At 50.3% G+C, this 140,417-nt stretch overlaps 5 protein-coding genes across 11 annotated transcripts; 3 read left to right on the forward strand and 2 right to left on the reverse strand.

The window, feature by feature from the left end:
• Positions 1-15,734: 15,734 nt before the first annotated feature.
• On the forward strand, positions 15,735-20,400 carry THTPA (thiamine triphosphatase). 2 transcript variants are annotated; one of them, XM_026486491.4, is made up of 3 exons: positions 15,735-16,137; positions 16,547-17,098; positions 18,148-20,400. In XM_026486491.4, exons 2-3 carry the CDS (start codon positions 16,552-16,554, stop codon positions 18,291-18,293), a joined length of 693 nt encoding a protein of 230 aa, XP_026342276.2. In that variant the 5' UTR covers positions 15,735-16,137; positions 16,547-16,551; the 3' UTR covers positions 18,294-20,400. The 2 variants fall into 2 exon arrangements, with proteins under 2 accessions (XP_026342276.2, XP_057162390.1); XM_057306407.1 differs by having other exon boundaries at positions 15,774-16,137; positions 16,547-20,400.
• AP1G2 (adaptor related protein complex 1 subunit gamma 2) lies at positions 18,985-27,108 on the reverse strand. Of its 4 annotated transcripts, none has more exons than XM_026486487.4 (22): positions 26,956-27,108; positions 26,395-26,599; positions 25,836-25,960; positions 25,554-25,695; positions 25,338-25,434; positions 25,087-25,163; positions 24,873-24,968; positions 24,378-24,458; positions 23,977-24,075; positions 23,749-23,804; positions 23,467-23,580; positions 23,141-23,281; positions 23,009-23,063; positions 22,800-22,922; positions 22,005-22,094; positions 21,791-21,918; positions 21,442-21,546; positions 20,983-21,100; positions 20,764-20,899; positions 19,694-19,857; positions 19,376-19,474; positions 18,985-19,282 (listed from the first exon to the last, which is right to left on the reverse strand). In XM_026486487.4, exons 2-22 carry the CDS (start codon positions 26,596-26,598, stop codon positions 19,181-19,183), a joined length of 2,352 nt encoding a protein of 783 aa, XP_026342272.2. In that variant the 5' UTR covers position 26,599; positions 26,956-27,108; the 3' UTR covers positions 18,985-19,180. The 4 variants fall into 4 exon arrangements, with proteins under 4 accessions (XP_026342272.2, XP_048070105.1, XP_057162388.1 ...); XM_048214148.2 differs by having other exon boundaries at positions 26,988-27,095; XM_057306405.1 differs by having other exon boundaries at positions 27,040-27,094.
• Positions 27,109-27,355: 247 nt separating this feature from the next.
• On the reverse strand, positions 27,356-36,224 carry JPH4 (junctophilin 4). Its single transcript, XM_026486490.4, is given in 6 exon segments — positions 27,356-29,005; positions 29,966-30,498; positions 30,815-30,933; positions 34,294-35,065; positions 35,842-36,212; positions 36,214-36,224. Coding segments are annotated over 6 exon segments (1,890 nt in total). The 3' UTR covers positions 27,356-28,921.
• A 35,439-nt stretch (positions 36,225-71,663) lies between these two features.
• Positions 71,664-76,511, forward strand: DHRS2 (dehydrogenase/reductase 2). 3 transcript variants are annotated; one of them, XM_026486442.2, is made up of 8 exons: positions 71,664-71,803; positions 71,974-72,151; positions 72,677-72,778; positions 74,045-74,115; positions 75,169-75,220; positions 75,755-75,889; positions 76,129-76,184; positions 76,400-76,511. In XM_026486442.2, the coding sequence occupies exons 1-8, from the start codon at positions 71,664-71,666 to the stop codon at positions 76,509-76,511; spliced, it is 846 nt and encodes a 281-aa protein (XP_026342227.1). The 3 variants fall into 3 exon arrangements, with proteins under 3 accessions (XP_026342227.1, XP_044235535.1, XP_044235536.1); XM_044379600.1 differs by lacking the exon at positions 76,129-76,184 and having other exon boundaries at positions 75,755-75,905; positions 76,360-76,511; XM_044379601.1 differs by lacking the exon at positions 76,129-76,184 and having other exon boundaries at positions 75,755-75,886; positions 76,365-76,511.
• A 40,926-nt stretch (positions 76,512-117,437) lies between these two features.
• On the forward strand, positions 117,438-134,008 carry LOC113246013 (dehydrogenase/reductase SDR family member 2, mitochondrial-like). Its single transcript, XM_057306414.1, is given in 8 exon segments — positions 117,438-117,523; positions 127,726-127,910; positions 129,511-129,688; positions 130,547-130,648; positions 131,496-131,566; positions 132,337-132,388; positions 132,929-133,101; positions 133,799-134,008. Coding segments are annotated over 7 exon segments (837 nt in total). The 5' UTR covers positions 117,438-117,523; positions 127,726-127,761; the 3' UTR covers positions 133,911-134,008.
• Positions 134,009-140,417: the final 6,409 nt, after the last annotated feature.

Consider the following 140,417-nt stretch of genomic DNA (forward strand, 5'->3'; position numbering starts at 1 on the left):
CCCCTCGTCCCCAAAGAGATTAAAAAAAAAAAAAAAAAAGTAACAGTGATATTATTATTCAAAGCTATCCAGGTCCATATACCACGGTCCTGGCCCTGCGCTAAGTGCTTTCATCAATAATCTCATTGAATCTAACCACCACCTTACTTTACAGATGAGGCGGCCAAAGACGCAGAGAGGGTGAGCGAGCTGCTGACTGTCACACAGGTCCAAGGAGGTGAAACTAGAAAGGACTGGCGGGGCCCCCAGATCTGGGCTCCTCCATGTACCTGGATTGTCCCTCGGACCCAATACAGACCAAATGCGCCTCCAAGGGCCTAGCAGTCAGGATTCCCGGGCTCCCTCCAGCTGACTAGAAGCACCAGGACTCCCGCACTGCTCCCAACCTTTCTACCTCGATTACCACACCTCCCCACCGGACTCACCAATTCCCCAGACTCCACCATCCCATACTTCTCCCCGTGTCCCAAGTGGCCTGCATCCTCTCCAGTTCTTACTCTCAGCCAATCTCTAAAGATGAAACCTTCAGTGCTCAGCCCCGTGCCGGGAAGGGAGGTGACCTCTCCTTCCTTGGGCCACCTCTAACCCTCACCTTCCGATTCTTCCATTAGGACTGGGTCTCCAAGTCTGGCCCCACCTAGCCTGCAGGCCGCCTTTCCCACTCCCCCCTCCTCCTGGGGGCCTAGCCAGGCGTGAAGTCGGAGCCATTAAGGAGCTCCGAGTGGGGCTGGATCAGCATGCTAATGAACATGCAAATCAGCACCTGGGCGAGGGGTGGAGGGCTGGGGGTGGGGGGGAGGTGGTTGGTGAACCCAGAGGGAAGTAAAGGAATTAGATGGAGGGGTTATCCTGGATCACCAGAAAGCAGAGGCCGGACACCGTCTGAGAAAGGTGTCCCTCCTATGGGATCCTTGGGGGTAGGTGCCCTGGCTCACGAGGGTCTGACAGTCCACTGTCACCCCCCACCGTGGGGGCCCGCCACCCTTCCGCGGCCCCACCTGGTTGGAAGAACTGAGGCCGGGCCAGGGGGGCTTCTCCTGGGCCCTGCCACGGAGGGCTGACCTGGGTGGTGCTCCGTCCCCGCGGGGCCACCGCGCCTCCATCACACCGATCAGCCGCTTCCTCCTGCCTCCTGCCTCACTACTCCAGATCCAACTTCAGAGGAGATGCTAGGAAGCCCTAAGCCCCAAATCCTCTCTCCAAAGCTTTTATTTCCCAGGCCTGGAAAAAGACCCAGCTGATTGCCAGCTAGAAACCAAAGGAGTTTAGCTTTGGGCTAGCTTGTGGGCGAGACCCAGACAGCCGAGGGGAGGTCGGCAGCTGTTTAAAATTGCAAATCTCTTCCCCACCTCCCCCTCCTCCTCTACAGGAAAGAATTTCAATTGCAAATTTATCTCTGCCTCAGTGCACCCCCCCACTCACTCCCCCCCCCTGCAGGTTTCTCCCCTCACCCTCTATTTATTACAAACCTTTAACTGTAGCAATTAGTTTTTCACCTTTTTCCCCTCCTTCCGTTTCCCTCCTCCTCACTCTTTTCTTCCTCCCCTCTCTGGGTCTGTGTCCCTCTGCTTGCCCTTCCTACCTGGAACTCAGTTTGCAGCTCTTGCTGGAGATGACGCAGAACCAGATGACAGACCAAAAAGTCACCCTCCACCTACCACCCCCAGGCCAAGAGTCCTGTCCACCCTCAGCCCACTGCCGTTCCTCCTGGACGCCCGGGCTGTCCTTAAGGGCGTCTCCTCTCCCTTGGGGCACATCCTAGATGTGGGGAAGGGGAGAAGGCAACCCTCAAGGGCCCTGGCATTCCTGCCTCTCGGGAAGGGAAGGGGCAAAGAGGGCCGACCCGGCGGAGGGTGGAAGTGGGGGGACAGTGAAAGGAAAGGTGGCAGCAAGGGTTGGGGCCCAGGAGGAGAGGGGTTAGGGGAGACAGCAGGCAGTGGCGGCGGTGTGATTAGAGCGGAGATTGATGTGAAGGGGCGCCACAGACGGCAGAGAGAGTCAATAAAACGAGAGGATCACATTAGAGGCGACAGAGAGAGCTTTAAATTACAAGGCTGCTGCCACCAAGGGGGATGGGAGGAGGCAGGCCTGGAGCCAAGGGAGGGTGGAGAGTTCTGAGGGTGTAGTCGTCCCCGGAGATGAATCTTCCAGCTCCAAAATGGCCCTCAGTCTCCAGAGCTCCCCTGCTGCCCCTTCATTCCATTTCCCTCCCTAATGCTTCCTTCCCTCACAGGGGGAGGAGGGGAGAAAGGGGAAGACGGAGAGAAAGCTACGGAGAAATAGAAGAGATTTTTTTTTTCCTATTGCCCTCTTCCTCTTTCCCGAGCCGCGTCCCTAGTTACTGCTCAGGATGAGAAGGGAAGGCTGGAAGTGCTACTGGCAAAGCTCAGCTGGGGAGGGGTTGCCCACAAGCGTCATCACTGAACTGCACGGATTCGTCCATGGGAGGTGGACAGAAAGACACCCAGTTTAAATAGGGGGACAAGAATGCCTCTCTCTTGTGCGGTCCCTGTTCACCAGGCAGATACACAGTACGCAGAACAGGAGGGAGCCAGGAGGCTCCAAGACAGGCAGTGGGATCCAGAAAGCCTGAGAGAGAGAGAGAGAGAGAGAGAGAGAGAGAGAGAGAGAGAGAGAGAATGTTCGGAGATGGACCAAAAGGCTTGCATGTGAACTTAGGCCGTCTGAAAAGGTGGGCTCTGAGACGACGCAAGACAGGCGGGACACAGTGAGCCTTAAGAACAGAGAATTGTAGGAGCCGCGGGAGCAAGGGCAAAGGAAGGGCCAAAGAAAGGAGGCCCGAGGAAGGAGAGAACCTGCCCCTCACCGAGGAGGAATCAGGGCGTGCGTTCAGGTTGGCCTGTGGAAGCGGAGGCAAAGCCGGTCGGGGGCGCTCCCTCCAGAGCCCGGCGAGACCCGGACTACCCTTGGCGAGCGCCCCCTCCCGGCCCCAGCGGACTACGAACGGAAAAGAAACACTACTGCTCCCTAGTGGTTATGGAAGGAACATCACCAAGGAGAAGACAGGTGGGGAGAACAGATCGCCTTTCTCTCCCCGGCCTCCCTTCCTTAAACCAGAAGGCAAAACCCCACTCCCTTCTTTTCTCCAAACCCAAGGACAAGGCAAAGGCTTTCCCAGGAAAGTCTGCCATAGGGCACCAGCACATTTGCTTAAAATTTGCATACAGTGATTTCCACATCAGAACCCTCCAAACACTTTGGCCTTTCACTTTTCCAAATGTTGGATCTATCCCCTTCCCCTTATTCAGAGTCAATTTTTAGGACCTTTCCTTTTCTCTTTTCCTCTCTCTGAAATTCTTGCCTACAGCACTGCTCTCTTCAGACTCACTTTGCCTTGGCCTCTGTTCCCATTTTGTCTCAACCTGTTGCTTTCAAGGGGCCTCAGCCGTGGAGAAGAGGGTCTCGAAGAGAAAAATGAAAGATGGAGTGAGTGCCCTGTCTCAGGGGAACTGTTTGGTATAAACAGCAAATAAACTGACTTGATGGGCTTTGTTTTTAAGGCAGGGGAAGAACATGGGCTTTGGATTCATGCAGACCCAGGTTCAGCCCTGGTTCCCCCACTCACCAGCTGTGCAACCTTGGTAAGTTACTGGTCTGTTTCCTTATCTGGGAAAATGGGAAGAATGATCGCTTCCTCCTTGGCCCACTGTGAAGACTGCGACAGCGCACACACTGCATGGCCAGTCAGGTTAGTTCTTTTCCTTCTCTCTTGGCTAGCTCCACCCCCAGAGCGGAGCCTGGTGTTTGCGGGTAGTTGACAACTTTCCTCCTGCCTCGCCCCTTCTAGACCAGGACTCATCCTCTAATTTCTGCCCTTTTCAAAAACTGAGGGCAGAGTCTTCAGTGGACAGAATTCAAATCTAAGTGTGCCCAGCAGCAGGGTTCATTTCTCACTTGGCCCTCTTGATAGCCAGGCCTCGAGACACCCCATCATCCCAGAGCAGAGAATGGAAGCCTTGCCTAGGCCCACACCTGGCCTGGGTGCAGGAGCAGCTAATGCCTAGATCAAAACCATATGGCCTCTCCCTGCATTTAAAACTATCATTTTGTTTCTAAATCTTACCTTCTTATTTAAAAAGAAAACAAAAAGAGGTACTCTTATTCCTCCATTTTATTTATTTTTCATATCTCAAGTTTTTATTTAAATTCTACTAAGTAACATATAGCATAATATTAGTTTCAGGAGTATCTACTCCTCTACTTTAATCCTACCTGCCTCCCCTAGATCTCTCCACCCCCCCACCCCAAATATTTGGCAGCGTTTACTTTGTGCAATAGACGTTTTGACCAAAAGACAGAAAATGAGAATGGCAGGGAATGAGACTCTCAGGCAGGAGAAGGAGTGTCCTAGGGAGTAAAGAGACAGCTAAGGCAGAGAGAAGGAGGGAGGAAGAGGGAGAGGTAGGGAAGCTGGGGGAAGGGGCCAGATCTTGATCCGTACATGTAATTACTGAATCTCATTGAGGCCTCCCAGCTTTGACATCAGATTGGACAGGTGGCTCGTCCCCACCGGGAGGGATGGAGCAAGGGGGCTCTGTCTTATACCTTGCAAGATGCTTAAGGTGGGCATGAGGGAACTGAGTGAGGTGTGAGGAGAAAGGAGAGGCAGAGAGGAGGAAGATGGGGTAGGCAGGGAGCAGACAAGGGTCAAAGGGAGGCTGTGTACTAAAACCACAGCTCGCTAGTTGAACATCCTCCACATTTGCATGGCTTGGCGAGTGGGCGGCTGGAGAGGTAGATGTCCTGGAGAGTAGTGGACCCTCTTGCCCACGCATCTCCCTTAATGACACCTCAACTGTTAGGACAGCAGTGTGGAGCTGTGTGATATCGTAGGTGCACCTGGGAGACTCAGGCTCAGACAACCCCACAAAGCCAGCTCTGAACCCTTCTTCTATATGAGGGGCAGGGAGTAGTGCCCTAGAGTTCAGATTCAGGGTCCTATCTGATCCTGGCAGGCGAGACCTCTGTAGAAGACTGCTGATCTCCTTGCATTCGAAAGGAATTGCACACAATTCTTTAGAATTATTTGGAAGAATACCATTGTAAGTGACTGTGTATAGAAATAAAACCTTCTGATTCTTTGAGCCTACGTGAACCCTTGTGATGCTAATGACTACAGAGTGTTACAACAACAACAACTAATAATAATAATAGTATCTTTAAATGTTTACCGCGTGCCAGCACCGTGCTGAGCCCTGCCTGACAAGCACCCATCACCTAATTCTCCACTAGAATCTGATGAAACAGATAGAGCTATTCATTCCCATTTTACAAACATGGAAACAGAGATGGGTTAAGGAATTTCTAAGGTCTCACGTTTGGAAAGAAGCAGAGTCCAGACTGGACTCAGGTAGCCTGGCCCCAGCACAATCTGTGAGCTTCTCGACTCTGGCTGCCGTGCATTTTGAACGAGCTCTTTGAGTTTTTTGTGTGTTACTCTGCTCTTCTGTGTGTCTGGCCTTGAGCATATGAGCCTGAGCGTATCGGGTCCTCTTTCAGCTTGAAGGTGTTGGTCAGATGGCCGCTCTCAGTTTCTGAGAAGATGGGCCAGAAAGAACCACTGCTTTGTGCAACGGCAGGGGGCGCTATTCACAGTGCAGTCAATGAGAGGCCCTGGCCATTCCTTTTGTATGTTTGTGTTTGGGGCGGGGGGTGGAGATAGATATCAAAATGTTGAGGTGCGGATATGCGTATTCATTTGGGATAATGTCTCTGAAAGCTGGAAGTCTACACCTGTGCATCCCTAATATCATATGGGCTTGAAGACGAGCAGTATGGTATAGACTCGGAATCAAATTCTAGTTCTAGTCTGTATTATGTGGATGACTTCGGGTGAGTTGCTTGAAAACCGTTTCTTCATATACAGAATGGGGAATAGCTCCTCGGGGAGTTGTGTCCATTGAGCTGATCGTTATCCAGGCCAGCATTTTGTGACCAATAAATGGAAACGATAATTATTCGTTCACGTGCCTTATTTCCTGAGTTGGGGTGTACGTGTGTGTTGACTGCTTTCTGACTCAGTGTGTGGCTGAGGGCCTGGGTGTAGCGCTGTCTGTCCCAGCACCTCTTCGGGGTCAGTGAAGGTGCCGGCTCTCAAGCCTCCGGCGGGGTCTCCCGGTCGCCCCGGTTCTGCCCGCGTGGGCCGGGGGCTGCCCGCCGGGCGGCGGGGTGTCCGGTGCGGGTGTGTTGCCGCGTGCCTGTTTGTGCTGGGCGGCCCGGCTGGCGCGGGCGTGTTTGGGGTGGTGGTAATTACTGGGATGGCCCAGCCCTAATGAGTGTGATCCCGTTACACTCTCGCCGCCTCTAATGGAGCTAACCTCATTTCACAGCCATTAGAGATGGAGATGAGGCCCCGCCCCCGGCCCCGCCAGCTGCAGCTCCCGCCGCCCGGCCACGTTCCTTCCCTCCGGCTCGCCATTTCCCCGTGCCTCCTCGCCTTCTCCCGCCTGGTCGTCTGCTCCTCCTTCCAGGCTTCCCTGCCCGGTTCCCCATTGTTCTTTTCCCTCCCATCTTAACGCTCCCCTCTCCCCTGCTCCTGGAGCGTCCCTTTCCCTCGGCCTCCTCGGTGCCTGGGTTCCCTCCTCCTCGCTCGGGTCCGCTCGGCCTCCGCATCTCCACTTGCCGGCCTCTCCTCCGCGCCCCTCCCCCGCCTTCCCCGCCGCTGGCCCTCCCCTCCCCCACGTTGCCCCGTCTGGCCAAAGGACAAATCTCAAGGGGAAACCAGCAAAGACAAACAAGGAGCAGTGACTTCATTATCGTCGTTAATTTGCCACTTCAGTTCCTCCCACAAGGGTCAAAGCCAGCACGGCTTGAACTCAGGACTGCCACGGAGGCTCAGCCGGGGCTGCCTTTTCCGCTGGAAGCCTCTCCCGGGCCACTCTCCCTCCCTCCCTCCCGCTCCCCACTGCCTTCGTTTCCCGGCAGGGGGTCAGGCTCCCGGTTTTGCTCCTCCATTTCTTTCCCGGCCGCACAGCCTACCGCCGTCCTTCCTTTTTCATTTAAATTGTGGCCTTCACTCCAGCTCCAAGTCACATGGTTTTTACCTCCGGTCCCTCTCTGTCATCCTCTGCCTGTCCCTGCTTCTCCGACTCCCTGCCCCAGCCATCCTGCACCCCTTCTTGGCCTCCCCTGGCCTTTTCTTCCTAACCTCAGGTGCACCGCTTTCCCTGAAGCACCAGGAAGAAGCTGGAGATGGAAGAAGGCATTCAGGCCCAAGCCGGCCAGTGGTGGAGCTTGGAAAGGGCTGGGCAGAAAGGAAGAGAGCTGCCACCGGGGCACCAGGCCCATGAGTCAGAGGAAGCAGCAGAATCTAGACTCAGACATCCCAGACCTGAGAAACCACCCCCAAGACCAGAGAAAAAGGAGGAGAGTGCCAGCCAGAGGGCCTTGGGCTTGAGACTGGGCAGGGGAGGGGGGGCTAGTCACCGACAAAACAAGGATTGAAAGATTTGAGGATGGAAATGGCGTGGATCCCATCAGTTCCTCAGGGAAACCCAGTCTAACACACCGGTCCCACCCTCTGCCTTCCCTCACTGAGAAGCCAAATGACTAGCTGTTGACTCTTAACCTTTCGTCTGATCCCAGCCCCAAAGGGAGAGGCTGAGAGTAGCTGACTGTGACTGGAGGAGGCACTGGGGAAACGTCCACACGTGAAGTAAAAATTTCTGGCCCGCACCCATCCTGCCCCACTGACTGCACGTCAGCGAGCTACCCTGGGCGAGACGCTGCATACGTGTACCTTCTCTCTGAAGAGAGCTCTTGCTACTATGTCCTCCTAATTGCACGGCCCGGTGCCAGCACCGTTCCAGTGGCTGGCCCTGCTGTGACTCCAAGGCTGGAACCTTCGCTTTAATGTAAGCCCTTATTCCTGCCCAAACACAGAGGCAGCTCCTGTTCTCTCACTTGACTTTGAAAGAAAAATTCTGAGGGCTACCCAGCTATCTTGGCAGGAATTAGAAGATGTCTCCCTCCAGGTATATGCAGCCTGCCCTTCAGCGGCATAGCGGGATGACAGAACAGGTGGGTCTTAGCCCAGTCACCCCTTACACCTGGCCCCCTGAACGACCATCCAGAGGCCCTGGTCTCTGACTAGGTTCCTACAGGAGGGGGCTACTGAGAGCCAGTGGGATTACCTCAGGGTGCCAGAAGGCCCTCTAAATCTTTCACCCCTGTCTCAAGAGCCTGGGGTGGAGGAGGGGTGGGCAGGCAGTCCCCTGGGGCTTTCCCCAGAGAGGCGAGGGGCTCTGGGAAAGTGAGTGGTGGGATGACTGAGAAGGCAGAGAAGAAAGATGGAAAAATCAATGAAATGAGTTTCTAACGGTGAGGTAAAGGACCGCTGTGTCGACAGCCTGTCGCCTACTGCAAAATATGAGCCGCCCAAGTCCATGGTGGTGGCTGACAGTGCATCCTGCCACCACTGCCCTCCCTTCAGGGTACCCCCGCCCCCCCAGCCCCCTCGCCAGTTGCCCTGGCCGTTCTTATTATAGCCAGGCTTCCCGCCCCCCAGGGCTCTCCGCTCGCTTGCTGCCTTCCAGGTGTTCTCTCCTAGAGTCCTCAATCCACTCAGGGTCTTTCTGACTCCACCACAGAAACAGGACAGGTTATAATCCCTGACCGGTGCATCCTTCTCTAAGACTTCTGTGTATCGAGACCTCTCTCTCTGCAGATTTCCCGCAGAGTTGTGGTGAGCTCTGCATCTCTTGCCCCACCCCATCCCTTTCTAGATACCTCTGGACTCTCAACAATGGGCAGGCAGGCGTCATCCCTCACAGGATCCCTTACACCCAGGTCCGCGCCTCCTGCCTGCTGGCCCACTTGGCCAGTGCTGACTTCCTTGTAATTGCCTGGATTGGGACAGGGTGTATAGGATGGGCCTGGTATTGATTTATGAACTCTTTGTGGCTTGGGGGGCAGGGCAGGGGTATGACTGATTCAGTTGTGGTTTCATGATTGGGAATGGGGTAGGGTGGGGATGGTACTTCCAATTCAGATCTGCCAACTCTGTCTTTGGAAACAACTCCCAACCTTTTCTGGAAACCACCTCCTTTCTCTACCCTCCTCCGCATCTTCCTCTTGGGCTCCTGAGACTGTTCATTCATGTTTTCTTCCCATTATCTCTCCAAAGGCTCCCCAGATCAGCCCCTAGAGTCAGCCGTCCAAGGGGGCTGCCCTTGGCTGATACCAAGTGTGCCCCTAACCTAATCAGTCTCCCCTTTCTCCACCTCAGGTCTCACTGTTGCTCAGTGAACTCCTCTCCAGCCCTTTCCTTCAGTTTCTGCTTTCCCAACTTGCCCACTGATGTAGACTTAGGCCTGAGGCTTGTGGTGAGAGGAAGGTGGGCAACTCCTTTCCCTAGCTTCTCCAGATTAATTCAACATTCAATCAACAGATATTTATTAAGCATCTTCTATGTGGCAGACGCCGGGCTAGGTGCTGCGAAACAATCGGAAAGTAGGTGGACAAGGACCCTGCTCCTAGGGCCATCATGACTAACCTTGGGTCTCTCAGCCAACAGCTTCCTCTCGCGACTCAGTCCCCCCCCACTCCCCTCCCCAGCCAAATTCCACTGTGCCCTCTGGCATTTAAGAACCCTGCCCTTTTCTCTATCCCTGCCTCGGGTTACACTCACACAGCCCCGATCGCCTCTTGTCTGCATTTCCAGCTTCAGTCTCCACTCCTAAACCCACAGCCAGGTTCATCTTACATTTTCAACAACTCTCCTTCCGGCTCACAAAGCCCTTCTCCTTTCACGTTCCCTAACTGCCATTTCCAGTTTTTTTCCTTCTTTGCCTGCCTTTCAGTCCTACCACCTGGTCCTCAGAGCTCCCTGTGTCCCAAGGTCCCTTCCTCGTGCTGCTGCAAGGCTCTAGTGAATGCCAGCCACTCCCATACAAGTTCTCACTCTGAGCTCAGAACAGCTCCAGGGAGGCGACGTCAAGCTACCGACCCAGGGACCCTACAGATCAGACTCAGGCCCCGGCCCTGTACGTGTACAGCTCCCAGCAAAGCAGCAAGTTGTTCCTCTGCGGGTCTCAAGGTAACACCAGCTGCTCTGACATCATGGAGGGAGGAACCCTGTCAGGTTGCCAAGGCAACACCAGCAATTTATGACATCAGAGGCTTGAGGTCTTTGGTTCTCAGGGGGTTAGAAAGATTCAAGTTCCTGTCAGCTGAAGTAAATGGAAATTCTACTTTTTCATCTCTTTGCTTGTGTCCCCCTGGCTTGGGAATGAAGAGCAAAGGCCTCTGGTGGGGTAGTGAGGGTCCATTCGCTAATGGAACGAATGCTTGTGAGGTCTCTTTCCCTCTCTCTTCACCAGTATCTCTGCTCTCTGCCTCTCCTTTGGCATCTCTCTCTTGGGGGGCTTCACCCAGTGGTATTTCTGCTATGCCTTTTTCCGAATCACCCCTCCTGCGGCGCTCTCTTTGCACCGGTCCCGCTGTGTCCCTCTCACACCAGAGGCATTTGTCTCCTTTGATACCTCATCCTCTCCTTTCCTCCCCCTCCCAAGCTCTGTGCGGCTCTGATCTGCTTCAGCACGCCTCCATTTGCCTTCCATTTACCTTCTTTGTACCATATTCTTTTTCCACCTCATCTTATTCTTCGATTCCTCCCTTCCCCCACTTTACATTGTATTCACTGCGTGTTGCCTTTTCTGTTGACCTCCTCTTTAGGAATACTCTATCATTTCTGTCCATCTTCTGTGTCGCTCTAAACTCGTGTTTTATTTCATTCTCCCAATTTTTCACTAATCACCCCTCGGTTCCATCCCTGCCCCCATTCCGCATGGATTTTCTTCCCTTCCTTTTGCACATTCCTCACGTCATGCATTTCTCTACTCCATACATTTATTGCACACGGCCTCTCCTTCCTTTCTGGAACACGGTTCTCTGAAATCTTCCATCTTCTGCCCCTCTCTACCTCCTTCTTTTACCCTTCCAAGCTCTGAGGGCTGGAAAACAACGATGGGCTTAAAACAAGGTAAACTCTCCTGACTCTTTATCCACCTTCCCCATTCTTTAGGCTGATGAACCTGGCCTCTTGCATAAGACAGCTTCTGTCATATGAATGAAAACAGCCTCGTAAAGGATCCTGCTGAATCCAAATATGATAATAACAGGGGCCCAGGAAGAAGATGAGCTAGAAAGTGAAGAAAAAGCCACTAGATACCTAGAATGAACTGAAGGATGAGAGGCAACCAAGCGGGGTGGAGCTCAGAGTCCTAGAGAATGTCCCCTTACAAAATCAAAGTTGACAGTTAATGGACATAATGGCCCTGACTGATGAAGGGGTTATATGCCCCTGGAAGCCCATTAAATTGATTTCTTGGCCTGTTTATGTGCCTTCACAAACCATACTCCCCACCTCTCCCAGCCCCTTGCTCTCTGGTACCTTCTGATGCCGAGGTTAAAATGCTGGGTGAGTGGATAAGGGGTAAAAGGAAATTAGGGTGACCAAGGAGAAAAGGTAGGCAGAGGGCAGGTTATGGGAACAAAGGTAAAGAACAGGCAAGGGACATCACGGGAGATGGGATTGCAAAAAAAAAAGGGGGGGGGGACAAAATGGGGAAATGAAAAAATATACAATGGCAAAATGAGGGAAGGGAGGAAATCAAGTCAGCAAGGAAGAGGTTTGTGGTGAGAAGCTCCTGGAGAGGCAGATGACACACATGAGACCAGAGGTCCTGGTGGTGGAGACAGGCACATGGCAAAGGAGACAGTCGACAATGCTAGAAGTTCCAAATCTTCCTGGGTGAAGGTAGAAGAGGATGCTGTCCTGGCTGTGCTGAAGGGGTACCTGAGTCCATCGGGGAGACACATCTGCCCCAACCCTCAGACTTTTTTCCAGGCCCCTGACCAGTGACTGCCGCAAACATGACTGATAAGCATGAAAAAAGTAGCCTGAAAAGGCCAGGGATATCATAAGGACTCTGAAGGACAGGGCATGGAGTCCTAGACGGACAGACCAGTCAGGCAGCCAAGGCGTGACACACAGTAACAGGGACACACAGGGAGAGGATCACTCGGATAGGAAGAGTCACATGCGGAGACAGTGACACACAGACCCAGAGATGGACGGTTGGAGAGAATGAACGAGGGGGAAGAAGGGTAAAATCAAGAGGCAGGGACGCATGGACAGAGAACAGCGGGGCTACAAGCACATCGAGACCACGCGTGGTCGAGTGCTCAGAAATGACAGGGCTACTCTGAGAGGGGGACAGACAAGAGAAGAGCAGATGGAGAGTTGGGGGGGCCAGGAGAGACACACTTCACCTTGAGTGGAGCAGTGGCCTCCCCTCACCTACTCGCACCTTTCCAAAAAAAAAAAAAAAAAAAAAAAGGCAGCTCAACTTCAGGCAAAAACGAAGATCGAAGATTAAGAGTATCCACGTCCCCTCCCGCGCACCCTCGCCCCCAGCAAGCTAGCCCCTCCGTCAGCCCGCCAGCCTGCCGCGGTTTCCGATCCCGCAGCCGGCGGGGGGCAGCCGAGACCCAGGCCCCTCCGGGCTGACAGCTCCGAGCCCGCACTCACCCGGCCTCCCCTTCCCTCCGGGACCCCCGCTCCCCGCACAGCTCGGCGCGGTCCGTCTAGGCTCTCGTTACCCTCCGTCTGTCCGGCTGGCTCCTGGTCCAGCCTCGATGCCTTTTCCCTTCGCCGTGTCTCCCTCCACCCCTGCATCTCTCTCCCCCACCCCATCCTCCCTCGCACACCCCCTCCCCCCCCCCGTGCCCCTCCTTCTCCTCAGGCCCTCGGTCTGTCTGTCCGTCCGTCCATGTCCCCTCCCCCAGCCCCTTCCCGTCCCTCTCCGTGCCCTCCAGCGGCAGTCTCCAAGCGCCTCCTCTCCCCTCCGTCTCCAGCTTCCAAAGAGCAAGGAAAGGAAGAAGAGAGAGAGGGAGAGGAGAAAAAAAACCAACCCAGCAGCATCGGAAATCGATGCACTTACACCTCAGCTGGAAGCAGGGACGGGAGTCGAACCGCGGCCGCCGAGCAGCGCGAGGCGGGGAGGGGAGGGGGCGGCTCTTGGAAGGGACTTCTCCGATGTGTTGATTCCTTTTTTTTTCCCCTCCTCCTCCCTCCCTCCAGCGCTCACTCCGGGGCGTCAGGGACGGAGATGGAAAAAATAAATAAATAAATTCACAGCGGTGAGGGAAGTGAAGGAAAATAATCAATGCTATTTGGCTGCGGCTGAAGTGTTTTCCCGGCTTCGTGAGGGGGTTTCCATTGATTCACCCTGGGCACTCGCTCTCTCCCTGCCTCCTCCTCCTCCTCGCCCTCCTCCTCCTCGCCCTCCTCCTCCTCCTCCTCCTCCTCGCCCTCACTCCTCCGCCTCATTCACTGGCTGGAGCCTAGGCGTCCCACACAATGGAATAATCAATACCCAGGCGCCCGGGGCGGCCCCACTGAGCAGGTGCAGCGTCCCGCCCGCCGCGGTGTGTGCCGGGAGTTGTAGTCCGTCGGTCCCCCTCCCACCCGCCTGCCAGCAAGCGCTGCGTGCGCGCGCCGACGGAGGCCCCAGGGCTGGCCGGCCTGCGGGCGGGGTCGCCTTGCTCCACCGTGGCACCGGGTTTCCAAGCCAGTGCTTGGAAAGGTGGCAAGCGCCTTTAAACTCCTTCTCGGGTTCTCCTCCTCTCCCTCCTGCCTACAGAAACCATACATGTGTTTGTTTGTTTTAAATGGGCTCTAAGTAGCTTGGGTTTCTACCAGCTTCCCAGAGCCCCCGCAGGCCTCTTTCTTTTCCACTCCCTTCTTCCTGCCTTGCCAGTCCCCCTCCTTTCTAATTGCGTACTAGAATCTTCACTTCCACACAGTTACTCTGAAGTCTCGGAGAGCTTCTGTCCCCTCCACCCAGAGTTGGGTCGGGAAAGGAGGTTCTGGCTCCTGGTTCTCATCTTCAGGTTATAAGAGCTCTTATATTCTAGTAATAAGAGTAGAGATTTATTGAGTGCACAGAATAGTTCCAGGCACTTTTATGTACACTAACTTACTCAATCCTCACAACTAGTCCCATTTTACAGTTGAGGAAACCAGGCCACAAAGAAGTTAAGTGGCCCAAAGTCCCATGGCCAATAAGTGACAGTGCCAGGATTCAAACCTGGATGGTCTGACTCCAGAGTTCACAATAGCTGCTATAGCCTACTTCTCTTAAAGGCAAAAATAAATAAAAAAGGAAAAGACAAATAAGAAAGGAAAGAGGAGAAAAGAAAAAACCTTGGAGTTCACAGGAAAAGAGGAGGGAAAAACTAACATTTTGGGTCTCTATGATGTGACCGTTTATCACTGAATCCCTACCCATAACTGTGGCAGTCCACATTTTACCAAGGAGAGATGAGAGGTTTAGGGAGGCAGACTAGCCTGCCCAAGACCAAACACCTGGAAATCAAAGCTGGGAGTCAACCCCAGGTCTGTCTGGTTCCTGAGTCTGGTCTTTCCTTTCAGTTAAGTTGTTGCCTCTGCCCCACTGAATTGGACCTTACAACTCAGGGAAGAGGACCTTATAATTCAGGGGAAGAAGTCTTTTTCCCCAGGGAAGAAAACTGAAAATCAAAGGATGGATGAAAAGTAGGCCAGTGATCAGAACTAGGGGCTGGGGGCCCTCCCCTCCCTGACTACTGGTGCCTGATATGGGGTGGAGGAGACATCCATCCAAGACATCCCAAGTTCAAGATGCCATGTCTGTAAATCAGTGTCCTCCTCACAGTACTTCCCGCGGGTTATTTGTTTCCAGAAACATGCTGGGAAGATGACAGATGTTGAGAACCTGGCACTTCTCACCCATCGCAGGAGTTGGAGTCACTGTTCCTCAACGAGCTACCACACCCAGAGGGTCAGACACACAGCGTCCAGGTAATCATAGTCCTCAGAGAGAGTAAGAAGGAGCTCTTCTCTATTTTGTCTCCCACATCTTCCTGTTTCTCCCACTCCAGATAAAGCCTGCTCAGGGGCCACTGGCAACTCAGTGACATATTCCTCAGGCTGGCACTCAAGGCCATTTCCAAACTGTCCTTCAACTGCGTTTCTAGCCTCATCTCCTTACACACTGGCCAGGTGCTCTCCAGATTCCTGGTCTTTGCTCTTGCTGTTCCTGTCTCCGTCTGGGTCTCTGTTGAAATCCCCTCATGTCTTTAGTTCTTATACAAAATATCGTTTCTTCTCTGACAAGAAGTTTTCAATCTTGGGGCGCCTGGGTGGCTCAGTCGTTAAGTGTCTGTCTTCAGCCCAGAGTGTGATCCCAGCGTTCTGGGATCGAGCCCTACATCAGGCTCCTCCGCTGGGAGCCTGCTTCTTCCTCTCCCACTCCCCCTGCTTGTGTTCCCTCTCTCACTGGCTGTCTCTCTCTGTCAAATAAATAAATAAAATCTTAAAAAAAAAAAAAAAGAAAGAAAGAAGTTTTCAGGCTTACCCTAAATAATCATGGTAGGATGTATTATCCCCTCTAAACCTCCTGAGTAGTTAAACTGGTCTTAGTTATCCCCCTTTTCAGCCCATTGCCACTGGCCTGTATTTTGTGGGCCACCATAATAGTCAATAAAACATCTCTTGGATAGCGTCTGAGTGACTGGCTTGGATTTCAGGCCTATTTGCCTCGGAAGTGAGGGGGCTGGAGACGGGACTGGGGCTCGGCTTCTTCCCTCCGACTGTCCTCACCGCCCCTGCTCAACTTTAGGTTGAGTCCCGCGGGCGGGAACCGCAGCTTTCCCGTCACCATAGCGACGGGTGGGGCGAGAAGGCAAAATCTCCCTTTGGAACTACATCTCCCATCATGCACCCGGACACCAGGGTGCTGGGCTCAGCCTGAGGCCTGAGACCCCGGCCGACCCTCGGGAGCCGGGAGGGGTCCGGCATGAGAGGCAGAGCGTAGGGGGCCTTCTGCGCTCCCGGCCCACCGCGGAGGCCGCGGACCCCCTATCACGTAGCCAGCCTCTCGAATCCCGGCCTGTGCTCGGCACCGCCACATCGGGCCTAATATGGCCGCTCGTGCTGGGACCGGCCAAGTGCGCAGAGATCCTAGCTGAGGTCCGAGGCCAGGGACTGCTCCCGGCATTCCTCGCGGGCGTGGCGTGGGCTCCCCTGGCCCATCTCCAGGTCCCGCGAGTGGGAGACCCTCGGGCTTTAAGGTGAGACCCGAGGATCCGCTGGCCTGGCCGGTGCTGTGGCGAAGGGCGGGGTCGTTGCGGGAAGTGAGCCCCTGGCCACCCGGGGTCGCAAGGTATAGAGGGGGAGTATTGAAAGGAGGACACTCACTAGTTTTCCAGGGAGCCCTTTGGATTGAGGACGTCATGAAAGGTGTCAGGGATTACCTGGAGATCTGTCACTGTTGCAGAACTTTAGAGACGGGGGGGGGGGGGGGGGGGCGGAATCCGTCACTGAGGCAGGGAGAAAGAGCTGTAGCCCCAACACAGAGCTCTGTGATAGCGTGTGCCTCATAAATTCTTCCAGGGTGGGGCGCGGTCTGCTGAATTGTCACCCTGCAAGGCTGAGCACCCCTGGGAGCTCAGCAAATGTTTATTGATTTACTGATTGCAGGTAGCATGGCCCAGACCTTCATTGAGGTGGAGCGAAAGTTCCTTCCTGCCCCTGACACAGAGGAGCGGCTGCAGGAGCTGGGGGGCACCCTGGAGCACCAGGTCACCTTCAGGGACACCTACTATGACACTCCTGAGCTGAGCCTCATGCGGGCTGACCACTGGCTGCGACAGCGAGAGGGTAGTGGATGGGAGCTCAAATATGCTGGAAGGCCAGTTGTCCCAGTAACTCACACCCACTATGTGGAACTCACAGCTGAGCCTGCAATTGTGGCCCAGCTCTGTGAGGTGCTGGGGGCTGATGTCCTGGGGCCTGGAGGTGTGGCTGCTGTGCTGGGCCCACTGGGGCTGCAGGAAGTAGCTAGTTTTGTGACGAGGCGTAGTGCCTGGAAGCTGGTGCTATCCGGAGCTGACGAAGAGGAGCCTCTGCTCAGGGTGGACCTGGATACAGCTGACTTTGGCTATGCTGTGGGTGAGGTAGAGGCCCTGGTGCACGAGAAGGCTGAGGTCTCAGCTGCCGTAGAGAAGATCCATAGCCTCAGCAGCATGCTAGGTGAGGGAGACAGGCCCTTCTGTGCTGTCTTTCCCTTCCCCACTGCTCTCCTGGATGTACCCACTGAACCAGCTAGAGGGGGGGGTCTCGGGGTTATTTCTGCAATGGAGATGGTCTTGGCAATTTTTTGGAGGACCCAGTTGGCTTTTACAGAAGGTGCCTAACCTGGATCGGATCCTTCCTGGTCTCTAATCTCCACCAGTCCTTGCCTCATTTAGTTCTCACACCTCCAGCTGCTCCAAGTTCGCGTCCATTCTCTGCTTGAATCCTTCCATCCATCCTTCCTTTCCCCAAATCCTGTCCTCTTATTTTTACAACTACCTAGATCCTCATTTAATTTGTCCTGTTGGCTTTGAGTAAAAGGCAAAAACACTGTACTTACGTGGCAGACAACAGGACAAGTCGTGGCCGATTTTTTTTTCTGTAGACAGTTCATCCATGGGGGCTGAGCATCCCATGAGGCCTTAAAGTGATGGAATGCTGCTCTCGCTTTCTCAGCAGACATACACTGAGTTGAGCTTCCTCCTATATGCCCAGCGTGCTGCCAGGCTCTAACGATAAGACACCGACTTATCACGGCTCCGTACCATATAGAAGCTGGAGTTCTATGGGAGTCCCACCCCATGGCTGTTGCTGCTTCTCTCCTTTCTACGTCCCTGTTGCTCTGTGTGCGTCTGTGCATCTGCTTCATTACCAACCCAGTGAGCTCTGTCCTGCCTACATGGGCTTTAATCTTGATTGGGGGATAGAAGCAGTAAAGGAAAAGAGTGGATATCGAGGCACCCTCTGCCTTCATGGGAGCTGAGCGCCTCTTCACCACTTCTCGTTGCTGGAGGAGAAGCTCATGCTTGGCTTCCCAGCCTCACTCCTACCCAAAGTGGCCCTTGTAGGCCCCACTGGCACAGGCCAATCAGGGTGTGTGCTGGTGGGTTACAGAAACTGGCTGGACTGCCTTGGCAACAACTTTGGGGTCTGGCTGTGAGGGCAGGGAGCACAGCCAAAGCATTTACAGCTCTGTCTGGTCCTCTCATGTCTCCTTTTGCTTGCAGGTGTGCCGGTGCAGGAGACAGCACCTGCCAAGGTGATGGTGTACCTCCAGCGCTTCCGGCCTCAGGACTATCAGCACCTGCTAGAAGTATACAGCCCCAGAGAGAAGCCGCAGGGGACTAAAGCTCCGGGCAGCAGCTTGGGCTAGGGTGTCACTTCCTCAACAGGGAAGGAACTCTGGGTCTAACGGTTCCTTCCTGGGCACACTGTGCCTCTTTCCTTGGCCTTCTTCCCAGTGTCTCCTCTCTCTCCAGCTCTGCCTGTTCTTTCACCTTACCCTCAGCTATCCTTCCTTGAACCCTCCCTGGCTGCCTCCTCTCCCTCATCCGTCAGATGCAATCTGTGGGCCGCCCCTCTCCCCTGGCCGCTAAGCAGCCTCCATTGATTTCCGCTCGTGTTTATAGGATTTCCACTTAGCCGTGATCAGTAGTTAAGCACAGGAAAATCCCTTGCCACCCCCCCCTTGGTCGATGCCATTGATTCTGCCAGCGGCTCCTAAACCGCCTCACAGCTGAGTTAGAGATGAGGGGAGGCAGCAGGGATTTCCCTGCCTTGGGGTGTGGGGAACAGCAGCAGGTTGGGGAAGTGGGTGGGAATCCCTGTTAGAAATCTGGAAGTTCTGGTTTCACTTTGCTACTGTGCCCTACTCTGGCCCAGATGGTAGAGTGCCTCCTGTGGAGGTTTAGGGGCAAATTTGCTCTCCAACCGGGAGAGGGTAGAAAAAGCTCTTCTTTGTTGAGACAGGTTCCTAAGGCTCAAGGGAAGATACAGACTTCCTGAATGAGATTCTTTACATGCTATGATTTGTAAACGTTTTCTATCTCAAATATACCCAAATATGGCTTTCCCCCTCAGGCTTTATTGGGCTTTCATTATTTGTGGTAGTGGGGGCAGGCCCCCCCCCCCCAACTTCTTGCAGAGGCAAACGCAGGACCAGAGCGCCACCTGCTGGTAGCGGTCAGGTACAGGCTCCACGTGGCTGAGACCCTGGGGGGTTTGGGACACAGGAGGATTTCAGACTGAGTGGAGGCTGAGTTATTGCCAAGTCTCCGCGGGCAAGTTGTTCACCTCAAAGATCTCCTGCACCGACTGGCCCAAGTGGTGGTAGGTGAGGCGCAGCTTTAGCCTCAAGGGGGCCTAGGAATACGAGAGTGGAGACCAGGGTTAGCACCTGTGATTTCTCCTGTCCCTGGGCCTTATCAACAGGGGGTGGGGTGCTCCTGAGCTCACCTTGTTAGGATTGAAGATTCTGAGGAGCTGGGTCACTGGAAGGCCACCCTGAGCTGGAACTGTGTCCCCACTGGGGGCCTGTAGCTGCAGCTGGAAACTCTGAACACAGGAGGTTGGGCAGGGCACAGTAAGGCAGCTAGCTGGGCTCAGGCCACCCCTCCACACCCAACAGTTTCAGATCCTCTTCCCGTAACTCCCCAAGTGCTTGTCTCTGCACGTCATTCCCATCCCGTCTCATTCTTCCTCCCACCCACCTCCTCTACTTAGCCTTTTCTCCTGGACTGCCCAGGCCACCTCATATCCTGGTCTTCTACGAACCTTGGGCACAGCAGCCTGGCAGACGAAATGGGTGACATCAGCCCCTGAGGTGTTGACAGCAGTGACCGTGATTAAGAGCAAAGCAGGGGTTTCAGGGGGTCGAACGAAAGACAGATTCAGCTGCAGTCCTTCACGCTCAAACACTCTGAGATTTGGGACGGAAGCTGGAGTATGGAGAGAGAAGCAGCTCAGTGTATGAGGAAGATAACAAGCTCATTCACTCATTCAACAGAAATGAAGTGAGTGCCCACTGGGTGCAGGGCGGTGCTCGAGATGCCAGTGACAAAGTGGACAAGAAGATGAAGTCCCTGTTCCAAGCTTATAGTCTAGTGGGCACAGAAAAACGATACACAAGAAAACCACCAAGATAATCACAGACTACTTGGTGCTATGAAGAAAATAAGCTATGTCACAGTAACTGGGAAGAATAACTTAAATAGGAGTGGCAGGGGAAGGTATGTGAAGAATGAGAATGAGCCAGTCATCTGATGTGCTGGGCAAGAACATTCCATGTAGGGGCTAGGGGCGCCTGGGTAGCTTAGTCGGTTAAGCGTCTGCCTTTGGCTCAGGTCATGATCCCAGGGTCCTGGGACTGAACCCCGCATCGGGCTCCCTGCTCAGTGGGGAATCTGCTTCTCCCTCTGTCACTCACCCCACTTGTGTTCTCTGTGTCTCGCCCTCAAATAAATAAATAAAATCTAAAAAAAGAGAACATTCCATGTAAAAAGGAGCACAAATTACCAAGGGCTTCAGGTGAGAGGCTCTGAGGAGCTGAGAGGGGCCAGCGGAGCATGGAGCGGGAAAGCATAGGAGATGGGCTGCGAGGAAGCTGGGCCCCACAGGCCAGGGTATGATGTCTGGAACAAAGGGAAGGCACGGAGGGGTATCCAGGAGGGAACTGGAACAAGCTAATGAACCCTTTTACCTATCAAGATGGGGATGTGACGGCGGGGGGGGTGGTTCACAGCACGGACGAGGGCATGTGGACCTCAGTCCTTGGCAAAGAAGGAGCAGCAGCACATTTCCACCCTTTTCTTAACACGTCTGCTCTCGCCTTTGTTGAGGCTTACCTGGGGCTGGAGATGCACAGGGCAGGTCGAGGAGGTGTCCTAACGTGCCTCCTGGGGAGGGTTCCAGAGGCGGTGGGGGCTGGGCAGCCCCAGAAGAGCTATCCAGGAGATCTAAGAGATCCAAGAGCTTGGAGGCCTGGGGGAGAGGGCAGAAGGAGCAGGGCTAGGTGTGGAAGCCCGACCAAGTCCTCTTCCCCTGGGGGCTTCCGGCCTCCTCACCGGCGGCTCTGTGGAGACAAGGGCTGCCTCTGAAAGCTGGGCTTCTTTGCTTTCCTTTGCTTCCTCATCCTGAGTGCCACCTCGTTCCACAAGAGGCATCTTTTCCAGGATGGCAGCCCTGAGAGGATGGAATATAGGTGTGTCCCTCTGGGTAGACCCTGGGCTTTTCATAAGTAGCCTGTGGGAGGACGGGTAAGACCGTGCGGAACCCTGGGCACAGGGTGGGTCGGAGTGCCTTTCTGACTTCCTAAGCCGGCACTCTGGTGCTGGTTTTCGGATGAGCACGGAGGGTTGGGAGCCACCTTGACTACAAAGAACTATGGGTGGGACGCTCGGACTGTGGAGGAGGAAGGACACGGGAGGATGAGACTCTTGTACCCACAAGGGGGTCCTGGGGAGAGGCCACGTGGGGAGAGGGCAGGGGATGGGCGCCACACCGCGGCACAGTGATGGCCGCACCTCATGTGGTCGTACTTCCGGAAGAGCGTGTTGTACTCCACGGCCCGCTGCTGCAGCTCCACGTCCACGCAGCTCCCATAGATGGACACCACCTGGCGGATGCGGCTGGGCCGCGGGGCGGGGTGTGAGTGGGAAGCAGCCCGCCCTGCCCTTCAACTCCAGGGTGCCGCACCGAAGGGAGAGGCCCCACAGAGCAGGGGGATACCCACGCTGCCTGGCTCAGAAGGAAGAACCTAAGGACTGGGGGACTCGGGGTGTGTGCGCAGAGAGAAACTCTGAACTGCTGGGCATGGTGAAGGGACATCTGTCACTGCAGGCACCAAGAAGAGGGGCCGGGACCCTTTCTTACTTGTTGTCCCCACGGAGCCGGGTGCTGAGCTTCATGAGGGCTGTCAGGGCATATCCTCGGGTGGCCGGCAGGGACATATGGGACTGCAGCACCTTTTCCAGCAGTGCCAACACCTCCTCTTCCTTCACCTTCGCGGGGACACAGGCAGTAACCGTGGGGCATCTTGCCTCTCCTGCCCAGGCCCTCCTCCGTGAACTCGTGATGTTGGCCTCACCTGAAGGGGCTCGGTTTCCTCACAGCTCCCCTCCAGCAGGAGGTCCCCGTATTCTCCAATGCACCAGGCTGCCACTTGCACCAGTGGCTGCTGCGTGGGACAAGAAAGATGCTAGGCCAGGTTCTGGGTCCCCTCCCCACTTCCACGCCCTGTGACATCCCTTTATGCAGTGCACAGATTGTGGGCTTTGGAGAGGTGGGGAAAGGGAAAGGTCTTGCACAGAAACAGTTATGTAAGAATTTGTCCATTCCCCCACCCCTCCCAGCTCTGTCCTGGCTCTTGGATGTCTTCTGCCCTCTGGTGGCCAAGCATCAGAACTACATGGCCTCACCAAAAGGAGCTCAGCGAGAACCAAACAAGAGGGTCCCTGCCTTGAGGAAGGGGTACGGGGTTTCTGCCCACCCTACTTAATATGGAAAAAAGATGGTAGATAGATAGTGGCTGGCTTCTGTTAATCCACTCAGCATTTAAGATAGTAAAAACCTGATCCGCGCACAAAAAGCTCTATCTCATTTGCTCCTCAGCTCTGGGAGGTAGGCAGGGTAGAGAGCTGAGTACACGGAGCGTAAGGAGACTTAAATCAGTCATCTGTGGCTACAGAGCCAGTAGGTACCAGAGCCAGGACAGAAGTCCCGGTGTTCTAACTAGAAACAGGGCTCTGTCCTTGACTGTCTCCACTAAGTAGGCAGCTGTGACCTCCAGGGAAAAACAGCTGGGCAGCAGGTATAGGGAGCAGGTGGCCCAGGAAGGGCTGGGAGGCTCCAGCAGCCCTGGGTCCGGTGGTGGGAACAGTACTTGGGAGATGTCCTCTGCCAGGGCGCTGTAGAGTCGGCGCACAGAGTAGGCATGTAGCTCCTGGGCACCCCCAATCAGCTGGGTCAGGTTGGCCACCGCGTCATCCCGTACATGGGTGCCTGCCTGGAGGGGGTGAATGTGGCAAAGGGCTCAGGGTGGCGAACCCTGCCCACTCCCTCCCAGCTCTCCTAGATCAGTCCCTGCCTCACCGTTGTCAGCACACGCAGGATGGTGTCTATGTGCCACCGCTTGGTTGGGGCAAACCTAGGGGACATAGGCCTCTTCAGCCCTGGTACTGACCCTCCCCAGATTCTACCGTCTCGGCCTCCTGGGCACCTCACCTCTCTGCTGCCAGCAGGATGCCGGAGGCACAGTCGGCCCGAAGATCAGGGGGGCAGGATTCCAGAAAGCTCTGCAGCTCTTGTGTCATGGCTCGCACATTGGAGCTATTCACCAGAGCCAGACTCAGTTCCAGGGCCCGCCTGGCGGGAGAAAGAAGTCGTCACTATGGGGTAGCCAGGTCACCCTGAGCTATGCCTCCAGCGCTCCCTTCTCCAGGCACCTGTCTCCTTAATCCCTCTACTTCGGCGGCCCTGACCTGGTCCAGGTCTTGGCTACCAGGTGCTGGGCCCTCTGCCCTGCCTTCTTGTTCCTCTGTCCTACTCACCGGCTAAGGGAGGCGTCAGGTTCCCGCAGACACTCCACCACAGTGGGCCGGTGCCGCTGCACAGCACTGTGGTCGGACTGCACCATACGCAGCAATGACGTCAGGGCTACATACCTGGCCAGAGTGGGAGAGGACCTGTCACACCATGGTCCTCAGCCCCCTCCCTGCCCCATCCTGCCCTGAGTCCTGGAATAAGAGGTAAGTAAATCAGGAGACACTGGAAGGAGGGCCGAGGGCTGGGGGCTCAGTGGCACAGCCCAGCCAGACACCCGGGACCATTACCTAATGTTCTTGTCATTGTTGAGCAGAAAGCGGCCAAGGATGTTGACAGCCAGAACCTAGGGGAGGCAAAGTTTGAGGACAGTCAGGGAAGGAGCAATGTGCTCATTAAGGAGTGCCGGCTGCCGGGCACAGGACAACGCGTGGGGAGGAGGAACCAGCGACTAGGACCTGTCTGCCCGGCTGGGGCTGGTGGGTGGGGCCGCAGGGGGAGAGGCAGGGGGAGGATACCCGCAGGCCGGCTGCAGAGCGGGTGTCCATGATGGTCAGCACCGTCTCAAACAGGACCGCGTTGCCCGCGTTTCGGCTGGTGTCTGTGTTAGTGGCCACCTGAGTGGATGGGAGAGAAGATGCTACTAGAAGGGGCTCTTCCCTCTCCTCAGGTCTCTGGAAGGTACCCACCATGTTGTCCCATCATCATCTAACAGAGTTCCCCAAGCCCCCACGATGTCCAGGGGCTACCACACTGAGACAGCCTGTGTCCCTGTCCTCATGGAGGTCACAGTCTAGAGGGAAACGGAGATGGGATTATAAGGGCACCATGGGGTGGGTGGTCACGTGAGGGGTGCCTGGGGCTGGCAGGATCTCAGAGCCACACACGCCTAACCGGTGCCCGCTCTCCAGTCCCCCACCTGGGCCAGCAAATCATTCATGGTCTCACTGCTTTCTTCATGGTTCCGGCCCAGAATCCGAAGCAGACGAAGTATCTGGACCTGAGATGGGTTAAAAATTGAAAGGTGGAGGGGTCCAAAGGGTAAGGAGTCGGGCTGAAGAGAAAAATCCAGCACTGGAGAAAGTATTGTGAGGGGCCTGGCTGGTTTCCTAGAGCCTCCCTGCCCCTCCCCCTCCCCTGCACAGGTCCCTTGGGTCCTGGGAGATCAGAGGCACGTGAGGCTGGGGGTTTAGAGATAGGCTTTTTTTTTTTTTTTTTTACCAAACTGGATTTCTGACCCTTAGGCATCCCCTCTTCCCGCACTGGTCTCGGGATGACCGTGCGATCCTGTGCCTGCCACCCTCCCGCGTAAGACACTCACTGACCCAAAGCGTTCTCTGGGATGTGGCCGCTAGCCACGGGCTTACTGCTCAGCTCTCTGCTTCAGGGATACAGCAGGACAAGGTCAGCCCACCTGCAGGAAGGGGTCGCTGACTCCAGATATACTGTGCTCTGTGGAGTATCCCGTCGTCACCAGAGTCCGGAGGATCTGCACCAGCTGGGGCACCACCTGGAGGGAGGGCACAGCCTTACTGGGCGTTCTTCCTAATCCTCTCAACCTTCAGCCCCATGCCAACCCTACGGCCCCTCTTCTCCTGGCCCAGGGCCTGCCTCTTTCACCAGCCCACCTTTCGAAAGTGCTTGAGGGCCGCAGGGCTTCGTTCACAGAGCTCCGTGATCAGCGTGATGGTGCCCAGCAGGATGCCTGGTGTGTGGGAGGGGGAGTGGACGGTGGGCCAGGGGCACAGGAGAGTCTACGGCGTGTGTGTGTTCATGTGCACATGCTACCCTTCTCCTCTGGGCTGGTGTTCCTGTCTCATTTTTCACTTCTGTCCACAGCCAGAGGTAAGGCAGGGGATGGGGAGCCCCGTGGCCTTACCGTGGTGGCGTTCATGAAGCAGTTGGGCACAGGGTGGGAGGAAGATGTTGGAGAGCTCGGGGACCTTCCGGATCATGTGCACTGCAGTCAGAACAGCCTGCAGAGATCAGGGGGCTCAGAAAGGGGCGGGGGTCTGCCAGGATGGACCTCCCACCTTTAACATGTGGCAAACAGGACAGTTCCTGGGGGGAAGTGCCTAAAGTCCTGCCATCTCACCTTCTTGCGCACATAGGAGCCGGGCTGCAGGAGCAGTTTCTCCACCTCAGTGGCCAGGTCCCGGCACATCTCAGCAGAGCCCACAGTGCTCAGGGTGCATAGGGCGAGGCCTTGTACTGCCTGAATCCCTTGGCTCAGGTCACTGCAGAGTCCGGAGGGTGGTCAGTCAAGCTCTGAAGAAATCCATCCTTCCCAGGATCTACATCAGGCAGCCCCCTGGGATTTCCCAGTTCCCCACTCTCCCATCGCCCTGATTCCAGGTGCTTCCCAGAACCCTCTCACTTCTTGATGCTGTTGGTAATGAGCAGGTGGGCATCCTGCCTCTCATCCAGTAGAAGCATGGCCCCCAGGTAGCCCACCCTCTTGTCTGTGAATCTGGGGGAGGCGATCAGTTTCAGGCACTCCATCTACAGGGAGGGGGAGCAGACCAGGAAGGGGCAGGGGTGAAACTCGAGGCACCCTTTTCTATCTCCTTTCTTAGGTTAATTTATGGTAGCACCATTTCCCATCATCCTCCCTTCAACCAAGGAAAAGGCTTAGGAAATTCAAAGTTTCAAGGAACTTGAAGTTTCAAGTTTGTGGGTAGTTTCAAGGAAGCAGAAGTCGAGGGAGAGAAAAGGAGGTGGCTTGAATGGGGCTGGCCAGAGAATGAAGGGTTCAATCCAGCTTATGACCTACAGGGGTTGTAATGGGGAAGGAGGTCAGCGGTGCATGCTGGGTGGGAAGTCTCAGAAACTTTGTAGAATTACAAAATCAGGGCACAGGTAGGTGAGGGTGTCCAAAACCCTGCCCTATTAGCCTTCCTCATCAAACTCTGAAGTGAGGCGTCCCTACCCAGTACCTGTCCAAAGTGGGCGGGGTAGCCCAACATGTGGACGTAGAGCAGTTTGGCCAGCTGGCGGTGCCTGTGCAGAGGGTCCCCATCGCGGAAGGAGGCGCGGATGTGGGCGCACTCCTTCTGGATCACCTCCCGCTCCTGGGCCTGGGTCTTGGCCCCACGAATTTCCTCGATTAGGTCTTGAAGCTTCAGCGAAGGCACCACCATCCTGAAGGGGCAGAGCCCGGAAATGGAGAGGGTTCTGTACCTGTCGGGCCGGGGGTGCCTGGCCTTCCAGTCCAGACTCGCTCTGTGCCAAAATCCTGAAGGCCCGGGCCCGGCAGCTACCCTAAAACTCAGCCCACATGGACCTTTCCCCACGTGGGTTTACCAAATTCCGCCCCCTCCTCACCGTGGGAGCAGATCCCCACTACGCATGCGTCTCCACCCCCCCCCCCCCCGCCCGTTCCCACGGAGCATGCGCCAGAACCCCGCCTATTTCCCGCTCCCCCCCTTCCTCGCCGGCCACACCTGGTCTCCCATCCCTAACTCGGCCATTTCTTTCCTTCCAGGGCCCTGCGCTACCTCTTCCGCGGGATTCCTCCCCAAGGTCACACCTCAGGCGGCCTCAGCTTCCCACCAGGACGGCAGCCCTAACGACAGCTTCACCTGGCTTGTCTCCACTCCGCTCCTCTCCCCCCAGCGCTTCCTGGTACGGGGCCCGACGGGGGTTGGTCCTTGATCTGGTCCTTCCCTCTTCCCGCCCCGTCACGGGACCCCGCCCCTCCTGGGCCGCCGGGCTGAGCCGTCTAGAATCCTCTGACCTCAGGCTTTGGAGTTGAGGGCAAGGAGCTCTTCCGGCGGCAAGACTGTGTAGCAGGCCTGGGGTTCCCCAAGAGGTTTCTTTGTACCTTCTCACCACCCAGGGAGCCTCAAGAGAGCTTGGATTTGAAGCCATCGCACCCCAAAGGAGATGACAATCCCCCCCCTTTTTTGAACTTTTTTATTAATATATTTTTTTGTTAAATTTCTTTGTATTTTTTTTCCTGCAAGACTTGGTGTTGGCAGCACTGTTGTAGTTTAACTTCAATCCCAAATTCCATGAAATAGAAATCAGAAGTAAAGGTTTAGAGGGGAGGGAGGGAGGCAGGCCAAGGAGTAAACAGAGTTTGACTAGAAAAAAAGAAGAGGGTATGTGTGGTGGGCATTCCCAGGCAAGGCCATTCCTGGAGGGAGGGGGTTGGCAGGCAGCCTGCGTCTGCCTCATGCAGGGGAGGGAGGGAAGATCCCCTGGGGACCCTACAGAGGGGTCCCCCTCTTCCTAGGGCTTCCTGCCCCCAGGGGAAAGCTATTAACAGGGATCAGCCACAACCTCAAACAGGGCTCTCCACCTACCTCTCACCCTGCTTTGACTCCCACCTCTGCCCTGCCTGGAAAGTGTGTGAGAGATTGGCTTCCGGCGATCCCTCTTTCCGTTGTTTTCCAGTTTCACAAGATCCCGATGTGACGGGGGAAGGGATATAACCCACTTAGAGACTACTAAACTCGTCACAGCTTCTGCTGCTCTGTGAGTTCCTGTTATCTAGGCTGGTTGTGTTCCCCGGAAATGCCTCTTCCCCCTCACCCCCATGCCACAACTGCCAGAGTTGGGGAGTGGGGTCCAAGCTCAAGTGCCTCTAACCCTCTGCAGTAGAAATGTCTTCTTCAGGCCCCTTAGAAATCTAATCAAAGGCCACAAGTGAGTCCAGACCAACCAAATAAACTTTGAGGGGGAGAGAGGAGGGTGGGAGAGGTCAGTGGGTAGACGTGACTGCACTGGACGGTTTCTTTCCTTTACACATTGCTCTTGACAAGGCATGCCACCCTAGGGGGTTGGACGAGGGGCTGGCTGTTGAGGAAAGGAAGAGGGAGATCCTAGGGAGTCGTTCTACTTTTTATCTCCCTTATCTCCTTCAGGGAAGGTTACAGTTATGCAAGAACCTAGCTCAGTGAGACATGGAGGCCATACCGCCTCCAGCTCTGTCACTAGGCCTCACGGGACACCAGGCCCCTTGGGTCGGGGAGCCACAGCAGCTCAGCCAGTGCCTTGCCTAGTATACAGTCTTCCCTTCTCCATTTTCTTCTTCCTTTCCATTCACCTTCCAGGAGACTCCTCAGGACACCAAACCCCCACCCTCATCGAAGTTCAGGTCTAAAGAAAAGGTGGGGAAGACATGGGGCAATGGTCTGACTTAGATTTGTGTGTCTCAGAGAAGAGAGCGACTCTGAGCGAGAAAAGCCCTTCATATGTAAACAATCTAGAGAGAGAGGTGGGGTGGGGTGGGGGAGGGAGTGAGGAGGACAGAGACAGATCCAGAATAAATGAGAGAATCTGAAAGGAGAGCTGGAAAGAAAAAGCAAAAGACAAAACCAAAGGGGGACAGAAAAGAAAGGGAAGGAAGGAGAGAAAGAAAGATAGGAGAAAAAACAACCAGGAGGAGAAGAGAGAAAAAGGCAGGTCAAAGAAGTGAAGAGGCAGCAACCGAAGCCAGAACTAGGCTGGGCAGGAGCCTCAGGTGAGGAGTTGGGAGAACAGGAACGCCAGGCTGAGGTCCAGGAGGGCCACGGCTCCCACCACCAGGGGGTTGGCAGCTCCCTAGAGAGATGGGGGAGAAAGGCAATCTCAGTCCCGGGGGGGCCATGTCCAGCGACAGGTCCCACCTTTCTGCCCCTGGCAAAGCTGAAGGGTCCCAGGCACCTCTCCTCAGAGGTCAGAGCAGGGGCATCTCCCACCTTTTTTGGAGTGCAAAAACACCTCTGTTCTCCCAGGCAGGGCCCCTCCTTCCCTCTGGCTCCCTCAAGTCAGGAACAGCCCTTTCCTCCCCCTCCCTCCACTTCCCTCCCACTAGCATGTCACGTGGCCCAGGCAGAAGGTGCCTGGCCTTAGTAGCAGACGTTGGCAGCAGCAGCCAGTACCGCAGTAAAGCAGAGAGGGATGAAGGGGTGAGGATGTGGTTGCTAGGAAACAGGAGAAGGCCTGGAGTCCAATCAGAGGAGAGGGTTCTGGGAAAGCTCCACCCCTCCCAGTTTTCTGCCTCCTTTCCCATTTCCCTTCTTCCCAGGAGAGGGAGGGAGAGTCAGGGTAGGGAGGGAACAAGCTTTTCCTTTTTTATTTCTGGGCACCAAAGAGAGAAAGTGTGGAGGTGGGGGTGGGGGTGGAGTAGGAAACCAGGAGCTGGAAATGATATGGAAAGAGAACAGGGAAAGATGTTTTGGCTCTACCATTCCTTACTGGTAACCTTGGGCAAATTACTTTAAGTGCTCTGGGCCTCAGTTCCCCCATCTGTCAAATGAGGGAGCCGGAGATGAAGGTCTCTAAGGTTGCTTGCTGCTCTCAAGTTCCCTATTTTATTATATTATTATTATTATTATTATTATTATTATTATTATTATTATTATTATTTTTAGGTGGGATATGGTCCAAGAGTGGGCAGGCAGAAAGGAAGCTGAGTCCAAATCAGAGCCCCTGAAGGGATCAGAGAGAGGTCTGGAAAGGATGAGAGGCAAGGCTTTGAGGAGAAAAGGGGCCACAAAGCAGGGACGGAGGGCAGCTCACCGGCTGGGCGGGCCTCTCGGTTGCAGCAGGCTCCTCAAGCTCTTCCGTCAGGCACCCGGCCTCAGGACCCCTCGAGGCTGGGTCCCTCAGGACCGGTGTGGCCATGGGCTCAGGCTTCGAGCCCCCTGGGGTTCTCAGCGGGGGCAAGGGCTCTTCGTCTTCCCCTTCCTCCTCTCGAAGACTTCCGGAGCTGTCACTGCAGCCTCCGAGGAGTGGGGAACCGTCTCTGGGCCCTGGCCCCTGCATCCCAGCCTCGTCCTCGGCCTCATAGCCAGCTAGTTCCTCTGCCTGTTCACCGGGCCCCCCCCACTCCTCAGGCCAAGCTTTGGGGCTGGAGAAGGGACCCCGGTCCCCTCCAGGAGGCAGTGGGCTCCGGCGGGCAGGGGGTCGCCAGGGTTGGCGGGAAGAGGCAGGACTGCTGGGCAGTTCAGGGGAGCCCTCTGAGGGGGTCAGTCCATTCTCGTATACCCCAGGGCTGTCCTCATCCAAGGGTTCTGTGTCGGAACCTTCTGAGTCCTGCCTGGGTCTGCGGCCTGCGGCAGGGATAGCTAAGAATCAGAGGGGCCTAACTGGCCTTGGGCAGCAAAAGCTAGAGCTTTATCCCCATCTGGGCACCTCCCAGGCTTACAGCCTCTCATCGCCAGACCCCAGACCCCAGACCCCTAGTTCTTATATACCCTATTTCTATAAATTCCCAGTTCCACTCCCCAAACAACTGGGTCTGGCCCCCACCCTCGTCCCCTTGGACCCTCATACCTTGGCTTTTTCCATCCCAGTCCTCTGCAGGGACTTCCTTCCCTTCCCCCCACACCTGAGCCCCTCCAGCTCTCCAGGCCGCCCACGCCTCACCTGGGGCCTCTAACATGGGTTGCAGGTCCTGGGCTATCAGTTTGGCCATTCGAGCTGCCTCCACAGCCTTCTCAGCGACACTGCTGGCTGCCACTGCCTTTAGAAGGGCATCTGCCGCCCTGTCGGGTTCCAGGGACAGGGACTTAGCAGACCTGCTCAGATGCTCCAGCCCCCTGGCCCATGTCCCCACCACATCATGTCCTCTGGATTGGAGTTCACCTCTGGAGTCCTCGGTCTTGCTCACACACTGCCAGCTGCTCCCCTCCCTGGCCTGGCAGGGCAGCTGGCCTCTGCTTTCCACTCCTACACCTGGGCTGTGCCTGCTCTCATCACACTCTCCTGCTCCTCTCACACCTGCCACCGTCATGTCCTGTAGTAACACTTCCCTTCTTCCAGCCACGGCCTTCCACTCTGTTATCCCAGTCCTATCCTGCGCCCTTCCCAGAGACAGATGAGACCTCATGCACTTAGCACACCTCTCTATAGTCGCACCTGCTTGGGCCTTCCCAGCGGCTTCCCCCTCCCTGCCCCTTGTTCTGGGCCACCTGCTCCCTGTGCCTGGAGCCTTTGCCTCCTTTCCCGCTACCGCAGCCAACCCTCCTAACGTAACCCTACCCCTTCCCTGCAGATTTCCTGACATGACAGTTTCACAGGCTGCTTTTCTTCAGCCTCTTCTGTTACCACACTCTTCTCATCCCTAGGTCACTGCCCCTACTTCCCTGAACCATTGCATCCTTTCTGAGCTCTGGAATTGGGGTAAGCGTGGGTCCCCCCCCTTTCTGCTCTTTCTACTCCCTCTCCCAGCCACCATGCATTTCTCACTGCCGTGATGATACCTTCCAAGTAAACTCCTAGTTTCCTTCCCTTCCACGTGGCCCTCCCATTGTGCCCTACTCCCTGGGTACGGGCAGCCCTGAAGCAGTCCTTTCCTCACGGTGGTTTCCCAGTTCTCCCTCTAATGTCAGATGCTTCCTCAGTTTCCCTTCCCTTTCACCCTCTGCTGTTAGTCGCAGATGCCCTGTGATCAGTCAGTGAGTCCTGTAACACTGCCTGAACGTGGGGCACGAAGGGCAGAGGTAAAGGTAATCAGATATACTTGGGCTTAATGGATCAAGACCCTTCTGTTGGCCCCAGGTTTTATTTAGGTACCAGGGTAGGGAGAAGGGTAGTGCTGTTCACTGTAGTCTTAAGCCTACCCCCTCTTTATGGACCTCGGGAGATATGGTCAGCCTCCTCTCCTCAAACCTGCTGGGTCAAGGACTTTTAGAGCCTGTTTGGAGGGACCTGAGATAACCCTGTTCTTCTCTCTTTGGGCTGTCAGACTCTCTATGACTAGCCTTGCCCTGCAACTAAACTGGTCTCAGGGTTTCGGGCAGGGGATGACGATCGCAGTCTTGGGCTGCATGGAGTTCTGTCGGCAGCCAAAAAACGGCAATACTGACAAGGGGCTGTGTTTTCCTTTGGAGGGTGTAGATGAGCAAGTCCTAGGCAATAGATCCAGTCATCAGGCCAGGCTCAGGCTACCTGGCAGAGGCACCTGCTGCTGAGGCTCTGCTGTTTCCATGGCAGCTGGGAGCCAATCAGGTTTGCCAGGCCTGTTGCTGGGGAGACCAACCAGCCTCCTCCCACTGACTGATCTCTCAGCGACTGAGATCGGTTTTTTCTGCCCATGCCTGTGCCTCATCTAGACTAAAGTGCTCCCTGGTGCCCTGCCCTCCCCCTTTCCTGGCTTAAGGCCCCTGACTCTAATCACCTAGACACTGACACCTGTGTAGGTGTCTACACAGACACCTTGGTCACCCCTATACAAACTCACGGAAGCATATTTGGACATATCTTGGCCTCTGATCCTCTGAAACAGTCTCAAATTTAAACAAAATCTTTCAACTGTACCCTCCCTTTTAAAGAAAAGCCAATATACAAAAATTCACGTGTATGAGTTGTATAAATCGGAGGTCTGCGAACCTCATTACAGATGGGGTTTTGGCTTTCTTTGGATCTGTGCTATCTAACCCAGCACTTAAAATGTGGCTCGTCTGATCTAAAATGATGTGCTATAGGGGCGCCTGGGTGGCTCAGTTAAGAGTCTGCCTTTGGCCCAGGGTGTGATCCCGGCGTTCTGGGATCGAGCCCCACATCAGGCTCTTCTGCTGGGAGCCTTGCTTCTTCCCCTCCCACTCCCCCTGCTTGTCTCTCTCTCACTGGTTGTCTCTCTCACTGGCTGTCTCTGTGTCAAATAAATAAATAAAATCTTAAAAAAAAATAAAATGATGTGCTATAAATATGAAATATATACTAGATTTCAAAGACAGTAAAAAAAAGGGGAATGTAAAGCCCCTCATTAGTAATTTTATGCTGATTATAGGTGGAAATGATCAAATTTTGGATATATGGGTTTAAATTAAAATGTACTATTTATGGGGCACCTAGCTAGCTCACTCAGTGGAGCATGGGACTCTTTTTTTTTTTTTTTTTAAGATTTTATTTATTTATCTGACAGAGATAGAGACAGCCAGCGAGAGAGGGAACACAAGCAGGGGGAGTGGGAGAGGAAGAAGCAGGCTCCCAGCGGAGGAGCCTGATGTGGGGCTCGATCCCATAACCTGGGATCACGCCCTGAGCTGAAGGCAGACGCTCAACAACTGCGCCACCCAGGCGCCCCGAGCACGGGACTCTTGATCCCGGGGTGGCTTGAGTTCAAGCCCCATGTTGGGCCTAGAGCTTACTTGAAAAACATGTCATAATTAAAATCATTTATCTGTTTTTATTTTTTCACATGGCTACTAGATTTAAAATTACGTATTTGGCTTATATTATATTCCTACTGCACAGTGCTGCTTAGATAATAAGATAATGCATGGACATGTAATCTGATTTACGGAGAGAAAATTTCATTTGCAGGCGAGCCTCCTCCCCTCAAACCTTTATCAGCTGGGTAAGGGGAGGCAGAGGAGGCAAAGCTGAGAGGAACTGTCTTCTCATGTGGATAGGTCAGCTGTACAAACTAGATCTCCCCAAGGCCCAAGGCTGAAATAACATCAGTCTGTGGGCAGGCGGGGATGTGGTTAGGAATGCAGGTCCCCTGTCGCTCTGCCCGGGGGATGCTGCTCCCAGCTGCAAGAGGAGCACTGGGGACAGGTTTCTGAGCCTGCACAAGCCGGCGCTCCTTGCTACTCCCACACACAACAATGACACACATCCCCACAAAAGACGCTAAGACACACTTATAGTCTAACACGGCTTCCCTCAAATACCCAGCCACCCACAGTTACACCCACATCCACCTGTAGCCTCAGATATAAACACTCCAAATACCCAGGGCTACAACTGCTTGGCCTTAGGCCTGCTCTTCCCCACTAGGCCCTAGGCCCTGGGTCGTGGTCCTCCTTTAGGCACTACCCCCTCCTCCCGGCCTCCCAACTGTCCCCAGGGTACCTTCTCCACTTAGCCCAGCTTTGGCCTCTGCAGCGGATGCCCACCTGGCAGCGGCGATCTCCTGGCGCTGGCGGGCAGCGCTCACGGCTCGACGGGCGCCTTCGACAGCCCTGTCCACCTTCTCCTTGACTTTGCCCCGGCGAAGGGCCAGAGGCAGGAGGCTGCGCACGCGTCCCCCGTGCACCAGCCGGTTGCGCTTGTACTTGCCCTCCTCGCGGGAGCCGTCCGGGCGCGTGGTGCGTCCGTAGCCGTGCCGCCGGTTGCCCAGCCACTCGCCCTCATAGCGCAGCCCGTTGGAGCGCTGGCTCACGCCGAAGCCGCTGCGCCGGTCGGCGCGCCATTCGCCCGCATACACCTCAGTGGCAGAGCCCTCGATGAGGGCGGGCGGGGCTGGGGCCGGGGGCCCGCTGGCCTCGGAGCCCGGGGGTCCTGTGCTGCCCACCTCGCTGCTCACCTCGCTGCGCAGGGAGCCCCGCTTGCTGCCCAAGGAGCTGCGGCGCCCGCCCGCCCGGAGCCCGCTGAGCAGCAGCGAGCGGCGGAAGAACCCGCCAGCCGCGGGGGTGCGCTTTCGGGAGGACGCGCCGTCAGCGTCCCCCGGCCCGGCCAGCACGAAGCCGCCCCGGGAGCCCGAGGCCGGGCTGCCTCCCTCGTCGCCCGGCAGGGGCAGGGGCGGGGGCGGTGTCGGGGGGTCGCTGTGGCCCGAGTCCAGGGAGGTGCGGCGGGGCGAGCGCAGCAGCGCCGCCTGATGGTAGGGCACACTCTGGCGCACCCCGTAGCCGTGGCGCTTCCCGGCCTGCCACTGGCCCTGGTAGGTGCCTGCGGGCGGGGTAGGACGGGGAGAAAGGGTCAGGACCCGCTGCTCCCTGCAGCCTAGGCCCCAAGCGCTCCTGGAGGCCTAAGTGTCGGGAGGGAGAGGTGGGGGCAGTTAGCGTGGAGGTCGAGGAAGAGCACTAGGAGCGGGGACGGGCCAGGTTGGGTCAGAAGGTGTGGGAGAGCAGAGTGAAGACCGACAGATAGCGGGAGATCGGTGGATTTGGGGCGTGCAGGTAGACCAGGGAAAGGGGGAGGGACGGGCAGGCTGGGGTGTGTGAAGGACAGACAGTCCAGAGGGTGTGAGGGACAGGCTGATGGGGTGTTTAAGATAGTCATGTGACAAGCAGACCGGACGCTGAGGGGCAAGCCGACTGAGATGTGAGGGGACAGGCAGAGCAGAGGTGTTAGGGCCAGGCGGGTAGAGGGAGAGGGGAGGTGTGGGACAGGCAGAGAGGAGGGGTGGAAGGGACAAGCAGATGGGGGTTATGAGGGTCAGGTTAGATGGGGGGGTGTGTGAGAGACAGGCAGCGAAGGGGTGAGGGCGGGCAGATCTCAGACTGAGGAGAGGGATAAGCGGGCAGGGGCCAGACAGGCGAGGAAGGCGTGTGCGATGGGAGGAGAGGGCGGCGAGATGGGCGCAGGGGGCGCATATGGATGGGGAAGGCGTACAGGAGAACAGCGGGGCAGGGGGCAGATGGCGGGGAAGGCGGACGCGGGACAGGCGGACGGGGAGGCGCACGCGGACGAGCAGACAGACAGTAGTGGGCCGGGCCCCGCACCTCCGTCGGAGTAGGTCTCGGTGCCGTAGCCGTCCTGGAAGCCGTCCTTCCAGAGCCCGGCGTAGCGCAGGCCCGAAACGCTCTCCCACACGCCGCTGCGCCCCTTCAGCCCGCCCAGCCACTCGCCGCGGTACGTCCAGCGGCTCTTGCGCTCCACGCCCAGCCCTTCGCGCTTGCCCTGCTGCCAGTGGCCCTGGTAGCTGTGTCCGCCGGGCCCCGTGAAGACGCCCAGTGACTCGAAGCCGTGCGCCCAGCAGCCGCTGTACTCGCCCTGGGCGCCGGGCCCCGTGCACACGCCGTAGCCATGTGCCCGCCCCGCCTCCCAGCCCCCCACGTAGCAGCCCCCGTCGTCAAAGTCGAACTTGCCCCCGGGGGACATGCATGTAGTTGGCGCGGCCTCAGCCCCCCGGCGGCTCAGCGCATCCTGGGGCTGGAGAGCCGGCTGGGGGCCTGCGAGCCGGGCGAGGCCTGGGGGCGGGGGCAGTTAGACCGGGGCCGGGCGGGGGGGCCCCAGCGCGGGCTGGCAGGGCCGGACCCTCATCCTGAGTGGCTGCGGAGAAAGAGGGGGGAAGTGGCGAGGGAGGCCCCTCCTCTTTGCCCGCCGCTCCCTGGCCCAGTGGCTCTGGGGCATCAGCACCGCCCCCCAACCCCCCACCCTTCGGCAGCGTCTTCCAGCAGCTCCTAAGCTTTGGAGGCATGGGGGCTCCCCCACCCCTCCCTCCTTGTAGAGGGCCCCTCCCAGGACTTGGGGCCCCAACCCCAAGCGGTAGTCCGGCTTCTCCAGCCTAGAACCCCAAAGTGTCGAATGTGGATGGCAGCTGCAGGCGAGGGGGGGGCGGGAGGAGGGTGGTCCTGGGAGGGGGCTGGGCAGAGTCGTAGGCCACCCACTCCTCTGGCTGCGGTCAGGACCCTTCTGCCCCGGTTCTTTGGCTTCCCAGGCAAGGGGTGGGGGTTGAAAATGGAAGAGGGGGATCGGAGCAAGGTGGGCAGTGGGTTTGGTGGGGGAAAGGATGGGGATGGAGGAGGCTCTGCAGGGAAAAGGCGAGGGTGGGGATGGGCAGACAGGCGGAAGGGAGGGGGCAGGTTACTCACCATGTGGGCTGGGGCTCAGGCTTCCTCCCAGGCACAGCATCCATGGCAGGATACCTCCACTCCCACCTCGTCCCGACAAGCCAAAGCCCCCTCCCCTTCCGGAGAGACTGCTCCTACCCAGAGAGCGAAGGTGGGGAAGCCGCAAGAGAGAGTCCCCTCTCTCCCCAGCTGGAGGAGCAGGCGGTGGGGGTGGGGGGCGAGGTTGTGGCAGGGGTGGGGGGGGAATGAGAATAGTGGAGGGGAAAAAATCTGCCTTGGATGGAGATAGGAAAGAGGAGCTGGGAACTGGATGGGAAGGGAGAGGGGGCTATCAAAAGGGGGTGTTTTTATTATTTTTTTCCTTCTTATGGTTGGGAGAGGAAAAAAAAAATCAAAATTCCGATTCCATCCCAGCACAAATCAATGTTTGCTCCATCCCAGCATCACGGGGGAGGCTGGGCCAGGCAGATTTAAAGGGGCAGGGAGAAGAGAGAAGAGGAGAGGGTGGGGAGAAGAGGAGAGGAAGAAGACACAGTGGCGATGTTAGCAGTTGGGGGGGGGTGCCCAGGCTGGAAAAGATGGGTGCCCGCTAAACCTGAGGTGAGGGAGGAGGCAGGTAGAGGGGAGAATGAGAGGCACAGAGACCCCTAGGGTGGAAAGAAACCCTGGGATGCCGGCGGGGAGTGGGGTGAGACCGAGGGTGGGGGGAAGAGAGGGGAGGGGAGCAGAGCGAGAGGGAGGAGACTGAGCTGAAGATGGGGAGGCTGGGGGAGGCCGAAGCCAAGCGGGGGAGGAGAGATGCAGGCGAGGCCGGGAGAGGGCGAGAGGAATACAAAGAAAGAGGTGCAGGGGTGAGAGCTGAGGAGGGGGAGATGCTGCCGGAGAAAGAGGGAGGGGGGAGACCCATTCTGGGGCTGCTGAGGGTTGGCAAGGAGGAGAGAAACCGGGGAGGAGGGAGAGGGGGAAAGAAATAGATAGGGAGAGTGAGAGTGAATAAGGGTTGTAAGGGAGAGAGAAAGCGCTGCAGAGGGAAGAGCTGGCATGGGCATAGAAATCCAGGCAGGAAGAGTCCAAGCGGAGGCAGGAGGGCCGGAAGTGGTGTTTATGGGGCTCCAGGGAGAAAGATGAACCTGCCAGCTGCTTGGACTGAAGCCAGGAAGCCTTTGGGAATGGATGCCTGTGTCCACCAAGTCCACTGTCCTCCCTAAGTAACCACTGCAGGGAGACCAGAAGCCTCCCTTACTTGCACTTTCTGAGGAAGCTTGAAATGCTTATCCAGACCCCCGACCAAGTATTTCACCCTGGGTTGTCCCTCTGAAGGAGAAGGGGTGGCTTGAGGTACAGGTGTATTGTTTTTGAATGGGGAACAGGGGGTCATGCTTGGTAGTGCCATGAAGACTCTGGGGTTTTGGAGCCTTTTGCAAACCTAGAAGGTAAGACACATAGCCATGTTGGGGTGGACCCTTGTTGTGGCAAAGCCCCCTTCAGCCTACCGCCCTCCAACCACTCACGAGAGGGGCAGCACATCCTGGGTCTTATTGTTTACAGACAGAAGTAGGCACATACTGTCTTCCCCGGCCTCCAGCTTACTTGCTGAGATGCTGCTTCTATCCCACTCCTAAGCATTTAGGAGGGAAGACACTATCCGATTACACACAATGGGGTAAATAGATGTACTCAACTGCTTACATTTTTGTACAAAGTCTGATCCACTCCCATTTTACAAGGAGAACTGGGGCCCAGAGGGGAAAGTCACTCACCAGAGTCCCACAGCAGAGGTGCCAGAGCTAGATTAGAACACTTGACTTTTTTTTCCCTTTAAGATTTTATTTGAGAGAGAGTGAGCGTGAAAGCAGGGTGAGGGGCAGAAGGAGAAGCAGACTCCCCACTGAGCAGGGAGTCCAACAATGACGTGGGGCTCGGTCTCAGGACCCTGGGATCTTGACCTGAGCCAAAGGCAGTCACCGAATTGCCCGAGCCACCCTGATGCCCCAGAACACTAGACTTGAGACCTCTGAGCCTTTTAATTCCTCCCAGGATCCCATGCGCTTAGGAACCTCCCTCACATTCGGGAGCTCCATTTTAAGTACTTGAGAAAGATAAAGAGCGTGAGGTTTGGAATAAACAGGAATGTCCCTTGCAATTTATTTTCCTAAAGGTGGATACAAAATCAGAGAAGCGTGTGTATTTTAAGTCTCCAGGGCAGGAACCACATCTTCAAAGTGCTTTGCACAGAACAGGGCAGCTGTGGGTCTACTTGGGCGAAGACTGGTGGTAGAGAAGCCCTCCCCCCCTTCTTCCCTCCCTCCCTCCCTCCCTCTAGTTCTCCATTTAGCAAACATTTACATAGCTGACTGTGTACCAGGCACATTGCAAGGCGCTAGAGATACAGTCTTACCCTCATGGAACTTACTAGTGAAAAAGACAGATGACCAACAAGCAACATTAGTGTAATTAGTGCTGTAACAGGTCCGAAGGGTAGAAATAGGGAGTAGGGATGGAAACTAACTTGGGCTGGCTCCCTAGGGAAACAGGCATTTATGATAAATCCAGAAGGGATTCCGGAGCAGGCCAAGCTCCATCGCATCGCTCAACCTTAGATATTCAGGCCTTTTCTCCAAGAAAGAGGGGCAACAGGAAAAGAAAAGCAACCTATAGGCCTGGTGAGACCTGTGCCCTGTTCTTTAGGAAGACAGGGCGGGAGGGGTAATGGAAGGTAGGGAGCGATGTCTTGTTGGTAGAGCAACTCTGTACTGAATTCTAGGCTGCAAACCAATGTGTAGGGCTGACGTCACTGACAGGAGTACCCCGGAATTGGGCACACAGTCTTAGCCACCTCCCTGGGTGAGGCAGCCTTCCAGCCCCAATCTGTTTCTGTCCCTCCAGGTCCTATAATCCTTTCTTTTAAGGCAGAGACACTTTTGGAGGGTGCTCTGGTTTTTATGCTGGGGTTCTAGAAAAGGGAACCAACAAGGAGTAGAGCAGCTCTGTGCTTGGAGCCAGACACTGTGTGTGGCACTTGGCCTGCATCACTGCTTTCAGTCTTCCCACAAACTTGTAACCATAAGCAGCCCAGGCTGGAGGCCGAGATCTGGGCTTTCACAGCTGGACAGACCTCTGTCTGCATTCCGACTGTACTGCCGATTAGCTGTGTAAACCTGAGCACATTCCCTCACTTTCCTGAGCTGCAGGACGCATCGCTCTAAGATGGGAAGACGCTAATTTACTCCAGAGCTTATGGCGAGGACGGAATCGTGTATGAGTAGTGTGTGGGATTATCTATAGGGGAAGACCCACTGGGCATAGTGCCTAACACAGGGTAAATACCCGGTAAATGGTGGCGTGAAAAATAGCCTGGCACGATGCCAGTTTTATAGGTGAGGAATCTGGGACCCAGAGGTTAATTTGTTCAACATTGCACAGCTAATATACAGGAGTCCTTGGAGTTGAATAGTTTTCAGACTCCCAAGTTGGTACACTTCAACAAATGCAATTTGGGGGCCTATTTATAAAAGTAAAACATGCTTATTGTTGAACTAAGAAAATAAAGGACAATATCAAGAATAGAAATCACCCCTAGTCTCACCGTATAAGAAATGTGTTGGTGTATTTTCATATAGTTTTCCTTCTATGCACTGTTTAACACAATTAGTTAAATACTGCATATGCAATTTCGTATCCTACTTCTTTGCTTTACAGTGTAAGCATTTTTGCATGGCATTGAAACAGCCTGGAATTTTTAATGGCTGCATAATATTCCACTGTTTGGATGCAGCGTGATCTGTTTACCCATCCTGGCATAGCACTCTTATGCTGTTTGCACAGTTTTTTGCAACTAAAAATTAACATCTTTTATACAAATCTTTGCATCTCTGATGCTTTCTTTCAAAAATGTTTTATCATGGCATATTTCAAACATATACCAAAGTAGACAAAACCAAAACCAAACAAAACCAAACAAAACCAAAAAGCAGAATAAAGAAGTCCAATGTACCCATCACCAAGCCTCAGCAATGATCATGCTTGGCTCATCTTGTTTTTTCCTTTCCCATTTAATTCAGATTCTGGGTATCATGTTATTTGAGTGTTGATTTTTTGAAGTCGGATTCCTAACAATTACTGAGCCAGAGGGTAGAAACATTTGTAAGATTTTGGATTTCTTCTGCTTGAATCACTTGCAGAAGGGTTGTACAAATTTGTACGCTCACCCCCTGTGCACGAGAGTGCTGGTCTTTTGCACCCTGACTTGCATTGACCTTTAGTTATAATACACGCCTTTTGTAACACCCCTTTTGCCAGCTTGACAGGTGACAGTGCTTTCTTTATATATATTTGTTTGATCGGTTGCTGGACTTACACTGAGAAGGCACTTGGAGACTGCTGTGGAGTGGACTCTCTTGAGGCACCCTTAGGAAACATGTCGGTACTTCCTGGGGACCCTACCTGGGACCTTCCTTTCCCCTGCTGCGCTGGAAGCAGCCAGGGTGGAGCTTGGGAAGAGTGCCCTTCTCATCCCATGGGCAGCCACCAGGGGTCAGGATGGGGCCAGAGATCCTAATGGTGGGAGCGAGGGTAAGAATGGACAGCAGCCAGACCCTGCATTTCCTCTGTCTAGCCACTGCTGGCTGCACACACAGCTCCCCTCTGCTGCTCAGATCGTGATTCCAGAATCTTCTGGATGGCCGTCCCCTGCCTGATCACTCCCACCTCTGTTCCCAGGTTTGGCTTGCTGAAAAGGGAAAGGTGTTTGAGAGCTCAGTTCTGCTTCATTCTCTATACTCTCTGTGGGACCCAGTTCAATATGGAGCAGGAATTTTTAACCTGGGGTCCATGGACTGAAGGACCCAAAGAAAATGGGCAAGTGGGGGCATGGATATCCATTCCAATATGTTTTGTGAGATTCTGAAAGGGAGATTCGCTCCCCTCCATGTCCAGCATTTTCTGGTACCTCCTAAGCCCATTTGCTTTCTGTGGGGGCTGTGAGGGAGCAGCTTCGTGTTGGAGACAGAGGGGGTCTCAGGGGTTATGCTAAGAGGTTGGACCTTCTGTGTCATCCAATGGAGCTGAGAGAATGAGCCTGAAGTTTCCCTAGAGTGGGATGGGATCAGGGAGAGGAGGTGGGCCACACTCCAGCCACCTGAGCCTTCGGCGGGGCTGCGCTAGATTTGACTGAACACTGAGGTCCACGTGTTTCTGTGCTTTAAATGACTAGCACAGGGAGCAGAGCATCAGGGGAAGGAAAGGCTGGTCCCAGGCCAGGGGTCTTGGATCCCGGACCTCTGAGCCATGGGTGGTGGCAGGGACAAGATGCACAAGAGGTAGAGGAAACCACCAGGTCACTTTCCGCCACGGCGCTGCCCCGAGTCCTGTCTTCCCCACAGCTTGCGCTAAGCGACAGCCGCTGCGCATGCGCGGCTGGGCGGAGGGGTTAGGGCCCCTGGGATTCTCAGAGCCGTGCAGGCTGGCCCCACGGTGGGGAGAGAAGCTGGGGGCTTGGAGAGCCTGAGAGTCAAGGCCAGAGTCATCCAACACAGCAGACACGAGGGAGAAATCACGAGCATTCCTAAATCCCACCTGAGGACTCCATTTTATCTCATAAAAATGGTCTCTGTACATGAAGAAAGAGCGAATCGTGTGTGGCAGCCAGGCGGAGGGAAGGAGGCAGCCGGTTTGAAGCACAATGTTCACACTTATGTGCATACAGGACGTTCGGCTTCAGGCTTCCTGGCTTCTGGTGTTCACTCCGGACTCAGTAGTTCGCCCGTCTCATTTTCCAGAGGAGAGTTTCACCGCTCCAAGGGGCAACTGCGTCTTCTCACAGAGCTTTTTAAATGGGAAACTGGCCCATGTTAAAGGCACAGTCACATCTAGTGGACTCTCTCCGCTAAAAATAGAAAGATTGAAGAAATATCTTACAAGTGACATCTTTGAAGAAAACTGGGAACGACCGTTCAAAATGCTGTGTGCCAAGAGTAAGGGTGGGGAGATTTCCATACCCGTGAAATTCATTTTCAGGTAAAGAGGTTCCTCCATCTGCTCCCCCGGAGCCTGCAGGGGCCCCAGGCTTTCCTCCCTTGCCCCTCGGGCGAGTCCTCCTCCCAAACCAGGCAGCCACAGACCGGTTCCTGCTGTTTACACTCCGGGTCCTCCTGGGCCAGGCTGCTCTTGGTAACCATAGAGACCGGAAGGGGCCCTCGCCCAAGTGGTAGGTGGAAAACCGAGGGCTCTGACACCACGAGGGCATCCCCCCCCCCAAGGCATCTCCGTTTCCATAAGCACATTTACCTGTCCTGTCTGCTGTTTGATTCAGAGCTTCCCAGAAGCCTGGACTAGGCGACGATGGTGCAGGCTGAGGATCGTGGGAGACACGGAGAAGGTGAAGTAGATTTCACCCTTCAGGGAGGACCGAGCAGCTAGCAAGTCCCCGCTCTGTGGCGTGGATCGCTCTCCAAGCAGAGCGTGGCACTCTATGCCTAGGGCAGCTCTGGCGTTTCTTACATGGTACTCATGGTGGTTGCTCCCCTCATCCCCCACCTCTTGGCCCTGGAGGGCAGGGACCCCAATTCGGTGCTAGGCAAAGCCTGAGGAACAATAAGGAGCCAGAGGCAGCCACACGACCTTTGGGGCTGCTGGCCTCTTCCCAGGTCCCAAGTGGACGGACTGGGTTTTCTGGACTGGTTCTGAAACTCAAAGCTCTAGCTACTCCAGCCAAATCGGCGCCCTGGTGAGGGGGAGGCAGCCAGGGAGAGGGGAATGGGCTGTGGGGGCGTAGCAAAACTGTGACAGGCTGGGGACTGTTCCTTATGCTAGGCTCCAACGGCGTGGGAATCTGCTGCAGAAAGAAGAGAGAGTATGGGTGGGAGGGGAGCAAAGAAGCCCAAAGCACCGGAGCTTGGGACCAACCTCTAGCGGCTATGGTAGCTCCAACTGGGCTGGACCCTCCTCCCTTTGGAATGCATACATGCTCGTAAAGCCCACTCTCCCTGGGTTTGGGATCTGGCCAGCGCAGGGTGGGAAGGACAGGAGGCCTGGGGCTCCTGTGGCCCGGGGTGTGGGGTGGTGATGATGGTCGGGGTGGGGGTGTGAAGTCACTTGACATTCAGCTGTTGAGTAACTCTTCACGGGAGACACGGCTTGGACGTTAGGCCGGAGCTTGTCCATAGGCCCCGCAGAGGTGGCCGGGGCCCTTGACAAGGCTCAGCACAGGGGAGTCTGAGCCAAACCTGGACTCTGTAGTTTGTGTCGTCTTTGGGAAAGTCGTGTGACCTCTCTGGGACTGAGGTTTCTTGTCTGTTCTGTTGGGCAGAGTCATGCCTCCCTGGCGTGAAGAGAATGCAGCTGCATGGCCTGGGGAAGGGCCTGGCAGCGTGGGCGCCCTGTGTGTGGTCCAGCAGTCCTTGCTCCCAGCCTCCCCTTCTTCCCTGCCTCTAGCTCCCGCTAGTTAGAGGCCATGCAGCTAACAAAGGGCTCTCTGACCTAGTTTCTGGGCTGGGGGCTTTGTCCCCAGCTCCTGTGGTCCCTCAGAGCCTTTGGCTGCTTGTGTCCAGTTGGTGGGACTCTGACTGGGGCTCTGGAGCAGGAGGCGGGACACAGAGCCACAGACCTTTGGGAATCCTCAAGGCTGGCACCTCCAGGCTTTGGAGAAACAGCCTGTTTTTCCTCTCCGCAGGGTAGAAACCGGCTCAAGTCTCCAGTGCAACTCAGCCACTCAGTGTCTCCTGCTTAAAGCTTTCATTCTTTCTGGACCCAGGGCGCTACAGACACTGTGTTCGCCATTACCTACAGGGAAAGGGGACAAAGACTGGCTGTGGGTCCCTTACACTTTGGCCTTGCTCTGACTATGTAGGACCCAACCTTTCAGGAGGTAAGAGGGGAGAAGTTAAAGACCCCTTGACTCCCTGCACAATTCTGCCAACCCCGGCCCTGCTTATCTTCACTTGTGTGCAGACAGAGACTAGGCCACCAGGCCTGACCCGAACTGAATCCAGTGATTTGGGGCTGTAGAGAAGACCTTTGTCTGGCAGGGCAATATGTCCCAAGAGTGTAGCTGTGAGGGGTGGAGAAAAGCCCTCCGTGAGAGGTTAAACCAGAAGGGGCTAACAGGAGAGATTTGTGCCAACAGCAGACATAGTTCTCTAGGTGCAATTAACAAAACATTCAAGCTTCCAGTACTTACCAGAGACTCTCCCGTGGTGTTCTTCATTAAGTTTTACACACGGTCGTTGCTGAATGAATGACAGCATTAAAGACACAGAGAAGAGAAAACACTAGGAGAAAGCACTTGTGGAAGGACCAGGCCCGTGTGCAGCCTGGGCTGCAGGGCAGGTGGGAAGCATTCAAACATAAGACAACCGTGTGGTACAGGGCCCAGTATGTACCAAACACGGCACAGTCAGTGTCCTACTTTTTGTGGGTCAGATGTCACCTATCCCAGGATTGCCTGGTTTGCCATGTGGCATGACACTACTAATTCATGTTTAGGGTATGGCCAACTCTGACCCACGGCTTTTCTTCTAGTATTCTTGGTACCCAGCCAGTTGAACACCAGCCTGTATTTGTGGGGGTTGACTTTTTTTTTTTTTTTTTTTTTTTGAGAGAGAGAGAGAGAGCAAGAGCACAAGGAGGGATAGAGGGCAGGGAGAGAGGGAGAGAGAGAATCTTAAGCAGGCTCCACACCCAGCAAGGAGCCCAATGTGGGGCTTAACCAACTGAGCCACCCAGGCGCCCCCTTTTTTTCTGCTTTTGTATTCCTATATAAAGCAACATTGTTCTAAGAATGGAGGGACCCCCTTGGGGTCTTGACCCCCTACAGTGTCTTCTCCACACTGTAGTCACAGGCAACCTTTTACAGTGAGTATCAGCTGCATCCCTGCCCTGCTCAAACCCTCCACTCAGAGCAACAGCTGAGTCCTCATCAAGGCCTAGAAGCCTGACGCTTCCTGACCCAATTCCTATCCTTTCCGTTGGTCTGTCCACTCCAGCTTCACTGGTCTCCTTGCTGTTTCCTAAGCTACAGCAAACACCTTGTCTCCTGACTCTGCTTTAGTGTTCTCTGCTATCCAGAACATTCTGTCCTCCCCCAGTTCCTTCAGGTCTCTGCTCACTCTTTGCCTTCTCATCTTTTGTCTGACCTGTGGCCCAGTAGGAAACAAGCACCCCATCCCACATTCCCTGACCTCAGCTTGCTATATATTTTTTTCAGAGCACTTGTCAGGCCCTGTCCCTTTGTGTTTCTTTGTGGATTGCCCGTCTCCCTCCACAGGAATGTAAGCTCCTTGAAGGAATAAACTTTTTAAAAAATAAATATTTATTTATTTATTTGAGAGAGAGAGACTGTGAGAGAGGGGGAAGGGGCAGAGGGAGAAGCAGACTCCCCACTGAGCAGGGAGACTGATTTGGGGCTCAATCCTGGGACTTTGGGATCATGACCTGAGTCAAAGGCAGACACTCAACCCACTAAGCCACCCAAATGCCCTAGGAATAGACTTTTTAATTTAATTTATTTAAAGATTTTACTTTTAAGTCATCTCTACACCCAACATGGGGCTCAAACTTACAACCGTGAGACCAAGTCACATGCTCTACTGACTGAGCCAGCCAGGCACCCCAAGGCATAGATTTTTTAAAAATTCACTGCTGTATCCCCAGCACCTAGAACAGTCCCTGGCACATAAGAGGTGCTGAATAAACATTCGCTGAGTTAGTAAGTCATGAAGACATTGAAAACTCTCCAAGGCCTGTACACCGGCCATGACAGCTCTTGCAGGGTGTCCCTGGCTGTCATGCTGTGGTCTGTCACCTGCAGGGGCTGAGACGTGGCCAATGGTGATCTGCCTGTGCTTGCCTACTCACAGGGGTGTTACCAGACAAGGCGCCATTGCCCGATGCCCAGTAAGCCAAACACTGACACCGGTTTTGTGGCAGAAAGAGTTTTACCACAGGGCATCGAGCAAGGAGACCGGAGAAAATTTCTCAAATCCGTCTTCGTGAGGATAAGAGGAGCTGAGCATTTATGGGATTTTTTCCAGGGCAGGGGTAGGGTGGGAGAATGGAGCTCTTGAGGTTGGATGTAGGTGACTGGAGGTTGGGAAAAGGTGAGGTGCAAGGGAAAAGACATTGCTGATTCTGTGAAGGTGTACCCCCCCCCCCCCCGTGACATAGTTGTACTTTCATTGTATGTATACAAGATGGCGGCACCAGCATGGCAAACAGGGGAGGTCGCGGGGTGTCATTACAGAGGTTGATTTCACTCTTGGTCCCTTCTGCACAACAGCAAGAATTCTTCCTGGTTCCAGTCTTAGCTGCTCTTATTGGTGGTCAGTCAGCTTCTACAAAGCAGACTCATAAATCAATCAGGTCAACCAGAGTTTCCTTAGAGTAGAAGGGCCAAGCATTTGTTAACTTGATGTGTCAGTTTCAAGGTCAGAGTCCATCAGGAGGCTGCCTGCAGAGGCAAGGGACCTTTGGCCAGCTGCCCAGATGTGTTGGTGTCAGAAGCAGGGCTGGGGCACGGCGTGAGGTGGGTTATTGGAGGAGGGAAGGTGGCTACTTCATGGGTCCCATGTGTCTGCCACGGCGGAGGTGACCAACAGTCCTGACGGGCATTACTGTCTCCATTTTTATCTCCTGCATGGGTAGGGGCTCCAGGCACCACATCAGCCCCTTCCCTCAAGCTCCCTGCCATTCACATTCTCCCGAGACGGGGCTGTGTCTGCCTCCAGCTCGCTCCTACTCCTGCCATCCCCAGAAGCTGCTTCTGGAAGGCTTGGCCGTTCTTCCTGGTCCTGTCCAGCCTCTTCTCGAGCTTCCTCCTCTCACAGTAACTCACCATGCCCACCTTCCTCAACCTTTTTTCCCTTCAGTTTCAAAACACACTTACTTACCCTCCTGCCTCTCTGGCTCATTTTTGGCTTCCTTTTCCTCTTTCCACCCCTAAAAAAGAAGGATTTCTGTCATTCTGGGCCCAGCCAAGAAAACAATTCCGTGGAAGGCACTCCAAACAGGGGGTAGGTACAGAGACTCGGTTATCCGGTGTCGTTGGGTTGGAAGAGCAAACAGAGGCATTGTGGTGACTAGAGGTGGTAACTGCCGGAAGCACTATTACCCCTGAGCTGGAGGAACGGAGAGAAGAGGTGGTGTTGCCAGACCCTCTGGGCTCAGAAGAGCAGCTTCCTGGCTCCTTCTCAGACCACAGAATGAGGAGGCACTGTGACTGCTGTGTGGGCGCCTGAGGGCAAGCACTTCGTGGCCCTGTTGGTGTCTCCAAGGAGGTGTCCTTCAGCGGCTGTTAAAACTGGAATCGGGAGGCCAGAGCAGGGTGACCTATAGCTTCTAGGCCAAATCCAGCTGCCACCTATTTTCTCTGTGACCTGTGCGATTTTTTTTTTTTTTACATTTTTATTTATTAAAAAAAAATTTTTTTTTTAAAGCCAGCTCTACACCCAACACAGGGCTTGAACTCAAGACAGGGAGATCAAGAGTAGCGTGCTCTACCAACTGAGCCAGCCAGATGCACTCCCCCACTGCTGTTTTTTTACGTTTTTAAATAGTTGAGAAAAGAAAAAAGAAAAAATATCTCATGACACGTGAACATTATAAAAAATGGAAACATCCGTGCCTATAATTAGAGTTTTTATTAGAACACAGTCATGCGGGGTGCCTGGGTGGCTCAGTCTTTAAGCGTCTGCCTTCGGCTCAGGGCCTGATCCCGGCGTTCTAGGATCGAGCCCCGCATCAGGCTCCTCCGCTGGGAGCCTGCTTCTTCCTCTCCCACTCCCCCTCCTTGTGTTCGCTCTCTCGCTGGCTTTCTCTCTCTCTCTGTCAAATAAGTAAATAAAATCTTTGAAAAAAAAAAAAAAAGAATGCAGTCATGCTTGTTCACTTATGTATGGTCTGCGGCCCAAATCCACAGCCCCCTGCAGGACTCTTCAGCCTTGAATTTCTGTCTGCTGGGCCACTCCAATGACAAGCCTTCCCTTCCTCTCAAAACCACTATGTCCAATAGGTAGAATTCATATTTCCTTTCAAATTCGTTCCTTTTCCTCTGTTGTCCATTTCTGTTGCTGACACCATCCTTCTCTCAGGGTGGTGTTTATGTAGGCTGGAACCCAGGCCTGGCCTCATGCTTGGATCCTCTGTCTCCTGCTTCCCACATCAAAGCAATTAGAAAGACGGAGTCTATCTGAGGCTTTGCAATTGTTCTGCGCCTTTCTCTTCCCAGAACCGCCACCTGGGGTTGGGCCATGATTACCTCTTCCCTAGCTACAAATCTGACCTAACGATGGGCATTACCCCACATGAGTCTCATTCTGCTTCATCCCACATGTCATCACCAGACTCATCTTTTGGCTCATCCTGTTCAAAGGCCCTCTTGGTTTCTTTCTGTATGGGTTGGCCAGGCATTTGAAGCTTTCCATATAGTCCAAATGACTACAATTTGGTTTCCGAACTTTGTTTTCTATTTCTTCCTTTCCTATACATTTATATACCCCCCCCCCCTTAACCCGGGTTCTGTGCGCTTCACACTTTCCCCTCTGCAGGAATGGCTTTGGTACTTGTGAGTATTAGGTTCAGCTATGAGTCATCAAAAACGCAGTGTAAGAGGCCTGCTGAGATGGTACCAGATCCCCTTGGACCTGTTTATTATTTCCCCCAGCTTCTGCGCATGCAGAGGGCCTGGGGCAGGCTTTAGCTGAACAAGTGACGAAGGACAAAAACCCAGGCCCTTGTTTCAATTAATAAGGACAAACTCTGAAGTATGATTTGTGCTCAAGCGTTCCCTTTCAGGATCAGCCTGAGACTGGCACCTTGCTGAAAGCACACCTTGTCCTCTTCTCTATCCCTGTCTTGCTTCCCAAGTTCCCTTACTTGTTCCTCCTGGGAGCATTTAATAGTTCACTTGCAAGTGAAGCCTGGTCTCCGGATCTGTTGCAGGCAGCCCAACCTAAGACATAAATATAACAGTGGTCTAAACAAGATCACAGTGGGTCTCATATGGTCTTTATTTTACTTTATTATTTTTTAATGGAAGAGAAGTGCGCGTGTTTTTTTTTTTTTTAAGATTTTATTTATTTATTTTGAGAGAGAGAGCAGGGGGAGAAGTAGAGGGAGAGGGAGAGAGAGAGAATCTCCAGCAGACTCCCTGCTGAGCACGGAACCCATTGGGGGGCTCGATCTCACGACCCTGAGATCATGACCTGAGCTGAAATTGTGAGTCAGACGCTTAACCAACTGAGCCACCCAGGCACCACTATTTTATTTGATTTTTGAGAGGGAGAGAGAGTGCATGCTTGCACCTGTGCCTGTGGGGGGTGGGGTGGGCGGGTGGAGGGAGAAGGAGAGAGAGAATTGTAAGCAGGCTCCATGGTGAGCGCAGAGCCCCGTGTGGGGCTCCATCTCATGACACTGAGATCACTGCCTGGGCCAAAATCAAGAGTCCGATGTTTAACCGAGTGAGCCACCCAGGTGCCCCTCGTATGGTCTTTTTTTTTTAAGATTTTATTTATTTATCTGACAGAGATAGAGACAGCCAGCGAGAGAGGGAACACGAGCAGGGGGAGTGGGAGAGGAAGAAGCAGGCTCATAGCATAGGAGCCTGATGTGGGGCTCGATCCCATAACGCCGGGATCACGCCCTGAGCCGAAGGCAGACGCTTAACCGCTGTGCCACCCAGGCGCCCCCGTATGGTCTTTCTGATCGTCCGTCATAGACCCAGGCTGCTTTAACATTATAGCGCAACATTCTCATTGGGTAGCTTCCTCTTAGGTCAAGGATAGCAGCTCCAGCTTATTAAGTTCCCATTTTGCCAGCGAGAGGGAGAGAAAGAAAGGAAGGGCATGCTCCCTGCATTGAAGAATACTTCCTGGAAGCCGAATACCTCACATCCACTATATTCTTTTATCCAGAACTTGGTCATGTGTCATGCCTGGCTGAAAGGGAGGCTGGGAAATGTCACCTTTATTCTGGGTGTCCAGTTGCACAGCTAAAATGTTGGGGCATGACTACTGCGGGAACAGATATTAGGGGACAATGAATCATCTCAATTACTCCCTCCTTCTTATCTCTGCCTGTTCAGATTCTTCAAAACCCAATACAAATGCCGCTTTCTCCGGAAACAAAATTCAACCGAGTAAATTTGAAGATCTAATTGGCTTGTTGAAGGATTCACGAATCGGGAAGCATCTCATCTAGAAAGTGGAAAAGAGATCCACTGAACTAAACAAAAGAAGGGTTTTCAAAGGCAGAGAGAAGGCATAAAAAAAGAAAGGGAGGAATTTATTAGCAGGGAATGCACTGCTTAGGCGATGTCGCCTTCCTAAGGGGAGTGGAAGGGGGTCCATCAGTAAATTTCCTTTTTTTTTTTTTTTAAAGATTTTATTTATTTATTTGACAGAGAGAGAGAGACAGCCAGTGAGAGAGGGAACACAAGCAGGGGGAGTGGGAGAGGAAGAAGCAGGCTCCCAGCGGAGGAGCCTGATGTGGGGCTCGATCCCATAACGCGGGGATCACGCCCTGAGCCGAAGGCAGATGCTTAACGCCTGCGCCACCCAGGCGCCCCCATCAGTAAATTTCCTAGTATTAACCACGAAATTCCACATTGCGTGGTTAAAGGTTACATTCCTGGAGGGTTAAAGTTGCAGTTAGGTTAGGCTTTTAAGTCTTGGTTTACTGAATTGAGGCCTTAACCCGATCGATGCTCTTTGGGGGCCTGTGGTTTTCTTTTTAACATAGCTCTGCTTTCCCTCCTTTAGGATAAAATGACTCTCTTTTCCTTCAGCAAAAGTGCATCTCCGTTTGTCATACCTTGTGTTAATGAAAAGACATCTTACTTTCCTGGCAAGTAGAGATGATTACCTTACTTTTAGTAGCTTTAATCACATCTATTAATTAGAATTCTTAACTCTTAGAAACCTTAATTTTCTTTTTTTTTAAAGATGTTTTTTTCATTTATTTGAGAGAAAGGGAGAGTGAGCACGTGAGTGGGTGGGGTGAGGAGAAGGGGAGTAGAGAGGGAAGGGGAGGGACAAGCAGAGTTGGTGCTGAGCAGGGAGCCTGACGACAACGTGGGTCTGTTCCCAGGACTCTAAGATCATGACCCGAGCCAAAGGCAGAGGCTTAAGTGACTGAGCCACCCAGGCACCCCAGAAACCTTAATTTCTAGTGAAAACTAAGAAGTAAGTGGTTGTGAACTGCCTGTTATACCACATTCTTTAAATGTGCAAATATATAAATACATTTTATAGTTTTTAGAAGCACATGTCTTTCTAGATTTTCTAATATAACACTAATCCAACCAAATATCTTTTAGTCTCTCTGTAATAAGAACCCAAAAGTAGATAAACCTATGTTCAGCAATTAATGATTATTTATTTTATTTAATTGGGAAATGGCCTAGGTATGCAATAAAGTATATTAACTCACCACCTCACTTTAGGTTAGCAAAGGTTTTAGGCTACTAAAAAGATCTGGGGAAACTCCTTAAGTAGACATAAATATTGCTGCAAAATTCACTTATAAACTTTCATGTTGTTTCCATCTACTTAATTCAATTGTTTTTAAGAACTGTTTAGACTACCTACAAAAACTTTGTTATTTGACCAAATCACAAAATCAGTCATTATCCTAAGTTATTTATTTTTTGTTGGCACATCTTGTAAGAGGTAACATGAACTTTTTTGGCTAGTACACTCAGCTAGAATAAAAGGTTTATAATTGGGCCGCCGGGGTGACTCAGTTGGTTAAGCGCCTGCCTTTGGCTCAGGTCCTGATCCCAGGGTCCTGGGACAGATCGAGCCCCAGTCAGGCTCCCTCCTTAACAGAAAGTCCGCTTCTCCCTCCCCCTTCTCCTCCCCCTGCTTGTGCTCTCTGTCTCGCAAATAAATAAACAAATAAATACATAAACAAACAAATAAATAAAGTTTTACGTTTAATGTTAACTCTAAAGACGGGCCTGTGTTAATTCAACCAATGAACTTAAACTTTAATTTACCAAAGATTATTCTGGATCATGTGACCTTGCAAAACATTTGGATTAGAACTACTATCTTTCTGGGGCGCCTGGGTGGCACAGCGGTTGGGCGTCTGCCTTCGGCTCAGGGCGTGATCCCGGCGTTATGGGGTCGAGCCCCACGTCAGGCTCCTCCGCTAGAAGCCTGCTTCTTCCTCTCCCACTCCCCCTGCTTGTGTTCCCTCTCTCGCTGGCTGTCTCTCTCTCTGTTAAATAAATAAATAAAATCTTAAAAAAAAAAAAAAAAGAAAGAAGAAAAAAAAGAAGTATTATCTTTCTGAGAATTTTAGAAGCCCCAAATCTTACAAGTGCTTACCTTTAAACCAGCTAGAGCTCTTTTACAAATTAATTTTAGTAATGCCATCTGGAGGTAGAAAAAGATCTCACATGTACATCGTATGTTTATAGACAGACGCACAAACACAGAGACAGATATAAAGATCTTGTCGTTAACTAATATTTGTGGATAAGATTTTTGAAGGTTTGCATTAGTCCCTGGACAATTAATCTTAAGCAGGCTGTGCTAGCATTTGGGCTCCACAGACCAGTTAGAAGTTCATATTCTGAAAGGACTCTTTTCCCATTTATTCCTTCATTCTCCCGGTGATTGTGGGTTGTGTTTACAATTCAAAGACATGATAAAATGTATAACTTTAATGGACACAGGAAGAATTTAAGTTCTTTCAAGAATGACTTTGGTTTCCTAAGGCCAATAATTTCCAAGCCCTTTGCAATAAACGAGGGAAGTGTTGGGATTTGGAACTAGGTGAATTTTGAATTTTGAATTGCCTCTAGAACCAATTTTTGTTTTGCAAAAGATTTGTAAGTTTAGGATAGTTACTCTCAATTCCTCAAAGATTTGGGTTGTGATTCAAATGCTATCATAGGGCGGGCCATCCACCTATCCAACTACATTATCTTCAATTTGCTTCTTTCCCTCTGGGTACAGAATTTTAATTTTAAATATTTCTGGCAATTTTGAATGACCCTGCGTGGATCCTGAAAGACAAAGGATGTTAGTCAAAAGGAAGAACCAACAAACTAAATGTCCCAAGCAGGCAGAAAGCCAAACCCAGTTATGCAAACAAGAAGGCAGTAATTTTGTTGGGAGAGGAAGGATCAATAAATAGTGGGTCTAGATTTGCAAAGGAAAGGACGTGACATTTTATATTCCACTCCGGACTGAGCACTACGGACAGAAATTCCGAAGAACTGATTCTGGTAAGAAATTTTACCTTTTGCTGGCCTCTGCCAGTTTCTGAGGGATCCCCTCTGCAGGCTCTGGTATCTACCAGCATTTCCCCTTGGCTGTTTAAAGGAATAATGTAGCAGGAAATCCCTCAGGTTGGACAAGTCTGGAAGCGTTGGGGGCCTTCCCTGGAAGGCACGTATAGGGGTGTCTGTAAGGCCATTACCTTGGCAGATTTTTGTTTATGGTTCTGTAGTGTTTTCAGAGTAGAAAGCCACTTCAGACAAGGATGAGTAGCATGAGTACTCAAAGGAGGGACCAGGACAGGAGTAGGAGGTCTGTCAGTCTTACAGGCTTTCGCCTTCGGTACCTCGTACCCCTTTAATTTTTCTTTAGCCTTTTGCAATGAATCTTTCAATGAAACTATTTTGGAATTTTGAAACTTTTGGAGGTTTCTGCTTGCCGATTTAAGCAGGCATGCCGTTCTGTTTAATTTGGAACCCTTGCTTTCAAGTGCACGTCTTAAATGCTCTTGTCTCATTGAAACGTTCCCCATAATGGCCGTGACAATTCCGCATTGTTTTTAGTAACATTTTCCATCTTGCTCGACACCCACAACTCCGAGGATGATCGTGCTTAGACATAAAATAAACAGGTGTGCCAGAGAGGAACTTGCCAGGGAGGCGTTGGGATTGATGGGGTGTTCTACAGTGTGCCTCGCTGTGTGGAAGCTTTCTTGAGATGGGCAGGTGACTTCGTGTCCATCTAACCTGTTCCGTGACCAGCTGACCCTAGCATGGGAGTCTGCATTTGGTGACAAGTGCTCTCACAGCTCTTAAATGCTCAACCCCTGCCCACCAGTTTTTGTGGCTTTTGACCTCCGAGATCCCCACTAGCCATAGCCTTTATTTACACAAAATGAGACAGAAAACACGTGCAAACAAATCTCAACTCACCTGCAGTAACCAAAAGCTGTCATTGCAGACTGGCCAAGAGAAGACCGTGGGTACTCCTAGAGGATAGACTCCATCATAGAGACCACAGACTGAACTCTGGGCTGGACCAGGACAGGGTTCCACTGTGGAGTTATGGACTGAACCGAAGGCTAAGGATTGGTGCTGTTAGAGCCTCCTGTCAGTCTACACTGCCCCATTCACCATGGGCTAGAAAGCCCATGAGATCAGTAGCCCAAACACAAACAGAGGAGCTGAAGCCCGGGGGATTTACGGGCTGCCCTCAGGATGAGAAAGATAATGAACTAAAAATGGCTCCTGGGGTGCCAGATCTGTGTTTCTCATTGTTCTCAAATGCCGTCACAAGTTTGCTTCAGATCCCACTGCTGCCACCAATTTGTTAAAATTCAAATCCAGCTGAATAAATGTGAAGACCTAATTCGTTTTATTAAATAGCTCATGAGTCGGGCAGCATCCCATCTAGCAAGTAGAGGGGGCTCTGAGGACGAGTCCTTTTCCTTATAGGAAAGAGGGTGGGGCAAGAATGTTATTAGCAAAAGTAAAGGATGGTTTTGGGCCAGGTAGCTTTCCCTTAGGGGGAAAGGAATGGGTCTTATCAAGCAGGTTACCTCAATCTGGGGGCTGATGGAGAGGACCCCTGTGGCAGGTTCATTGACCATTGATGCTGATCGGAAAATTCCTGATTGACCTGGTAAGACTACATTTCTGGGGGAGGTTGAAACTGCACTTAGGTTGGGTATTAAGCCCTGCTTTGGGGTCTTGGCCCAAGTGACGTCATTTGGGGTCTGTGGTTTTCTTTCTAACAGTTCCTCGACATTCCAGTTAAAAGTTATTAAGCCCTGAGCAGAACCCCATGGCACTTTGTAGGCCCCTCACTTGTGGCACTTACATTTCCCTACCTCGCATCCTAGTTATTTACATATGCATTTACCAGAACACTGTAAGGGTGTTTAGGGTAGCCAGCAAATTTCAGTGTTCTGGTTTGAACCCTGTAGTCCTTCAATTTCTATATTCTGGAGAGTGTGGGTTTGGAGTCAGACCAATCTAGCTCAAAGACAGGCTTATTTTTAAACTAGTTACGTAGGATTCATTTGTTTATTCTACAGAGTTTTATTATGCTCTACCAGGAGTTATGATAGATGCTACCAACATGGCAGAGAATAATACAAATAAGGGCCCCATAACAGAAGGATTAAAAGCACACACTTCAGAGCCAGACTACCTAGGCTTGTAGCCAGCTTCACTGTGTGACCCTGGCTAAGTTACTCTACCTCTCTGTTCCTGACTTTCATCCTCTGAAACATGGAGATGCTCATAGGGCCAGCTTTTAGGGCTGTGGTGAAGATTACACTAATTTACATGTGTAAAGTGCTTCGAACAGTGCCTGGCACATAATAATAATAATAATAATAATAATAATAGTAATTATTCTTATTATTACCTTGCAGAGCTTGTATCCTTTCAAGCAGTGATAAGTGCTATGAAGGAAATAAAAGATTGGCAAGGATGTGAGGAAAAAGGAACCCTATGTACTGTTGGTGGAAATGAAAATTAGTGTAACCACTGTGAAAAACGGTGTGGAGTTTCCTTAAAAAATTAAAAATAGACCTACCTTACGGTCCAGTGATTCGACTACTGAGTATTTACCCAGTGAAAATGAGGACACTAATTTGAAATTTACGTGTATCCCTATGTTTATAGCTACATTACTTACAACAGCCAAGATATGGAAGCAACCTAAGTGTCCGGTGATAGATGAATGGATACAGAAGAGGTGGTGTATCTATGTCATAGAATATTTCCCAGCCATCAAAAAGTATGAAATCTTGCCATTTGCAACAACGTGGATGAAACCAGAGAGTATAATGCTTAAGTGAAATAAGTCAGTCAGAGAAAGACAAATACCATATGATTTCGCTTTATGTGGAATTGAAGAAACAAAACAAATGAACAACCAAAGGAGAAAAAGACATCAAGAAAAAAAAACAGATTTTAAATACAGGGAACAAACGTGGTTGCCAAAGGAGAGGTGGGTGGGAGGTGAAATACGTAAAGGGGGTTAAGATTATACTCACTCATCACAAGGAGCACTGGGTGACGTATGGAATTGTCGAGTCATTACATTGTACACCTGAAACTAATATAACACCGTATGTTAATTATTTTTTTTTTTTAAAGATTTTATTTATTTATTTGACAGAGATAGAGACAGCCAGCGAGAGAGGGAACACAAGCAGGGGGAGTGGGAGAGGAAGAAGCAGGCCCATAGCAGAGAAGCCTGATGTGGGGCTCGATCCCATAACACCGGGATCATGCCCTGAGCCGAAGGCAGACGCTTAACCGCTGTGCCACCCAGGCGCCCTATAACACCGTATGTTAATTATACCTCAATAAAAAAAAAAGAAAGAAAGAAAGAAAGAAAGAAAGAAAGAAAGAAAGAAAGAAAGAAAGAAAAAGGGTAGGAGAAGTGCTTCTAGAAGGTTTACCTTGTACCAGATGCTCGGGAAAGTCTCTATGAGAAAGTGACATTTAGGGGCCGTGAAATGTGGGTGGGAAGAGTTTTCAGGAAATAGCTAATGTGAAAGCTATGAAGGTAGGCCTGAGCTGGCAGGCTTGGAGCAGAAAGAAGCCTGTGGGCCAGAGCCTGCAGGCCAAGGGGAGAGTATAGAAGGTGGTCTGAGAGATACTTGGGAGCCAGATCCTGCAGGACTTTGCCAATTGGGGAAATAATTTAAGTTTTGATTCTAAATGCAATAGGAAAACATTGGAGGGCTTTAAGCAGAGGAGTTTTCTTCTTTTTCTTCTTATTTTTAAAGATTTTATTTATTTACTTGAGAAAGAGAAAGCGTGAGCAGGGGGAGAGGCAAAGGAACAAGTGGACTCCCCGCCTAGTGTGGAGCCCAATGAGGGGCTCCATCTCGGGACCCTGAGATCATGACCTGAGACGAAGTCAGAGGCTTAACAGACTGAGCTCCCCAGGCGCCCCCCAAGGAGATTTCTTTCTTTCTTTCTTTTTAAATGTTTTATTTATTTATTTGAGAGCGAGAGAGAACACGAGCAGGGGGTAGCGGCAGAGGGAGAGGGAGAAGCGACTTCCCGCTGAGTAGGGAGCCAGAGGCGATCCTGGGAGCCAGGGATCATGACCTGAGCCAAAGGCAGCCGTTTAACAGACTGAGTCACCCAGGCTCCCCCCTCCCCCCACCACCAAGATTTCTTTTTAAAAAGATAATTCTAGCTGCAGGGTAGGGGAGAATGGCTTATGAGGACTTAGGAGTGCATGAAGGAGGTCAATTAGGAGGCTCCTGCATGATAGTATGGATGAGAGAGGATGGTCGAGATGGAGAGGAGAGGACTGGACACATGTTTTGGAGGCAAAATCAATAGGATTTGCTGATGGATTGAATGCAGAAGGTAAGGGGAAGAGAAAACTCAAGGGCAACTCTCAAAATTTTGGTTGAAACACCTTCCTGAGAAGGGGAGATGCGAAAAGACAGGTTTCAGGGTGGACGGAAATCAAGAGTTCTACTTCAGCTCTGTTCAATGGGGCAAATCACTTAAACAGTCTGTTCTTGAGTTTCGTTATCTAGAGTATAAAAAGAATACTAACGTCCCCTTAGGCAGAAGGGTATTGTGGTTAAGAGAACAGATGCCTGCGTTGAAATCCTGACCCTGCCATTTACTAGCTGTGTGACCTCGTGTAAGCTACTTTCTCTGTGCCTCAGTTTTATCATCTGTAAAATAGGGATAATCATAGCGTTTAACTCAAATGGTGGTTGTATGAAGATTGAAAAGAATTACTGTTTACGAGGTGGTTAGAATGGTTTCTGGCACATAGTAAAAGCAATACCAGTATTATGGAAATATAAAAACAAATAGGAAAGAATTGAGCCTTGTATTCGATAAGGGCTTTCCTCTTGAAGATGATCATTAACCGTGTGGAAGGAAGGAAGGAAGGTAGAAGACAGACAGACGGACCTGTTCCTCTGACGCATGATATATAGATTCGACCAGTTTGACATAATCTCTTATAGGAATGAAAAAGAGGGGAAAACTTCCCCAACTCGTTTTATGAAGCTAGTATGACCTTGATACTAAAACTAGAAAAAGACAGTTAAAAAAAAAAAAGGAAAAAGAAAGCTATAACCCATATCCCTGAATATAGACACAAAAGTCCTTAGCCAAATGTTACCAAATAGAATTCAGCAATAAATAAAAATCATTACATATCATGACCAACCAGGGGTGCAAGGCTCAGTCAATATTATCAATCCATGTAATTTACTGTATTAACAATCTAAGGGAGAGTCTTCTACATTTTCTTCTAAAAGTTTTATAGTTTTATGTTTTACCTTTAAATCTGTGCTCCATGGTGAGTTAACTTTTGTGTATATATGAGGTTTAGGGGGAGACCGACTTACTAGACACGCGGGGAGCTGGGAACCCAGGACGGGGTGGAGAGCGTGGAGGGGGAACAGAGCTCCGGGATATTCTGTATGTTACAATGTGAAATGAACACCTCACTGACTCCTAGAGAATAATTTATGATTCAGCAACAGTTTGTCGAGTCAATACCGGGAATTAACAGGGAGAATATATCCTCAGGAAAGAGGGGGATGGGGATAAAATCTCCTGAAGGTTGTTGGTGTGTAGGAAGCCATGTCCTCAGTCGTTCCATTAATGACCTGTAATTTCCAGGAGGCTGACCTGTAATCACCTGGGGAGAGTTTGGGGGTAAATAGGGATTGACAGACTTTCAGGGTGGAGTCTCCTAGAGGAGGAGGTTGGAGCCTCTTGCCGGTGGGGGATGGCAGAGGGGGTGGGTATGTGGGGAGCCTATTCTCTGAATAATTTCTCTTGGACAGAAACTGGGTGATAGTTAGCTGCGGGGAGTCTGTCAAGGGGCCCAGCTGTCTGCCCGGCTGTCTCCTGGGGCAGTTGCAAGCTCACTGCTCTGCCCCTCAGCTTCTCAGATCTGAGAGGCTGTGGGCGGGAAGGCCGGTGGGGAATGGCTTCAGGACATTTCAGGCAGGTATAGGCAGGAAATAGGTTAAAACCTGAGTGAAATGGAACCCCTCCCCCCAACCCCCTCAGTGGGCGTCAGGGAGTCTGGGCTGATGGCACTGGATTCCCTTCTCTGATCTTTCATGGGGTAAGAGACTGCATCTTCCTGTCATCCCCTATGGTCTGGCTGGTGAGTCTGGGACTGGGCCTTCTCTGAGCTCCGGCATGGGGTGGCCGGAAGCACTGAGGCAGGCCATATAAAGAAGGGGAAAGAAGGGGAAAAGGCAGTTACCCTCTGATCAGGGCCTGGGATGCTCCCTGAGATCATGACTGTGCCGAAATCAAGAATCAGACGCCTAACCGACCGAGCCACCCAGGCTCCCCTGCCATTTTTTTTTTTTTTTTTTTTTTTTAGATTCCACATATAAGTGATACCCTTTAGTATTTGCCTTTCTGTCTGGCTTATTTCACTTAGCACAATGCCCTTAAGGTTCATCCGTGTTGTCGCAATTGACAATATTTCCTTCATTTTTAATACTGAACTATTGTGTTCATCCACTGAAGGACCCTTAGGTTGTTTTCATACCTTGACTATGGCAAATAATATACGGACATCGAAGTACAGATATCTCTTCAAGATAATGGTTTTATTTCCTTTGGGTAGTTATCCAGAAGTGGGACTGCTGGATCACGTGGTAGTTCTGTTTTTAATTTCTTGAGGAACTTCCAGAATGTTTTAGCATTGTGGCTGCATCAGTTTTTTTTTTTTTTTTAAGATTTTATTTTATTTATTCGACAGAGAGAGAGACAGCCAGCGAGAGAGGGAACACAAGCAGGGGGAGTGGGAGAGGAAGAAGCAGGCTCCCAGTGGAGGAGCCTGATGCGGGGCTCGATCCAAGAACGCTGGGATCACACCCTGATCCTTTGGCAGACGCTTAACGACTGCACCACCCAGGCGCCCCTGCATCATTTTTTATTCCCGCGTAAACATCATTCTAAATGAAAAATAACATATTTTCTAAAATAAGAAAAATTAGTGAGAAGAGTGGCATTGTTGTCCATTAAAAAAAATCTCTTTAATGTCTGGCTTAATAGAAGACAGCTGGAATCTCCTACTTGCTTCTGCATTTAATCTGCTACAATAGGCTGTGTTGATGGAAGGATAGAAAGCATACCCAGCCTTGCACAGATATGCAGTTGGAAGAGGGAGGAATATTAGCTTTTTCAGATAATCATTACTATGTTTCTTTGGTATGACACCCAAACTTGACAAATTTTAGCTTCTTAAAGGTAGGTTGCAATGTGGAATCTGAGACTGTCACATTGAATTTTTGGTACTCTGTTATATTAAAATCCCCTTGGTATCCTGCACTTTGAGTGGATCTTTTAACCGTGTGTGATTTTGTATCATGCATTGGTTACCTGGAAAATTTGGGTTCACTGAGCTATTTAGGTCCTCCAGATGTTGGCATATTCCATGCTACAATGTCAAAAAAATCACATTTATTAATATCAAACTGATCTCCCTGGAAAAAACTCCCAGAGAGTCAGGCAGTTGTCAGACTCAGGACAGCAGACACAAATTTTCTATGATCCTAGCTTTTGCCGGCAAGTTCAAATTTTATCAACGGCAGCACATGTTGGCAATGATTTTCCTTGAAGTGATAGCCTGCCTTGTTCATTTTTGAGGTAATATCTGCCAAATCCCTGAATCTGAATAATCACAGCTTGGCTGTCAGTCATTCCTTCCAGTAAAAACAGAGTTACATGAGAAAGACAGATGGCTCAGCTCACATCTCAGCCTCCGGTTGCACGAGGGCTGTTCTTGAGATAACCATCTTTCTTCGCGAGGCAACACAAACGTTTTCCGGACACTTGCGAGCCTTTCACCAAGAATGTTAAAAAGGTGTGTTCTCAAGGATCAAGATTTCAGACAATAATCTGAAGTGAAACTGGCTTTCTTTGAACTGCACGTATGTGCAGTTAGGGGTGCAGGTAGGGGATGCAGCGCCTACCTGGCTGCCTCATTGCGAGGAGCGCCAGCACCTGTACCCCCCACCGCACCGTTGGCGGGGGGGGGGGTGTGGAAACGCCAAAGCCATTCCTTCAGGAGCAACCATGAGATTCGAGAAAGTTAGTCAGCACGGAACAGTTCACCACCACTTGTGTTGGTTGCCAAGTATTCAAATAAAAGAAGATTTCTCACGACTAGTCTGTGCTGACATGGGATAAATACAGCAGCAGGCCCACCCCCCTCAACCCCCCCAACCCCCCCAACTCCCCCAACCCCCGCAAGCCCCTTCCTGTATGTTGGTCCATCCATTTGTGAGGCAAAAGTACCATTCTTCAGACAAGACATTCACTCAGTCCTCAGGTTTGCGAGGACATCAATCTTTCTTTCTTCTTCTCTTTCTTGATTTTATTTATTTATGAGAGAGAGAGAGGGAGGGAGAGGGAGAGGGAGAGGGAGAGAGCATGCACACATGAGCAGGGGGCAGAGGGAGAGAGAGAAGCAGGCTTGCGCTGAGCAGGGAGCCGGATGCGGGACTTGAGCCCAGGACCTTGGGATCATGACCTGAGCCGGAAGCAGACACTGCACCGACGGAGCCCCCCAGGCGCCTGTGACCAGGGGTTCGATTTGGCAAGTGTGTGACTGTGCTGTTGTCAAGGGAGGGTGGCCAGGACTGCTTTCGCCGACCTCCTCCAGCGGAGGCTCAGTGCCATCAGTGCCCGAGGCTGGCTTCGCTCTCAGCTATCGTGTGCCCTTCTCCAGCTAATACCGTGTGACTACTTCCCCTGTAAGACCCATCAGGGACTTTTTCCTTTCTCCTCTGAATAGCTCTAGGAAGATTTTTTGGCTTTTAAAGAGCTCATCGTATCTACATTTAAAATAGGCAGTTCCTTTTTCTCTCCACTCTGAGTGACTGGTTTCAAAACGATGCTGCCTCTTACCGAGCCTTATAAAGCTGTTCAAAATGTTCCATTGCATCGCACGTAATAAGATAAACCACTAATACCTGCATAGTGGAGGGAAATCTGGATTTTCATCCTATTTTTGTTGCTTAGTGGCGCACAATTTCTTTGGCGTACGTCCTTCCCTGCTGCTACTCAGAGAGCTCTCGGATAGTCCACTTTCAGCTTTTCCAATATTTTTAGGCATAGATTGTGCACAGGTGGGGTGAGGAAGCAAGTCTTCTAATCTAGCTTTCTTTTTTTTTTTTTAAAGATTTTATTTATTTATTCGACAGAGATAGAGACAGCCAGCGAGAGAGGGAACACAGCAGGGGGAGCGGGAGAGGAAGAAGCAGGCTCCCAGCGGAGGAGCCCGATGTGGGGCTCGATCCCATAACGCGGATCACGCCCTGAGCCGAAGGCAGACGCCCAACGACTGAGCCACCCAGGCGCCCCCTAATCTAGCTTTCTTAAGCCAATGATGAATCCTTGAATAGAAGGAAAAGTATAATGTAAATAAATTATTTTACGTGTTAGAATAAGATACTACTACATCTTAAAATAACAAAATAAAACTGCAAAATTTAGAAAGGTTTTTGAAAACTCTTTGATTTATTTATTTACTTATTTATTTTAAAAAGATTTTATTTATTTATTTATTTGAGAGAGATCACGCACGAGGGCAGGGGCAGAGGGAGAGAATGCCAAGCAGACTCCGTGCTGAGCACAGAGCCTCATAGGAGTTTGAATGTCACGACCCTGAGATCATGATCTGAGCTGAAACCCAGAGTTGGATGGTGAACCGACTGAGCCACCCAGGCGCTCCTGAAAAATATTGTAAGATATTATTTCCAAACCGGGTAAAGTGTACTTGTTCTTTGTGTTTCCGCGCGAGCACAAGAAAATTCCAGAATTTCAATAACATTTGTTGGACGATAATATTGAAATTATAGAAGGTATAACTGAAGATACTATGAAGTCAGAGAACAAACTAAGTCAATCTCTTGAAAGCGCACATACTTATGCCCTAAATCTACCTTTTTAGAGAATTTTGGAAAACAGAAGACACAGACACACATTTCATTAGCCGTCAGAGCAATGACATCATCACACAGGTGGGGCCTCTGGAAAACTCCACTGCATTCTCTGTGAGACTGAGGGGGCAAATGGCAAATGGTATGTTACCATTATTATGAAAATAATTTTGACCTCACAGACCCCCTGAAAGAATTCCTCAGGGGCTTCTCCCACCACACTTTGAGAATTGCTAAACTAGGACAATGTTTATTCTGGGCCGTACTGCACAACTTTTAAAAATAATGGGGTACTATCATGTAACCAGTTGCAGAACAATGGAACAGTGTTTCCACTACGATGCACGCTAACACACGAAACAAATCTACATATTCCACACTTATACATGTATGCAAACACATAGAAAAGTTTTAGAAGAACACACTGTTAACTGTGGTTACTTTTGGGAAGGGTAGAGGAATTTGGTGGCCTGATAATGGAGGACTTCTCCTTTATCCATATATTTTTTAAAAATGGATGCATACGGATGCCAGGAGACTGTACCCAGGTGTACTGGTGTCATTTAAATGTATTTTATAAATAATAGGTGCTCTTCATCTTTCTCCTGGGTGAGGTGTTAAATGTATACAATTTTGATATTTTTTGTCCAGATCAATTAAGAAGCCGACAGAAAGAATAAAAAGTGAAGAGGCTGACGGCTGTCATTCTTCTCTGAAGAATAGTTCTCACTAGCATAAAAGGGCATGGTTGCCAGATAAAATACAGGGTGCCCAGGCAAATTGGAATTTCAAATAACCCACGAATAAGTTGTTTAGTATAAGCATGTCCCATGCAATTTGGGGGATATACTTACACTACAAAATTGCTTTTGGTTTATCTGAAAGTCAAATTTAACTGGGAATTCTAGTTCGTTTCTTATTTGCTAAATCTGTCAGTCTCATAAAGGGGACATCAAGGAGGTGCCAAGTTGCGGAGTAGAACCCAGATCCACTGGCAGGTGGCTGACGCTCCTTCGAGGGTGCTGCATGACACCTCTGTGAGCCAGAGCTCACCGGAGGATAAGCTGAGAAGCTCTAAGAGGAGGGTATTGGTGGCAGGCATACGGGCGAGCCGACTTTCAAATGCCTTTGCAGCTGGTCAAGCTTTTGAGATGTTGTGGTGTAAGGGATGACCAGGGAATGAATTGGAGGGAGGTTATAGAATGTTGTAATGGGAATTTTTGCTTTGTTTTTGAACACATATAGGTCTTCCTCAAATTGTAGCCTCTGGAGTTAGGTTAGCATAACTCTCTTGCAGCACCATGGATCTGGTAATTCTTCCCATGCTTCTGAGCTCTAGCCTGGTCCCCGTCTTTCTACATCACCCCATGGCTACCAAATGCTATGGTTACTAAGGGGTTTCCTTGGGGTGTTGACAGGTCGTTGCCAGAACTTTCTTCTCTATCATCTCTTTTCCTCCCCCTGAGGGGAATGCACATATAACTACTTTCCCCATTGTTTTCCCCACTTTTGTCTTAAGAAATTTCACCATGGTCAATATCTTCTTCAAAAGTACAAACCTTTAAGTGTTTTTTCCCTTTTTCCCTCTTCGGTGTTTTCCTTCTTTTCTTAGGTGTTCTCTTTCTTTTTCTCATTTGTTTTTTCTTTTCTTCCCTCTTGCAGTTTTTTTGTCCCTAGAGAAATCTCTCTTGCTTTTTCCATCTCCCCAGTCTGTGAACCAAGAAACCTTCCAAACAACCCATCAGCCAACTACTAAACCAGCCAATTAACCTATCTGTCTTAGTCTGGTTAGGCCGCTATAGCAAAAATGACACAGACTGGGTGGCTTCAACAATATTTATTTCTCACAGTTCTGGAAACTAGGAAGTCCAGCATCAAGGCACTGGCAGACTTGGTGTCTGTCGAAGACCTGCTTCCGGGTTCATAAATGGCCGTCTTCTCACCGTGTCCTCACATGGTGGAGGGAATAAGGGACCTCTCTAGAGTCTCTTTTATAAGAGTACTAATCCCGTTTATAAGGGTTCCACCCTCATGTCCCAGTCACCTCCCCAAAACCCCACCTCTTCATACTATCACATTGGGGGTTAGGCTTCAACATGAATTTGGGGGGGGGGACACAAACATTCAGTCTAATTCCAGCACCAACCTAGAAACCAAGATTGGAGGATGCTTCAGACTGGTGTAGAGACCAAAACAAAGTAATGCAGTTTCCTATAGACCTCAACTCTGGGAAGATAGTCTCTTACGCTGTAGGAACTCAGCATTGAATCATTTATGCCCAGGAAAAGCTGGGGAAGGGTCACTACTGGAGAAGAAAGGGGTTGGAAGCAGTTCGGGAGCCAGGACTATCAATTCCCATAGAAAAATCTTATTTGTTTTTTTTTAAGATTATTTATTTATTTATTCGACAGAGATAGAGACAGCCAGCGAGAGAGGGAACACAAGCAGGGGGAGTGGGAGAGGAAGAAGCAGGCTCCTAGCGGAGGAGCCTGATGTGGGGCTCGATCCCATAACGCCGGGATCACGCCCTGAGCTGAAGGCAGACGCTTAACCGCTGTGCCACCCAGGTGCCCCAGAAAAATCTTATTTTTATAAAACATCACACTTACTGGTGTTTGCCCTCAGTTTTCCTTTTCCTTTTTCTTTTAAAAATCAACCCTATTCAAGGATACTGTAGATACAGTGAAATGCACACGCAAGTGCACAGTTCCTGGAGTTTTGACAAATGTATATATCTGTGTGTCCACCATCCCAATCAAGATACAGAAAATTTCCATCACCCTAGAACATTCCCTTGTGGCCCTGTACTCAGACAACCATAAATTTCTATCACTACGTATTAGTCTTATCTTGTCTAAAACATTACATAAATTGTACTTTTCTTTTGACTTTGCTTAGGTAGTCTTTTCATGCAGAAGTAAAAAAGAATTACTGTAGTTTTTTTTTTTTTTTTGAGGGGGCGGGGAGAGAGTGCAGGCTGGGGGCAGGGGCAGAGGGCGAGGGAGAGAGAGAATCTTCAGCAGGCTCCAGGCCCAGCACTGAGCCAGACCTGAGGCTCAATCTTAAGACCCTGAGATCACGACCTGAGCCCAAATCAAGAGTTGGACGCTTAACCGATTGCACCACCCAGGTACCCCAGGAATTATTGTCATTTTTAATGGTTTCATTTTTTTACATTTGAATTTTTTAAAAAGATTTTATTTATTTGAGAGAAAAAGAGCGAGAGAGCGCAAGTGGAGGGTGGGAGGGGCTGACGGAGAGGGAGAAGCAGACTCCTTGATGAGCTGGGAGCCGACATGGGGCTCGATCCCAGCACCCTGGGATTATGGCCTGAGCTGAAGGCAGACGCTTAACCGACTGAGCCACCCAGGCATCCTACATTTAAATTTTTGATCCATCTGAAATTTATTTTGGTGTTGGTATGAAAGGCACAGATCTAATTTAGTTTCTTTCCCCCTGGAGAGCTAGCCAGTTGTCTCAACATCGTTTATTGATAAATCTATCTTTTTTCTCACATGCAAAATTCTCAAATGTGTTTGTATTTATTTCTGAACCTTCCCTTCCGTTCCTTTGATTTGTTTGTTCACGAATCGATGCGATCCGGTTTTAACTGTGGCTACCTTATTTTAAAAACTCTTATACCATTTTCTGTTCTGTCTCTTCAATGAACCGATTCTCTCTGAGATTCCTGTACTAGTTATCTATTGCCGCGTAACGAATCAGCCGAACACTCAGCAGCTTGCAAATACATCATCTCATAGTTTCCGAGAGTCAGGAATGAGAACAATGTAGCTGCTGGTTCTGGCTCAGGACCTCTCCTGAGGTGGAAGTGAAGTCTGCAGTCTTCTCCAGACTTGAGTGGGGCCAACAAGTTTGCTTCTGAGGTTGCTCGTGTGGTTGTTGGCAGGCTGCAGTTTCTTGCCACATGAGTCTCGCCGCAGGGGTGCTCACAGCCTAGCAGGTGGCAGCCACCCAAGGGAGAAGGAGAGAGACAGAGAGGGTTCAAGACAGAACACGCAGTTTTAGCGTATCCTTATCTCAGAAGTGACGTACCAGTCCTTCTGCCAAGCCCTCTGTGCTGGGGTGGGGGGGGGTATTACACAAGGCGGTGGATGCCCGCCTACGAGAGTCAAAGGGACCATCTTAGAGGCTGGCTGCCACTCTTCGGGTTTGGACTTTCCTTCCTTTTCACTTTCTCAGGATATCTCATCCGTTTATGAGGCTGCTGCCAACCATACTGATAGTTTGCGAATCATTTGTCTGATCTCTGACTTGCCCTCCTGAGTGCCAGGACGCTTTATCCCACTGCTTGGGTACCGCCTCTGAAATATCCACAGGCATCTCTCTGTGGCTTTTTCCACCCTCTCCTTGGATGACTCCCTGAGCCTCGAACTGACTTCTATTTTAAAATGTAGCATGCTGCACTGCATTTATTTGATTTCTCCATTAGACTGTAAGCTTATCAAGGGTGGGGACTGGGCCTTCGTTATTTTGGTGTTCACAGTACTTAACACAGTCCTGGCAGGAAGTAGGTCATTCAAATATTTGGACCCAGGTGAGAGCCTGGCTGGTGGGTGGACACCTGGAACTCAACAGCCATTGGTCCTGTATGGTGCCGGGGGCCCGATCCCCTGATCCAGCGGGGAGGGCATGTTTCACTGGCTTTGAGACTGAGGCCTGCAGTCTCTTTTCAGTGCGTGTAGAAAGATCTTGGCGGCTTCGTACCCTGCTCTAGCTCCAGCTGGGCGTGAGACGTCCTGAACCGGCCAAGCCTGGAGGCCCCACGGGCTGGGGTCTGAGCGTGCTTGGACCCCTGGGTCTGTTTCTGTCGTGTGAGTGTCTGGGGCCAGCTGGACTGACGGGGCTGACCTGCAGCATTCTGCAGACTATTAGTCAGACAAGTCCTCTTCCTCCCCCCAGCTTACTCCCAGCTGTGGGGGAGGCCTTTTCTCACCACCACCTTTCATATTTCTAGGACTGTAAATTCCACGGATCCGTGAGTTTTTCGCAAGAGTCACAGGGCCTGAAACCCAGCCTGTCACCTACCCACCTCCTCACACTCAGTTGCAGACTTCACAGCAGAAGGGCTCCTGCCCTGCGCTTAGGAACCGTGAGAGCACAGCCAGGTAAGCCTGGGGCCGGGACGACGTGGGCCCCGGTAAGGCTGTCCGGGTTGCGGTCAGCGACACTCGGCCCACCCCCCTTCGCTTTTAAAAATGTTTTGTGCCGATGCTTCTTTCTCCCCGGTTCTGTGTGCAGCTGCCTTTATGTCTTTTCTGATTTTCCTAACAAAGCTCTTGGAGGCTCTCAGAGCCCTTAGGGCCCCCCACCTTGACGCCTCATCTTACCGAGGTGCAGATGGAGCCAGAGCGGGGAACAGACTTGCCCAAAACCCACACCTTCTGTGGACATCTCCCAAGTCTCTCTCTTTCCTGATTGTCAATGTTTCTCGCTGTTGCATGTCTCTCCCCTAATCTTTGCTATCTTTGCCTTTCCCTTTTCTCTTTGGAGAAGGCCGCACACCTCCAAGATGAGACTAGTTTGAGGGTGTGTCCCCTTGGGTTCCCCACCTCCGTTTCTGGGCATCTCCCCGGCTCAGCATGGTGAGGGGAATCAGAGTGGGCAGTGCCAGGCTCAGAGGCCACTCGGCTCCCGGGACCTGCGGTCGACTCTGGCCCCGCTGGCCCAGCCAACTACTCCAGAGAAAAGCAGAAGTGGGAACGAGGGCTGAGTGAGTGAGAACCTGGGCCCTTGGAAGCTGCTCAGTCTCGGGCCCTGGGAAAGAGGGACCTTGAATAGAAAGGGGAACCGAGGGAGACAGATGAGGCCTGATTAGTCTCTCTGCACTCTACCTGCAATAGGCCAGAGCTGCTTTTCCCTACAAGTAGGACAGCTTTCCTGCAAAGCAGCTCACAGCAAGTTTAGCAAGGAGCAGGGCTTGGTAAGAACCGTTGTAGACCACAGAGGGGACCACCACAGATTCGCGGAGACGGCATCAGCTTCTGAGAGGTGCCATAACTCGGTCTTCCAGCAGGGGGCAGCCCATCCTGACAAAAGGCGATTTCTCTTTTTCCGGCTGCCCTCCCAGCCAAGGAGACCAATTCCCCTGACACTTGACGGGGTTAATCTGTGCTCGCAGCTTGGGGGAGAGAAGTCCCCCAGGGGTCATAACAGTGCTTAGAATCTGGTGTCCTGTTTAGGAAAGGCAGAACAATCAGAAACCGAAACCCCTCGCCCCCTCAATTTGAAAGGCTGTAAATATGACCTTGCAGAAAGGAGAGACAGCGTGTAAGAGAGAGGGAGCAGAGTGACGGCAGCTAGGACAAAAAGGCGAGGAGGTCTAGGACCTGCAAAGGGTAACTTTGGAAATGTGGTATCAGGAGAGACATAAATTTGAAACCAAGGCTGTCTCTCTTAAAGCAGGGCCTTTGGTTACCTTCATCATGACATCGATACAGCTTGATATTTCATCTGAAATTTCTCCATAATTCCTGACCAGCACCCATTCCCTGATCATTATAGATACCGACCCCCAACTCAAGGGAACTGGGTTACATAAGGGTTGGTTGCTAAGGAACAAGGGAGATGCGGTAGGTATGACAAGGGTTGCTTAGTAACGAGGAGTCCCTCGTGTTGGAGTGGCCAAAGCAGGTCTGGAACTGATGGGGGTCTGTGCGTAGTCAGCCCCCACCGGAGCCTCCTGAAAATGCACGTCTGCTGGCCCCTCAGCCCAGAGCCGCCAGAATCTTCATCTCTTCAGCTTCCTGGCACTATTCTGCATGAGAAGTGCATCCCAAGTCCCTGAGTGTCCTTGATAACCCCTTGCTGCAACCATTCCCTCCCACCTTCCTCCTCAGGAAACACATCAGACTCCTAGATTCAGGACCCTGCAGGGCTCCAGAGCCAGCAAATGGGAATCCCCCACTGGGGGAGGCAGGAGCCTCCGGGCTCACAGGGATGTGGAGCTGGGAAATTTGGGGTCTAAGGGAAAGAGAGTCCCCTACACCAGCATCTCTGATGTGTTTCCAATTCATCGGAAAGCGTCTGCCTATCTGAGTCTCCCACGCTGGGTCCTCACCCTGCCTGCACACCTCGCACGCCTACAGTGGCTTACTTCATTCCTTCCAGAGGGCGTCGGGAGGGCCGGGGTCTGCACCCTGCCCTGGCGTGGGGCTGCTGGCCGGCTCAGGCTCCTCCCAGCCCCCACTCGGCGAGCTTCACTCCAGCACAGCCTGGCAAGGACAGCATGCAGGCATTCAGAACCCGGGTCTGCTCTCTGACAGGTCGCCAGCGCTCAGGGCTTGCTCAGGGAGTGTATGGGAACCTCATCCTGTCTGCCGAATGTTGGGTCTCACATTCCAATTTGCCTGTTTTATAAATAGAGAATTTTCATAGAGAGTTTTCCTGACCCCAGGCTCACGTGTTTGAAATGCACCCTGACCAGCTCCACTGTCTCTGGCTCTCTGCTGCTGGCCTTGTCTGTCTGCAGGGGTGGAGGGTAGATGACCATCATTACTATGGCATCCGTGATAGGTGAAATTGATTCTTTCTCCAGGGCCGAGTTCAGCAGGAAGCGGAAAAAGGCACCGGCAGGCATGTTCCAAGCAGTGGCCTGGGTCCGCAGGGGCCTGTTTCATTTCCGCGCTGGGCTCTCTGTGCGCATGAACAGCACTGCGATAGACCGAAAGGGTGTCCTGGCCAATCGGGTAGCCGTGATCACCGGGTCCACTGAGGGGTAAGTGCCCTGATTGCCCTAGGGGTCTTGACCCCTCCCCAGGACTCTGGCTTCCAGAGAGACCTTGGGCTCTCAGATTGAGACACAGTCTTGTTGATTTCCAGGGCTGGGTCTCGGGACAGTCGTGGCAGGGGGCTGAGGCTGTCTTGTTCCCTCCATCTCTGCCGCAGGATCGGCTTTGCCATCGCCCGGCGTCTGGCCCAGGATGGGGCCCATGTCGTTATCAGCAGCCGGAAGCAGCAGAACGTGGACCGGGCAGTGGCCGCGCTGCAGGGAGAGGGGCTGAGCGTGACGGGCACCGTGTGCCACGTGGGGAAGGCCGAGGACCGGGAGCGGCTGGTGGCCACGGTAAGGGGCTCCTGGGGTGAGAGGATGCAGGAAGGAGAACACACAGGGCCTTTCCCATGCTGCTCAGCCCTGGGTGGGGCCGGGACCGGATTGGGGGCTGGGAGGCCCTAGAACACGTCTCCAAATGGTCTACCGGGGCAGACGTCATCGTGCATACTGGCTTTCTGGAAAATGGCTTTTTCATGAGAGGACCTTCGCTTCCATCCTACACCCTGGAGAACTGTGGTTGAGGAGGAATCTGGAGGGATTCCCCACCCCAAGTCCATGGACGGATTCCTGGAGGAGACAGACCCTCCTCCCCCCAGGCCCTCAGGGTGGCAGAGCCTGTCCTTGGGCCTACCCCGCGCTCCTGCCTTCACCAGCGTTTGGTTCTCACCCCAACTATGTGACCATTCCTGGTTGAGACAGGATCTGATTAGCAAGCTTTGGCTCAATGCCCTGTGCACCTGGCAGCGGCGCTGGGACGGCGAGGCCTCCTCAGGCCATGTCCATACTTATGGCCCTGTGTGTCACCCTTCCCCCCAGGTCCTGGAGCACTATGGGGGCCTCGACTTTCTGGTGTGCAATGCAGGCGTCAACCCCCTGGTGGGAAGCACCCTGAAAGCCAGTGAGGAGGTGTGGGACAAGGTGAGAGGCCGCTGAGGGGAGCTGGCTGAGGGGTCTAATGTGCTCTCCCATTGAGACTCGACTGTCTCCCCCGAAGCGACTGTAAAAACAGGCACTGACCACTCGTCCCCTGGAATGTGCCACGATGCTACTTTCCAATCTGTGGGCCTTCAAAGCGAGTTCCTACAGTCTTTCTGCTTTCCTTTCTCTTCCTGTCCCTTTTGCATTTATTTCCCCAAGGGGATGATTGGGTGCGGGGTGAAAATGCTGTAGATATGCAGTCTCATTCCTTCGAGACAGAGGGCACATGGGCCTCACCCAAGATGCTGCCGCACGGGAGGGATCCCGGTGCCACTTTAGTTCCAACTGGCGCTCTGTCCTAGCCCCCAGTCTCTGCCTCTTTCCCTGCCGGTTCCTCTCTTGACTTTTTCTCTGTCCCCAGTCCCACCAGACTGAGCTCCCAGACAGCGAGTCAGGGACCCTCGTGTCTGAGGCCCGATCCGGGTTTTAGTTCCAGGCAGGACCAGCGTGGGCAGCTCCCTCCCAGGGTGACAGTGCTCCGTTTTGTCTCCTTCTTTGTGTCGGCCCCAGGAAAGCTCAGAGCCAAGTCTGCAGGAAACGGGCATGCATGGAGGCCCTCACAGCTGGCTCTTCTGTGAACGAATAATAGAATAATGCTCAGTCCTCACCACATGCTGTGAACCGTAGGCACCAACCTTCCCCTGGCTTTTTCTTATCTTTCTACACTTATTTTTCCTGTTCTCCATTTCTTCACACGTAATACCCATTCCATTTTATTTCATGCTGTTGCACCGTGAGAATGCCTTAAATTCTATTGGGACAAGACAAGGACACAAACAAGTCAAAACACAGACCAAGACAACTCTTCCAGAAGTCTCCTTTGCTCCCAGGACCTCCTTTCCCTCCATCGGTTCTACTTTCAGTCTTTTTCCAGGGGCCTCTGCTTAGAGCTTCTGTCTGCACGGCCAGCACCTAGTCCATTTTCTCAAAAAGGCCTGAACATTTCCCTCCTTCACCCCAGTCTGGAAGAGTTCACATTTTCAGGACTCTGCTCACAGGCCTGTCACTTAGCCTGCCTGCCTGTTAAACCATTAGCGGGTGGGATGCCCCTCTTGTCCTGATCAGAAGGGGAATGAATCTCAGATCTGCACGCATGTGGGTTTGCAGCGCAAATGATAGGACTCCAAGTGTCTTACGAGAACGGGCCCTGAGCTGAGGGCTGACGGCATCTCTCTGCCCTCCCCCCTGCCTCTGATCTGATTTCAGATCCTGAGCGTGAATGTGAAGTCCCCGGCCCTACTGCTGAGCCAGCTGCTGCCCCACATGGAGAACAGGGGGTAGGTTGCAGGGTGGGGGGTGGGGACTGATGGGGAGGGCGCGAGAGAACATAGGGGCCCGGCTGGGAGGGGAGGACAAAAGAGGTGTCCCTGGGTCTCCCCACCCCCCTCCCTCTGTCCTGCCTCTCCCTTTGTACAGCCACAGCTTCTAATTCTTGGCTGCAGAATTGGGGTGGTGTTCCTGGGGCTCAGGCGGGCTCTCGTGGGCCTTCACATCAGCAGGTTTGGGAAAGGGCTGGGTGTTAGCTCCTTAGCCTCGTGGGCAGACCATTCACACCCTCCACTCTGGTTCGCTTACCGCTGGACAGTGCCTTGTCTCCAGTTTGCAATCCAGGACAGGGTCTGCCCCATTGCTCCCCTGGGGAGAAGCCCATCCCAGACCCCTCCTCCCTCCCTGCTTCTCAGCCTCCAGGGAGCCTGCCTGTTTTTCCAGATCCTGCATATTTGACTGTACTCCATACTTAGCCTCACGGGTCTGGTGTCAGGGACCTAGGCGGCCACCTCCGACAGGCCATCGCTGGCTCCTCAGGCTCCTGCGTGCAGCTGTGCAGACGTACCCTTTAGGAACTGGCCCGGGACTGTAGGGGATAGAAGAAAAAGTCACTGATTCTCATTTCATGTCTCCTCCCGCCCCATCTGCTTCTCAGAGGTGGCCCATCGTTGGAAGGCACTCACTGTCAGCGCTGGGGGCCTCTTCACCAAGCCCACTCTGCACCCTTCCCCAAGCAGCTGGCTTTCTGCTCATCGCGTCCCCAGGGAGAGGCAGAGAGGGTCATGGTCGGAGCGTGGGCGCTGGGTCAGAGAGATAGGGTTGGAGTCCCAGCTCTGCCACTCCTAGCTGTGCGGCTAAACCCAGCCGAGCCTGTTTGTTCAGCTCTGAAGTGGAGATAATAACACGAACTGCGTTGCCGCTGTGAGCAGTGCATTATTCCATGACTATAATAATTAAAATGGTGTCATTCTAAGTTTTATATCTTTTTAAAATAATAGTAGCACCTCAATCCTTGCTAAGTTGATGGCTTCCTGTCTCCTCTCGTGTTTGTCTCCTCGCAGGATGGGATCGGTCATCCTGGTCTCCTCCGTCGCAGCCTACATACCCCAAGTGGTGAGTGCTTGCTCGTGTGCCCTTGGTAGGATTAGGGGAAGGGGTCCCCAGAACGCCACAGGGACAATGCCTGGCACAGACCCCCACCTCACTCCTGCTGCCCGAGGTTGAGCTGATGCCCATGCGGCTGCTGGGTCCCTCGGATGCAGCTTCTGTTCTCAGACCAGGCTGGGGAGAGTGTGTCTGAGCTCTGCGCTTGGGCCAGGGGTGGGATCAGCCAACTGATGAGAAATCCAACAGATACTTTCCTCTGCTTCCTCGTAGCTGCTTCTTCTTCTTCTTCTTCTTCTTCTTCTTCTTCTTTTAAAGATTTATTTATTTGAGGAGGGGGCAGAAGGAGAGGGAAAGATTCCCAAGCAGACTGCCTGCTGAGCCTCAAGCCGATGGATGATTCGGGCCCGATGGTGGGGCTCCATCTCACGACCCTGAGGCCACGACCTGAGCCGAAATCAAGAGTCAAACGCTTAACTGAGTGAGCCACCCAGGCGCCCCTGCCTCCCCATATCCTAATCATTGTCTTGATTCCCTTTCCAGAAGCTGGGTCCCTACAATATCAGCAAGACGGCCATTCTGGGCCTCACCAGGACGCTGTCATTGGAGCTAGCCCCCAAGGGCATCCGGGTGAACTGCCTGGTTCCAGGAATAATCAAGACCAACTTTAGCAAAGTGGTGAGGACCGGGGCGTGTCCCCCATTTCGCAGCCAGGTTCAGTGGAAACCTCCCCAGTGATTAAGGGATAAGCCTCAGATCAGTGTCCCTAATAGCTGAAGTCCTCATTGTCCTTCAAATTCAGCCGTGACTCAGCCTATCAGCCCCGAGAAAGGCAAATCTGCCCTGGGATCATCTGGGGCCCTGCCCATCTCCTTGCTTCAGCGGCACTGACTCTCTTGTGTCTTCCCTTTGCCCAGATACACCAGGATGAGCTTTACTGGAACAATTTCAAGAGACAGCACCAAGTGCAGAGGTAAGTGGGGTGTGGAGCCTTGGTAATCTGGGTACAGCTGGGGAAGGGTGGCCGACCTGTGTCACAAGTCCACCCCTCCCTGTGTACTGGCCATTCCTTTAGCTGAAGTCCGGGTTCCACAGAGCCCTGCGGGCTGCAAGTAGTCCCGCTGAGTCTGCCCTGTCCCTCCTTGCAGCAGAGTCCGAGATCCCTGACATGTGTTCTGTCCTGTGCAGGTTAGGGCAGCCCGAGGACTGTGCAGGCATCGTGTCCTTCCTGTGCTCTCCGGACGCCAGCTACATCACCGGCGAGAACATCGTGGTGGGGGGCTTCTCCTCTCGGCTCTGATGGGGCTGAGGCGGCCCTGAGCTGTGGGTCTAGGCTTAGGAGCCTGGGGGCGGGTGGGCTGGGAGATCATTTAAGGTTAGGGGATAAAGTCTGAAACTCTGCCAGACAATCAACCGCGGGGGCTTGTTCATGCCCGGCTTGAGGCAGGAGCCCCCAGGGTTCTCATCTGTTGCTTCCACTGCTGATTCAGCTGCTGTGATCCAACCAACATGTGGGTTCTTGATGTGGGGCTCTGAGTTCATGGGGCTGGCACTTTGGAGGAGCCATAAGGGACAGGAGCAGGGACTCAGGCCCATGAAGGATCCGGCTCCTTCTCTCTGCCACTCGTGCTTTAAACATTTCTTTCCTAAAATAAACTCCAATTTCTCCTCAAGCCTGGAAACTCCTGGTAAGGGGAGAGCCAAGGGGAATGAGGCTGAGGACAGGCCTCTCCTGCCTTCTGCCTTCTGCTGCCCTGAGCCCATTCACGGACCCATGGCGGTGGCCACTGAGTGTTCACAGAAGGCTCTGCTCCGTTCTCGGAGCGGCCTGGTGGCGGCTGAGCAAGGTGGTGGTGGGGGGAAGGATTCTGGGATTCCCCCTGGGATTCTAGAGGCTAGCGGTTCTTAATGTTTTCTGGGCCACACAGGCCTTTGAGCCCCTGAAGAAAAAATCTTGCATACCCCACCAAATCTTGCATACCATTCCAGGCTGAGAACTTCTAATTGACACAAAAGAGATAAGTCAGTGTAAAGTTCTCAAGGTTGTCTCCTCTTGGTAAAGGCCCTTTCTGTTGTCAAGTTCGAGGACACCATCCTTCTGTGTGTGCGTGTCCCAGGCCCGGCAGACTCCGGGAGTAACAGTGGCCCTGAGAACACCTCTCTTCCTCTCGTGCTATCCATAAGTCTCACCCGGAATTGGTCCCAAGGGAGGACCTGAGCCAAGGCTTCCAGCTGACCTCTGGCTTTCACCTCACTGAAACTGCTCACCAGTGCCCCCGCTCTGGCCCTCTTGGGCATATGGGTCTTTGTCTTGAGATTAATTCAATTACAAAAACAGTTACTGTTCCCTACTGCAAACCGTGTGTTGGGCCAGGCACTCTGGAGAACCCAAATGTAAAAACAGACCCAACCTCTCTTAAGTTCCTTCCTTGTGGTAGGAGAACAGGGGTTTAAAACACTCATCAGTAAATGAGGCAGAAATGGGGCACCCGGGTGGTTCAGTTGGTTGAGTGTCCAGCTCGTGATGTTGGCTCACGTCATGGTCTTAGGGTTGTGAGATCAAGCCCCACGTCCAGCTCCGGGCTCAGTGCAGTCTACTTGCCCCTTTCCCTCTGCTCTGCCCCCTGCTCTCTCTTGCTCTCTCTCTCTCAAATAAATAAATAAATAAATAAATAAATAAATAAATAAAATCTTTACAGATAAATTAATAAGTGTATTCACTCATTCAGTAAATTGAGTGAGTACCACTCTATGCCAGCCACTGTTCTAGGAACTCAGAGGGCAACCGTGAACAAAACAAAGATTATTTCTCTGCAGAGTTTACACGCTTGTGGGGGAGATGTATAATGAACAACAAACATGTTAAAAAATAAATTATACAGTGTGTTAGTAGGTACATAGGTACAGGAAAAAAAAAAGACAAAGAGTAGCAAGGGGTTCAATTCTAGACCTAATTCTGAGGTGTGGTGGGTGTGTATCAGCAGCTGGGTGTCTTACAATTCAGCTGACTTCGGACACCATCTGCCTGGAGACAGGACGAGACCCCAGAGGTGAAGGGCTCAGTTCTCCAAGACCAGCCCTACTCCACTTGCTAAGCACAAGACCCTATTGTCAGCTGTGCTCTGAGAGAGCTTGGGGAGTCCAACGACCTCCCCCTGGGTTTGAGGAGTTTGCCGGAGTGGCTCACAGAACTCAGAGAAACATTTTTCTTACTAGATTTCCAGTTTAGGGACCCCTGGGGTGGTTCGGTCGATTAAGCGTCTGCCTTCAGCTCAGGTCGTGATCCCGGGGTCCTGGGATCGAGCCCCACGTGGGGGTCCCTGCTCAGTGGGGAGTCTGCTTCTCCCTCTCCCTCTGCCTCTCCCCCCCCGCTCCGTTTGTGATCCCACTGTCTCTCAAATAAATAAATAAAATAAAATAAAAGGACACCTTTATCACTCTTATCACTTAGGAAATTCCAAGGGCTTTAGGAACTCTGTGGCAGAAATGGGGACAGTGAGGTCTCCCTAGGGTTGGGACTTGTCTAGGCCACAGGTGCAGGGTTTAGGAGGCTACCTGAAGTGGCCTGATGGGGGGGTCCGAGGTGAGGCATCAGAATATGACAGTAAACCAAGAGCATAAAGCTTGGACTGATGGCGTCGGTCTTGGGGAGTAGTTGGGGAAATTGGGGGACTTGGGCAGCCAGGTGTGGGGGGGAGATGCAGACAGGCAGAGCAGGACAGGATTCTACAGGTAAGAAGGCCAGGCCTAGAGAGGTGACCCACTGGAGGCTCCCACAGCTCTAGAAGGGCCAAGGCAGTGGGCAGAGCCTTGTTATGGTATCTCAGCTCCATGACCTCCTCCTACACTTTGTGAGGGCAGAGTGCAGGGAGAGACAGTGAGGGAAGTGGCCGGGCAAGCCGGGCACCCAGAGTGGACCCCCAAGGGAAGAGAGCAGCCTGAGAGTGGGGCAGGGGCTGCCGAGCCCACCCCCTCCCAGGATGAGAGCTTGGGAGCGGGGAGAGGGTGTGGCACTGGGAAGGAAGGCCCCAGTTCTGGACCCAGCACTGGAGGCAAGGAGTTGAGGCCCAGGGAGAAGAGGACTTTGCTTGCAATGGAGCGCTGCCCAGAGGGAGATTTGGTGTGCCGGCCATCCGTGCTGTGTGTTTGTGTGAGCACGCGTGTGTCCCTGCTGGAGTGGGACTGACCTCAGAAGGAGGAGGGGCTGGGAGAGAGAGCAGGTGAACAAGCTGGGGCGTGCAGGGACGGCTTGCACTGCATTTATGGCCCTCGCCCCTTCCTCTGTTGAGAAGTGTCCAGAAAAGCCCACCCTGGGCCCAGGGCACGCCCAGAACAGAAGGGGTGTGGGGGCAGGAGAGGGACAGGCCCATGTGCTCTGCCCCCAGGCTATTCCTGCCTGATGGCCTCACAAGTGGACAAGGGCTCCGGGCCAGGTGGGGTGAGAACCCGGGTCAGACTCTTTGAGTCCCCCAGTCCCCCTGTGGTCCTCAGGCCAAGTTTCCAGCCAGGGGCTATAGGTCATGGTACCCCAGCAGAAGTGCTTCCTTGGGATAAATAACTGCAGTATTTACTTCGCTCCCAGCAGGCCTTGGGCAATACTCAAACGCTTTGACCTGGGCCGAGAAATGAAAAAAGAAACCACCACCACTACCACCAAACTGGGCACATCAGAGGGTTTCTATGGGCTTGGGGTATTCGTGTTTGAGGGACTGGGGAGGACGGAGAGCAGGAAATGGAGCCGGGTTAGTGGGAGAAGGCAGTGAGTGGGCGCACTTGGCTTCTAGCTCCCCCAGCTGTGGGAGAGAGATCCTTAGCCTCTGGGGCCGGGGACTTGGAATATCTGACTCTCCACCTAGGAGCATGTTGTCTTCAAGTTAAGCCCTTCATCTCTGATTCCCAAAGAAAGATCTGGAAAACAGTATCAGGGCAATGGGGAATTCTAGGGTGTCCGGGGACGGCCGCAGGTAAGGATTATGATGCTGCGAGGTGCTGGCAATCCAGTCTGAGGATTCTCTGCGTTACGATGAGTCATGAGGGCACCCGACCTTGTTTGGATGTTGTGGCCCCATGGGCGTGAGAAGTGGCATAAGCTGCAGTCCTTGGGCCAGCTGTTTCTTTCTTTCTTTCTTTTTTTTAAGATTTTATTTATTTATTCGACAGAGATAGAGACAATCAGCGAGAGAGGGAACACAAGCAGGGGGAGTGGGAGAGGAAGAAGCAGGCTCACAGCAGAGGAGCCTGATGTGGGGCTCGATCCCAGAACTCCGGGATCACGCCCTGAGCCGAAGGCAGGGGCTTAACCGCTGTGCCACCCAGGCGCCCCTGGCCAGCTGTTTCTTATTTACTTTCCAGACCACTCTGGCGGTGGGTCCCTTGTCCCACTGAACATCTCTGGCTGTGTCTGTGGAGCTGGGCTCACGGGTGGGAGCACAGCTTGAGGGTCCCGGTGCTGCGTTGGAGAAGAAGGGGTTGTCCCAGGGTGGCCGGAGGCAGCGTGGCGGGCTGGAGGTTCTGTGGAGGCTGTAATCTGTGGGGGTGAGGTGAGGACAAACATGGGTGAATGCCCAGGGCTCTGCTTGGCACAACTGACTTCACCGTGAAGCTCTTGCACCAGATCTTACCAAGAAGATGAACTGTCCTTTCATCTAAAGCAAATGGTTCCCTTGGCAATTGGACAGCAGGGGAAACATTAGCTGAGTGCCAGAATAAATGAAAGATGGGGAGTAGGATAGAAATAGAGGAAAAGAGCCACAGGTGCTCTCGGGCTTCCTCACCTATGGGGCTGGGACACTGTGTCGGGGGACTGAAGTTGCTGTGCCCGTCTGGGCTATTGTGCGCCCTGGGGGTCTGGACTCAAGTTTGGAGTTTCTGTCCCTTTAGCCCTTGAAGACCAAAAGATGCTGTTCTCCATGCAGGGAGGGTCCTCGTAAATCCCAGTGGGTATAATGACTTCCTTTGCTGATCATTTTTTAAAAACATGTTTTCTTTAAAAAGTTTTTTCTTTAAAGATTTCCCTTATTTATTTGACAGAGAGAGAGAGAGAGCGAGCACAAACACAACATAGGGAGCAGCAGAGGCAGAGGGAGAGGCAGGCGCCCAACTTTAAAACTCCCCTTACTCCTCCCTAAAAATCAGGAGGGTTTTAGAATGTGAGGTCCTGGGAGGGAAGGAATCCAGAGCTTCCTCGTGTCCCCTTTCTGGTGACCCGGCCTCTGGAGACCGTTGACAAAAGATGCTGGTGGTGTGGATGGGTCCTTGGCCACCTGCAACACTGCACGTGTGGGAATGAGACGTGGGGCTTTGGAGTTTAATGAGTGGGTACCTCAGCAGCCAGCCCAACTGGAACACCAGGCATTTGAGGTTTTGAATGTCCTGGGTCAGATTTTACCAAGAAGCCGACTATCTTCCATCCAAAACAAATAGCCCCCTTGACCGAGTAAACAGCTTACAGACAACACAGCCCACATCTGGAGAATTTCTTTCAACGGGCAGAAGGAGGGGGTATGGGATCCCAAGCCAAAGAAACCATCACCCGCCTCCACCTAACTTTGAAACCGATCCCAGCAGCCCAAATCAGATGGAGCCATTTCCAGAATCCTCTTCTATCTTCTTTCTGCTCTTCCCTGTCCTCCTGAAGTTTATCAGCTAACTCCATGTCAGACCTTTCAGGGAGGCTCAGGGCCCCTCCTGCCTTGCTTCGTTTGCTGGGGGTTAAGAACTGATGCCGGTGTGGGGAGGTGCAGCCCTCCGAGCGTCCATAAGATCTAAGCCCACTTACTGGTCACGGAAGCTGCGTTTCTCCTGCCAGATCTGCTGGCTTGTCTCCAGCGCAGCTGGTCTCTTGCCTTCATCAGAAGCGGTTGAAACCGGCTCATCACCTACCCTGAGAGCAGTTATGCCTCAGGATCAAGGAAAAGACCCTACGGAGGATCTGGTTTATTCCCACCTTCAGGTGAGGCAACTGAAGGCCATGGAGGGGAAGGGGCTTGACCGTGAGCTGGGCTGGTAGGAGAAGTGGTCCAGAAGCTAGGTCCCCCGACCCTGGGCTTGTTGTGAGCAAGTCCTTTGCCAGGTTCACTTGGCCCATTACCTGCCACACTGATGATCCCCTAAGAAGTTCTCTTTTCTAGGGCAGGGGCTCCTGGATTTGAATAGAGAGTGCTGTGGATTGAAAGTCTATGTACCCCCTGGGGCGCCTGGGTGGCGCAGTCCTTAAGCGTCTGCCTTCGGCTCAGGGCGTGATCCCGGCGTTCTGGGATCGAGCCCCACATCAGGCTCCTCCCCTGGGAGCCTGCTTCTTCCTCTCCCACTCCCCCTGCTTGTGTTCCCTCTCCCGCTGGCTGTCTCTCTCTGTCAAATAAATAAATAAAATCTTTAGAAAAACATAAAAAAGAAAAAAAAGAAAGTCTATGTACCCCCCAAATTCATACATTGAAACCCGAATCCCTAATAGGATGGCACTTAGAGATGGGGACTTTGTAATTTGGGTTCGATGAGGATGTGAGAGTGGGGCCTTCATGATGGAATGAATGCTCTTATAAAAGCGACGTGAGATTTTGCTCTCTCTCTACCATGTGAGGATCCAGCGAGAAAATGGCCGTCTGCAGACCAGGAAAAGTGCTCTTACCACAACTGGACTAGGCTGGCCCCCTGATCTCAGATTCTGAGCCTCCAGAACTGTGAGAAATCGGTGGCTATTGCTAAGCTACCGAGTCGATGGCATTTTGTGATAGCAACCCGAACAGACCACATCTGTGGAGCTGACACTAACTTCTGCCCACGTGACTTCGCCTGGCCATCTCTGCCAGCCCACAGTGGCCCCATCCTCAGGGACGTGCCCCAGCTCAGGGGTTAGAACATATTGTATTAAAGCTTTCTGGTATCTCACTAAAAGTGGCGGAAGCGATCCTTACTTAGTGTTGAATCCGTATTTTTAAAAAAATTAGCTCGATTTCTTTTATTTTTTTAAAGATTTTATTTATTTATTCGACAGACATAGAGACAGCCAGCGAGAGAGGGAACACAAGCAGGGGGAGTGGGAGAGGAAGAAGCAGGCTCATAGTGGAGGAGCCTGATGGGGGGCTCGATCCCACAACGCCGGGATCACACCCTGAGCCGAAGGCAGACGCTCAACCACTATGCCACCCAGGCGCCCCTAAAAAAATTAGCTTGATTTCTATAATACTCAGACAGTAGAGTAAATACAACGAATTGAACTGATATCTGTACCCTTTAGTTTGAAAGGTGCCGAGAAAGACAGGAGCAGCCCCCAGCCGCCTGGAGCCGTCCTGGAATGATCAACCGGCCCTGGTACTGATGGGCTGGCCTCCCAGCCAGGCCAGGGTGTTCGGTGAAACAACAATTCTGGCGGCTATTGACATCCAACAGGCCCACACTGTTCACTTGGTGGATAACGACAAAAACAAGGTCACTCTGTAATCATGTCTGAACGTGGACAAATTATTGTCCAAACCACAAAGATCTGAACGTCCGTCCTCCATCCTGGATAACGAGTGAGAGCGGCTGCTTTGTCAACAGTCCCTGTAACTTTGCTCTTCTCTCTCTCCTTCGACATACTTATGCTTAAGATGCCAGTCGCAGAATTACCCCAGTATCCAATCCAGAGCGAAGCCTTGCATCCCTGAGTACTCTTCAACGTCACCTGACACAAGCCCGATCCGATAAAGCCTTTCTAATACTCTGTTCCTGAAACTCTGCACACTTGCCCATGGGCTGTGTTCTCCTCATTTGCTAAGGGTCAGTAAACCCAATTTTATTTGACTACAGTGTGCTCCTGGTAGCCTTTGGTGGGAGAGTACTGGCAGTCTATACATTTTTTTTTAAGTATTTTAAATGAACACGGTAACAAATCGAAGTACTTCAAAAGGGTGAACAACGAAAGTTAAATCTCCTTTTCTACACTTGAACGTGTAATCCCCTTCCCTTCCTCCCGGGCCATCACTGTTCCCAAAGACAGTCCGTGCTCCTACAGGCAGATACGTCTATTTATTAATTTCGGTGCTAATCACACTTATCGTTACTACTGCTGTTTGTCCTTCTTTTTATCCACCTGTCCCCCCAATATTTATTGCACCTGGAACTCCACGGCGATGCCACGATCTTTCTCAGTGAAATCATAACGGTGACTCAGGATACCGTGTGCACCATTTTTCAGTAAGGCAAAACAGGGGAAGAAAGGGTTCTGTGGCTGATGACCTTTTAAGCAGTGGCCCCAACTTTACTGATGCTTTTGATTCTTCCTTTACTTCCAGCATGGATGGGATATCACTTTTGACGCAGAAGCAGCTTTTGCAATGATGAGGGGATGGACTGAGGGGTAAAGAATAGGTCCTTTGGTAGAGATGGCTTTCCATCAGCTTCAGGATGAGGGCCAAGTTCCTTTGTGTGGGGTACAACCCCTCAGATCCTCACCTCTGCCTCCTTTGTCCTTCTGTTCTTTATTTTGTTTAATTTTTTCAAAAGATTTTATTTATTTTGCAGAGACGGAGAGCACAAGCAGGGGGAGCAGTCACTTAACCGACCGAGCCACCCAGGCACCCCAGTCGCTCTGTTCTTTAAACCACCACTTGCCCTTGGGAGCTTTACTCTTGCTGGCTGAAGGGCTTCCAGTCCCCTGGAGGGCTGTGCCCTCTCTTGTTTAAGGTCTTTGGGCACCGCTGCCTTTGCCAGAACCCGGCCTCCAGGGCAGCCGCTCCCATGGCACTTGCCGCAGGGCATGGGCGTTGTTGTCAGAGTGCTCTGTTTCTCCTTCCGCGAAGAGATGGTCTTGCTTCTCTGAAGCCCCAGCCTCTAGCAGGAAGCTCAGCACATAGAAACTTCCCAATGGAGGTTTGCTGAATAACTGAATGAATGGTGAATGAAGAAATTCCTCTTCTGGAGGCTCGGTCTGGTGTGTCTAGCCCTTCCTGCTTCTGGGAACCCCTTCTTCGACCCCAAGTTCCTGGAAATGGTAGAGACAAACCATATAAGGAAATGGTTCCTTCTAGAAAAAGCAAGATTTGCCCCCAGGGCTACTCTGGAGCTGCAGCCCTCTATGCCTCTTGAACTCCAGAAGGGTTTGTCTTTCCTTTGGGAAAAGAAGGAAAAACTCTTGGCAGAGTTTTCTAGAACCCAGAACTCAGGCTGCTTCCTCGGGATTCATCTCCCAAGTGACTTCCAGTCCCACCCAATCCGGGTCCTGCCAAAGAGAGCGGTTGGGGTGGGGCACAGACACCCTGGGCCTTAGTGCCGCAGAAGCCACCCCCCCTGTCCCCAGTCACAGGAAGAGTAGCGGCTGCCACTTACTGAGCCTTTATTCCGGGTCAAGCACAGTGCTAAGTGCTTCTCAGGAATTCTCTCTTTTAAAGATAGTAACAGCTTAGAAATAAAATAAAAAGTAAAGATAGTAACAGCTCTGTGAGGCAGGCCATTCCTAGCCCCATTTTACCTATGGAGAACCTGAGATTCTAGAAAAATTCAGTAACGTGCCAGCGTGGCCACATCCCCTCAGCCCACCTCAGATGTCAGCCACAGTGTAGGGGGCCACTTCCTGGGGAGCTCAGACTCGCCTCCGACCCACCACGAGTCATCTGCTTTCTGCCCAGGCGTGTGCCCAGGGAGTCCCGAGCGCGAGCGCGAGCGTGGGGTGACCTCCCCGGGGCGGGGGCTGCTGCGTGGCCGGTGGGAAGCCCCGTGGAGGAGGGACAGGAGGGCATCCTACTTCCTCAGTGAGTCTGTGTGCGGTCAATTCCCACGGCCCACAGCGGAGACTGCCCTGCATCTCTGTTCCCAGCCCCGCGCCCCTGTGCTCCGTGATCACACCACAAGGGGTTTACCGGTCTTGGGCTCTGCTTTTGGAGGAATTCAAGCGAAGACAGGCACCCAGTAGAGAAGTGGCAAAGCTGGTACATGAACGGAGGTGTACCTGATGAGGGCCTTTTTGATGTGTTTTTAGGAAGGGAGAAGTCCCAGAGAAACCCAGGATCCCCAGCGGAGGAGGGGAGGAGCAGGCAGGGTGGGGTGCTGTGGCCTCCCGCAGGCTGCTCTGTCGGTGTGGGGGCGCCTACAAGGCTGTGCTCTCATCAGGCTGCAGGCAACCAGGCAGCGACACTGGGCGGTGAAGGTGAAGTCCCCTGTGGTCACACCACGCCTCGTTTCAGTGTAGCAGGATTTTGTGAGAAATCACATTCCTTGGCTTTAGAAATAGAAGTTGAAACAAAACAAACCCTTTATTGTCCGGGGGAGTCAGCAAGTGCAAAGAAATGCTTCGGAGGAAAGAAGATCCACACGGCTTCTCTCTTTTCCTCTCCAAGAGTCAAGTCCCAGTTCTACTCTCGTGGCACCTGTCCTTTGAACTGGCGCCTGAGATCCCACTTAGAAGCTCCTTCCTTACAACTTAACTTCTGGTCTCCCTGAGACAGTACGCTTTCATCTGTCATGACTCACATTCAAGGGCGAATGGGTTTCTGATCCCTGTGGGAAAGCGTGTATTGATGGGGAGAGGGAAGGGTCACTGGGTGCCAGAGGGAGGTCGCCAAGTGGTTCCTGCCTGGGAGGCAGAGGTAGCAAAGGCCATGTTCTCCTAACCCAGCCCAGCCTGATCCCCGGTGTGCAGGTGCTGGTTGAGAAAGGGACGAGGAGTTTCGAAGAACCCTAGTGCCCTGCCTGCTGGCCAGCGAGCTTGACCTATGCAGAAGCTGAGATTCGTGGTGTGAAAAGCAGGAGAGAAAGACACACACGCAGGACAGAGATGTCTCCCAAGGACTGTAGTGGGCCAGTAGAGACCTGTAGGTCTCGTTATGGAAGGTGCTGTGATAACGCACTAGGATCTCGGGCCAGGGGACTGTTTTCATCTGTACCAGCTCACAGCTTAGCAGGCGAGAGACTACTAGGAGGAGGAGGGTGGGCAGGGGCGCTGGTCGCGCAGCACGACCGGGTCTGGGGTTCCCCATCTCAGCCATGCTCTCCTGTCCTGCTCCCTGGCTGGGAGTCGGCATCCTCCATGACTGGAGGGTACACAGAGATGGTGGCCCCACTGTTAGAAAGCTGGGCTTCCCGAGGGGGCTGAAATGGCTAAGGAACCTGTCTCCAGGAGGGGCATCTCTCCTGACCTCCCTGGAAGAGCTAATTTCCCAGGAGGGTTCCTGAGAGTTCATTTCCAAGGCCAACGTCCTTCCTCCCCAGATTCTCCTTATTGCCATGGAGACAGTCTGCTGCTCTGTCCAGCCAGCAGTCGGAGCGGCATACACCATGACAACCTGTCGGGGTTGGGAGCACAGCTGTAAAGCACCTCACAGGCAGGAGCAAGGACAGAGGTCCAGGGGCGTTGTGACTGTCGCGGGCTCAGCCAATGAAAGGCGGACGGCTTGGTTTTTGACCGCCTTCCCCTTGGTGAGCAGCGAGGGAGGGATGGGCATGCTGGGTGGGCCGGGGGCTGGCAGGATTGAGGTCTTGGGCTGCCAGAGACCATCGGCTTCATTCTTTTCCCGATGGCATGTTTTGCTTGTCCCGAGCAGGCCAGCAGATACGTGCCGGGAGACGTGACGAAGCCCGAGCAGGGCACATCTGTCTAGCCCTGGGTGGTGCGTGGGGCGGGGGAGGACAGAGGAGCACATTCCGAGGAGGTGACCCATAGCCAGAACAGTGCTTTTTTTGCAGAACTCACGCCACCCCTCCCAGGACGGCGGAGGCAGAGGACTTGCTGCCGAGTTGACAGGAAGCAAATCCTGGTTCCCGGGATGGAACCTCCCGGCTTACCCAGGGGGTGAGGTTTGTCTGTGGTATGAGGCCAGAGGCCTGCCATGCCCTCCCCCCTGTCTCCAGTGTTTGCCTGACTCGCGCTGGAGCTGCCTGTCACAGGTGGACCCAGTGACCTCGGTGTTCAGGCCATGGCTGTTTACTTTGCAGAGCTGGGTCAGGAGGCTTGCCCTTCTCTTCTTCCTTCCTCCTGGGCTCTCTCTCCATTCCATCGGTCCCCCAGCCCTGGGCTTCCTGACTCCCAGGCCAGTGCTCTTACTCCCACTATTCCATGGTTGGGTTATTCAGAGAAGCAACTTCTTTTTTTTTTTTTAAGATTTTATTTATTCATTGAGAGAGAAAGAGAGACAGAGAGACAGAGAACAAGCAGGGGGAGAGGCAGAGGGAGAAGCAGACTCCCCAATGAGCTGGGAGCCCGACATGGGGCTTGATCCCAGGACCTGGAGATCATGACCTGAGCCGAAAGCAGATGCTTAACCATGTGAGCCACCCAGGTTCCCCCAGACAAGCAACTTCTATCTCTAGGCAGCCCTCACCCTGGAGGACGGGGAGGAGCCGAGGGGTACTGAGATCTTCCTGGTCCTGGAGGGGTTTAGGGAAGTCACAGACACGCCCTTCCACCTGACCATCCTGCTGGGGCAATCCTTGTGAAAGCCACAGCTTAGGGGACAGCAGGTGATCTGTAGGGCTCAACTGATGACCAAATTTTGATAATAGATGCAAGTTACATGACTTCGATTCTGGAGGGTCAACCTCTCTGTGACTCTTTTCTCGTGTATGAAGTGGGGGTAAATTTGCAGGGCTGTTAGGAGAATCACATGAATTAACGCCTGGGCCTGGTTTATGGTCGATATTAGCTGTTATTATGATGGCTTATTCCCAAGGCCTCATACAGAGCTCCTACTGTTCAGTGATTCCCCGCAGATGCCCCCAGCCCTGCCCAGCAGGGCATCTGCTTGGCCGAGGGGCGGCCTCTGTCCCTCTTCCACTATGTACATGGATTATCCGGGGCGTGGCCATCCCACCCCAGAGCTATTCATCCTCATCCCCCGGGGAGCCCCAGCTGCTAGGGTTTGCCCTTCAATCCATCTGGATAAGACAGCATCTTGCCCAGACATCTTCAAGTTGATGAGGTTCCCAGCTCACCTTTCCCTCTCGTGGGATCCCCTGTCTTCCACCCACCGGCCACGGACACAAGCTTCCAACGACCTACCATAGGCCGTTCCTGCTCTCATGTAAGGTCAGCTCTGCATTCAGAGTTCTGGTCTGACCCCTGCTGGCCTGGCCCCGGACATCACCTTGCCGAACTCCAGAACACGCCTCCATTCCCTCCAGCCCTAGGCGGACCCGATTAGCCTGCATCCGCCAGCCGCATTCCTGTTAACCAGCCCCCAGGGGATGCCTCGCACGTGGTGCACAGAGTGTGTCTTCCAGAAGCTCCTCCATCCTGGGTCATCACTGTCGGATGCATCCCGTCAGCATAATCATGGGATGTCTTTCTCCCCTCCCCACGTCAAACTCATTCGTTCAGGTGCATAAGTGACTTTTAGGACTTAGACCCTGAGGGTTAAAAGACTTGCAGGTAGCCATCCTTAGTGCTGTGGGCTAACTGCGTGCCACAGCGGACGCTGTTGGTTGTCGCCATCGCCACCGTCACTGGTAACATTTACAAGCACCCACTGTGTGCCGGCTGAGATAGTTGGCCATTGCGGAGTATAGTGGTCAACATCTTTACTGAATCTCTTCCTCATTTGTTATGCCAAAATTCCAGAAGGACCGAGGATTTGCACAGACTGTAATAAAACTTATGCTGAGATTTGTGGGCAGGTGTGCACTTTATAGCCCCACATATAATAGCAAAAGACAGGAAACCACCTCGACGCCCACAGTATATCCATTTATGGGACAATCTGGATGTGTTAACGAGAGCGGGCAACGGCCTGTAGCTACTGATAATAGAACATTCTCCAAGAAATAAGTTAAAGGGGGAAAAAAGCAAGGTGTGGAAGGGCTTGCAGAGTTTGCTCCCATGGGTGTAGCGAAAGCAAATCTATAGAGAGGCAGATGCACGTGGTCTTAAGCGAGCTCCCCTCTTCCAGTCTCCTCCGCCGTAGGGTGGGGAGTAATGGCAGCTGCCTCTTGGGCCGTGGTGAAGATTAAGGCAGATAGTGCCTGGGAAGTTCTCAGCACAGGTGCCTGGCACAAAGCAAAGCCTCCGTCGTGAGGTGCTGTACATTCTCACCTCTCATGATCACTCCGGGGCCAGCGTGTTGAACTATGCTACGTGCTATGCATCGGGCCCCCAGGAAGGTCTGCAGGTAAGAGAGCAGTGGGAGAGTCAGACGGTGGGCAATTCACCATCACGATCGGGGAACGAAGTGTTACAGGCCTTAGGAGGAAAGCACGTCTCACTTTCCCAGAGGGATATGGGGAAGGGGTCCAGGAAGTGTTCACTGAAGAGGTAACATCCGAGATCTGATTGCACAGGGTGAGAAGGACAGCTCCCGCAGAGAGACACCCGTGGGGGGCGTGGGGCTCTCCGTCCCTGCCATCGGTGTGCAGAGTGTGTGGAGGGAGGGATGCGGAACCCTCAGGGTTGGGGACAGAGGCAAAGGGCATCAGTTCCTCTGGACAGCAGTGCCTTGCTCCCCTTTTCCCTGTGGCCACCTCCTCGAGACCCTAACCTGTTTCCTGTCGCTGCAGTCGAATCCGGGGCAAAAGTCCTGGGGGCCCTTGTGCAAATGTGCTGCGGGGACTTCTTTTCTAGCCACAGCCCCCATGCCCCATTCGCTGGGGAAGCAGCCAGGGACCCATGTCCTTCAGGGCAGGAGTGTTTCTACCCCCCCAAGCTTCCAATACAGCAGCCAGTTACCCCGAGACGTTTTTCTCCCCCGACAGATTCACGCGGGGGATTTGTACGGCTGTTCTGTTTTCTCTGTCCGTTCTGCATCTGTCCCTGAAACCTAGATGTGTCTCTCCCTCTCTATTTAAGCAGGGAAGGATCACGCTTCTGGAAGGAGGAAGAGCCCGAGCAACCGATGGGCTCTGGTGGTCACCCTAGAACCAGAAGAGAGAGACCCGGCAGCGTCTTGTCAGATGATGGATGAGCCCCGCCTGCGGGAGACAGCTGAGCGCACGGCTCCCTCTGTCTCCTGGGCAACGAAGCCTCCGGATGACCCCGCCAACAACAATGAGATGGAAATGAAGAGCCCTGCAGTATAATGAGCACGATAAAAATAGAGACGTCGCTAAGTAAAGGGCCGGCCATGGTTGAGGAGCCGGAGGAGGAAGGCAGGGCCCTCCCGTGGGGTCCCCCAGCCAGACTCTGCTGTGTCGCGGAGACTCAACCAGGCGCAGGCGAGTTCGGGCCCCGCAGCGGCAAGGATGTCAGGGGGAGATTAAAAAGGGGGCCCGGGTGCACAGCCCGAGCAGACTCTGGCCTGGTCACTGTGGGGGCGGGACAATGTGGGGCCGGCACAGCGGCTGATGGCGGTGGTGGGCTTGCTGCCATCAGCTCGAGCCCCGCCCACCTGTGAGTGGCCGCAAACGGTCTAAGAGGTAACGAACGCGCCAGATTTTTTTTTTTTTTTCAAAATATGGCCCCTCTCGTCTGTAGCGTATAGTGGAAGAAGCCTGTTCATTATGCCTTTGTTTCTTCTTTTCTTTGTTCTGTTGGTGGCTTGGAGTACCTGCCAGGAAAGGCTGTCGCGCCCGGGGAGGGAGGGATCCACGTGCTGCGGGGACAGCTGTCTCTGAAGCCTTCTGGCACCAAGTCCCTCTGCAGTCTTTCCTTTTTATTATTTCCTAAAAAAATTCAATTAAAATTATTTTTTGAATAAGTAATACATGCATATAGTACAAAATTCGAAAGGAACAAAAAAGTTTACAGTAAAACTAGATTATTCCTTCCTCCTGCTCTCCACCGCCAGCCACTGTTTCATTCCTAGAAGCAACCACTGCTAGCGGTTTCTTGTGCAACTTTCTGGAGATGCTAAGCACGGGCAAGGGCACGTGTCCCCCTCCTCAACACAAGCACTTCTTCTTCTTCTTCTTCTTCTTCTTCTTCTTCTTCTTCTTCTTCTTCTTCTTCTTCTTCTTTTTTTTACCTAAGTGCTAACATCTCCTATCAGTCAGAGCCCCGACAGAAAACAGATGGCCCACATCAAGCGAGTCGTTTGAGTCAAGCATAATGAACGGATCGTTTACAGAAGTGTGGACAGAGGGGCGCCTGGGTGGCGCAGTCGTTAAGCATCTGCCTTCGGCTCAGGGCATGATCCCAGCGTTCTGGGATCAAGCCCTTGCATCGGGCTCTTCCGCTGGGAGCCTGCTTCTTCCTCTCCCACTCCCCCTGCTTGTGTTCCCTGTCTTGCTGGCTGTCTCTCTCTGTCAAATAAATAAATAAAATCTTAAAAAAAAAAAAAAAAGAAGTGTGGACAGGACATCGGAGGAGCACATGGGACAGTGTGGTGCCCGGAGCCAGCCACAGTGCAGGGAGATGGCACAGTGACCCCTGCGAGTGGCACAGCCCGCAGAGCCTCACGGGGGGAGGCCAGGGGCATAAATACCCACTCTGCCTCTCCTCCCTCCCTCTGTCCTCTTGCTGCAATGCCGAGAACCCAGCCTGAGCCACAGAACAGGACAGTCTGTTGCCGTTTACCGAGGTCACCCTTGGGCAGGAGAGGCAGGGGTGAGGGAGGAGGGCAAGTGGCGGCCTGACCCCCACGCAGGCACTCAGCGCCTGGATCCACATTTCACTGTTTTCCACTTAACAGGCTGCCTCCACCTCTAGCCTCGGTCTCCTGCTGGCCTGGAACACTCCGTAGTATTCTGCTGTGTGGCGCTCTATCCCATATAGCATACGTGATCTATACATATATACCGTAGAGATGAATGTAAGCTACGTGCGTATGTGCGTATACGTATAAAACTGATGGGCTTTTTATGTAAATTGTTTATTTTTAAGAAATATGTATTTACTTGTTTTAGAGAGAGAGCACGCACACACAAGTGGGGGAGGGGCAGAGGGAGAGGGAGAGAAGCAGACGCCCTGCTGAGCACGGAGCCCGTGGCGGGGCTGCATCTCACCACCCCGAGATCATGACCTGAGCCAAAATCAAAAGTCAGACACTCAGGCGCCCCACACTGATGGACTTGTATGATCGTTTCCCATCTTCCGCTATTGCAAACAACGTTGCAAGGTATATCCTTTTTCTTAGCCATTCCACACGGCAAGGATAGGTGCAGAATACATTTCTGGGGAAGAGATTGCTGGATCAAAGAGTGTATGCTTTTAAAATTTTGAGAGACACTGCCACAGGCCCCTGCATCGAGCTGGTACAAATTTACACAGGCCTCAGCGATGGTTGGGGTTTCGGTGCAGTGTTTAAACATCTGGGTTACAAAAATGTGAATAAACTTCTTAGAACACCTCTCTAGCGGTATCTGTCACCTTCACACAATATAAATCCCTCTTTTTTGGGGGGGGTATTATGAAAGTACACATTTCCCCCTTGTTTTCTGTCATTTCTTGCAGAAGTATTCAGCAGGGATAAAATGTCTACACTCTTGAATGGAGTTCTGCTCATTCTTTGGGGATAGTCCTGTGTCAATTTAAGTCACAAATAACAGCCTCAACTTAAAAGTTCAGTTTCCAGTTTGTCTTCCGAGGCACGAACAAATCAAATATAAATAAATATATATTATATTATATATATTATATTATATATTATATTATATATGTAAATATATATAAATATTATATATAAATATTATATATTTTTAAATTTTATTTTTATTTTATTTTTTTTTAAAGATTTTTCTTTATTTATTTGACAGAGATAGAGACAGCCAGCAAGAGAGGGAACACAAGTAGGGGGAGTGGGAGAGGAAGAAGCAGGCTCATAGCGGAGGAGCCCGATGTGGGACTCGATCCCAGAACGCCGGGATCACGCCCTGAGCCGAAGGCAGACGCTTTAATGACTGCGCCACCCAGGCGCCCCTATATATATATTTTAAAGCCATCTTGGAGACAGTTAAGGAAACCATATATGTATTGGGCATCAGGGACTCCAAAAAAAATCACCATTAATCCCACTCTGTGTGACAGTGTTGCTGGAACGTACCAGAAGGTGTTCCTGGTCTCTCAAAACACAGTGTGGAATCCCCAGAAGTGTGAAATGCCAGATGTCTGCAATTTACCCCAAAACACCTTAGGAAAAAAAAGATGGAGCAAATATACAAACATGAACAATCATTAAATGTAGATGATAGACACCTTCCCATATGCTCAGAAACTCTCATGAGAAAAAGATCTTAACGAAGAGTCCAGCCAAGGTAATAATCAGCATTTCACCTTTTATCCAAAGGTAAGACGTCTTCCCTCTCCTCCTCTAGCTTGTGTTCCCAGGGCTGCTGCCCCCACCTCAGCCCAGCCCTGCTCCAGTGGCCCATGACACACCGACAATCAGAGCCTCTTCACTCTCCACATGGTCCTCCTGGGGGAGGCTGTAAAATGGCTCCAGCCCGGCTTTCCCTCTGCTGAGTGGCAAACACTTGTTCCATGGAAAATCCTCAACTCTCCAACAAACCCTGGAAATGTCGGCTCCCTGTCCTGTCCCACTCACAGCTTCAGCCTCCTCAGGCCCGAGTTAAGCAAGCATAACCACCCCCCTCCCAACTGCAGAGAACACACACCAAGCTTGCCTGAACTGCCGTGGAAGCCCCCTCTCAAGATCTGTGGTTTATGTTGGAAAGTAGCTTCTTGTCCTCTCCTCCCTGGAGATGCGGGAGTGAGAAAGTCTCAGTGTTCTCCACAGAAGTCTTATAAACCTTCCCAATATATGTCTTGGATAAGACAATTCCCCCCCACCATATCCCCCCCCCATGATATTGAATGTATCTTAGTATTATTAAACTTTTATTTTCCATCTTATGCATTTAGAGTTTTGTCCATATTTACATAGTAGGGTTGATAACATTTAACTCCATTTGTTTGTAATTGTGCTGGAGAAGTTTATTCTATTATCTGTTGTTATGGTGGCTTAACACAACTAGCATTTCTTTTCTCAAACAGCTTCTGAGAGTCAGGAATCTAGGGCTGACTTATTTGGGGGGTCTGGCTCAGGGTCTCCTGTGAGGCTGCAATCAAGTTGTTGGCCAGGACTGCAGTCATCCGAAGGCTTGACTGTGGCTGGGGGCTCCACTTCCAGGAGGGCTCACTTACCTGGCTGAGTCTCGGTTTCTCTCAGGTTGTTATCTGGAGGCCTCCATTTCTCACCAAGTTGTCTTCTCCATAGGGCTGTTCAAAATATGGCAGTCGGCTTTCCCCTTCCATAACTCTTATGACCTAGCCTCAGAAGTGACATGCCATGCTCCTGCCATATGCTATCGGTCACATGGATCAACCATGGTACACGGGGGAGGAGACAGGGGTGTGAATACCAGAAGGCAGGGACCACTGGGGCTGACTAGCTTACCTATTGCCATCATCCTGCATGTGCTCAGAGCTGTCAGTGTAAACTGTGACCCATGGACCCATCCCCCACAGAGTAGTAATCCATGTTGGGGAAATCCCTCCAAGGTTTTGAGTGTGGCCCTTGGTCACTGGGTACCAATACCTAGTAAAGTCTGTGTCTCTCAGAGGTCATAGTGACAACAGCACCATCATTCTCTTTGCGGTGAGTCAGGGCCAGAGGATACATTTTCCAGACAGACCCTGTTCTGTGCTTCTAATCTCCTCTCATAGTGCCCAGTGCTCTACTGTGCCCTTACCATTGAATCTCTTCCAAAAGAAGGCCGTCGTGGGCCCAACAAGCAGACAGAACTGAATTCCAGCAGGGCTGAGGCTCAAATCAGGGTGCTTCTAACTGCTCCCTCCCCCTCCCGAAGCACAGGAATAAGGAGCTCTATCTGCAGTGATCAGCATGAGAAATGGGGACAAGGCGGGGGCGGGGGGGAGTTGCACTCTAGTTGGGGCAGATGGTGCCTATTTTTCTGTCACTGAGAAGTGAATCCCAACACAAGGAGACTTTGGTGGATGAGAAGAGAAGGCACCAAAAGCAAAGGTACTGAGGCCACCCTACTCCCTACTGAGGACCTTCGAGGAATCTATGAATTCCGTTTTCCTGCCACATCAGGGACCTGATCTCCCAGGAGAAGAAAGAGGTGAGAAAAAGGACAATTTCTTCTTCTTTTCTTTTCTTTAAGATTTTATTTATTTGTTTGACAGAGAGAGAAAGCACAAGCAGGAGGAGCTGTAGGCAGAGGGAGAGGGAGAAGCAGGCTCCCCGTTGAGCAAGGAGCCTGATGCGGGACTTGATCCCAGGACCCAGAGATTATGACTTGAGCAGTAGGCAGACACTTAACCAACCCAGACACCCAGGTGTCCCTCCCCAATTTATTCTTAAAACTTGAGAGGGGGTCCATACCCAGACAAAGCTCAGAGCCTGGCAGCCTGCTAATTTGTCTCCCGTGCTGCTGGAGCTGGATTTTCACCCAAGCTGGCCGCTTTCCCTACAGACCATTATCAACTGTCCCTCCTCAGCAACACCTTTCAAGTTACTACACTCCCTGGTCAGAAAAGAAAGAGCGATCTGAACGGGTTCACCCACTTCGTGGGTCATTCTCATTTCCTGTCCTGACCTCCACTAATGGTGGGCGTGCTACCATTATCCTGTGGCTGCAGAGGCCAGCCACTGTGTAGTTTCCACGGGGGCCGTCGCCACAGCGGTCACGGGGGAAGCCAAAAATAGAAATGAGGTGTGTCTTTTCAAACAGCATTTAACTGGATTAAAAAAAAATAGTCGATCTGAGACACCCATTTTTTAAAAAAGTGAGTTTGGTTTGTAGAATTTTTAATTTTTTTGCCTTTCCTGTTGTACGTGGACATATTTCTTCTTTACCAAGGTTTCCTCACCCGTTTCTTTTCTCCTTTCTTGCCTTTTGTTGGATTAATGAGATTCCCTTGGTTCTTTCATTGGTTAGAAGGAAGACATTGTATTTCCACATCAATTTTTGTGGCTAGGGGCATTTTTTTTGTTTAATATGCATAGCTGACTAAATTTTTCTATTAAAGTCAAAAGTTCATTAAAATGGTGATCCTTTTCCTCCTCTAAAGACATAGAATGCCTTATTCTCCCTCTGCTATTTTTCTCCTACCTTCCATATTGTAGTTGTCTAGTATTTTAATTCCTTGATGCTTTAACCTCTCAATAGTTATGATTTACCATCCATCAAGGATTAGGTTTGCCGACGTGTTTTATCACTCTTGGCCCACTACTGCTTCTTCTAGCCCGTTCTTCCTTTCTGGTTCATTTTCTTTTTTTCTGAAGTAATACTTCTGAAGGGCTGTCAAGGTGTTCTTTTTCTTTGATGTTCTGTGATAAAACTCTGATGTCTCCAGCCAAGGTGAGGATTGTCTTTAATCATGTTGTTTGATAGTGGGTGTATCCCTTTAACTCTGGAAACCCTCGGCCATTATTTCTCAGCAGGGCAAGGTCATAGAAGTGTCGGGTGGTGGGGACAACATGACCTAGGATGGTCAAGGAGAGGTCTCTGAGGAGGTGATGTGGGAACTGAGTTGTAAATGACGAGGCAGTAGGAAGAACAAACTTAAGAGCTTGGTGGGATTTGGGAATTGAAGGAAGGCCCCTGAGTCTGGGGCATGGGGGGTGAGGGGTGTGGGGGGAGATTAGATTAGATCAGAGAAGGAGGCAGGAGCAGCTGTGTGAGGGTTCCTGGGCTCTTCGTGGGAGTTTGAGTGGAGAGATGGAGTTCAGTGTGAGCTTTTGTGGCAGAGACACCTAGCTGCTCTCCACAGCCCACTTACTCTTTCCTAAGCTCCAAGTGGCATTATCTGCCTTACAGTTAGATGTGACCAGGTAGCCGCCTTCTAAACAACAGAAGAGCAGAAGCGATGTACGCTACTCCTAGTCCCGGCCGGTAAGACACTCCCATAAATTCTCCTCCATGCTCTTTTTGGTTTCCTGGGATGGAAGCAGCCATAACAATCATGAAAGCTACATGTTGCAGTTGGTGGAGTTGCCATCAGCCTGGATGCCTGAGTGACTTCCTGGAGCCGAACTCCCGTCCCCATCCTTGACCCAACCATCCTGACCCCGAACAGCCCTGCACTATTTCATGCGAAAGAAACCAGCATCTTGTTCGCCAAACCATGCACGGAGTGTTATCGCAGCAGAGCCCGACTAATGCCACCCAGAGGACCTTGGCAAAGAAACCCGAAGTCCTGTGGATCACAGGGGGAAGGCTGGAACATTCAGAGTAGTATTCGATTTTATAGGTTAATAGTGTCGCACAGAACGGCTTGCTGAGGGAGTGCCACTTTCCAGCACATAAGTAGTCACAACCCAGAGGAGCTCACTGCCCTTCCCAAAGACACTTGATGGCAAAGACCAGATTGTAAGCCAGAACTCCCAGGTTCCAGTCCAGGTTCTGTTCTTGGGACCGCAGGAAGGGAGATGGGGAGGTTTGGAGGAGAGAGGTGAGCGAGGCTGCACTTGGATTCATTGGCCCCCCGAGGGCTGTGCTCTTCCCTGGTGCTTTAGGACACCTCAGTGAGAACTTGAATTCACTGCCCCTTGAATTCTTTAGACAAATCTGCTCTCCCTTCCCATGGCGGAGGACACTTATGTCTTGCAATGATACTTTGGGCTCCGTATCAGTTTAGAGGCAGGAAGGTATGGTGGGATTTAGGAAACCAAGTAGGATGGTGCAGTGCCCTGGGGCCTGGTGATGGCGGAAATCACTGGGACCCCAAGTCTGAAGGGGTATATTGATTTCCTGTCGGTGCTGTAAGAAATGACCACAAGTCTAGTAGCTGAAAACAGCACAAATTTGTTCTCTTACGGTTCTAGGGGGTCAGAAGTCTAAAATGGTCTCATGTCAACTCTAGGGTCATGTTTCTTTCTGGTCAAGCCTTTCTAATGATGCCATTTCTCCATTTCTGACTCTTCTGATCCCCTCCTCCACACTGAAAGGACCCTTGTGATTACATTAGGCCAGACTGGGTAATTCATAATCTCCTTATTTGAAAGTCAGGTGATCGGCCATCTTAATTCCACCTGCAGCCTTAATTCTCGCCTTGTCGTACAACCTAACATATTCACAGGTTCTGGAAATCAGGATGGCGACGTCCTTGGGAGCCATTATTGTGCCTACCGTAAAGGGGCAAGCACATGAAACAGTTACTGGAACCCAGAGGAGGGAGCTGTGTGAGGTCATGTGACAGGAGTATGACCTTTGGAAGAGAACCGAGTCCCCCAAATTAGGAGTGGTAGATATCATATGGCCAGTTTTCTACTTAGCCACAGGGGGACCAGGAAGCAAAGGAAAGATTTATTGCACTGGTCGGGTAACAGTCCTGATTACCATTAGAACTAGGGTAGCTTCTACACAAGAGGATAGTAAAGAGAATTTCCAGAACTCAGGGCATTAATTTGGGGGTCTCTTAATACTCCTATAGCCTATAATAACCACAGGAATCACAGCAACCGCAGCCCACCAAAAGCAGGAAAAATAAAGGGTCCAAAGATCTGGGTTACTCTACCAGGCAATCAACTTGGGCCAGCCTAAATGCTGCCATGGGATGAGGGAAATTTAGAATGGGTGTAGGGGAGAGAGAAATAGTGAATATCAGGTATGACCAGGGTACAGCTACAGCAGCAAGGACTCTCGTTTCTGAACTCCCCCAGGAGTTTGCAGCTGGGCACCACCTTGAGTCACCCGGACCGATTCGGACACAGACCTCCCTCTAGGGAGTAGGGCATCTTGTACTCAAAAAATGAAATCTCTACCATATAGTACAGGAGCCAATATAATAGAGAGCGAGTGGATTGGAGTGGTAGGAGGGGTGGGTTGTATCTGATGCAAATCTGTTCATCCTTAGATTTCCTCAGCACTGACAGCCTCCGGGACTCCTCTGACACTGCCGGAGGTTGACCATCACTCTCTCTAGGGACACTTGGTCCTTCACCTTGACTGCCACCATGCAGCTAGGCTGAACATCCAGGAACCCAGAGCTCCTGCCTCCTCCCACAGCTTCTAGACTCGGATGAAATGCCTTACTGATTCCCACTGTAGAAAAGGCCATGTGACAACACCTGGAACTGTTGGGGAGTCAGCTTTCTGTGGACTGGGTCTCTGCTAACGGAAAACAGGAGACGGGAGGGAGACTGCAGATCAATTCCCCTTCCTCCTCCCTCCCGCGGCCCACTCCAAAGTGCCATTTCTCTCTGCAGCCTGTTTGGAGTGGGACCATATGCCAACCAGACACGCTTGCTGAGTAACCTGCTGTGATCTTGGAGGCTTCTCGTGAAGTGTCAGCCAGAATGACAACGTACCATTTCACACTTCCTCACGCCTCTCTTGCTTCGCTTCCCCGTTCTTCATCTTTGCTGCTCTGTTTGTGACTCCCGAGTGGAATGGTTAATGTTATGCGCCCATTTGCTGGGCCCTGGTGTCCAGCTATGTGGTCAAACCTTTTTCTGGATGTTTCTCTGAGGGTGTTTTTTGGATGAAATGAACATTGGCGTCAGTGGACTTTGAGTAAAGCCCATCGTCCCCCATAGGTGGGTGGGCCTCTACCAATCAACTGAAGGCCTGAATAGAACAACAGGTTGACTTCCTCCAAGCCAGAGAAAATTCTGCAGCAGACAGCCTTCAATGTCAAATGCAGCCTCAAGCTTTCCCTGACCTCCAGCCTGCTGGCTCACCCTGCAAATTTTGGACTTGTCAGCCCCATAATTGCAGGAGCCAATTCCCTAAAATAAATCACTTTCTATATAAATACACATCCTACTGGTTCTGTTTCTCTGGAGAACCTTGGCTAATACCATCAAGTAAGGCTCCAACTCTTTCAACCTTGCTTCAGCCTCTGTTTTAGAGGGAATCAATCCAGCCAAGACAAGGTCCCTGCCTTTCATGGACCTGACACCCCATCCCCATCCCCATGTGAATATTCAAACCCCAGCCCCTAGACCCTAAGGGCCGAGTTCCAGGTCCATACTCCACTGACTGCCCCAGTTTCTTCATCTTTCTTACCACCCTGGCTTTGGGTTCCTTCTTTCTCTCTGGGACTTGAGAATTTCCTATTATTTATTATATTTCTATTATTTTGTAATCAAATTTCCTTTTATTAATCTTTATTTCTTTCCTCAACTAATATTTTAATATAATTATACACTATCCGATGCCTCTTTGTATTTGTAGCAGGAGGGTAACCCTGTCTCTATACAGCACATTGACTGGATTTCCCCACGCAATTTGTCCTTATATATATGAAATCGTTAAACAATAATAAATTCTTTTTTTTTAAAGATTTTATTTATTTATTTGACAGAGATAGAGACAGCCAGCGAGAGAGGGAACACAAGCAGGGGGAGTGGGAGAGGAAGAAGCAGGCTCCCAGCAGAGGAGCCTGATGTGGGGCTTGATCCCAGAACGCCGGGATCACGTCCTGAGCCGAAGGCAGACGCTTAACCGCTGTGCCACCCAGGCGCCCCAACAATAACAAATTCTCCATATGTGTGTGTGAGGCTCACAGTTTCCATCGTTTGGGGATTCGATTTCGCTGACCATTTCACTAGTGTCGGATATTTAGATCGATTTTCATTTTTACTGTTTAAATTCATTTTATGGTGAATATATTTATGGACAAAATCTTTTCAGTATTTGGTCTTATGCCCCAAAGTATAGATTCCAAGAAGCAGAATCACCACATCAAAGAATACAAACATTTTAAAATCCAAATCGCTCTCACCCATTAGGCCTTCATGTGACTTCACTCTAGACGTCCTGATTGAAGTTTGGCGTGTCTCTTCTGACTTTGATCTGTTCCTTGAGGTGAATTCTTTAGATAGCTACTCTCATCCATTAAAGATTTCTTTTCGCTAGTTGAAATCTCAGAGGGCAGGCAACCGCAAGTTGTATCTTTCTGGTTATAAGGACACAGTTATGTTAATGAACAAAATATCCCTCATACTCTTAACATGGCTCTTGCTTTGGATTACACCTTAACGGCACGATATGTGTGTGGACATTTCCCTTTTGCTTCCTGGAAAACACACATTGCAACGGCGCGGTTAAGGGTCTGAGTGCCGGGGTCAGACCGGCCTGGGTACAAATCAGAGCTTCAGGGCTCACTTGCTTGGTCACTTTGGCAAATCATTTACCCTGGCTGAGCTTTAGATTTTTTAAAAAAAATATTTTATTTATTTATTCGACAGAGATAGAGACAGCCAGTGAGAGAGGGAACACAAGCAGGGGGAGTGGGAGAGGAAGAAGCAGGCTCATAGCGAAGGAGCCTGATGTGGGGCTCGATCCCATAACGCCGGGATCACGCCCTGAGCCGAAGGCAGACGCTTAACCGCTGTGCCACCCAGGCGCCCCGAGCTTTAGATATTTTATCTGTCAAATGGGAATAATGATGGTACCTGACTCAAAAGGCTGCTGTGAGAATGCACTGAGGTAACAAAGCTAAAGCCCTGGATACACACAGCAGAAGGCACATGATAAGCCTCCCCAGGGTAGCTGTTACTGACAATTGGACTTCCGGTCCTCACCCAGCGCCTGTGGCCCCTGTATCCTGGCAGCACACAGTGGCCCTGGGGAGCCTGGCTCTCCCCGCAGGGCTCAGCTTGTCATCCCTTCTTTTCTAACAGCACTTGACAGATGAACTGAGTGTAACATAATTATTTGTTTTATTCTATTTTCATTTTAGTCTTTAAATTTTTTTTTTTTAAATTTTTTAAGGGTTAAAACATTATAGGGTCGCCTGGGTGGCTCAGTTGGTTGGGTGTCGGACTCAGTCTCAGTTCAGGCATGATCTCAGGGTCCTGGGAGCGAGCTCTGCATCAGGCTCTGAGCTCATCTTAGAGTCTGCTTGGGTTTCTTTCCTCCTCCGCTCCTCCCGCTGCTCTCTCTCTCTCTTTCTCGCTCTCAAATAAATAAATAGAATCTTTCTTTAAAAAGTTAACACATTATAGGGGCGCCTGGGTGGCGCAGTGGTTAAGCGTCTGCCTTCAGCTCAGGGCGTGATCCCGGCGTTCCAGGATCGAGCCCCACATCAGGCTCCTCTGCTGTGAGCCTGCTTCTTCCTCTCCCACTCCCCCTGCTTGTGTTCCCTCTCTCGCTGGCTGTCTCTATCTCTGTTAAATAAATAAATAAAATCTTTTAAAAAAAGAAAGTTAACACATTATAGATACCACTAAACTCCCTTTCTCGCTCAGTTTTTTAATTGTGGTACAATACATAGAACATATAACATAAATACATACAATACATATAACATAAAACTTCCGCTCTTCACCGTGTCTAAGCGTATGGTGCAGTGGCCTTAAATCCATTGATAAAGTGGGCAACCATCACCACCAACCATCGCCAGAACTCCTTTCATCTTGTAACCCTGAAACAGACAACTGCCATCCCCCCCGACCCTGCGCCTGGCGACCAACATTCTACTTCCTGTCTCTATGCAGATGACTCCTCTAAGGACGTCATGTAAGTGGAATCATACAGTTCAACCATGTTATAGCTCGTCTCAGAATATCCTTCCTTCTTAGGCTGAATAATAGCCCATCGTACATGTTTACTACATTGTGCTTCCCCCGCCACACGAAAGCTGCTTTGACAGCACCCCTACTCTCCAACCCCTCTCCCTCACGCCCACGTTGGTCACACTCATGATCTTCGTTTTTCCTTCCAGACTTACAACAATTTTTTTATTCAAATATTTGTACTCAAAGAAATGCATGGGGGTATTGTGGTGTTTTACATAATCTGTATCAGACAACATACAATATTTTGCATCTCGTACATTTCACTTTATGTTTTTGCATGTATCCAGGCTGATAAATATGGGTCTAGTTACGCCATTTTTATACTGCGTCATTTTCCATTTTATGTCTATATTCTAGTTTTATTTACCCACTCTCCTATTGATCCCTCGGATTTGAGCCCAGTAGCTTTTGATGGCTTTCTGATACTTTAAAAATACATTAAAAATAATTCATCCAGTTTTTTTTCAGTCCTGAGAGGGAGAGCTGGTCCTGGTTTTGTTTGTAACTCTTCACTCTGCAAACCAAATATTCAAGAATATACCCACAGAATTTTTTACAATGTCAAGCTCCAGATAAAACGTCAATAAAATTTTCCACCAGAGAGAGAGAGAAAATCAACTATGCTCTCTGACTTCAATTCAGAAAAATTAGAAATAGAAATAACTAACTTTATTTTTTTAAAGATTTTATTTATTTATTTGAGAGAGAGAGAGACCATGAGCGGGGTGGGCGGGGGGCAGAGGGAGAAGCAGACTCCCCAGGGAGCACAGAGCCAGATGCAGGGCTCGATCCCAAAACCCTGAGATCACAGCCTAAGCAGAAACCAGACACTTAACCGACTGAGCCACCTAGGTGCCCCAGAAATAACTGACTTTAATGAGCACTTAATAAGTACCAGGCACCAATCTAGATGCTTTAAACATATTAAGCTACTAAATCTGGGGTGCCTGGGTGGCTCAGTCGTTAAGCGTCTGCCTTCGGCTCGGCGCGTGATCCCAGAGTTCTGGGATCGAGCCCCGCATCAGGCTCCTCCGCTGGGAGCCTGCTTCTTCCTCTCCCACTCCCCATGCTTGTGTTCCCTCTCTTGCTGGCTGTCTCTCTCTCTGTCAAATAAATAAATAAAATCTTTAAGAAAAGAAAAAAGCTACTAAATCTCACTTAATCAGCACAATAACCCCACGAAGTAGGAATAGTATTATTACCATACACAAATGAGAAAATGGCAATGAAATGACTTGCCCAAGTTCTCGTCGGGTTTTTGTGGTGGAACAAGGATTCAAAACGGAGCAGCAGTCTGATTCCATGGTGCTTAATCATTTCATGATAATACTATAGTGAACGTAGAATTTAAAAAAAAAAAAGAGAATACTTACAAATTAAAAGTCAAAGGGAGAATAAGTGAATTGGAAGACACTCTAGAAGATTCTGTAGTAGGGGGAAGCAAAAAGAAAAAAAAAAGAAAAGAAGACAAAAGTAGACTGAAAGCCTTGAAATACATCTACTCGACAACTGGAAGCCTAGCTTCACCGAACGAGAATAAACCGAGAGGGAAGATGTAGGAAGCAAGAAGCAATAGTAAATGTAAAACATTTTCCTAAATGTAATTCTGAATTGGCAGTGAATTTCTTAGTACCATACTTGGTGTGTTATTTTGAAAGCGAAATGAAATCTCAAAACAAATGGTATCCAAAATAAGGTGCATGTGTCCCAGAGGGTCAGCAAAATGATCTCTTGGTGCCCAGAGAGAAAATATCAGGATTTGTCATCTTTCTATTAGATTTATCTATTTTTATCTCTTTGTATATATTTTGTAATTTACATAATATGTTGGAAAGTGATGCATGACTACAATTTATAAATAAATGAATGAATAAATATTAGAGATGGATGCTCAATGTTTATTCATTGGATATTTGAAAATTTGGGGCACCATTTCTAGACAAAATAACAAAAGAGACTGGGCTGGGTTTATTCGGTGGGAAATAAATGTATGCTGATTGGGGGGATCTTTTCTGTGAAAGAATGGAAATACTGAAAAAACACAGAATTTATTAGAAAATTTTATGGCTATATGTCTGTTAAAAATTTAAGGCTACTGACCCAAATTAGTGTAAATATTAGTACCTTCTGAACAAGCAGAAGTAAAAAGATAAACTTTTATCAATCTGACATTAGTCGAGAAAGAAGGGGGGGAGCTAAGAATAAGGAATAAGGATGGTGTGCAGGGGGTTGAATGATAGCCCCCCTAAGAGATATGTTCATATCCTAATCCCTGGAATTTGTAAACGTGACCTTATTTGGGAAAAAAGTCTTTGCACGGGGCACCTGGGTGGCTCAGTCAGTTAAACGTCTGCCTTCGGCTCAGGTCGTGATCTCAGGGTCCTGGGATGGAGCCCTGCATCAGCCTCCCTGCTCAGAGGAGAGTCTGCTTCTCCCTCTCCCTCTGCTGCTCCCCCTGCTTGTGCTCTCTTGCTCTCTCTCTGTCAAATAAATAAATAAATTCTTTAGAAAAAAAATGTCTTTGCGCATGGAATGAAGTTAACGGCCCCTAGATGAGATTACCGTCTATTATCTGGGGGGGGGGGGCCTAAATCCAAATCCAGGGCTACGTGTCAAGAGACACGCAGGGCGAGGACTGCTGGTCAGATGAAGACGGGGGCAGAGATCGCAGAGGTGCCTCTGCAAGCCTAGGAGTGCCGATAGCCGCAGAGGCTGGATGAGGCAAGGCATGGATGTCCTCCTCAGGAGGGAACTTGGCCCTGCCAACACCTGCATTCCGGCCTGCTGGCCTCCAGAGCTGTGACAAAACAGTTTCTGGTTTTGTTTTTGTCTTTTTTTTAAAGATTTTATTTATTTATTTGATAGAGAGAGACAGCCAGCGAGAGAGGGAACACAAGCAGGGGGAGTGGGAGAGGAAGAGGCAGGCTCCCAGCGGACGCAGTACCATCTGGTAGAAACAAGAAGCAGGTAAACTAATCTATTCAGACTAGCGGACGGATTAAATAAAGCAACACAAAAGCCAGTAATAGGCTGATGACGAGGCGGAGGGAAAAAAGTGGTGGCAAAGGTGATAAATTTAAGGATGGAGAAGACAGAGTGGCTAATTATTAACTGAACAAAGTTGGAGAAGACGTATTGGGTCAGACCATATAAAATTTAAGACAGGAAAGAATTAATGAGAATAAAAAGGGTCAGTACATAATTATACAGGGAAGACTCTACCAAGGGCCCTTTATTTATGTAAAGTTAAAACAAAGGAACAAGGTAGAGGAAAGTGTTTGCAGCTCATTGGATAGGCTAAGGCCTTATTTTCCCAATGCATAAAGAACCTCTACACACCAGTAAGAACAAGACAAGAACTCTTAGGAAAAAAATGGGCCAGGGATATGAAGAGATGTTTGCAGAAAATACTCAATTGCAGCAATAAAGAAAGGAATGTAGTTTTTAACTGTGCTGAAATACCATTTTTATCTAATTAATTCATTTAGGTAAAATTTTTTATTACTGAAGTATAGCGGACATACAATGTTGTATTAGTTTTGTGTGTACGACGTCGGGACTCGACGATTCTGTACGTTAGGCGTGCTCCCCACCGTAAGAGCTGTCACCACCTGTCACCCTACTATGCTATTAGAATATTATTGACTGTGTTCCCTATGCTGTACTTTTCATCCCCATGACTTATTTTGTAACTGAAAGTTTGCACCTCTTAATCACCTTCAGCATTTTAAAATGATTAGATTGGTAAAGATCCAGTAAGCGGATGGAACACCGGGTTAGCCCGCGGTGAGGGTGTGATGAAGCTGGCCCCCTCACACACTGTGAGCAGCCCTGCAAATCCATACAACATCTGACCATTCGGCAATTTGGCAATATGGGATAAAATCACACAAGCATACTCCTTTTGACCTACCAATTCCGCTTCTCTTAATTTAGTCTATAAATACAAATAAAGCAATGTAGGCTATTAACTATACCACCATTTTTTTTCTCTAAAGATTTTATTTATTTATTTATTTGAGAGAGAGAGAGAAAGAGAGAAAGCATGAGCAGGGGGAAGGAGCAGAGAGAGAAGCAGGCTCCCAGCCGAGCAGGGAGCCCAGCGCGGGGCTCGGTCCGAGGACCGTGGGAACATGACCTGAGCTGAAGGCAGATGCTTAACCAACTGAGCCACCCAGGGGCCCCATACTACTATTTACAAAAGCAAAAGATTGATAGAATTTAGTGAACGGTCATAAAATACAAATGCTGTGTGCAACTATTAAAAAGAATGAGGATCTCAGTATGCAGTGATTCATAATCATCTCCAAAACATATTATTAAATGAAGAAAGTAACGGGCAGGACAGCGCGCATAATATACCACTCTTTTATAAGAAGGACTTAGAACTGCGCAAGTACAATTTATACGTAGGTGCTCATACGTGCACAAAGTCTTGCTGGAAGGATAGGTAAAAAAGCAACTGGTAACACTGGTTGCCACTGGAGGGGAACTGAGAGGCTGGTGGAGTGGAGTGGGAGGGAGACTGAAACCAACAAACCCAACAACAGCTACATGAGACCAAACCACCACCACCATCCTCTCATCTCCATGGAAAGAAGAAAACTATAGAGATAACTGGCAAAACTAAGACCTGGGTCTTTTTAAATGACTAATAAGGGACGCCTGGGTGACTCAGGCGGTTAAGCGTCTGCCTTCAGCTCAGGTCACCATCTCAGGGTCCTGGAATGGAGCCATGGCACCCGGCTCCCTACTCCGCAGGGAGTCTGCTTCTCCCTCTCCCTCGGCCCCTCCCCACCCTCCCACCCCCAAGCCCCAACCCCCAGTCATGCTCACACATGCACACGCTCTCTCTCTCAAATAAATAAAAAAGATCTTAAAAAAATACAAAAACAAAATGACCAATAAATAGACAAACCTGGGGGAAAAGCTGATCAAGGAAAAGAGAGAACGCACAAATAATATTTGGTGAGATGCGTCCATTCTTGGTCCCCACCTATTGTGTGTCAAGGCTGTGGATGACTTCCATGTCATCTAGAACGGGGTAAGGCATAGGCTTTCTTCCAGCCCGAGCTGTCAAGAGAAGGCAGGAAGGGGCGCCTGGGTGGCACAGCGGTTAGGCGTCTGCCTTCGGCTCAGGGCGTTCTGGGATCGAGCCCCACATCAGGCTCTTCCGCTATGAGCCTGCTTCTTCCTCTCCCACTCCCCCTGCTTGTGTTCCCTCTCTCGCTGGCTGTCTCTATCTCTGTCAGGTAAATGAATGAAATCTTTAAAAAAAAAAAAAAAGAGAAGGCAGGAAATCCCCTTATCTCATCATTGCACAGAGGCCTGCCGGGGATGGCCAGGCCCGCAGTGAGCAAGCGCATTCCAGTGAGGGTCCTCGTCCCCTTGTAATCTTCCTTTCCTTCTGAAAACTGCAAATATAGGAGCAACCTTATCGGTGAAAGAACAAACAGATCGTTTGGCATCAGGAAAACTTGAAAAAATAAAAAATTATTAGAGAAAACAAATCAATAATTAATCAAACTCTGGGTCCTGCCCCTTCTCAGGAAAAGCACCAGGACAAGATGGATTTAGAGACGTGTTTTATCAACTAGAAATGGATCATTTTTAAAAACACAGACTGTTCTGGACGAGAGACAGAGACAGAGAGAGGGAACTATGATACTCATTTATACCCCCCCCAATTTTGATATATTTGTGTTTTCATTTTCATTCAATTAAAATATTTTCTAATTTCTCTTGTCAATCACTGTTTTTTTTTTTTTAAAGATTTTATTTATTTATTTGACAGAGAGAGAGACAGCCAGCGAGAGAGGGAACACAAGCAGGGGGAGTGGGAGAGGAATAAGCAGGCTCCCAGTAGAGAAGCCTGACGTGGGGCTCGATCCCAGAACGCCGGGATCACGCCCTGAGCCAAAGGCAGACGCTTAAAGACTGCGCCCCCCAGGCGCCCCTTGTCAATCACCGTTGATGCCTGGGTATTCAGCAGTGCGTGGTTTCATTTCCAGATGTTTAGAGATTTTCCAAATACCTTCGTGATTTACTTTCAGTTTAACCGCTGAGGCCAAAGGACATTCTTGTAATATTTCAGGCTTGTTCGGTGTGTTGGGCTTTATTTTCTGGCCCAGGATATGGTCTATCCTGATGAGTGTTTCATGCGTGCTTGGCAAAAACAAGGTATCTTCTGATTTTGAGTGGAGTGTTCGATACACGTCAGTTAGGTCACGTGGGCGGATAGTATCGTTCGGGTTTTTCATATCCTCATTGATTCTCCGTTTACTTGCTCTCTCAGTTACTGCGAGAGGAGTGAGGAACTATAAATGCAGATTATCCTGTTTCTCCTTCTAATTCCAACTGTTTTTGCTTTATCTGTTTTGAAGTTCTGTTTTTAGATGCATACGCATTTAGGAGAGTTACATCTTCTTGCTAATGTGATCCCTTTTTCCTTATGTAATGTTCCTCTTTATCCCTGGCAATAGTCTTTGTTCTGAAGTGTACTTTCGTGCTAATATAGCTCGTCCAGCTTTCTTTGGAGTGGTGCTTGCATGATTTCCCTTTGCCATCTTTTAACTTTTAAATGCTTTCTTTGTTTTCAGAGTAAGTGTCTTACAGACCACGTATTAGCTGGGTCATGTTTTGTATCTAATCTGACAATCTCTGCTTTTTATTTATTTATTTTTTATTTTTTTTAAAGATTTTTTATTTATTTATTCGACAGAGATAGAGACAGCTAGCGAGAGAGGGAACACAAGCAGGGGGAGCGGGAGAGGAAGAAGCAGGCTCATAGCAGAAGAGCCTGATGTGGGGCTCGATCCCAGATCGCCGGGATCACGCCCTGAGCCGAAGGCAGACGCTTAACCGCTGTGCCACCCAGGCGCCCCAGTCTCTGCTTTTTAATTCAGGGTTCTCTCTGCCCCTGTCTTTTTCACCAGCATTTGGTGGAGGCCTTTGGAAGAGAGCTTGTGAGGGAGTTCAGACATTCTTGTGTCTGGGTGTCCTTGGTTCTAAACCAGTGGTTCTCAATCAGGGGCATTGTGTCCCCAGAGGGATATTTGGTAATGTCTGAAGATGTTTCGGAAGATCACAACTGGGGGGCGGGAGGGGTGGGGACTACTGGCATCTCGTAGGGAGACGCCCGGAACATTGCTGAATAGTCTACACTGCCTGGGACAGCCTTTCACAGCAAGTAATTACCCTGCCCAGAATGTCCATAGGACTAACGCTGAGCAACTCTGTTCTAAACTGCACGTTAGCCCACACTCGGTCTTAAAGAATTCAGGAAAGTTTTAGCTGTTTTCCTCCTCCCCACTTTTATGGCACCCTCTTCCTCCCCTACTTTGACAAAAGTGAAGCCGTTCACGTGTCCCATCTTTCCTTCGCTGGTCTTCCCGGTGTTCAGCATTCGGCTCGTGTGGCTGCCTCAGCTTTCTGATGGGGTCTAGGAAAGTTATGACTCTGTAGATTATATTTTTTCATTGCCAGGGTGGGAGCTGATATTTTCTTGTAGCTTTGTACATTCTAAGTGGAAGCTAAACTTCCATTTAGTTTTTATTATTATTCTTATTATTATTTTTAAAGATTTTATTTATTTATTTGACAGAGAGAGACAGCCAGCGAGAGAGGAAACACAAGCAGGGGGAGTGGGAGAGGAAGAAGCAGGCTCCCAGCGGAGGAGCCCGATGTGGGGCTCGATCCCAGGGATTCGGGATCACGCCCTGAGCCAGACAGACACTTAACGACTGAGCCACCCAGGCGCCCCCCATTTGGTTTTTAAATAACCAATTCTACACCAGGAAAAGGACAATTATCGACCAATCTCAACAAGGAACATGGATGCAAAAATTCCAAAGTGGTAATGGTAATATATACAAGGAGGGCACGTATTGCATGGTGCACTGGGTGTTATACGCAAGTAATGAATCATGGAACATTACATCAAAAACTAGGGATGTACTATATGGTGACTAACATAACATAATAAAAAATTATTATAAAAAAATAGAGGGGCGCCTGGGTAGCCCAGTTGTTAAGCGTCTGCCTTTGGCTCAGGGCATGATCCTGGCGTGCCGGGATCGAGTCCCACGTCGGGCTCCTCCGCTGGGAGCCTGCTTCTTCCTCTCCCACTCCCCTGCTGTGTTCCCTCTCTCGCTGGCTGTCTCTTTGTCACATAAATAAATAAAATCTTAAAAAAAAAATAGAGAACAGCAGCTGGAAATTTGTCTCATTCAATGTTCAGGGATAAAAGGGTTAAACATTCATTCCATTGTTTTCTGCAGGTAAGTCCTTTCTTCCTACTGAAATCTGATGGCAATTAAATTCTGATATTTTTCCAAGCTACTGTATGAAGAGGATGCTGAAGGCCATCACTATACAGCACGCTGCAACGTAAGGACTCTTCTATTCACCAATTCTGGTGCAGGACTGTATACAGAATAAATCATGGCCATGTAGAGTTTATCCCAAGAATACAAGGATGTTCACCAGTAGAAAATGTATCACTGTAATCCAGTTCCTTAAGGGATAAAAGGAGCAATCCATAGGATCATCTCAATAGAAGCAAAACATTTTTTCCTGTAGAATTTAAAATATATTCAGGATTGGAAAAAAAAAAAAAAAGCAACTCTTAGCAAACTAGGACCAGAAGGGAATTTTCTTTTTTCTTTTTTTCTTTCTTTTTTTTAAAGATTTTATTTATTTATGTGACAGAGAGACAGCCAGCGAGAGAGGGAACACAGCAGGGGGAGTGGGAGAGGAAGAAGCAGGCTCCCAGCGGAAGAGCCTGATGTGGGACTCGAGCCGGGATCACGCCCTGAGCCGAAGGCAGATGCTTAACGACTGTGCTACCCAGGCGCCCCTGGAAGGGAATTTTCTTAATCCGATATAGAATCCTACCAAGCATCTATAATAAATAGCATTTAAAAGTGAAACCTAACTATATTCCCATGGGACGCAGTAATACGAAAAGTATGCCTGCAGCACTCCTCCTATTCAATCTTATACTGGAGGTTTTAATCAATACAATAAAATACGAGAAGAAGGTAAGATGTAAGAATTCATAACGATGAGAAAAACTCAATATTTGCCAATGCATAGAATCTACGACAAGATATTAGAACTAATAAGATAAGGCAGAAGTTTGCTAGGCTGCAAGATCAACACGTGAAATCAGCAATGCTGTCCCACAACCTAGCAACCAGCTAAAAATGTTAGGGAGGAAAGGACGCCATTCATAAAATCTATCAGATGTCGAAGAATAAACGTAACATTGAGTTTGCTCTAGCTTTACGGAGAAACATACACCATTTGCAAAGAGCAAAATGGAGATCAGTGTAAGTGGTGAGAGCTACTGCCCGGGGGCAGGGAGAGGGGTGGAGCTCAATAAGGGAAGATGCCCGTTTGTCCCTATTTAAATCTAGGAGATCAGCGTGATTCTGGTCCAAATTTCAATAGTTTGTTTTGTTTCTTAGAGGAGCTCATACGCAAGAATGAAACTTGAAGATCAGCAAAAACAATTTTGATGAAAAAACAAAGATGGCGTTACTTGCCTTACTATAGTTCAAGACTTCCTAAAATGCTGTGGTCAATAAAAGAGACAAATAGGGGGCGCCTGGGTGGCACAGCGGTTAAGCGTCTGCCTTCAGCTCAGGGCGTGACCCCGGCGATCCGGGATCGAGCCCCACATCAGGCTCTTCCGCTATGAGCCTGCTTCTTCCTCTCCCACTCCCCCTGCTTGTGTTCCCTCTCTCGCTGGCTGTCTCTATCTCTGTCGAATAAATAAATAAAATCTTAAAAAAAATAAAAAATAAAAAAAATAAAAGAGACAAATAGGCCAATAGAACAGACGGAGAGCCCCAAAACAAACTTTCACATGGACGAAAGTTTGAGAAATGACAGAAGTGAGATTATACAAGCCAATGGAGGAAAGGAAGGACTAGTCAGTGAATACTAATGGCATGATGGGTTTTCCACATAAAAATAAATTAGCTCCTGTGGCTCAGTCAGTTAAGCGTCTGCCTTTGGCTCAAGGCATGATCCCAGGGTCCTGAGATTGAACCCCACGTCGGGCTCCCTGCTCAGTGGGGAGTTTGCCTCTTCCTCTCCCTCTGCCCCTCCCCCCACCAGCTTGTTCTCTCTCTCCCAAATAAAATAAAATCTTTAAAAAATAGAAAATAAAAAGATAAATTAGATCACTATTTCAAACCATATACAAAAAGAAATTGAAGCTGAATTAAAAACTACTTTTTTTCCTAGTTCTTTTTTTGTTTTGTTTTTCTTTTTTCTTATAGTAATATTTTTTATTATATTATGTTAGTCACAATACAGTACATCCCTGATTTTTGATGTAAAGTTCGATGATTCGGGGCACCTGGATGGCACAGCGGTTAAGCGTCTGCCTTCGGCTCAGGGCGTGATCCTGGCGTTACGGGATCGAGCCCCACATCAGGCTCCTCCGCTGTGAGCCTGCTTCTTCCTCTCCCACTCCCCCTGCTTGTGTTCCCTCTCTCACTGGCTGTCTCTATCTCTGTCAAATAAATAAATAAAATCTTAAAAAAAAAAAAGTTCGATGATTCATTAGTTGCGTATGACACCAGTGCACCATGCAATACGTGCCCTCCTTACTACCCATTACCAGCCTATCCCATTCCCCCACCCCCTTCCCCTCCGGAGCCCTAAAAACTACTTTGAGAATGCAAAACTATAAAACTTTTAAGAAAAATGATTTGTCCATTTTTTTTCATTCATTCAACAAATACTGGGCTTCTGTTATATACCTAGCTTAGTACCTAGTAGCTAGCAGTGAATGAACGGAAGTCGATGTTCTTGTGATGGTTTGCATTCCCAAAAAACAGATACAGGTATGTCAGGTGATGGTAAGTGCCATGGGTGGGGGAAAAAGCAAGCAGGATAAGGAGAAAGAGTATAGAGGGGGCTGGTATTTTATAGGGGTGGCTGAGGAAGGCTGTCCTGATAGGGAGTGTTTGGTATGTGGATATCCAGGTGAAGACATTTTCAGGCAGAATGACCCACCTGACCGGTGGCTCTGAAGCAGGAGTATATCTGGTCATTGCAGAACAAGAGGGGCAGCGTGTCTGGAGGAGGTGGGGGGAAAGAGTGATAGAAGAGGAGACAGAAGAGGAAGTAGGAGGACAGGGGCCGCAGAGCCTGGAAGGCCATTGATCAGGACATCTGAAGGGTGTGGGGAACCACGGGAGGATCTAAGCTGAGGCATGACAAGATACAGCTGACAGTTTATAAGGACTACTCCAGCTACCGTGTGGAGAGTGGACTGAAGAGGGGTAAGGGGAAAGGGACAGGGTGTCCAGTGAGTAGGCCATTCTAATAGTCCAGGGAAGAGACGATGACTTGTCTCTAGATGATGGTGGTGGAGGTAGTAAGAAGAGCATGTGTTCCGATGTATTTTGGAGTTAGAGAAGATATAATTTGCTGACATAGGATGGGAGAGAAGGGGAGAGGTCAAAGTGCAGATTCCAAAGCCCAAGCAGCTGGGTTAATGGTGGCGCTTTTAGTAAGATGATGACCCTGCAGGAGAAGTAGGCTTGTGGGAGAGCGCTAAGAACCTGGTTTTAAACATGTCCAGTTAGAGATGCTTATCAGACGTCACGCATAATCGTCAAGTAGGCAGCTCACTGGTATTTGAGTCTGGAGTTCAGGCAAGAAGGTGAAGCCACAGATGCCGGTTTGAGAGTGGCCAGTCTACAGGTGATGTATGAAACCATGGGCTGGATGAGACCCCTAATGAATTAATGTTCACAGGAAAGGAGGTGTAAGGCCTGAGCCCCCAGGGTGCTCCAGTTTTAGGCCCGGAAAGGAAAAGAAGCACCAAGTAAAGGAGCGTTCAATGAGATTTGCAGAGAACCAAAGAGAAGGAAGCATCTCAAGGAGGAGGGAGCGATTACGTCAGATGCCGCTGAGAGGCTAAGATGAGGACCGAGCATTGGTCATTAGATTTGGCCAAGTGGAGGTCATCCATAGCCTTGCTGATCGTTTCAGCGAGCAGCGGTGATGGAAGCCTGTGGGGCCTGCTTTCAAGAAAGGACAGAAGAGCGAGGGGAGAGGGTGAGTACAAGTGATCTTTTTGAGGAGTTTTCCTGTAGAGGGAGGAGGGGAAATGGGATGATAGCTGAAGGGGACACGTTTTAAGGGAGTTTGGGGTTTTGTTTTTATTTTTTTTGTAACATAGAAGATATACAGAGTGTAGCTAATGGAAATGATTCAGTACAGACAGTATCTTCGAGGAAGTGAGAAGGAATGGGACCCAGGGCAAAAATGGCGGCGTTGGCTTTGCATGGGAGCCCTGACACTTCATCCACTGTAACAGAAAGGAAAGCAGGGAATTGGGGTCGGTGATACTTTTAGTAAAACGGATAATTGTGTGTTCATATGGTGAGAACACTCTGTTCTGAGCAGTGAAAGTGAACGGGGACTAGGGATCCCCTAGTGTTGCTCTTCAATTCCAAAGACATAAAGTGGATGAAAACCAGTAAATTGCAGTATGATAGGTACAGTGTGGTAATACTATTTTTTGGTAAAGCTTAAAAACAAGTAAAATGATACCCATGATTTTTGAATGTAAGTGTAATAAAAACGTAAAAGCGTGGGTGTCTGGGTGGCTCAGTCCGTTAAGCATCTGCTTTCGGCTCAGGTCATGATCCCACTGTCTTGGGATCGAGCCCCGCATTGGGCTCTCCGCCCAGTGGGGAATCTGCTTCTCCCTCCCTCTGCCCTTCCCTTCTGCTTGAACTTCCTCTGTCTCTCTCAAATAAATAACTAAATCTTTAAAAAATTAAAGAAATAAAAAATAAAGTGTAAAAAGGTGGACAAGCAGAATGCACACAGCTTTAGGACGGTGGCCTCCTCTGGGGACGGGGGGAGAGGGGAGAAGGATCTTGGAGAAGAACAGAAGGAGGTTTCTGCTCAATTTGTAATGTTTTACTTAAAAAATATGAAATAGGGCAAAATGTCAATATTTGTGAAATGTGGGTGTTGGCCGTATGACTCTGTTCTTTGCTGTTTATGAGAAATATTTCACAATAGAAAAAGTCCATGGCATATGTAAGATGACAGCACTTTCAGAGATCAGATAAATGTATTTTTAAGGCTCGTGTAATCCCGCTGTTCAGTGTCAGTCTGTCAATTTCTAAGTACTTCTGGAACACCTATAAATTGCATAACAGTGCCCTCAGTATCAGGACAGCTGCAGAGGATGAGTAGAATCTCCAAACAGATGTCAGAACTATGAACGTGCCACTCATAGCAACATATAATTCACCATGACGAATGTGCATCAGGAAGAGACGGTACTGGTGGCTTAGTCTAGAATTAGCTGAAATTGACCAAAGCCTCCTGAAATATTTCTCTGTGGTCATAACTCTCCAGTGCTCCAATCTGTGACTCTGCTCCCCCCCCTCTATAGGCCATAAGAGCATTTGGAAAACTGCCTCTCCTTTTCCTGAGTGATATATAAATATTTATTTAACAAATAGATACGTACGGCTTCCTGTCAGGCTCGTGTGTGCACACACGCACAGCCCATGTACTGTGTGCTCCCTATCCTGGGTCCTTTCCCTCTTACTGCAATCATTACCCCATGCCCCTCTGTCTGCACTGTCCTGGGAAAGTGAACCCCTCTCTTCCTCCAGGACCTTTTGCTACTGGGAACCTAGCTGGGAACCTAGCTGGCAGGATCTTGCCTTAGGAAGGGGTTATGCAGGGATATTACAGGTGATACTAAGGACATCACATTTTGCTTAAATGTTTTCATGACTCAGAAAAAGGCTAGGGAGTGTGGTGGGCCAGGAACAGGGTGAGATTAAGGGGAGTGTCCTGAAAGACAGGAAGAAACGGGACAAAACTCTTATATAGCAGAATACTCAGGGTGATCGGGAGAGCTTCGTGATTGCTCCAGCCCCAGACTTCTGTTCAAGAATCAGAGAAAAGTACCTGAGTTCATTGGCCCCAGGTACGCTTGTCTATTTCCTCCACTGATACCCTTGGGGACAAAGAGCTGTAGAGACTGGAGAGGCAATGTCCCCTAGAGGGACTAGAGGCCAGAGCTTCTTCTCAGCACAATCCCTGCTCTGCAAGGCTTAAGATTGGTCAGGTTGGGAGGTGTGGTGGTGGGCACTGCTTACCACCAGGAGGGCTAGAGTATGGACAGGGAGAGTCTTAAGGCTGGGACTCAAGGACTCAAGTCCTTGACAGAGGAAGTGCTAACCTTCTTATTTCTTCTGTACCAGAGATATCAGCCCAACTCCCTGCTCCCTGCTGTGGTAGTAAGTATCAGCCATGCCACAGGCACCATGGGACCAACTGTCCCCATCCTCAAAGAGCATGCCAGGGGGACTCTTGCAGGGCTAGGCGTGGGAGGGAGGGGAGGACTCCATCTGAGTCCTCCTGTGAATCCCGGCGCCTTGGAAGTGTGTCTAGAGGTTTCCACAGTGTAACTGGAACATATTATTTCAGAAAATTTAAGAACAGTCCAATTTTCACACAAGTTACCTAAAATCTCTAAATGTACTGCTAAAGTTACAAAATTTTAGTAGCAGATTTTTACTATTCATAGCTTTAATAATCATTGCTGAATTCTTAGAGGATTTTCAAAATCCTCTAAGGTATGCATAGTTGGTAAAAATTTTTTTAATTAACTTTTTATTTTGGAATAATTTTAGATTTACCAAAAAGTTGCAAAGCCAGTACACAGAGTTCCTGTGCGCTCTTCATTTGGTTTCCTCTAATGTTAACATCTTAATTAAAACAATGGCACATTCACCAAACTAAGAAATGAACACACACAATATCACACTAAACTATTTGCTTTATTCATTTTATCTAATTTTTCCACTAATGTCCCTTCACTGTGCCGGCTCCAATCCAGGATGCCATATTGTATTAATCCTTGTGTCTCCTTAGCCCCTCCTAGCCCAGACATTTCCTCACTCTTGTTTTTCATGACCTTAAGAGTTTTGAAGAGTGTTGGTCAAGACATTGTAGAATGGGGGCGCCTGGGTGGCATGGGGCGCCTGGGTGGCACAGCGGTTAAGCGTCTGCCTTCGGCTCAGGGCGTGATCCTGGTGTTCTGGGATCAAGCCCCACATCAGGCTCTTCCGCTATGAGCCTGCTTCTTCCTCTCCCACTCCCCCTGCTTGTGTTCCCTCTCTCGCTGGCTGTCTCTATCTCTGTCGAATAAATAAATAAAATCTTAAAAAAAAAAAAAGACATTGTAGAATGTACCTCAGTTTGGGTTGGTCTGATGTTTTTCTCACAATTGGTCAGGGATGCTGGGCTTGGGAGAAGAATACCCTGGAGGTGAAGTACCCTTCATATCTCATCATATCAGGGCGTCCATGATGGCGCATGACTTATAAGGCGATGTGAACCTTGATCACTTGGTTAGGGCAGTGTCTGCTGGGTTGCTCCACTGTGAAGTTACTATCGTTCCTTTCCTGCACTTGATTCTTGGGAAGCAAGACTCCAAGTCCAGCCTACCCTCAGGGTGAGAGAGGAAGGATTCCTCTTCAGCTCATGCAAAGAAAATATTCCTTGGAATTCTTCTAGAAAGAAGGCTTATTTCATCCTCATCATTTAGTTATTTATTTAGTCATTTTTCTAGTATCAGTATGGACACATGTATATTTATTTATTTATTTTTTAAGATTTTATTTATTTATTCGACAGAGATAGAGACAGCCAGCGAGAGAGGGAACACAAGCAGGGGAAGTGGGAGAGGAAGAAGCAGGCTCATAGCAGAGGAGCCTGATGTGGGGCTCGATCCCACAACGCGGGATCACGCCCTGAGCTGAAGGCAGACGCTTAACCGCTGTGCCACCCAGGCGCCCCTAAACTAGTAGACTTTTACATATCAAAGTAATATATGCTTTTTATAGAAAATTTGGGAAGTAAATAAAAGTAAAACTTTAAGGGGAAAAAAAACCCCACAGTCCCATCACCAAAGGAAAACCCCCTTTAGAATTTGGTGTATTTCTTTTCCATTCACTTGTTAATGTTCTTTGTTTTCAGTTTCATAATTTCTGCTTTTATTTCTTTATTTATTTTTGCTTGCATTTATATATCTTTTATTCTTTCCACTTTGGGTTTATTGATGTTTTTCTTTTACTAACTTCTTGAGTTGGAAGCTCATGCCATTATTTTCAACTACTTCCTTTCTGAAAAATTACACTTTGTCCTCCGACTAATGCTTTGACCATAGTTGATAGGGTTTTGTTCTTCTGAAAACTGTTCACATTGTTCATTTCTAAATAGTGATTGTCTGCTTTGATTTTCTCTTCCAAAAGTTATTTTGTAAGGGGACTTAAAATTTCTCAGTATATGTTATTTTGGGGGTGGTCTCTACTTTTATGTTAATTTCTGTATTTATTGCATGTAAGTGAGTGAATATGGGTGACCCACATGATTTCTGCTCCAGAATTTATTGAGATTTCCTTGTTAATGATCATTTGAAATTCTCTATATTTTCTTACTTACATCTTGTCTATTGAAATGTGATTTCAGAAAGATATGTGTTACGGTTACCCACTAACTTTGTGGGTTTGCCAATTTTAAGCTTACATGTTAAGTACATAAAGGTTAATGACTTGAGGCACATGGGTGGCTCAGTCATTAAGCATCTGCCTTCAGCTCAGGGCGTGATCCCGGCGTTATGGGATCGAGCCCCACATCAGGCTCCTCCGCTATGAGCCTGCTTCTTCCTCTCCCGCTCCCCCTGCTTGTGTTCCCTCTCTCGCTGGCTGTCTCTCTCTCTGTCAAATAAATAAATAAAATCTTTAAAAAATAAAAATAAAAAAACTAAAGGTTAATGACTATTATAATTTTTGTTTCCTATATGTTTTATTAATATCAATTATTAATCATTTTCCATCTTAAGGCTTTTTGTCTCAAATTATATTTTGTCTAATTATACTACTGTTGTATTTGTTTGCCTTTTAATATTTGTCTGCTGTGTCATTTATTCCTTTTCTTAAAAAACAGATTTATTTATTTATTTTAGAGACAGAGCATGTGTGAGTGGGGGGAAGGGCAGAGAGAGAGAATCTGAAGCAGACTCCCCGCTGAGCGTGGAGCCCCATATGGGCTGGATCTCACAATCCCGAGATCATGATCTGAGCCAAAACCAAGAGTCGAACACCCAACAGACTGAGCCACCCTGGCGCCCCTCGTCTATTCCTTTCTTGTCAATCTTCCTATGCCATTTTGTTCTAGCTGTATTTCTTGTGAACTGTAGTTAGCCGGACTTTAAAAAGATTTGATTTGAGAAACTCCATCTTTTAATAGATGAATTTAATCCATGCTCATTTATTGTGAACATTCACATACTTTCGGACTTAATCCTAAAATCTTATTTTGCGCTTTTCGTGATGCTTTTTTTTCTTCTTTCATTCCTTTTATTGGGTTAATCCAAATTGCTTCTGGCCTTCTTATGATTACCCTCTCCACGTTGATGCTTTTTCTCAAGAGGTGCTTGGCAAAATGGCAATGATTTGGAGAAAAGCTCTAATGGCCTGGGCTCCTCCAAATGCAAGTACTTCTGTCCTGACAATTGCCCAGACCTCCCCTACTCATTCTGTCTGTTGCCTCCGAGCTTGGAGCACCTGCACCTCGCTCCTGCCTTTTACTATCCTCCCCTGAAGGCAAGTTGGACTGTATTTTCACTTGCAAGGTGAGCCTACCTATCTTTCAAGAATTCCTCATAATTTCTATAAAGTTTGCTTTTTAACCGTATTGCTTTGGATTTTTTTTCTTTCTCTCTTAAACATATCTTTTTTTTTTTTTAAGATTTATTTATTTATTTATTTGACAGAGATAGAGACAGCCAGAGAGAGAGGGAACACAAGCAGAGGGAGCGGGAGAGGAAGAAGCAGGCTCATAGCAGAGGAGCCTGATGTGGGGCTCGATCCCATAACCCCGGGATCACGCCCTGAGCCGAAGGCAGACGCTTAACCGCTGTGCCACCCAGGCGCCCCTTAAACATATCTTTTCATCTAGTGATTTGTGGTGAAGGGGAAGGCTGAAGTACATATTTAATCTGTCACTTTAATTCCATCACAGCTTATTTACTTTCAAGCATTTTTCTATGTAGACCTTTATGTTAATATAATTTCAGTTGTTCTGTACATAAAAGTTTGTGTCGTGATTTTTCAGCTAGCATTTTAACTGACGCATTTCCATATTATTACAAACTACTTATAAACACCATTTTTTAACAGCTGTATAAAATCCGGTCAAGTAACATACCATATTCAGCACTTAAATTTTATCTATTTTTTCACCTGTTACAAATAAGACAATAAAGGTCCCTGTTCATAAATCTATTTTTTTTAAAGATTTTATTTATTTATGTGACAGAGAGACAGCCAGCGAGAGAGGGAACACAGCAGGGGAGTGGGAGAGGAAGAAGCAGGCTCCCAGCGGAGGAGCCCGATGTGGGACTCGATCCCGAAACGCCGGGATCACGCCCTGAGCCGAAGGCAGATGCTTAATGACTGTGCTACCCAGGCACCCCCATAAATCTATTTTTATATGTAAAACCTTTTAGGTGGATGTCAAGATTTTTGCAGAACCCCAGAAAATCCCAGTTGGGTTATTCCAGATCTACTAACATACAACACACAAAGATACATCATAAAAAATACATATTTGTGTATTTATGCATATGTAAAATACATAGCATGCATAAAACAAATATGCATATTTCTCAGAACATACAAGCCGCTATATGTTCTCATGGTTCTTTTGGATTCTTGGTCTTTGAAAACAAAGAGGATGAATCACCCTGATGCTAGGCGTAGTCCAAGAGTGGGAATGTGAAATATTAGATCACATGAATGCCTGTGGATGCAGGCCAGCTGCTCCTGGTCACACCATTCTCGTTGGGAGAAGGAGATACAGCAATAGTGACCACATTTTCTGGATCAAAAATAGGGACATATATTTTGTTCCATGATCAGTGTCAGAAGACGAGGGATGGAGTATGAAAACATGGATATGATTTTTTTTTTTCTGCCTCCTGGCATATAACTTTGGCTTTCTGACCCCACCCCAATCTGTGGAAGCCCAGCCCATCTCATCTCACTTGCATCATCAGAGACACCTTTGCTCTCTTCAAATTCATGAGTCTGAGGCTCACAGTTGTCCATTGTCTTCCTCTTCTTCTTTTCTCCTTCTCCTTCCCGTTCCCCTTCTCCTTCTCCTCCTCCTCCTCCTTTTTCTTCTCCTCCTCCTCCTTTTTCTTCTTTTTAAGTATTCTCCAACATGGGGCCCAAACCCATGACCCTGAGATCAAGACCTGGACTGAGATCAAGAGTCATACACTCAACCAACGGAGCCACCCAGGTGCCCTGCCTTTCTATTCTCTATCTCCTGGGATTCTTCTGGCCTGTCAGAAACCTGTAGTGTAGCTTTTTTGTTCAAAGGAAGGTGGAGGGAGATTCACAGGTAATAATATAAGTCGTTATGGAATATTATTGAGGTTTCTTCTTGTATTAATCCACTAGGGCTGCCGTAACAAAAATGCCACAGATGGAGGGCTTCAACAACAGAAATTTATTTCTCACAATTCTGGAGGCTGGAAATCCAAGCTCAAGGTGTTGGCAGATTTGGTTTCTCCTGAAGCCTCTCTCTTTGGCTTGCAGATGGCTGCCTTCTCACTGTGTCCTCCTGTGGCCTTTTCTTTCTGTGCACGCATCCCTGATGTCTCTTTTGTGTGTCCAAATGTCCTCTTCTTATAAGGACAGCGGTCAGACTGGATTAAGGCCTACCCTAGGGGCCTCGTTTTAACTTAACCACCTCATTAAAGGCCCCATCTCCACTCCCAAGTCACACTCTGAAGTAGTGGAGGGTAAGGCCTCAATGTATGGATGTGGGGGCTGGAGGGGAACACCATTCAGTCCACAGAACTCCTTGAGATCAAGATTGAACTTGTTTCGAAACCCACAGATGTAAGTAGAAAGTACCTGGTTGTTTCAAGCTTTTATGTTGAATATAGATGTGAACTTACCTAGTCTCAGAGTCCTATGATGTTGCTCCCTAAGAAAGGTTAGGTTAGCTCTCTATATTACTTCTCTACTTGTGTAGGGGCTTAATAGTGGTAGAAAGACCGGGACAGACCACTCAGAAAATGGCATAGGGATTCAAACCAAACAGTGAACACCGGAGAAACAATAATTAGCTATCTCAGTCAGTAGGGCCTCACATGAAATTTATGCCTCCTTGACTGTGATGACCATCATTGCGATAAAAATTATTGATTTCTAAAAACCTCCATGAGCTTTTTTTTTTGGTCCATCAGAGAAAGCCCCAGATCCCATGGTCTTAGCTCAGCGTCCCACTTTACCCAGGCCTTCGGCTCTGTCGCGGCTGGCCACCTCTCTATCCCACGTCAGGCGCACTCTGACTAGACTCTGTGCCTGGAGCATTCTCAGCCCTACCTACCAAGATGAGGGGACTAGTGGCTTCAAGCTCCACCCCACTCCATTCACAGGGGCTTCCTCACCTCTTCTGCCCTGTGCTCACTCTGTCTCACTTCATCTCCCAGAGCCCAGGCGCCTGCTCAGTCTCAACAGCCAAGCTTGGGCCTTATTCCCCCGCTCGGTCCAATTGTAAAGACTAATGATGAAAGATGTGCTTCGCTTATTAAGAGGCAGGAGTACGTATTACAGAGTAGATGTCTTCTTTAATAAACAGTTGCTTTAAAAAAATATTTATTTATTTGACACAGAGAGAGCACAAGCAGGGGGAGCGGCAGAGGGAGAGGGAGAAGCAAGCTCCCCACTGAGCAGAGAGGCCCAGGCTGAGGCAAAGGCTCCTGGGACAATGACCTGAGCCGAAGGCAGACGCTTAACTGCCTGAGCCACGTAGTTGCCCCATGAACAGTTGCTTTAAAGTGATTCTAGAAATATAAGAATAGCCCCAATTGATGAATTTGTATTTTATTCTCCTATAGAGTTTAGTTCCGTTGTTTTCTACGAGTCGAAGCCAAGTGAAGTTCTTTAAAAGCTTTTAGGTTGAGGGGCGCCTGGGTAGTGCAGTCGTTAAGCGTCTGCCTTCGGCTCAGGGCGTGATCCTGGCGTTCCGGGATCGAGTCCCACATCGGGCTCCTCAGCTGGGAGCCTGCTTTTCCTCTCCCACTCCCCCTGCTTGTGTTCCCTCTTTCGCTGCCTGTCTCTCTGTCAAATAAATAAACAAAATCTTTAAAAATAAATAAATAAAAAAAATAAAAGCTTTTAGGTTGAAACAGTTTGAAGTTCAGAGGAAGTTGCAAAAACAGTACGGAGAAGTCCTGTGTACCCTTCAACCAAAATTTCCTATTTCCTATCCATCTTCTAAATGATAGTTGAGTATTCAAACCAGGAAACTGACACGGATACAATCCACAGACCTTACTCAGATTTCACCAGTTTCATAGGCCATCATTTGTGTGGGTGATGCTGGGCTGTTATCCCATGCAGATTTGTGAAGCCACCGCCATGACTGAGAGACAGAATTGTTCCATCACCACAAAGATCCCTCGTGCTAACTCTTTAGAGCCACACCCATCTGCCTCCCCCAACCCCCATCCCTAACCCCTGGCAACCACAAATCTCTTCTCCATATGCATAACGTTGTCCTTTCGAGAATGCTATATTAACGGAATTGCCTTTTCACTCGGCATAATTTCCTTGAGCTCCATCCAAATTCTTGCACATATCCGTAGTTTGTTTCTTTTTATTGCTCTAGAGTGTTTTCTCACACCAACCAATTCCTCAACACCAGCTGGGTGCCCAATAACGTAATTCAATTGTGACATTAACTAGTTAGCCTCAGATGCCAGAGATTTAAGGGTTTGGTCCCACATGACTGCCCCTAGTCCAGACACCAATTACAAGTCCCAAGCCACCCACGCTTCCGACCAACCAGCTATAAATCGGGAATCCCCACAACCTCCCTCTTAGGGTTGATGATTTGCTAGTATGACCTGCAGAGCTCAGGAGAATGCTTTGTTTACTTACATTGACTGGTTTATGAAAAAGGATACAACTTAGGAACAGCCATAGGAAATTAACGTATAGGGCAAGGTACAGGTGAGTGTGTGTGTGTGTGTGTGTGTGTGTGTGTGTGTGTGTATTTTCAATACCTCTTACTGGAGGCTCTCTGAATCTCCTTATTCAAGAGTTTTTATAGAGCTCCTCTTCCGGCCCCCTCTCTTTTCCTGAGGTGGGTGGGTGGAGCTGTTGGTTCCAACTTTCTCATCACTTGGTCTTTCTGGTGACCAGCCTCACCCTGAGGCTGCCCAGGACCCCCACCTTAAGTCACCTTACTAGCATGAACTCAGTGTGTGATTAGAAAGGGGCTCCTTATGAATAACAAAAGATACCCCTATCACTCAAAAAATCCCAAGGGTTTTAGGAGCTCTGTGCCAGCGATCAAGGATGGAGATCAAATATATTTAATTTTATACCACTAGGTAGAGGTATCACACTTGACTCAACCATTCATTGAAGGACTTTTGAGTCACTTCCAGCTTTGGCTAATACGGATAGGCTTCTATAAATGTTCATGTGCCTGATGTTGTATGGACGTATGTTTTCATTTCTCTGGGATAAATGCCCAGGAGTACAATTGTTGGTCATATGGTAAGTATACGTTTATTTTTAAAGTTTGAGCGTAGCCAAGACAAATATATAAGTTCTGTGGGCTCAGAACAAGTAGCCTCTCCCTGAGGAAGTCAGAGAAGGCAGTAGAATTTAGATATTAAAATTGCGAACTATATTCGGTAGACTTGGTTTTGAACCTAAGCTTTTCTCTTTCTGGTGAGAGATTGAGCAATTTGTCTCTTTGTTTCAGTTTGCAGTTCTGCAATATGTGGAGAGTAACTGCCATGAACTCAAAATGCAATCATGACTATTAAATTTTAAAAAAATCACGTAGAGTGCATAGCACTATGCTTAGGACATAAAGGTCAATAAATGTGACATATGTAACAGATGCTATCGGTGTCCTGCTTATGTCCCCTGGGCGCTCACCTTTCTGTCCATGAAAACCCAATGTCCAACAGGAAGCAGCTATGACTTTTCCTGAAGGTTTCTGAGCACAGGTGGGGCAGGTTGAAAATGCTATGGAATTAATGCTGCCCAGGAGCCGTCCTCCACGAACGACGGACAGGAGTTGGAAATATACTCTCATGAGATGACCTGAATATCCTGGTTGGCTTAGGACTGAGCACTTTCATGGAATATGGGTCTTCCAGGGCTAAAACCTGCAGTCCTGGAAAACTGGAATGGTTGGTCCCCCTAAGTCCCTGGTGTCCTTGTCTTTTGGGTGGGATAACTCTGAAACTCAAAATTCTTGCTCAGATCTTCAGCAGGATTGACCTTCAGTTCCCCATCGAGGTAACCCCTGTGATAATGCACCCCTTAGGGATGATCTTCCCTTCCGTCTCTCTCCCTCTCTCCCTCCACTCCCCTACATTGTTTCCCAGGGCCATCTCCAGGGCCAGCCTCACACAGTTGTTCCTTGATCTCCCCAGAAGGAAGTGAAAGATGTGGGGTGAGAGAAAATTGTTGCAGAAACGCGGTGTCGCCGATGCCATCACAATGGCACAGGTGCCGTGGGATCTTTGGGCCGGTGGACCAGAACAGTGGGAAGGAGGCGTAAGGGTAGAGACCCCACGAAAGTTCAGGAACCAGAAGAGTGTGGTTGGACTTTTATCTACAGTTGGTGAGAGTCATTTGTGATGATGCGTGGGGTGAGGCTGTTGCTTCAGTGGGGAGCGGGGAGGAGAGGACAGAGGTTGTGGCAGATTGGGGAGATGACAAGAGCTTGGGCCAGGTGGCTGCAGCAGGCTGGGGAAAGTAGAGGAAAAGGTCAAAGCGGCATCTCTGTGGCAGAATGGATGTGTGGAGGGAAGTACAAAGATGACTCTAAGAAGACTACGGTGATATTCCTCGTTTAGGGTGTGGAGGCGTCAGGCAAGAATCACTCAGGCGTCTACCGGCAGCCCAGCACCATGGCTGCCCACATCTGCTGCGGTGGGGTGATTCACCACCGTGAGGAAGCCCTTCACGGAAGGGTCGTGGAAAGGCACGAGCAGCTCTGTACGTCCTTGGGAAGTTTGAAGGATGCATGGAGACACAGATCCTAATGTATTTCTTGGTGTGTTTGTCATCCCAGGTTCCTCCTCAGCGTGGGTCCAGACAGAGGGAAACCATGACTGCCATGTTCAGAGCTGCGTCTTGGGCCTTTAGGGGTCTTCGTCGCTCCTCGGTGCCTCTCTCAGCAAGAACGAGCAGCAACAGGGCAGACAGGAGCTGTGCCCTGGCTGAGAAAGTGGCTGTGATCACTGGGTCCACAAAGGGGTGAGCGGATGGGAATGCTTCACAGGCATATCACAGGATGTTTGTGTCCCCATCCCAGCGCGGACTCTGCAGTCAGCGCCCTCCTCATACATCCCTGCCTGACACCCCCACAGCTCCAGCATTTACAATCAACTCCAAATCTCAGCAACTCTCCCTAAAACATCTGGTTTCTGAGTTCCAAAAAGGATGTAGTTAGAAAACCAGCTGCTTCTGAGTTAATCAGAGTAGTGTTGGAATCTAGGCTCTGCCACGTACTTGCTGGGTAACCCGAAGACATTTAACTTGTTATCATCAAGACAGCCCTCTCTCCCTGTCCTTCGTAGGCACAACACTGTGGTCTTTTAGGGGCCTGGTCTACCAGGGAGAAGCCCAAGACCCACTTGCCTCTCAGACTCGGGGGTTTCACTGGCTGCAGAATGCCCACTGGCACCAGGGCAATGGGCGGGGCAACACCTGCAGACCAACTCAGAGACCTTTTATAGATGAACCTCTCCTTTCGTCACATTTCATTCAGTGTCTCTCCAATTCCTCTCATCCCCTAACTGCCATAAGGAGCCACGATCTGTAATGAGTCGTTACCGAAGGCAGGAGGAAGGGAGGCTTCTGGTGTTGAGTGTTTTGGGGGCACCGTCTTCCTTTTGACCTTTCAAGGTCGTTACCATCACTAATTTGGACCATTCAATTTTAGAACTGCTTAATCTTTCCAGGCTTCCCAGACCCCCATGATGTTTTATTTTATTTATTTATTTATTTATTTATTTATTTATTTATTTATTTTTTAAAGATTTTATTTATTTATTTGACAGAGATAGAGACAGCCAGCGAGAGAGGGAACACAAGCAGGGGGAGTGGGAGAGGAAGAAGCAGGCTCATAGCGGAGGAGCCTGATGTGGGGCTCGATCCCACAACGCCGGGCCGAAGGCAGACGCCTAACCGCTGTGCCACGCAGGTGCCCCCCCCCCCAATGATGTTTTAAATCTTTGTGTGTGCTCCCAGTGCCCAGCCTTCATAACAAATGAATACATCCAAAATGCCAAGCTGCCCGGAGAGTTTCCACGAGACAGGAGAAATATGCCTTCTGCCCTTTCATTACCGGGGCTCAGCCAGCCCCCACCAGAGCAGCTTCGGACCTCTTAAAGTAAGGAGATGCAGAGGGGACAGAACGTCTTTTTCAGCATGAAAGTGTTTCCACTCCAGAGCAGAAGAAAGCTATTGGGCTTAGAGAGAGTAATTCCTATCAGAGGCCTGTGGCTAGAACCAAGGGAGAAAATGCCGGGCAGCTGAAGACTCTCTACAATTGAGGCTGGGTGCCCAGCGCATTCACAAATGCTCTTTTTAAAACCTCCCTTTAATAAAATTAACGTGAAAATTTTCCCACCTATAAAATATGATTGTTATACATGGTGAGATTTAAATGGGGTAGCCTTGGTGAAGGCCCCATAGGTAGTAGGATTCAATTGTTCTTCCTCCCTGCTCGAAAGGATTTAGAAGCAGCTCTTGGGCCATACTGTGGAACTCAATTTGTGTCTCATGATCAGGCTTCTAGAGGGAGGATGGGGGAGGGGGGTTCTGAAGCCACCAAAGCCATCTCTGCCCTTAGGATTGGCTTCACCATCGCCCGGCGCCTGGCTGAGGACGGGGCCCATGTGGTCATCAGCAGCCGGAAGCAGCAGAACGTGGACCGGGCAGTGGCCGAGCTGCAGGGGGAGGGGCTGAGCGTGACGGGCACCGTGTGCCACGTGGGGAAGGCCGAGGACCGGGAGCGCCTGGTGGCCACGGTGAGTGGCAGATGGGGGCAGGCAGATTCAGCACCGGCGGGAGGGGGCTGAGGTCTCTAGCATTGGTGTCTAGGCCAACGACACATGTGGCCCAGGATAGGGTCCTGCTCAAGCAGTAAAAACAAATGCACCACCGGTGTGGCTAGAAGATATGCTCCTGGCAGGAAGGACCTCACATGGTCTAGACTAGAGGCTTGCTATCGAAGGGTGGTCTGATGACCAGCAGTGGGGCATGTCCTGGGAACTTGCTGGGGACCCAGAATCTCAGATCTCCCCAGAGCTGCTGAATTGTAATTGCATTTAACCAGACCCCAGGTGAGTATACCTGTTAGAGTTTGAGCAGTGCAGCCCTAGCGCACGCCAGGTGTTGCGCTGGGGAGCCCGCTAGAGTCCAAGTCTGGATTAAATCAGTTCACGCCACAGTCCTGGAAGGGGTGAACTGTGAGGCAAATCGAGTGTGAAATGGGCAGTGCTTGTGGTGACTGGGTTCTTGTATGTGTGAACAAAGGAGGGTTTCCAGAGTGGAGGGAGAAGGGAAGAGGAATTGATTAGAAATCTAAGAGCTGAAAGAAGGGGCAGAGTAGAAGCAGTGACCCCTATGAGTGAAGATCTGGCCTGGGAGCCCAACTACCAACCAGGCATCTTGTGGGGCAGAAATTAGATGCTTCCAGGGAGGTGAGAAACAAATATTTCACTCAACCTCTGATCTCTGAGGTCTGACTCTGCTCCAGGACGGCCGCAGGCAGGATGGGGTTACTTACTTAGCTCTGGGTGATCAGTCTGGCTGGGCAAGGAGAGAGGCTTCTGGGAACTCTTTACTCCATTCCTTCACCCCACATCCTGTCATTTCCTCCACAGGCCCTGGAACATTGTGGGGGCGTCGACTTCCTGGTGTGCGTGGCAGGGGTCAACCCTTTGGTGGGGAGCACTCTGGGGGCCAGTGAGCAGGTGTGGGACAAGGTGAGGACTGGGGTAGGATCTTACACAGCCTGCGTGGTTCTCCGTCCACCATTTTTGCACGCACACATGCACGCGTGCCCACACAGACACACATAGTACCTAAGGTCCCTCATACTCCTGTCACAACTGACTCTGATGGGTGGGGGATGAGCTCACCTGGGTCGAACCACTCCTCAGGAAGCTCAACAGACACTACCATGGCCCGCGTGTGCCAGGCACCAGCAGCCTCTCCTCTGTTGACTCTCCTTGTGCTGGCCACTGCTACAAAGTTCTGAGATGCCAGAAAAGATTTCTGGTCTGTCCATGGTGAAGAGTTCTGAGGTTGTCCCAGTCTGGACTCACAGGTACCCACTCTGATCCCTTCAGTCTGGCTGTCGCAGACACAGCTGAGAGGAGGGACCCCATCCAGACTTGCCGTCCCAGCTGGAATCCACCAAGCTCTGTAGGGGCTCCTGTTGCCACTGCCCTCCTGCCCCTGCTGTCCTGAAGGTCCCCTGAGAGGGGTCTGCACAGTCCTGACCTGCCTCCTCTGCTGACCTTGTCTCCTCTCTGGAGGGCCATGTTGACTGGGGAGAGGTGGTGTGGGGACCGGCAGCGGGAGGGTCTCCCAAACCACAGCTTGTTGGAGGTTGCCCTGTGACCTGGGCAGGACAGGAACCTGAGAATCTGACACAGGCCCTCAGAGTCCTTCTCCTGAAGGACCCTGTCCCTCGCACACAGCCAAAGAGCAGAACCCAAGCTCTGAGGCTTGGGTCCTGCTCTGGCCACAGGTCTCCAAGTGACCAGTGAGAATGGGCACTGGACAGACCTCCTTTCTCCCTCTCCTCTGTCTCTGCTCTGATTTCAGATCCTGGACGTGAATGTGAAGTCCCCGGCCCTGCTGCTGAGCCAGCTGCTGCCCCACATGGAAAACAGGGGGTGCGTCACGGAGGGGCTGGTGGGCCCTGGGGTGTCCTCTACCCCACAGGAAGTACTTGGGCAGGGGCCCAGGAAGTGGAGGGTGGCGGGAGAAGTGGGAGGTGTGTCCTTTGGGAAATGTTCTCCGTTCCCACACCTACCCTCTTTCCCACGGGATGTGACAATTGTGAAGAAGAGAAACATTTGCTGGGAGGGGGAAGAGCCTGCCTTCCAGGTCCTCAGAGGACCTGTCATGGGCCTTTGCTCTTTTGATCTCAGAGAATGCAGGGACCTTGCCCCTGTGGTGGCAGCTGCAGGGAAGAAGGGTCCAGAAGGCAGTCACCTGGAGCCCCAGCTCTGGTCCCTTGACTCCAGCCCCCCTCTGTGAGCCATCTCACTGGTTTCCCTTCTGGTTAGAGGCACTGTGGCCTTTGCTTCTCCTCAGGTCACCTGCAGAGCCTGGCTCTTCTGCATCCTGAGGTGCCTGGAAGCAGGCCAGGCTGGGACAGCTCGGTGGCACACTGACCTCACAGGGGTCTGTGGCTCAGAAGCATTGCTCAGAAGCATTACTGGGGAAGTGCTGCCTCTCAGCTTTGGGTCCCCGCCCTAGGTAGCACAGATCCCGCCATTGACCTTAGTGTCCACTAGCTTCTCCCTAGTGTTCCAGGTAGTCTCTCATCTTATGAATCTTGAGCTGGTTTCCTCTTACTGTGAAAGTACAATTTCCTGGCTCGTCTGGGCTCTTGTTGGACTCACCTGTCAACTCATCCCATCCATCTTTCTCCTTACAGGACAGGCGCCGTGGTTCTGGTCTCATCTATGGTGGCCTATGTGCCAATACCAGTGAGTGTAAAACCCTCTGGATGGGGCTGGGTGAGGGGCAGTGGAGTCTTGTTTCCGGGGAGGCCCTACAGTGGGGTGGGGGAGAACTGGCTATGGATGGGAGTTGAGATGAACTTGATGGCTGCAGATTTGGGATTATAATCTCACTTCGCCAAAATGTTTCTGAAAGCCAAGGATGTTAAGCCGTTTGCCCAGGGTACACACAGTTTATGGTAAAGCAAGTTCTGAGTCCCGGGATTTCCTCATTCCGGTTTCCTGGCTGAATGTTTGGAAGCATGGTGTGGCTTTCTCCGTTTCAAGCTTGGACACATATGGCAGTGACTCTCTGGCATTTCTCTAAGCCTGGGCAAGGCCCTCTATCTCAGAACTTCACCCCTTGAAATGACTGTAGATGGGGAGAGGTGGCGGAAGGGATCTTAGCTTGGGCCAAAATCAAGTGCATCTTCTTAGGCTGAGACCCAGAATCACAGCTCCGGCTGTTCAGGTGACATTTCCTCCTGCCAATTCCAATCCTCTCTGTCTACAGCCTTCCCTTTTCAGAAGCTGGGAGTCTACAACACCAGCAAAACGGCACTGTTGGGTCTCTGTAAGTCTCTGGCTGTGGAGCTGGCCCCAAAAGGCATCTGAGTGAACTGCCTGGTGCCAGGAATAATCAAGACTGAATTTAGCCAAGTGGTGAGGATCAGTTTTTGCTCCCCAACCCCCGCCCCCCGGTCCCCACTGGTCCCTTCCCTGGCCAGCCTCCCAGGGCCTACAGACACCTGCAAGCTTGGATTACCAGGTCAGTCCAGGCCCATCATTCAGAGGCTCTGCCCTGCAGCCTTTGGCACTAGCGGCCTCTCACTTTCCTGCAGAATGGGGTCTCTGTTCTCAGTAGGGAGCAAAGCAAAGTTCTGCCCCACTCCTCTCTTCTAAACAGGGTCATCCTCCACGGAGGCATCGATCTGCCACAATGCCCTTCCCACCACCCCTGCCCTACGCGCACCAACAGTCCTTCTGCCTAACCCTGACTCTGAAATCTCTCCTTAGGAGAAAACATTGCCATACTTGCTACCTGACTTCAGTGACATCTATGGATTACAGTGGTATGTGAGGCTTGGGGCTTTAATGGTCTGCGGCTGCCCTGAAGCAAAGTTTAATTTCAAGAAGAGACAGAGACTGGATTTTCCAGTCTGCTGGCTGTTCCCCCTTGCTGAAGTCTGAGAATGGCACAGCGTGGGGCTAAGGGCTAGAGGGTGGCCATGGTCCTGCTGAGCCCACCATGACCTTCCCAGGAACCTGATTTGACTAGAATTCTGTGAGGTATTGGGCTTTAGGGTCAATACTGGGCCCGCTCTGGGCCAGCAGAAACTGAAGTCGGAGTTTAACATGGCACGGGCTGTGACCTCAGTTCTGCTTTCTTCTCTTCAGCTTTGGGGAGCCTGAAGAATGTGCAGGGATCGTGTGCTTCCTGTGCTCTCCAGACGCCAGCTACATCACCGGCAAGAACATCGTGGTAGCCGGCTACTCTCCTAAGCTGTGAAGCAGACTGTCCAGAGAGTGGGGCCATGGTCCTTGGTGTGCAACTGGGGGCTTGGTGGAGAATATGGAGGTGGGGAGCCTTAGGGTCCAGAATCATACAGGGAAGCTTGCTCAGGAAATGAGAAAGAAAGCAAGATGTTTGAAATTTCTCATTTGGAAATAAACATGGTTGCAGACTCCCCATCTGGGCTCATCCTGTCTGGTAGTGATATTTGAGCAGTTCCCTTGACCTGGAAGCCTCAGCCCTAGATGAGTCCCTTCCCTTATCATCCCTAAGGCTTTACCTCCTCCTCCCTCCCTTCCACCCTTCCCAATGAAACTGGAAATTGAGCAGGATACTTTCTATCTGCTCCTGTTTTTGTTTGTTTGTTTATTTTTATCTTTCAGCTTCAAATAGAACCTTCTCTGAGAACCTTCCCTTGACCACCTGTGTAATGATGCTCCCACCTGTCCCACTTCCCATGACAGACACTGTCCACATTGTTTTCTTCACAGCATTTTTAACTCTTTGACCTTATTGTTTGTACTTCTTTGCTTGTTTATTATGTACTTTATTCATTCAAATGTAGGTTCCATAAGACCAGGCACCTTGTCTGTCGTGTTCATGGCCATGAACACTTTGCGTATAAAAGATACTCAATAAATATTTATTGAGTGAATTCACCGCCATCTTGCATTCTGGCTCAGCGCTTCTCACGCTCATGTTTTAGACTGAAGCTCATCCATTTACTAGAGGTCATTTTAGGGAGTCCCGCAAACAGACGAGACGCATTCATTTCTGGATCGGACAAGATTTTTCTTTCTCTGATGTCCCACCTTCCAATATAATTTTGCCCTTTAATATCACCTGGCCATCTTTCTACGTGGTCTCACTCAGGAACATCCTCCCTTTCTTTTCAACGTATTTTGAAAAAACAAATATTTTTCCCCTCCCAGTTCTGGAAGTTAGAAGTCTGAGATCAAGGTGTCAGCAGGGTTGATTTCTTCTGAGGCCCCCTTCCTTGCTTTGCAGATGGCCGCCTCCTCCCTCTAGCTTCACGTGGTCTTTCCTCAGTGTGTGTCTGTGTCCTAATCTCTCCTTATGAAGACACCAGTCATATTCGTTAGGGCTCACTCCCAAAGACATCATTTAACCTTGGGGCGCCTGGGTGGCACAGCGGTTAAGCGTGTGCCTTCAGCTCAGGGCGTGATCCCGGCGTTCTGGGATCGAGCCCCACATGAGGCTCCTCCGCTATGAGCCTGCTTCTTCCTCTCCCACTCCCCCTGTTTGTGTTCCCTCTCTTGCTGGCTGTCTCTATCTCTGTCAAATAAATAAATAAAATCTTAAAAAAAAAAAAGACATCATTTAACCTTAATTATCTTTTAAAGACCCTGTCTCCAAATATGCCTTCATTCTGTGGTGCTAGGGGTTAGGACTTCACCATAGGAATTTGGAGAAGGGGACGGAGTTTAGCCCATAACGTCAATCTTCTCAAGTCCCCTTCCATTCCACCCTCCACCTTCACAGAGGAGGCAGAAACAATGATCTGGGAACTCCCACTTTTCATCCTTCCTGCTGTCTTATGAATTTGTCTGTGAGAAGGTCTCTCCCTTACTCACCACCCCCCCGCCCCTGCTCCTCGGTGCAGGGTGTCCTCCCCCATTCTGCCCTAAGCCAAGATGGCTCCCACCTCTGCTCTGGCTAGGCTTCTCTTCCTACCCCCTTGGGGTCTTTGAGCTGCCAGTTATTCTCTCGTGTGTCTCTTCAGTACCTCCAGTGGCAAATTGAAGCCAGAGCACTTGAGCTATCACATCTGGCTCCACAGATCTCAAAACACTTCCGCACCCATGACAAGTCCTTTTCCTGTTATTCTGTGTTTGGGACTCTGCCAGGGGCTATGGGCTTCTTGCCTGGAGCAGGTGTTCCATGCAATTATTTCCCTCCCAGTGTCTGGGGAGAGGAAGGATGGCTTCTTCCTTTTAGTGCCTACATTCACCCTCCCTGTGGGGGCAGGTGGGGGGTGGGCCAAGCGGTGCCATTTCAGTGAGTCCTAGCTCACTCCTTTTTTTTTTTTTTTAAAGATTTTATTTATTTATGTGACAGAGAGACAGCCAGCGAGAGAGGGAACACAGCAGGGGGAGTGGGAGAGGAAGAAGCAGGCTCATAGCGGAGGAGCCCGATGTGGGACTCGATCCTGGTACGCCGGGATCACGCCCTGAGCCGAAGGCAGACGCTTTAACGACTGTGCTACCCAGGCGCCCCCCTAGCTCACTCCTGGTATGGGGGACTGCTGGTAGTTGCTTGTCTTCCTGAGTCAGGAGGAAGAGTTTGTGGGCTCCCAGAACTTTCTGCTACCTTCTTGGCTTCCTTGTTTCCAGAGCCACCCGAACTACCCCTTCCCTTACAAAGCTGTTTTTGTTCCATGTCAGAAAAATCATTTGAAACTTGGAAATAAGCAGAGGAGCCGGCAGACTATTTCCAGTGCAGTGCTGGGCTTGACTTTTGGTCATCTCGGAGCAAAGGTTAATGTGTAGGTTTCTGTCTGTTAGAGATGCAAATCATCCTGCCGATTAGAACAGACGATCCCAAAGGTGATGGCTTATTGTCTCGTCGGACGTTAAGCCGTTAAGCGGTTTTGTGTCTAACCCCCAAATCTTATTCTAACATTCCCTATGAAAACCTAGCTTCTCAAATGTTCTTTGAATTAGTCTTTTTTTTAAAAAAAAGATTTTATTTATTTATTTGACAGAAAGAGAGACAGCCGGCGAGAGAGGGAACATAAGCAGGGGGAGTGGGAGAGGAAGAAGCAGGCTCCCAGCGGAGGAGCCTGATGCGGGGCTCGATCCCAGAACGCCGGCTCAATCACGCCCTGAACCAAAGGCAGACACTTAATGACTGAGCCACCCAGGCGCCCCTGAAATGTTCTTTGAATTAGTCGTAACATCTTATTAGTTCTCTCATTATTAATTAAGTAGTTGAATAAGATTTTGACACCTGTTCCTTTTTTTATTTGTATGAGAGTCATGGTATGATTTTTGTTGTTGAAAATGACACTTGAACACTGTTTTATGGCATGCAGAGGACTAGACTTTGCGGTAGAACCATTTTTATAAATTATGCTGCCGAACTTCTCTCTCTCTATTATTTGTTTACCTTTCCCATGAGAAATTGCTTAAATCCTCTTTCATTTATAAAGAGAAAGCTCCCAGTAATCCTTTATCATCCTGAGGCTGCCATATAATACCCTTTTTGTTTGACCAAGTGGTTTGAAAAAGTTGATCAAGTTGTTTAAAAAGTTGTCTCCCACCAACTGTCTAAGGCGATACATGAAAAACAGCATCGAATTCCTAAAGTTAATGTCAGACGGGTGTGAAAAGTTTCATGCCTACGTGAGGTCATCCCAACGACAAGGAAGGAGTTCTTGATGCTTTCCTCCGGCCTTGGCTCCCAAATTTTGACCTCCGTCAGGCATTTGCAGGATCTCCACCGACCCTCCAGCTCAATAAGCTTTAACTACCTCTCCAGGTAAGTGAGAGTTACAACACCTCTGCACAGACTTCCTCTTGTATCACCATAGAAACAAGACCCTCAAGGTGGAAAAAGAGAATCCACATTTTAATGAGGAAGACTGCTGTAAAATCAGGATTAATGAGATGAACAGCAAACAGTGGAAGTTGGAGTAGGCAGGAACCGAGTGACAGCAAGGGCCGTTGGAGGAAGGAGACACGATGTCTTGTTGGCCTCAGAAGAGAGAGACAAGATGTGGAGTCGAACTCCTGTCCTATGCGCCTGGGGTCCTGCACACCACGGTACTGGCATGCGGGCGCCCACTATGGGGTTGGAGCAGTGAGAACAGGCAGAATTCTAATGGCCCTGAGCTGCCCTCATATTATCTGGGGGGATCGGACGAGACTGACACGTGAGATTTCATAAGTGTTAGGGATTGAATGGTCGGGTTTCCCAAAAATTCATGTTGAAATCTAATCCCCAAGTGTGCTGGTATTTGGAGGTGGAGCCTTTTGGAGGTAATTAGGTCCTAAGGCTGGAGCCCCCGGGATGGGATGAGTGCCCTCTATGAAGGCTGACAAGCTAGCCTGTTCTCTTTCCATCCAGTGAGAAGTCAGCCATATGCAAACGAAGACGGTTTTCACCAGAACCTGACCAAGCTGCCACCCTCGCTCAGACTTGTGGCCTCCAGAAATGTGGGAAGTCCATTTCTGTCGTTCGTAAGCCACCCAGTCTATGGTACTCTGTTACAGCAGCTGGATTGAGGGCACTAAGCTTAACAAAGAGAGTGCAAATGAACAGGAAAAATAGTTTCTAATTAGGTAAGTGGGCAAAATTTATGAGGAACAAAGCATAATGAGGAAATCTAACCGGCCGACAAACATATGAAAAAATTCAACTTAATTAGTAATTAAGGAACTCTAAACAAAACCAACAATGCATTACCATGCTACTCATCAAATTAACAAAGATTTTTAAAGGACCATACTTCATGGTGGCGAGGGATGAGATGAGTACCTTCATACCTTTTGGGTGGAAATGGAATCTCTACAACTTTCCGGGAAATCGGTTTGGTGTGATGAATCAAGAACTTCAATCCATTGAATCCAGGATTTCCATTTACAGGAGTCTAGGCTAGAGAAATAATTTATGAAATGTTGAGTGCACCATTATTTGTAAAATCAAAATATTGGTAAAAGCCGAAAGCTCCCAAATAAGGAAATTGTTGTGTGTACCCTGCCAGTCTCCCCTGGCTCACCACACTTCAACCACATGGCCCTCTGCTGTGCTGGGAGCAGGACAGGCTTGCTCCAGCATTAGGACAATTGCTCTCGCCGTTTGCTGTCCTTGGAATACCCTTCCCCCAGACACCTGCGTGGTTTGCAACCTTCCCTCATCCGGGTCTTTGATCAGATGTTATCTCGTTAGTGACACCCTTTTAAAAACTGCCCCCCTCTACCATATTTTTCTTCTTGCCTTCATTTTTCCTCCTAGCCCTTGGCCCCACCTAATGTGCTCAATTACAAGCCAATCTCTCTACAAAGTTCATCATTGTCTTGCAGCCTTGAAAAAGGTTTTAAATTTTAAAGCCCAATTAAATTCTGCATTTCATCGCACTGCAAGTTATTCCATGTTTCTAAAAATAAGACGGAAATAAGGACCTTTGAGTCAAATCAAGATGTAAAAGGGCAGAGACTCCAAAATGTGAAATTGGCTGAGTGAGAAGCTGTCTTTCCTTGTTATGTGATGGTAATGAGGCTGGTTAAACTCTTCCTCACTGCAGACCAGGATGGTAGAAAATATTGGCTGTGCAGAGGAAAAGAAATAAATTTCCCTCTACCCTTCTAGGTTTTTAGCTGAGATACCCCCGGTAACAAAAAAGAGATTAACAGGAGAAAAAACAAATTTAATTTCATACCTACAGGGCCCCAAAGATATGAGACCCAAAGAAGTGACCAAAGCAGGAAGCTTTTATTTTACGTTTTAACAAGGAAAGGATACATGTGGGAACAATGAACAAGACAGAGAAGTTGGAGCTTGGGGTAAATTAGAGAGGAAGTAATAAGCTTTGTTTACGTAGCCGTCTTGGCTCCAAATTCCCTGTCTCTGGCGATAAGGACATCCCCTTTCCTCCCGGCACAGACAGGATACATTTCACACGGGAGATTTCATTTCTGCTGTTAGGGAGACAAAGGACAGACGGTCAGAGTGTCCTTCTTTATCGGCTATTTCTTATGTAACTTTACTTGAAAATAATCAATATGCACATTTCGGGGTGGCCTGCCCTGAAACCCCTCAGCTGTTTCTTGCTGCTTTTAGAAAGACAAGCTTTGATCTGAGCTGGCCAGGCTGAAAGCGGGGAAGGAGACAATATGCAGCTCTGTTAATAGAGACCCTTCTGCCCGTGGCGAGATTGCTGAGGCTCCCTTACTCGTTACTCGCGTTTCTTGCAGAATTGCAAAACCCAGACTTTTGGCCCTGGTCTAAAATTAGCATAAAAGGCAAGGAAGGGGGAGAAACACAACAGGGGGATAAAATTGGGACACCTGAGAGGCAGGGAAATGAAGGAAGCCAGAGTCCTTGGGCCCTTCCCGCACACCTTTTTCCTTGAACTATGATTTAGGGACTCCTTCCTAGTGTCGGGGCCAGCCCGTGGGCTGAAGCCTGATCGCAGGGGCAGATTATTCTGCCTTGGCTATTGTCTCACAAAGCCAAGAGGGAAACAGTCGGATTTATGACAGCTCCTCCCAACTCCCCCCTTTCCTCTATAAAAGAGCGTTCCTCTCTTTTGTTCTCAGACTTGCCTATGGTTTTTACCCCGTAGCTTGCCATTCTCTGCTATTCTGGAATTAAACCCATTTTGCTGGTCAGATAACTGGCAGTTTCATTTTTAAGGTTAACCACATGATATAATAGATCCCTCTCTTATTAAGTGAGTTTGAGTTGGGTTTCTGACACTTACAATAGAAAGGGTCCTGCCTTATACTGTGAGTGACCATCCAGCCTTCCAGGGACCACAGC

The sequence above is a fragment of the Ursus arctos genome, unplaced genomic scaffold, assembly GCF_023065955.2.
Source record: "Ursus arctos isolate Adak ecotype North America unplaced genomic scaffold, UrsArc2.0 scaffold_37, whole genome shotgun sequence".
NCBI classification, from domain to species: Eukaryota; Metazoa; Chordata; class Mammalia; order Carnivora; family Ursidae; genus Ursus; species Ursus arctos.

Excerpts from the sequence above, each read along its gene's own strand:
- AP1G2 (XM_026486487.4), bottom strand. The coding sequence starts at position 26,598 with ATGGTGGTGCCTTCGCTGAAGCTTCAAGACCTAATCGAGGAAATTCGT. Across the intron at positions 24,076-24,377 it reads TGAATGATTTGCTGGCCCAG|GTGGCCACTAACACAGACAC; the intron begins GTGGGGGACTGG and ends CCATCCACTCAG. Across the intron at positions 22,923-23,008 it reads TCCTGCGTGTGCTGACAACG|GCAGGCACCCATGTACGGGA; the intron begins GTGAGGCAGGGA and ends CACCCCCTCCAG.
- DHRS2 (XM_044379600.1), top strand. The coding sequence starts at position 71,664 with ATGTTCCAAGCAGTGGCCTGGGTCCGCAGGGGCCTGTTTCATTTCCGC. Across the intron at positions 74,116-75,168 it reads CCCCACATGGAGAACAGGGG|GATGGGATCGGTCATCCTGG; the intron begins GTAGGTTGCAGG and ends GTCTCCTCGCAG. Across the intron at positions 75,221-75,754 it reads CAGCCTACATACCCCAAGTG|AAGCTGGGTCCCTACAATAT; the intron begins GTGAGTGCTTGC and ends TTCCCTTTCCAG.
- THTPA (XM_057306407.1), top strand. The coding sequence starts at position 16,552 with ATGGCCCAGACCTTCATTGAGGTGGAGCGAAAGTTCCTTCCTGCCCCT.